Here is a 122592-nt window from a genome sequence, read left to right on the forward strand (position 1 = left end):
GCAGCAGGAAAGTGCCTTGTCTGCACATGTACCAGTTTTAGGCTGAGAGCAAGATAATGCTTCGACCTCTCACACTGGCCAGCCTCAGGCTCCAGGGTGTTGGGGGTGTGAGGGAGTGAGGAGTGTTGCAATTGGCTATACTTGCGGACTTTAGCTGGGGAGCAGGAAAACTCTGTGACCTGCCCTTCTTAGGGAGTAGGGGAGTGCTACAACCACACATGCTCTCTGGCCTCAGCAAGTATTGTGATCCCTTGTCCAGCTCATCCCAACAAAGCAGCAGGAGGATGCTCCATCCAAACTCATCCACCTGTGCTACCAGGCTGTGTGGCAAGTACAGCAGTGGCATCCATCAGAGTTTCTGCTTCTAGGGAGTTTCTCAACTGATTGAACTCTTTCAGCTGATGCCTCCAGATCAGCAAATGAATCTTTCTCATATTGTCTAGGTGCTTTCAAACTGCCATTTTTTCACCAGGTCTCAAGGTGAGCAAGACTGAATGTGAGCCATCCAAGAGGAGGAATTCAGTTTCCTATAGCACTTTGGGACTTCCAGATATCAGTCCTGTTGATTTTCTAAGCCAAATATTCTGGGAGCTGTCTCTCTGGTGCAGATCTCAGGGGTAAGGGTCTCTAATCCTTGCTCATCTGAGAGAAAGGCCTCTAATAAGATCCCTTCTTATTGTGTGTCTCTGTACCAGGTGTAGGTTTTTTTTTGTGGACAGTGTGTTTGTCTTTCCTACCCGTCTCATTGTCCTTTTGTTCTTTATTATGTAGAGCAGTTGATCTAGTTTTCAGATATTTTTCAGAGGGAACTGATCTATTTATAGCTATAGATCTGGTGTGTCTGTGGGAGGAGGTGAGTTCAGGATCTTTTATATTGCCATCTTGGAACCCCTCCTCTAAATCCTTTTTAAAAGTGTTTTTAGAAATATTTTCAATACATGTTTTTTGTTGTTTTCAGATTCTCTGGTGAAGAGAAAGGAAGTTGTAAATTAGATCCAAAATCATTCTTGAGAAGAGTCTGACACTGTTTTGCTATTTGAAAGGAAAGAAAATGGCACTTATTTAATCTGTTTCAAATTATAATGTAACTTGTAGAATAAGAATAGACATTTAGTTAGAATTAGGGTAGACATACGTAGCACTAGCCATTCATCCCCTTTTCCTAGGAAGAGGTAGGACCCAGAATATAGCCCTCCATGTTGTCAGCACCAGTCTATGATGAAGTCTCTTCTCTCTGGCATGAGCAAGTCATCAGACTTCTTGTCTCCCAGATGTAGGAATACATTTCAAAGCTTACAGTGGGTCCCTGGAAACCCCACTGGCTGGTAGTTAGGAGGAATATCTTTCACCCTATCTCTGGAGAGAGATGAAATAGACTCACAGCAAGGATCTTTCAAAAAAATTTTAAACAATCTTTTTTTTTCTCTACCCCCTCTACCCTCTTTTTATTTCCTCTGCTCCAGAGATCCATAGTCCCAGAACCAGTTCTCAGTACCATTTTTTATTCTTTGGGTCTGTCTGTTACATACACATATGTATATTTCTTTCCCTTCTGCTACTGGTTGGCAATATAAGGGTTATTTTCCCTTTTCCAGCCCACACAAAAACAAGTACTACCAAAACAAGTGCAAAATTTAGTGGACTAAAGACAAATGTGGTTAGTTGTCTGTAGATCTACTTTTCTTTCTTTCTCTCTCTCTTTTCAAGACAAGATAAAAATGGATCCGGGCCAAGGAAAAAAGGGGTGAATTAGACCTGAGAGAAGAAAAATAAAAGTGATTACTAAAAATAAGAGGGACCATAATGATTTTTTACTCCACTGACCAGGGAGCAGAATGGAAAGGATACTCTGCCCAGTTGTCCTTGATGTTGCTTTCCCCCTTGTGTTCCCTAAAGACAACAAATAGACCAGGACACTCATGTCACTAAGGGAAGAGGAAGGAGAGAAGTTGTATACTTTGGTGGGGATGAGAGTATGAAGAGAAGATTTAGTTCTCTGACCAAGATGGAATTCCATAGGCCATATTAGAATTTCCCTGTTAATTAAGATAGTGGTTGAGATCCTTTGATGTTTCATGCATGCACACAGATATAAAGGCATATAGCTTTTGGAATGAACAGAGAGGGTTTCAGTGATAGAAAAATGATAACTGGCTATAGATAATAAAAATATTTAATGTAGTCCTCTACATACACTGGAGATGTTAGGCTTGCTATAAAAAGTAATTGAAGTCAACCTTATTTTTTTTTAAATAACAAGCCAGACATTCATTTTATTACTTTGATTTTAACTATAAAAAATGACAAGCAAATTTTGAGCAGTCTTTTCTCAGGGACATGTCTCAGGGGCACAGAGAAATCAGAACATCATTGACTCAGTCAGCACTTATTTACCGAGTACCTGTACTAAGTATTAAGTATCAAGTACTGAACAGTAAGCATAACCCATAGCTTATGGTCTGTTGATTCTAGTTTTCACTGTTTATGGAGATGGTTCTCAAACTTTGGTATGCATAAGAGTTACTTAAGAAAGTGTATTAAACACAGATCAGTGGGCCCCATTCCGAGAGTTTCTGATTCAGAAGACTTGGGGTAGAAACCAAAAATCTGCATTTCTCGTAAGTTTTCCTGTGACATTGATGCTACAGATCTGGGGACTGCCTCTTGAAAACCATGGACTTACAGCTTATAATTTAATAGTGGAAAATGTAAAATAAGTTGTTGTTAATGTCAAATTAAGGTTTTCTTAAGTGGATGATTATCTCTCATGACTTTAATGATGGTTAGAATGTATTCTGTAGTCATAACAATGGAAAAACAGCACAGAGCATGATAGCACGCAGTGAAGAAAGTGTTTTTCTCTTACCACTATAGTCTGAAGGTTTTGTTTTGTTTTGTTTTCAAACTTAAAGCAATTCACTGGAAGAAGTCTAAACAGTACCAGGCCCTAAGTGCTAAATAATGCAGCAGTCCGAATAAGAGCTAAAGGATTGCCAAGTCAAATACCAACATAATCATTTATCTTTCTTGGGTAGCCTACGATTGCTTCTAATTATGATCAAATTATCCATATATAAATAACTGCTTAAAAGGGATACTGCCTATCTTGCAGTTAGGCTTCTTTTGATAATTTTGAAAGCATGATCGTTGACATGGTTTAAAAATTCACAGCTTTAGTTTTGTCAGGCCAAATATTTTGATGAAGTTAGAATTTAGTTTAAAAGTCACAGATTGGCAAGAATGATGTGGTTAGTTAGACCAGATTGGAACTTTTGTTCTATTTGGATAGAAGTCTATAGTGACTTTCAGAGTTGGCATTGGAATTCTCTTCCACTAACTTCTTTCCTTATCACCTATTATCTAGCCAGTACCCAAATTTTCTCAAATCTTCCTTGCAGTAGTAGCTCATATTCACTCCCTTTGTACTTTGGTCTAGATCTTTACTTTTTCATAAAAATTCTTCAAGCTCATTTCATTGACTCCTTTTTGTCACAATTTGAAATGCTTTCTTATGGTACCTTAGACCAGTCCAAACCTCCCCAACATAAACATTTCTCTCTACATTGGCTCCTTCTTCTTTGCCATTATAAATATGCAAATCCTTCCCATTTTAAAACAACTTACTTACCCAGTCTCCTCTCATTGAATACCGAAGTATAACCAAAATTTTATGTTTGGTATCATATCTTGCTCATTCTTTACTCAGTAAATATAAGAGATAGTGGCACACTCATGGATGGGATAATATATACCTATTAAAGATTGTTTAAACCTTGACATGGAAAAACTTTGAAGTTCTTTTGAATAAAAAATATTTTTATACTAGATTATTCATAGCATATTTCTATCTTAGATACAAACATGTATATAGCTCTAGAAAATAATGGCTATGGTCAATGCTTGGTGGTCAGACTGGAAGAGTATTTATTTGAATTGTACAGCATAAGTATTTTTGGATGTTTTATAATAAATATGCATTATTTGCACAATAAAAATGGGAAAGTACATAGAAAAATAAAATGAAAACATACCTAGATGTGAAAGTGATTGATATTAGAAAGTTGGATTTTGAATTTTTTTCTGCTTTTGTATACTTCCAATTTTTTTACATTAGTACTAAATAGTATTTGAATTGGGTATAAAAAGTATCTTATAGCATTAAATACTTAGTAATATTTATTTATTTATTTATTTATTTAAATTTTATTTATTTATTTGACAGAGAGAGAGAGAGATCACAAGTAGGCAGAGAGGCAGGCAAGGGTTGGGGGAGCAGGCTCCCTGCTGAGAGAGGACCCAATGCAGGGCTCGATCCCAGGACCCTGAGATCATGACCTGAGCTGAAGGCAGAGGTTTAACCCACTGAGCCACCCAGGTGCCCCAATACTTACTAATATTTAAAAAGAAATTTTCAATTCAGTAAAGTTGACACATGTTATATTAGTTTCAGGTGTACAACATAGTGATTCAACCTTAATAGTATTAAAAAGTATTGACAGCATTAGAGGGTATGAAATTAATGTTTAATTAAGAAATTATATTTGGTTTTTGTGAGTATATGTAATTACATATAATTCCATATAATACGGATAACTACATATAATTCCAATAATATCATTTTTCTATGTAGAAACTTTAGGGCTTGCTTTTTCCTAGTAGCCAAAATTCAAACTTCTAACCCTGGAAGTCAAATTCATAACTTAGGACCTGTAGGTTATTGCCTTTCATTATCCAGTGCTGTACCTTAACAAGATTTCGATGTTCTTACATGGAATTCTCACTTTTGTCTGCTTTACCATTCCCCTAACTCTCCCTGACATCACATTTCTATATATCTACCCTCACCTTTCCTTCAAAGTCCAAGCCAAACCCTCTTCTCTGTGGACCAACTTTGGTATAACTCCAACATGAATCCATTAGCAATTTTTTTTCATTTTTAAGGTTTATTCACTCTTTCCTCTGTAGTACTTTTGCACATACATTAACTCTCCAAGTTAATTTATTGCACATTTTTGGGGGGTGCATGGGGACATAGTTCAACTAATAAAATTAGTTAAACTAGCAAAATCTATCCTCACAGAACATATAATCAGTCATTTATGGAGACAAAAACAGATCTGGGCATGAATTCTGCCTTGGCAACTTGCTGGCTGTGTGTATTTATACAAGGTCCTTAACACCTCCTTGCCTCAATTTCTTATTTGAAAAATCAAGGGAAATGCTAGTTAGAATTGCTGAAGATTCAGTGAGACAATTATATAAAGAACACTGTTAGTTAGAGTGTATATAACATCAACTGCTATAACATCAAATGCAGTCGTTTAGCTAAAAGAATTATTTCCCTACCAGGTATCAATCTTGAGGTAAGCAGCTGGTGGCTGAAGGGGAAGCTCTGACAATTTCAGCATAGGGCTTCCTTGGCCAAGATATTTGCTCCAATTGTTCCAGTTGACAAAGAGAGAGAAAGGGGAAGTGAGATCCAGGTTGCATATACTCCCTTCTCTCCCATTTCACCAGCAAAATTTAGTCCTCTGATTGTTTGGCTGCAAAAGAGTTTGGGTAGTTAAGTCTTAGCTATGTGCTCTACTGAAACTTGGATCCTGTTATTGAAGGTGGAAGGGAAGAATGGGGCCAAACAGCACTCATAACAGAATCATGATTCTGAGCCTCAAAGACTGTAGTCTGAACCCATCTGGGGTGAATTCTCAAAAATAAAGTCCTTGTGAGACTTTCTGATAGATTCCATCTGATCTTCCCAGTGCAACTGTTCTAGATGTGCTACACATACCTTTTCCTTCAAACTACTGAAATTCCTTAATGACAGGCAATCTGTCCACATGTCTTATTTGACTTTTAACTTGTCCCCTCATCTGCTTTACTCTTGCCCTTCAGTTAAACAGAGGAAAATCACAACATAAGGGTATTCTATAAATTTCAGTTGTTAAAATATGGCTCTCAAGAATGGGCAATTGAAGTTCATGAACATCTTACATTTGTATCAAGGTGATGGTAGAAGTTTCTGGCTGGTAAAAAAAAAAGCCTGACTTACCTTTTAGCTAATTTTTTAGTTCTCTGTAATTTGGATGTTCTTTCTGCTTTCACTTTTGGGTAGCTATCAAAAGGGAAGAGAGAAATTTGGATGGCCCCACATCTTTATCATTGGCTCTGTAACTTTCTAGAAGTAGCTTTTTGGAATTATATAATTTACCAGTGACAATGTACAGATGATATTAAATTTCTTTGTATGAAAATATGATATTTTCTGGCAGCTCTGAGGGTCATGTAACACACAATGGTAAACAAAGAAGTATTCTGTGCATTCTTAGATCTTTACATATTTATTTTAAAACATAAAATTTCATATTGATTAATACCTACTTTTAAACAGAATGATGCATTAATTAAATGCCTTGTCATAACTATTATAAGCTCTGTTAGAAAAATAAACATCTCACAACAAACTACAGTGTCAGCTCTTTAATAAATACATAAAACAGAAATTAGTAGTCAATCAGAATTGCATGAACAGATTCATAGTATATTTTCTGAAATTATCTTATTCCCCAATTTTCTGCATCATTTAAGGCGATTTAACTACTTATAATTCAAAGCCAGAAATAGTAAGAAACTTTTTTAATGAGAATTTGTTTCTTTCATAAGAGCTATTTTAAATTCAAATATTTTAATTTAAAAATACTCTATATTAATTTTTTTACAAAGACAGGACTTGTTAAATGAAACAAATAAGGTTATGTTACTGATAACTTAAAAACATTACTAAATTATTTTTGAAGATGTTTAAAAAACTTTAATGAAGTAACTGGTAAATGTAAAATTGTTTTAAAGTTATGTTAAATATACACAAAATTATTTTCTATATTATGTGCAAATTTATATTTTCTTATAATTTAGAATTAAAATATTTCATGTTCAACATTCTTAAAGTTTCTGTACCATAAATTTTGTCATTGTGGGGAATTCTTATCAAAATCACATTTATCTGTGATACAGTGTAAAGTTAGTAAGTGTTCTTTACACAAATCACACAATTTATATCCTTGATAACTGCATTTGGTTTTTTTTGTTTGTTTGTTTTGTTTTTTAATATTGTTGGATTAAATAATTTTTACTGAAATAGGTCACAGAGGTTGGAAATCTGATTAATAGACTTAGCTTACAAAGATAGATTTTATGCAGGAAAGTATGCCAGGTAGATAAAAGAGTAGTGTTATTACTCTCAGATATTTCATTAACAGCTGCCCAGATAGCTGAACAATTGTTTCATATAATTCAAATAACTTAAGTATGCAGTTTTATGACAGTCATTATATAGGCTTGAAAGTAAATTTATCAAAGCCAAAGAAAAAAGTCAAACAAAAAGGCAGAAATGAGAAAGAAGTATAAAAAAATGAGAGGACTTGAAGGGAAAGTTTTTTTCCTACAGTACTGATTGGTTGTATCATATTTTTCTTCTGTCATTGACATAAGATATACAAGATGCTACATAATCTAATTATGATAGTTTCTTATATTTTTCCAGTTAATTTTGTTTAAAGTGAGATGATAATATGAAAATATTCTTTAGAAAAGAATAGAAAGATTAAAAATTTGTTAGCAAAGCTGGGAGAAACCTACCCATTCTTATCAATTAGTTTTGCTGAAATCAAAGCCACTAGCATAAAGTAGACATAGGAAGATGAAAGAGCTTTTATAACCTAAAGATCTACAGGGTCTGAGCTCGTAATCAGACAGGCTTCATGATGAGTTGTATGTGATTCAGTTGCACTGAAAATTGGCCTCACATATTATCATAAATGGGTTCTCAAATATATTTATAAGAAAAAGGAGTGTCCTTATCCCCGTGAACATTTAAAGGTGAATTAGTTAATACTTATTCAAGTACAACTTCAAACACTGCATCTAAGATGCCAATTGCAAGATGTATCACAATTTTACATTTAGAAATGTGGAATTGAAAACTAGATATCTTAGAATCAATGAAATATGAATACGTATAATCAGTTACCCATAATAAATTAGCCATACAGTAATTATAAAAGAAAAATGAAATGATCTGAAAAAATACTAGTTTTATACTTCTCTGAAAATATATCTGTTTGCACTGAATGAAATGGAGTTCTTAAGGTCAATATAAATAAGGAGAGTTGTGAATTAAATATTAAGTATATAAAACAGAATACAAAATACACATGATTGAACTCCCAAATAGCTATATTTCACTCAATACTTTTATTAAAGATACAGATTGCAAACCCTTTAGACCTGAAAGAAGTTCAAATGGTTGTGAAAATTTTAAATTCTTAGTTTTTAATGTGTATGTCTTGTTCAGTTACATGATGAATGCTGAAATCATTGAGAGATTTTTGGAAATGAAGAACTCCCTTAAACCATTACATTGAGTCATTTTTTATAATAAGCCTTATTGAGCTTAGAGTTTTAGGGCAATCTCAAGAATAGTGAGTAGGAAAACCAGAAGCAAGGAAAGGAAGGAAAAGTCATTGAGTCTAATTTACTATACCTTGTAACCAGAAGGAATATAATTCTATGGAGAAAAATTTTTGTACTTCATCATACTTTTATTTCAGTGTCTCATGGATACTTGTTGTCATACATAAGAATATTTTTAATGGGATTAAGTAATGTTTCTTAAAAATTTGGAATTTATCCTTTTGTGAAGTGTTGTATTTGATGCATCTACCAATTTTAAGTTTTGGAAAAATTTGCCTCCAAATAAATCTACTCTGTTAACCTTAGATTTTTTTATCCTTATAACCACAGCTACACTGAACATTCAGTACATAATCAGATTTTTAAGTGAATTTTTGAGTCTTGCAGAGCATGTCTATGACTTCATACATATTAATAAGTGTCTAAAAAAGATATCAAATGTTTATAAATCCATGTACACTATGGTGTAAAGATCTCCCCAGAGAAATAAAATGCATACAGTTATATTGTAGTGTATATATATCACATTTCTAAATCATTGTGTACTTTAGAGCACAAAAATGCTATCGTACCAAAAGTGTTGTTCAAGTTCTTTGTTAACTATTTAAAATTTCATTATATGTTTAATATCACAAATCTCAAAAGGCTCGTATGGTCATATTAGTTGAAAATAGGCTCTATTTACATAAATTATTTAATCTAAGAATAAGAATACCCTGTTTTCCCTTACCTATTAATTATTCTAACTAGTCAAATATTAATTCTCTTCTCATAAGCCATTTTACAGGAAAATATCCATTATTCAAGTAAAATATAAGTTCTAAAATCTTTAAGAATTAGGTCTTTAAGTAAAAAAAGAAAGCACAAGACATAACAAGCATAACTACAATCATCATCAAGCATAGAACTGCCTATCTGGAAGTTTGTCTTTTCCTATGATAACAGCCTTGGTCCATTATATTAGTGCAAACTAGTGAGAGTATAAAAATATAAACCCTTGATTTTTAAGAGTTTCATTTTATTATGCTCCTTTGGATAATTCATTCCACATGGAGATTAGTTTATGAACATTATAATGTTCATTTTTTTAAACTGTCAGCATTTTAATGAATAGATGTTTTCCACTTTTTCCTTTTGGAGAGCTATCAGGTATCCAATTTTTCTTTAAAAATGGATACTGTGTGTGATAAGCAGCCTGCAGAATATGATCTTTACGTTATCCTTGGTGATCAAAGGTATCTTACACAAGTGAGTCACAGTACTGAATTATGTCATTGTCCCCAGTCTCATTGGGGAAGGAAATACAGTTCAATTTAGCATCATAATGGCTTGGCTGTAGGGAACAGTTAATGGAGCTGCTGTGCTTGTTTGCTCCAGAACAACTTATTATATGTTTTAAAATCCTCTTTGGGGTAAAATATGGGGTGGGAATTAGTCTTCATTAAAATGCAAATATCTGGCCTTTCTTCAAGTGCTGGAAGACAAATTTGGGAAGTTAATCATAAGAAAACATTTGAAACAAATTCCTTTGTTTTCATAAGCAAAGCTCTGTACTACACACAGGACTATTGGACTTATAGCCAATAAAATCAGACTCAGTGAGTCCGTAGGGATATGGTAATTGTGAAGAAGTTTCCATGGGGGAAGGTAAAAGCTCATGGCCTCTGTGTCAGGCTCTCTGGCTGAGCTCTGCACAACTCACAAGCTGTGGTGTGAATGGATATCCCTGTAGTTAGGCCATGCAGCATTCTCTTAGAAGCTGATTAGCAGGAAAGACTGGAAGCCAATCATGGAATTCAGTTTGAGTTACGCTTTTCTGCTTTGCTTTGGAATTTTCTCTTGTCCATTTACTGAAGACTTCAGTTAATCCCACTGAAAAATACTTCCAATGAAATATTTTAAAGATTCAAGAGGTAGCATGATACTGTGAATGAACACAAGCCTGGCAATAAGAAGATAAAAGTTCTCTTCAAAAGCTACCACTTAATCACTTGGGTGTTTTTTGAGATATCATTTAAACTTTCTGAGCTTCAGTTCCCTAAGTAAAAGGATGAATTAGCTTATTTCTAAGATACTGTCTATCCTCCTCCAATTGTATACTTTTAAAATTCTTGTGAGTATGGTTTAGGTGGTTCAGGAAAAGAACTCCTTAGGCTGCTGCACGGAAGGGTGAAAATAATATAGCTTAATATAGCTTTTAATTAGAAAAATGCTAATGTCTACTTGAAGTAAACATCTGAGAGAACTCACTAAAGAATATGGCACTTTGCTTGAGGCAGAGTTTCTAAACGCCTTGTGATCTTCAACCTGATGATTAGACAAATGAAATGGTGAAACATCCAGTTTATCAGGTAAGAAGGTATATAAGACTCCACGTCTACACACAATGAAGCTGTCTGATTTTGATGTTACTTTACAGTGTCCCTTATTAAACATTCAAATTTAAAAATCAGTATTCTAATAAAGTGACATTGTATTATTAGGTTTTTATGGCAGTAGTAACTTAGCACTTATATAATCCAGTCATCTGTGACATATATAAACTTATCCTGTAAGAAAGAAAAAATATAAAGGCAAAGAGAGAATGTTGAAATTAGTATCTTGTAAGAAGCAGAAAACATAAACACATGCATAACACTACTCAGTTTCAAAAGCAATATCCCTCAAAATTAAGGTTTTATCTAGTAGCCTCTTGAATAAGTGAGACGCTAATCATTTATTCATCTAGATGTTCTTGTCTCTTCACTGCCAAGTGTTGAAGTGTGTGGCAACAGTAGTATAACTGCCTTTTGTTTTTTCATCCGCATGTTTGGTGCAGGGATTACTGTACCCTTGAAGTGACATAGCATTGTCTCTCTCTGGGAAGCATAGGAATGGCAGGTACCTGTAAAGTGTAATCAGTGCTCTTCAGATGATCTACATTCTATGCTGATCTAAATAAGTTATATTTTACAGTAAAGTGCTACAATGACACTAGTCTCAAACAGTAGTAAGACACATTTTTCTCTGAAAAATTCAGCAGCGATGTGAGTCACATGATGATGAGGATGCTTGTCAGTCTTCATTCAAGTGGACAACCAGCAACCAGCATGATCTAGAACAGTTTGTCTCCTCCTGTGACTTCTAAGATTATATGTTTTTAGGAGCAATTATTAAAAATCCAGTTCCCCATAAAGGACTTTTTATCTTTTTAGAAGTTGCACCTGAAAGTTTCATGAGCATTTAATTTGCTGATATCCATTTTTATTTCTTCAGGTTTCTCACGTCGGTAGGTTACTGCTCTTGTGCAAACACTTTGCAGAATCAACTTGTCCTTGGTGGAGAAAAAAAATTATTAATTAACCATCTAAATATTGGAAGTAGACAATGACATACAGATAATAGTTGTTTTTTAGAATTCACTGACCTTTTTTGAGGCCGACACCCTGTAATCTGCCGAAGACTTAATTTTATTACTATTCCATTGTAGTATCACCTGTCTAATGATAAGGACTTTAAGCAACCCAATCAGGAATGTAACTATGAAGATGATGAAAAATATTCTTAAATAGCTTGGGCTAGAAAAACATTCTGTAATAAAGCAAACAAATAAGTGGATTAAAAACTGGAATGAGTAAATCAAAGGATTCTAACAAGCAAACAGTGTTCTCCATCTCAATTCAGAGGACCAGAGATATTTGCAAATCTACATTTTCGAAACAGAAGAATGTCATTACTATTGATTTAAAAAGTAGACTATAATTTTTATTGCACATTTATTATTAAAATGTTTCCAAGAGAAAACCTTGTTTTGGAGAATAGCCACAATTAAAGTTTTCAAAAACATTATTTCTTTGCAGCTTGATTCTTTAATTGAATTAACTGGAATACGCCCAAATTCCTTAACCAAATACAATTTTATCGATGTCAGAGAGGGGCAGTTTTTGCGGTGTGCATTGTTGATCATTAAGTGGAAAACAGGATTTGAAAATTATTTAATGGCTCTGTGTATCAGCATATGTTTCTCTTGTTATCCTTGCTTTTCATTCATTGCACATCAGTAATGGAAAATAAAGTAAACAACTGCAGAAGCTAAAATCAGTACTATTCTAATAGATGAATAAGTATTTCCTTTGAAAGTGTGGTATAAATCTCTGTTAATATAACATGTAGCCTCTAGGGAATAGGAGTGTCCAGCTCAGGACAATATGCAAATCTCTTTCCTCAGTTTTTAATAATTTAGTTTTTACTTGTCAACGAAATCTGTCACATTTTGCTTCTAAAAATTCCACTGTGTATTTTTTTTTTCAAGAACAAATAATTACTAGCTGTGAAAGGAAAATGCTGCATTAAGAGGAGGAGCATACTAAGTCTCTGTTTTAGCACCAGACCTTTGGCAAACCTTAGTTGGAAAGTCTGCAGGCTCTGTGGATGCCAGAAGCATTACCCTAATCTAAGAGGAACATTGCACAATATGCCAGTATTCCACAGAATTCACTAGCTGCCCCAGATACACAAAATTTCCTCCTGACTTAAAGAGGCATGTGTTTTCTTCCTACTCTCCAGACTTTGGGGACTTCACCTAAATGCCTGAAGTTCTCTCTGAGAGGGCCTTTTGGGAGGGGACCTGCCAAGATTGAGAAAAGCGGTCACCCATACATGGGTAATTTGTGTCTGAATTCGCAGGGATGACCAAGCATGCTTTTGAATAAGCCAAGAACTCAGAAATGAGGCAAGAACTCCTTCCAAGTGGGAACATTTAGAGCTCAGTTTTCTTTGGTCAGTGATAAGCTTCCTTGAAAGAAAGGCTAAAGGGAGTCCAGAGGACTACTGATTGGAATAGAAGTACCAAAAGCAAGCACATATTTCCTGTTGTTACTGGTCTCTCACACAGGGAGACTCCAACATGCTTTATTCAAAGGTGGTGTCCTTCGAGTCTAACACAGTGACCTTCAGGTTTATGACAAGCATGCCTTTCATCCTGACAGACTGTCATTTCCCTTGGCTGATTTAGAACTAGTCAATCAGCTAAAGCAGATCCTTAAAGGGGACACGTGTCTTGATCCCACTTATTGGCTTCTTGCCCAGGAGGAGCTTAGCCAGTAGACTGGAACAACACCCTTTAAATGTGATTGAGTGGATAGATAATAGAGGTGGCTAACAAGTCTTCTTTCCCTCTCCATCCACCATAGTTGTGAAGGGGAGGGGAGCCCCCTAGCTACCAATAAATTTTACAAATATTTCTAATGGGTTAGGATAGAGGACATTTTCTGGCTCAAATCTGTATGCATTTTAGAATGTCATTTGGATAGACAAACATTTAGCCTTGGCCATGCCTCTCATTTAGTTTAGGTCAAGCAAGGGCTTTTCCTAAGGAGCTTTAAGGGAATATTTTTGTAACCACACTTAGGTCAGAGTAGGTTTGTTTACTTAACATAATAAATGACATGTTGACAGTAAGGGCTCTATTTATTAGAAAAGGCACTTGGCTTTCTGTAGTGATTGCTGCAGCCCCAGCTGGCAGCACATGGGCTCCTTTCAAAGCCAAATTCATTATGGGCTAAGATCACTGTGCATACAAGGGAAGAAGGAAACAAAACTGGAGAAAGTTCATTCTTCTGTGCAGTCTAAGAGCTGGAATTGTCTTTATAGGTTGGAGAAGAGACTAAAAATAATAGTAGCAGTAGAAATGTCTTAAAGAAGACATAATTTCAAGCTTAATTTCTAATTCATGTGTACTTTAACACCTTATACCTGAGCCAAGTAGAGTACTGGCTTTTGGCTTCTAATGAATTTTTATCTGAAAGTTGTCTTTGAACACAGCTTTCACATGTTTCTCCCATTTGCATGTCATCTTTTAATTCACACATTTCTTTCATATTCACTGGCTCATTTAATCTCCTACAATTCCTTGAGTTTGGTATTATTATCTTTATTACATATGAGGAAACTGAGGCTCAGAGAAATTTTGTAAGAGGGCTGGTATTTCTTGTCTATTAGTGTAAAGGGACATGTGTTAAACCAAATTCTTCAGACTAAAAGTTTCATGCCTTTTCCATTATGCTGCATTTATAATCATTCACCCCTAAATTATATTTACATCAGAATGGAAAATACCAGAAAGGAATGGCCCTTCTTAAGTTATATATTTTGCAAAAGCAGATCATTGCTACTTAGGATTTTTGGCTCCACCTGAAACATAAAAGTGAATTTTGGTTTTACATGAGGAACATTGTAACTGGAAGCAAGTTTGGGTTACGAAAGATGAGTAAGGCTCCACAGTTTATCTGTAAGGACTCTACACAGGAAATTTCCACTCTTGGCTCACTGAGGCCTTGTAGTAAATCTGTTTGGTGTGCTTCCACAGAAGGGGAACAGCATGAGAATTTAGCTGGATAATTGGATGGGAGATGTAACAATTCAGCCAATCCATGGCAAATATACTCAGCTGCTTTTTATAGAGTACCATTTCTGGATGACTGAAAACACTGAAGCAGTTAGTCCTTTCTTTAGGATGATTAATTATGGGCCCTTTTGGGGAATGTGATTCTCTGCAGATATTCTTCAGTGCTTTTTAAGCTTTGGTTTACCTGATGTTTGATCCATATAATGCTGTTCCATGAGAGCACATGAGGTTTTACAACGATCAAGTACAGCTTGAGATAGGTTGTAAGGGTGAAGGCATTGCACACAATTCCTGTAAGGATGAAAAGAAATGAAACATTTAATCTTTGAAAAGGTTGTAGCTCACGGTATTTTCTGCAAGAAATAAGATATCAAAATAGAATAGTGCTGCTTTAGACAGCAGCCATGTAAAACTGGGAAAGAAAGCCATGACATTTATTTGTAATACTGGCTGAATTTAATACTATGGCAAAATTATATTCTAGCCACTAGAAATATTTTAATAATGTATAAAATCAACATAATGAATTTTCTGTATTGAGAAGAAAGTAGGAAATGCATAAGATGCTTTCATCACAAATAAAACCCACAAAAATATTTTAGAGGATATATATTATTCTATTAGAAAAGTTTAGCAATGAATACACAGTTCAAGTTTCAGTTGGGTTCATTAGAAATAACTTCAACATTATGTTTAAGTACTGCATCCCCAAGAGAGTTACATAAATTGCTATGTATAATTTTAAAAATTTAGTTGAGCTACCAATCTGAGAAAGTAAATGTCTTAAAATTTTTGAATATAACAAATTGGAAGGCACAGTAATGTTTAGAGTAGTGATCTTTGAGCAGGCTCAAACTGTTTCTGGGAAATTAGTTACTGACACAAAACAATGTCACCTTCATTAACATATCACCTTTTACTCATCCATCACTTATTTCCAGAGGTGCTTCATAGCCACTATCATTCTTTTTTTTTTTTTAAAGATTTTATTTATTTATTTGACAGAGATCATAAGTAGGCAGAGAGGTAGGCAGAGAGAGAGAGAGAGAGGAGGAAGCAGGCTCCCCGCTGAGCAGAGAGCCCCATGTGGGGCTCTATCCCAGAATCCTGAGATCATGACCTGAGCCGAAGGCAGCGGCTTTAACCCACTGAGCCACCCAGGCGCCCCAGCCACTATCATTCTTTATGTTTAAAATAATTTTTTAAAAAACAATAAAAAATAAAAGAAAACCAGTAATAATAGCTAACATTTATTCTAGGATTATCACGCACCAAGTACAAAAGTTGGGTTATTTTTGTTTTATGTCAATCATCTAACTTAATTCTGTCATGGAACTGTATCAGGTCTTATTATAATCCTCATTATTATTTTAGTCATCATGTTGCACACCTTAATTTTTAAGCCTTGTGTAAACAAGGTTATATGTCAGTTATATCTCAATAAAGTTGGGGAAAAAACAATGGACACTGAATGTTATTCTTTAAAACAACAAACCTATTTCAAAAAAGGTAAGGAAGTGAATGCCTAGATCAATTCTGATACTTTCACAACTATCTATCTAGTGGCCAAAAATTCGAATTCAAGTTTTCTAATTCCTAAATTCCCCATTCAGTTCTTTTTTAGCATGATGATAACAACTTACCTAGTAGAGAAGATCCAGCAACTTCTAAGGTTAAGGAAGGCAAAATAAAAAAAGGACGAACACATCTATAATGAAGGACTGCTTTATGTATGTTTCTGTATGTTTGGAGTCAGAGAACACATACCAGTTTTCACTGCAGGCTGTGTGACACGTGGGACAGTGTTCACAGAAGCGGCCGATGCTCCTGGGATCCGTGCATTCACATCTGCCACATACACACGTACCTCTTCCACTACACACTTGGCCCTTCGAATTGACACAGTGCTGGGCTGATGCTGATGGGCACTGGCAGCGATCCCCTTCCCAGCCACTGAAGCACTGGCATCTGCCCGCATCACACTCTCCATGCCCTGCAACAGACACTCTGGGACCTAAGTTATTGGGGCCACTGATCTGTGAAGTGTTTCCAAACATGAAATCCTCTCCCGTTTTCCAGGGAAACACTCTGATGATCAAGTGAATGGAAATAGCATCATTTTATTCGCCTGACAAGAACGATGCTAGGGTTTAGGAGTGTCTATTTTCAAAGCTATTCAGTTGTAGAGAATCTCCTGATGCTAAGTGTTGTGCTGACAGTTGTGACATCTCTGCTGCAGTGGTTTCCTGGCCACTTGCAGGTCACTGGTTGTTCAGTTTTAAATTAAAAACACACAAAAATAAAAAAAGCTACAAAGGCTGAAGTAATGTTAATTGTTTTAAAATCCGAAAAATAGGGGTATTTGATTAATAGCTTCCATAATTTATTCCTGTAGTCTTTCATGATTGCTGAAGGCCTGGGATAATTTTGGTTTTTGAGGCAAACCCCTGTAGGGCTTCAGTGCTGCTCGGGTCATTTTAAAGTTCTCTGGGGAAGTTGAACTAATCGTTTCATGTCACCAGGACATTATTTAACAGGTTAGAAGGGCATGTCCTCCAGTAGTCTGTGAGCGGTTATTAGGTCATAAATGAGAGAAGGTAAGGTGGGGTATGTGTGTTAAGTGTGTGTGCGTGTGTGCAAAGGTACACTTGTGTGTTGGGGTTAGGGGCATGCAGACAAATGAGTTGAAGGGAAACACTTGTTATATGTACTTAAATGGATTTTAGACAGCAGAAAGCATCTAAAATTTAGTAAGCTTATATGAATTAGAAATCTTCAAGAGGGAGTATATATTACAAGGTCACATAATGTTTCTCAAGCTTATGTGGCCACAGACGTTTCCTTCCTTCCTTCTCTTGCTTCCTGACCTTCTCCCACTCTTCTTCCCTCCCTCCCTTACTGAGAAGCACCTCATAGGGTAACTGTTCCATAGAATCTACTGTTGGATCAACTCAATTGCTAAATGTAAAACTAATGAGGTCCAGGCCACACGAATGCCTGCCAGACCCTGTTCCCTATATATAGGCTGCACGCCTAATCCTATCCAGCTGACCTGTGAACGTGTGTTTTTATTCTCAAAGGAGACTAGTGAAGAAAATGTTTGTCAGCCTACAGTTTGCACTTATAATTTATACACAAATAATTCAAAGCAGATTTTCAACTGCCTGTGGCCAGTAGTATAGTCATATAGGAGGGCTAGTACATTGGCTTTTGATATTTAACTATAAATAGAGACTGGGATTCTCAATGTATTTCAAGCTTCTTTGGCAGATCAATAGTTGTGGGATGTCAGAATTATTCTTCTTCCCTGTTCCAAATAGGATTAGCTTTGCAAATTAGAAGATAATTGCTAGTTTGTTCTTAAGTCACCTATAATCCATTTTACCAATGATACCAGGTACAGCAGAATAATATTTGGCATATAAAATGTTTCATGTATATAACAGAATAAAAAGGCAATTTTCCATTGCATATTTCTAGTTTATACAAGAATAGAAAATTTGTATGGGTTTGTTACTTTCTGTATGGTTATGACAGTGAAATATTTCAGTTAATCAGTAATTTAATATTTGCTTACCAAATCCAAACATTAAAAAGCTGTTTTAGCAATAAATGGATTCAGCACAATGTCACAGAAAAATTGATTCATTTAAAAACAACATTTTGTATTAAACTTCAAATGTTGCACAGATTTTCTAGAATCTAACCTCTAGGTGGCAGTAAACTGAATTAGCCAAAAAGTACTTTTGATATTTTTGTTTTAAATTATTTCATTTTTAAACTTTGTCTGCGTGTGGCCTCTGGTACTAATCTTCTAGATTACTTATGAAACCAACATTTTCTTGGAGAATGCTGTCCTTTGATAATTTCGTTACTGGTGTTCCAAAAATATACTGGAAAGGTTTAAGTTATTACAAATTTATAATACCATTTGTAATAATGCATTATTTTCCAATGAAAGGAAACTTATATAGCTCACTATTCTCTGAGTGAGTTGGAGGGAATGACCACTTAGGAGAGTGAATCAGGTCTTTCTAGAAGAATACTCTGATTATAGAAAGCCTGCCAGACATCATCAGTAATTTCCTTTTCTGGATATATATTTTTATAAGATCAAGGCATACTTGAGAAGAACATTTAATTTTTGATTTTTATTTTGAAGTATTTCTTGTATAAAATAATTTAAAATATAAATACCAGAATCATGTGCCATAAATAAATCTGTTGCCATGCCCTAATTTCATAGACTTTGAATCTTTGAATATTAAATTCAGATTCAGGATTAGTAATTTTAAAGGTGTAATTTAAAGGTACTTAAACATATATGCTAGTTTAATAGTTACTAGTAAAAACTGCATGTATATATTTATTTATACCTACCAGCACACAGATTTCCATGGTGATATGGACAAGAGAAGTCATCCTTTTCACAGTATTTTCCATATACTTTTCCAAGCTTAATTTTGTGACATAAACATTTCCCACAAACACAAACTCCTCGACCACTGCAAACAGGTTGATCCTTGTGTGACTTGCAACTCTCAGAAGGAAATTGATCTTCATCAAAATGACATTTATTCTCATTACACTGGAAACACTTGGCATCTAGAGAAACTTCATCTACACACTTTTGTTTAGGTCCTCTCCTGTCATCACACTGACAGCTGCAGTTTCTGTGTATATGAATTTTAGTGGTTTCATTGAAACCAATAGGTTTGATTATTGCATAGCTCTTTCCTCCTGTGACATCACACTTTTTCATTGTAACTGTTACATTGAAAAGAACCTAAATGGGGGGGGAAAGGAAAGAAAATATATTTATATGTCCTGATTATTTCTATCATCACTATTATATCTATTAATGATATTCTGAATCATTAATATGCCATCTTATAGAAACTTATAATACTTTATAAATTACACACACTCTTTCAGAGGCAGATGTAACATCCCTTTTTAATTTCATTTATATCTTAATTAATGAACTAGAGAGTTAAAGGAAGCAATGACTGCTACTTGTCTATATTGTGCCATTAAATGAATATGGGTTCAAGTCTATTTGAAATGCCCACTCTTCTTCCAATGATTAACTGATGTCCTCCATTGAGTTTTTAGCAAACTTGAGAGAGAACAGATCATCTCCTGAATTAATTCCTTAAAATGTGGGGTTATTGAATATTTGGCACAAGGGAGAGATCAAATAATCTAAAATAAAGAACTACTGCTCTCCTGCTTTATAACCATGAGATAGGATGTTCGGATGAACAATTTTTATTTTTGTTTCTATTTGCTAGGGGCCCAAGTAAAGTTTCAGGGTTCAATTTTAGTTTATACATCATGTTAATGAAGGAAAACATGAGGCTTTCTCTGATGTTGCTTAAGGGGAAAAGATTTAGGACTTTCTTAGATCTTAAGATCTCAATACTAGGTCATACATTTGTCTCAGGAGATGTGAGCCCACAACTAAAGATCTGAGTTGGCAGGGGTTTTTTCCTCTTGTGAAATGATCCTGCCATGTTTTTCCTTTCTCTCTATTTTTTTTTTTTTTTGCAGGACATGATGGGTGTAATGTGTCTTTTCTATTTGTTAGCCTATCTTATGATCTTCAGGTACTTTGGCAAATAAGATTGTAGGTTTTTTCCATTTTAGACTGAGATCCATTAAAACTTAAAAATAATTTGTGATAGCCTTTTTTGTTGGAGTGGATATATATATGTATCTCTACTCCGACCAAAAAGCCTAGCACAAATACATGTGTGCACATACACATACATGCACAAGATACAAAATATCTAACTTTAGGCTTATATGTTACATATTTGCATCAGAAATTAGAATCAGTTCCATAATATTAAAATTAATGCAGTTGGTATTGTACTTGAGATGTTTTTTGTCTTTAAGAATGTTAAGGATTAACAGATGTGTAAGATAATGTGGTCATTGCCAAAATTAATAGAGCAAAACTTGGGGTTTATATAATTAAGAGGTCACATGACTCTTTCTGAAAGTCAAACTGTTTATACTACTTAGTTGAAAGTGAAGGGGGAAAAGGGATTATAGACAAAGGAAAAGGAAAAAAAAATGTAAGCAGTAAGGAAAAACATTCTGACAAAACTGATTTTGAAAGGAAGAACTACTAAGAGGATAACCCTTTCTCAGAAACTTATCCTAGCACAAAGTTTATCTATATTTAATGGAAATCAAATATGTATATTTTATAAACTGGTACATAATGTCTTGGGAACAAAATCCATGAAGTGATTATGCAAGACCTACAGAAACAGATACTAGCAATGATTGATTTTAATTGGAGCAACTATACTATCCAAAGGTTCTAAATTTTCCAAGGCGGAAACATACAGCCCAGAACTTTAGATATGAAAAGAAGGATTAGAAATCTTTTAGTCTGAACAGATCATTTAAAAATGAAGCAACTGAAAATCACTGCATCTAATAGGAATTCCCTTTAAAAGCTTATTTTTGTGTGTTTGCTCTCTATCATGCCAATACTGGGAGAATCCCTATCTCTCCTGGTCCTATTTCCTAACACTGCAATAATCTGGGCCCTACACCCTCCCCCCATATTTTATCTTTTTTTGGTTAAATAACACTTCTTTTTTTATTGTAAATAAATTCCCCCACCTCTTCCTAGATCATTATGAGTTTATTGGGACAATAACACAGTGAAAGATTTTGGAATTCTTAACCTTTATCAACTGCTCCATCACTCCCATTCTTTTTTGTGGCTTATTACCTTTGATTTCAAATTTATTCTGAGAATTTTCAGATTTGAAACCAGAAAGGTATCATCATCATCATAAGTGTAGACACTGCTTGTTTGAAGAGATGTGCTTTACTGATATACAGTGGCTGTGACTCCTAAGTTTAAAGTTAATATTATTAAATAAGTGTTTAATATGTATTTAACTTGAGAGTTTGAGAGAACAGTCAGTGGAGTTAAAACAAGTCGGAACTTTGGAAAGAGACAATAAAAATTACTTTGAAGCATTTAAATAAGATACTTGGAGTTTGTAGTAAATAAAGTTTTCCAGAATGATTTGATTTTTCTGTGAGAAAACATGCCAGACAACTTAGTTTATTTTAAATGGGAAGAATGTACACCCACATACTTCGTCATTGCTTGTCACATTTCCACATCCGTCTGTGCCTGGTTTTCGGGTCCCATCTGGACAAATGGCAGTAATGTTAAAATAGACGCCTTTTACCTGGTTTTCCACCTGAACTTTGACTTCTGAAATGAGTTTCTGCAGAGACATCATGTTTTGATTGTATATCACAAAAGTTTCAAATGTAAGCAGTTAAGCAGAGGCGAGCTTATTAAATCATTCTAGATTTAATTTTTAATGAAATCAAAGTCTGTCTCCATAAAAGGATAAATAAATGTAGTGTTTCCATGTAATGACCCAATTGTATTTGAGATACATAAGAAATACTGAAGGATTAGACCATTTGCATTTAAATTGTTCTATTTTTTCACATTTTCCATGACTATGCAACTGATGACTTTAAAGATATTGCTCATTCAGCTTGTGTTACAAAATTAGTCATTTTAACTCCAACAATATTTAAATTTTGTGACAAAACTTAAATAAAACACTGAGAACACCTATATTGTCACAAGGGTAAATCTTTAACAGCTTAAAATCTGGAACACATGTCTGACAATCTCAGCTATTAAATAAGCATTTCTGTTTGAAACACTTTAGGCTATCATGAAAACTGAAATACCTTATTAATACAGAATTGAAAGGTAAATTTTGGCGAGGGCGTTTCTGTACTGTAGGCATAAGAATTATCTGCCTGGGACACCTGGGTAGCTCAGTGGGATACAGCCTCTGCCTTCCGATAGGGTCATGATCCCAGGGTCATGGGATTGAGCCCCGCATCCGGCTCTCTGTTCAGCAGGGAGCCTGCTTCCCTTCCTCTCTCTCTGCCTGATTGTAAACTCTGTCTGTCAAATAAATAAAATTAAAAAAAAAATTATCTGCCTGATATAGTCCTGTAAAATTCTCCAAGAATGGCCTATGATTTTTGTCAAATCCCTGGGGCTTGCCTGTGTCACATTTGTTCTAATCCTTAATACTAAAATGGGACCACTTACTAGACAGAAAACCATTCATGCATTTATTCACTTATTTTTATAATTATTAAAAAAATAGCTATATAAAGTTTATCATGTATCAAACACACACAAATTTCTTCCAGCATAATCTCTGGTTCCAAAATTTCTAACTACATTAAATATATACTGAAGATCTGTGTGTATTTTATCTCATAAAACAGTCTACCACATGTAAAAATCCTTACCTTATAAACAAAAAAGATGAAGTATATACCTAAGAAAAGAGTGAGTAGCAGGATATGAAGAAAAGTTTTTTTCTATTGGCTTCTAATATTTTACTTGAGTAAATTTTTATCTTCAACTGTATAATTGATAAAGAGATGTGTGCTTACTGACTGATAATGGACCATGGTGGTAAATCTAGAACAAAATACTTATTCAAATCAGTAAATTTTATTTGGATTCAATAAGACTCTATTAGCCACATTTTTAAATCTCCCAGAGAGCTCATCCATTGTAATCACTTAATTGAACATTCTCAGCAAGTCAACAGAAACTTGTAATGGTATATAAATGGTCTTGATAGGGTGATGGTTTGAAAGATCAGAAGGAAATTTCCAGTACAATGAGTGTTCTCAGTTTGCCTTCTGGAGTTCTTTCTCTTAAGAAGTTAACCTTGTTATACTAATGTTTTTCACTTAAGCAGGTGTAAAGACAAATGTCTAAAAAATTTGCCCAGTTTTGAAATTTAGAAATTAGGCTCAAACACAATATTAAGTTTCCTTTTTAATATCTAACAAGTACAGAGGCAGATTTTTTTATATACAATTCTGTTTATATTCAATATAATTTATTTTTCATTTCTTAATTTCAGCTTAAGTTATTTTAGTCATGATTTTTATTTAATCTTAATTCTAATGGCAGTGCTGATGTAAAAGATAAAAAACAAAATGCAGTCATATTCACCATGCACTAAATTTATGGGTAATTTTATAAAATTCTTAGAAAGGAAATGCAAAAAATTCAAAGTTAGAATGAAATATTTTTATTCTTTTTCTTCAATGAATTATATATTATTTCTGTTGGACTGTGAAGACAAAATAATATTTCAGAAGAATTTCGAAAATATACGCGTATGTTAAGAAAAATAACAGAATCACAACCTAAGGAGATTAATTAGCCAGAGTCAGTCTTATTGGATTTGCTAGTATGTTCCCATTGTTTAAGGTTAATCAGAACTGCAGTTAGCTAAGGCATTGGATATCTATCCTGGGCAAATAAAAAACATAAAACCAAATACTGCTGCTTCCCTTTCCACTGGTACAGTCTGACACACAGACAAGTTTGTCAGTTTATTGTTTGGCATTTCTTGTCTGGAATAATCAGTGGGTTCATACTATTAAAAACTAGGGTGATTTCTAAGACGGCACATTCCTTCCTTACTTTGATTATTCCTGGGAACAAACTGCAAAGGGGAATGAACTGTACACGTTTGATCCTCCTTGATAAGAAGCTCCCCCAGTCCTAATATTCTTTTGTAACAATGAGAAATAAAAATAATTAAAGATAGTCTTCCTTATTTTCTCCAACATAGTTTTCAGACATAGAACAATTCCTTGGCAAAAAACAAAACAAAACAAAAACAAAAAAACCTCACACGGTTTTTCTTTTAAAAGAATAAAGTTTAAACAAGTCCTTCGTTTTCTATTCCGTGTCTACTTCCTGACTTTCCCTTTTGTGCTCAGGAGAAGGCAGAGCTGCACAGAGAAAATGAGAAGAGAAGCCTGAGGTTTCTCATAAGGCTTGGGCTACTATGTACACTGTTCATCTCTACTGTGTGAAAAAGAGAATCAGAGAATTTGGGAAGTGAGACTTTATCAGTGGTCCATACGTTCAAGGTAGAGTAAAGCATATCTTTGTTAAAAAAAAAAAAAACAAAAAAAAAAAAAACAGGTGTTACCACACAGAAGGAAGTACCCGGGGCCTAGAGTTAAGAAAGACCTAGGTTCTCGTGCTGATCTTTTTGTTTCTTTTACCCTTGGTTAGCTTGCTTAGCTTCTTTGAGGTTCTATAAATACAAAATGGGAGTACTAACATCTTCCTTATGGATTGGTTGTGTGGATTAAATGAGGTCACAAATGGAAAGTAATGTTTCTCAGTGGTATTAATGTAATAATCAAGGATGCCTGGGTGGCTTAGTCAGTTGAGCATCTGCCTTCAGCTCAGGTCATGATCCCAGGGTCCTGGGATCCAGTTCCACATCAGGCTCCCTGTTCGTTGGGGAGTCTGCTTCTCCCTCTTCCTGCCCCCACACCTGCTAATGCTGTCTCTCTCTTGCTATCTCTCTCTCTCAAATAAAATCTTAAAAAAATAAAGTAAAAATCACAATTATTACAACATCTTAACAGTGATTATTCTATCCAGGAATGACCTATGCTGAGAGAGCAGATGTTTCTGTAAATCTTTGCATTTGGCACTCACTCTTGATAGACTAGGGACAGCATACAACTGTCAGTTCAATAAAACAGTATACCTCTTAAGGTGATTCTTTTAATCAAACTAATTTGATAATATTGCTAAAATAACTGATTAAACAATCAAGTAATTTATCTAAGAGACTCCAACAGAGTCCTCTCAGTAATCTTGATACATGATTTGGTGACTTATTGAACATTTCATTTAGAAAAAAAATCAGATAGCCTGTAGCCTGACTTGAGTTTATTGTCAATGAGACAGTGAGGTAAAGAAAGCTGAAATGACTTTCCCAAGGATACAAGGCTAGTTAGTGATAGAGCCAGGGCTAAATTCAGGTTTCTAATTTTTAACCTAATTTTCTGTTCATGATTCCTCTCAAGATGATAGGGTACTAATTTGTATCTTGCCATAGAAACTGGGGTTAAAAGTTTATATGAAAAAATTGTGTTTAATATATACATACCTGATAGGCTTCTACTACCAAATTATTGAGGTTTGCAGCCTTTGATTCTATTTCACCAGCAATGGTGCCAGGCAAGAGGGGTAGAAGGTCCTAGAAAACATACCAATAATATTTACTTAATGACAGTAGTATACAGTGGCTCAGTAATTAACAAATATTAAAAATTCTTAGAGTTACAGGTGGAAGGTGAGCCATTACATGAAGGAAAAAATATGAGATACAAGAAAAATATAAGCAAGCAGGTAGGGCACCAGACCACATACACCAGACTACAGAGTCCAGAGTGCTCACCATTATACCACGGAACCACCACCAGACTACAAATGGGAGTGTGTGTGTATTCTATGTGTGTGAGCATGTATATGTCCACAAATTACATGTTGACCTAAAAACCCAATCAAAGTACAGACCAGGATTTCCCAAAGTAATCTCCCATGTTCCACGGAATATAGTTATCAAAAGTGTTGTGAGGGCAAAAATTTTAGAAAGTTCTGCATATGGTTTCTTCCACATAGATACTCAAAATGCACACTTGCAAAGTAAAGGTTCAGAGAAGTCTTGGAAATGATTTAGCAGTATTTGCTGCAGCATTTCCAACATTTTCAAATTATAAAACCCTTTTCTCATGTAGCATATGTAAATATGAAGAACTACTGTTCCATGGAGTGACCTTCAGGACAAGTTGGCCCAGAATGGAGAAAAAAATCATTGTCACTAGTGGAAGCTTCTTGGAGTGGGTATTTTTGGTGGATGTCACTAAACAATTATGGAGAAAACTCTAGGTATTCCTAGTGAGAAAATGAGAATTAGCAAAGGCTTAAAGGTTTACCTGAGTTCCAGATGAAGGAAGAAAAGAGAAGAAACCAATCTGACTGGAGTGAAGGCTGAATTTTTTTTTTTTAAAGATTTTATTTATTGGGGCACCTGGGTGGCTCAGTGGGTTAAAGCCTCTGCCTTCAGCTCAGGTCGTGATCCCAGGCTCCTGGGATTGAGCCCCACATCGGCCTCTCTGCTCGGCGGGGAGCCTGCTTCCCTTCCTCTCTCTCTGCCTGCCTCTCTGCCTACCTGTGATCTCTGTCTGTCAAATAAATAAATAAAATCCTTTAAAAAAAGATTTTATTTATTTGACAGAAAGAGAGAAACACAGTGAGAGAGGAAACACAAGCAGGAGAAATGGGAGAGGGAGAAGCAGTCTCCCCACCAAGCAGGGAGCCTGATATCGGACTGGATCCCAGGACCCTGGGATCCTGACCTGAAGGCTGAATATTTTTAAGGAATCAGATTATGGAAAGTCTTAAAATCCATTTGTACACTCATCTTACCATACACAAGTATCATTAAGCTCCTGCTGTATGCCAGCCACTACTTGGACATTAACAATTTGGTATCTTAGGTAACAGGTAAAATGTAGCACTCACAGATTTTTAAAAGGCATTTATCTAACCTTTATTGAATACCTATTATGTACCACTTTGGAGTTCCCATCCTTAAGGACCTCACAAGTATATCAATTTCAAAAAACAATATACACATGAAGTAGCAGAGAAAATGCAGACCATGATGAGAGGGATCCCCAGCAAGCATTTGAGGGCTGGGGAAGTCTGTCAGGATTGTTTCCTGGAGGAGATGACTCATGAGCTCTATCTTAAAGGATGACTAAGAGTGAGCCAAGTAATAAGGGAAAGAGACTTCCAGGCAAGAGGAAGAAGTAGCAAGAACAAAGGCACAAAGAAAGAGGGAGCCTGGTAAGTGTGTGTGCACGGGAGACTTAAAAGCAAGCTAGAGGGAGAAGTGTAAGGCAGAGAATAAGGTGGGGTATGAGAGGCAAGTAGGGACCAGATGGTCTCATATGTCACCGTAAAGACTTGATCCTTTAAATCAGAGAGAATCACTGGGATAGTTTGCTCTAGGGAGAACTTTGGTCACAAATTGTGATTTAATAGATCATTCTGCATCCAGGTAGAGGATGAATTTAGGAGACAGGTTAGGAGGCTGTAACAACCCAGATGAAGGTGGTTGATAAAAATATCTCTGGGCAGCCAAAGTTGGTGACTGTAAAGACATACATAGGACTTTTGGCAGAACTTGTCAGGGCTTCTGAGCCTGTTGATTTAGTTTTACATAATTCAATTAATAATAAACCTGGCTTATGATTTTATCTATCAATGAAAATCTTTTTAAAGGACTAGGGAGAAACTGCTAAGCCAATAACAACAACAACAACAAGAAATAATACATAGCAGAGAAGGATGAGGCTAAAGTAGTAAAAAGCCACACAATAATATGAAATTCAACTATTGTTTTCTTTCTATGCTAAAGTTGTTTTTTTTTTTTTTTTAAGTTACAGTCCCATTTTTTTTTTTCTTTTCAAATTTTTATTTAAATTCCAGTTAACTATCATACAGTGCAATATAGAATTCAGGAGCAAAATTCAGTGATTCATCACTTCCGTACAACACCACTGCTCATCATATCCAGTGCCCTTCCGATACTCATAACCCTCCTCCCTCCATCAACCCTCTCTTTGTTCATCTTTAAAAGTCTCTTATGGTTTGTTTCCCTCTCTCTTTTTCTTTCCCCCCCTCCCATATGTTTATCATCATCAGTTTTTTATTTCTTAAATTCCATATATGAATGAAATCATCTAGGTATTTGTCTTTCTCTGACTGACTTATCTCACTTAGCATTATACATTCTAGCTTCCCCGGGGCATTACAAATGTCAAAACTTCGTTCTTTTTGATGTCTGAGTAATATTCCATCATATATATTTACCACATCTTCTTTATCCATTTATCAGTCAATGGACATTTGGGCTCTTTCCATAGCTTGGCTATTGTTGATAATGCTGCTACAAGCATGGAGGTGCCCCTTCGAATCTGTATTTTTGTACCCTTTGGGTAAATACCCAGTGCAATTGTTGGATCCCAGAGTAGTTCTATTTTTAACTTTTGAGGAACTGCCACACTGTTTTCCAGAGTGGCTGCACCAGTTTGCATTCCTGAAATTCAACCATTAAGCTGAGAGGCAATGAGCATGGGACTTAAGCTGTTAGGAAAGTATGGTCAAGTACATAACCTCTCTGAATGTGTTTCCTTATCTTTAAAATGGGCTTTAAATTGGTAATACTTCCCTCATTGTTATGAGTATTACATGAGTTAATGTTAGTAAACTCAGTGCCTGACAATAGTTAGTATTCAATAAATGGAATCTGTTACTTTGTTCGCAAAGTAGTTTGGGCATTTAATTTGGGCTAGAGCCCTACTTCTGTGAATATTAATGGTTATTACATTAAAAAGGGGTTCCATGGTATACCAATCTGGGAATTGATTAAAGTTTCACTGAAGATTTCTAAGGGAAGAAGTGGAATGATTAAATAGTGCTTTCAGATGAGCTAGACATTGGTCAGGTATTAGGGAAATTGGTGGAGGGAACAACAGCTTTGTAGCTAATGGAGATAGATTCAAGCATTTGCTGAAGATGAAAGAAAATGTAGTTTCTCTGAAGTATTAAAAGAAATAAATAAAGGACAGTGGGAGTGGAAAGAAGAAGCAGAGACAACAAAGGAGATGGAGATCCTGTGAACAGACATGTGCAATAAAAGGGTATCACAACATCATGAAAATTAAAAAAAAAAAAAAAAGGGAGAGAGAGAGAGTTTCCTGGAAAAAAGGGACCTAGAAGACTGTGAAAAGAACCTGACAGCATGGACCCAGAAGCAGTTTTTTGTTGGAGGTGGGTTCTACAGTGCTGCCACAGTGACATGACTGCCGAACATCTGTTCTGTTTGTGGATCTCATCTGGCCTGAAGGATTGTCGACAAAACCAGTATTATTCTTGCATAGGAAAGCTCTGACAGGGTCAGCCACTTCACTGGCTCCTCTTGTTCCTTTATTGGATGACCTAGACCAAATCTAGGTATGTTGTTACTATTGAAACTAAGCTGATGTTCCCCAACACAATCTATTATAAGAATATGGGCATGGACCAGAACAGAATCAGGAATCCAGACATGAAAAGTGTAGTTGGAATGTGAACTATTTTTTTACCTGATAAAAACCTTCTCCATTATTGTCATAGTCAGTACCACACTATCAGTCCCCACACTTGGTTCTAGGTGTTAACATAGATAGAATGTATATGTAAATGCTAATTTAAGACACTGTGTGGTATATATTAGTTAATACATTATTAAAATCAGATTGTACAAAGTACAGTAACTCTAGAATCCTCACCTGGGGTCTAAGAAGCATTCTAATTTCAACCATCGATGCAAACACTTTAATTTTTATTTTTTGGGAATTAACGTACCTTATACCAATGAAACTGTTTTCCTTGAACTGCAAAGATGACATTAATGTTGTTGTCTATTAACTTTTCAGAAAGTTGGCCTAGTGAGGGATGTTCCTGCAAAGGATAATGAGAAAAAAAAGAAGGGAGTGAAATATTGTAGCTCAATCCCACGCATACCCAAATATCATTATGAGGAAAACCATATGACTGACATAAAAATGTATTATGTTTGGAAGGATTATGGTTTTATTGGAGTCATTTAAATTAAAAAAAATAAGATCAACATCAATATATTAAGGATATTTTCTAGACAAAATCCCATAAAATCCTATAACTCAGAAAACTGAAGAGGGCTGACTCAGTGTTGTGCGAAGTACCTCTTTAGATTAAATTTGGCCTCACAGTGGTAAGAGTGAAAGATAATGTACTATTCAGAAATAAAGACACATTAGTGACAGTCATATTCTGAAATTTAGTAACAAGTGCTGAAATGCAAATATATGCATGTATAAACATAAATACATAGATATTCAGTATATAACATGATACAGTATGAACTTTGTTTAAAAGCAGAAAACCCTGTATTCAAATCCGAGATTGTCACTTTATGATAAAAATTCTATCTCAGGTCCATCCTCTGTAACATCTCAGGGGTTTTTGCCTTCCATGATTGCAAGCAAGATTAAAAAGAGACTGACTGTAAGTCATGTATTTAGTGCAGCTTCTTACATATGGTAGGTGCCCAAAACTAATAGCAATTACCATGATTTTTATTTCCAACAGCTTATACAAGGTGTATACAGTATCTCTCAACTTATCAACATACTTAACCTTTTGGTCATATGATATATTATAAATCTGTTTTACTTTGATAAATAAAATTTACACACAGCCAACTGTGACATTCTTTGTGTTAGTGAGAAAGCTGGGGAAGAGTAGGAGAAAGGGTATATAATTTAGTAAATATGAGAAATCTGCCAACTATGGAATGGTATCTAAATTTAAATAGTTAGACATGGTACGTGATATTTTTTCTTTCTAAAAATGCTCTTCCAGAAATTAAAGTGATGATATCAAATAACAACTTCATAATTAGACACTTCTCTGAGGGATGATGTCAAACTTCACCTTCGGTGGTCCTCACCTGTTCACTGGTGCTTAGTTACATTAGCTAAGTTGCAAATAAGGATCATGTGACTGAGCCTAATTAGTATCATGTGACTCAAGCTCAAGTAACTGTAGTTTTTATTTCTCCTTTCACCTGTCAATGTTAATTGTGTTTTCTTTAAGGGGAAATTTTGCTAAACCATCTTGGTTAACATTTCTGTATTTGGGCAAACTATGTGAACTTAGTAAAAGAGCTAATTTAACTAGAGTTTCTCTTATAGCCCAAGCTCTGAGACCCAAATATTAAACTTACATACATAGATATAAGATATAGCCTTGTGTTTAAAAATACTATCACTAACATGAGTAACTGCTGGGATCTGATTATCTATCTGTGCCCTCCTTTCCAAATTCACAAGTTGAATTCCTAAACTCCAAGGTGATGGTGTTAGGAAGTGGTCCTTGGGGGATGATTAGATCATGAAGATGGAGTCCTCATGAATGGGATTAGTGCCCTTATAAAAGAGGGCCAATGGAGAAAGCCACCTTGCCCCTTCTACTGTGTGAGGTGGTGGAAATATTACAGCTTGAAGGTATCATGTATGAACTAGAAAGGAGGCTCTCACCATATCCCGAATCTGCCAGTGCCTCCATCTTAGACTTCACAACCTCTAGAACTGTGAGGAATAAATTTTTATTGTTTATAAGTCACACAGTTTATGGACTTTTTGTTTCAGCAGCCTGAATGGACTAAGATAATAACCATAACAATACATTTTATTTCTTTATTTATTGTTCTGGTAGAAACAAATCAAATTTTCATGAACTTAATTTAAATGTGATATGAAACTAATTTACAAAGAGGTTAAAGAACTATTACCACATGGATTTGCATAAGAAAAATTCTGCCCAAAGCAATTCTTCAAGAATATAATTTTAAAGTAATAGAAAATCAGTTCCCAAAATATAAATAAATTCTGCCAGATGAATTCTTGTGCCTTGCTCCTAATACTATGTATACTCTTAAAATAGATTTATGACAGTTTCCATAATGCTAGTAAATTAAAGAGAACAAGTCAAGGAAGGGTAAATCTAGCTGTATTGGGAATATTTTTTTTAATGGCAACAACTACTTTTGAAATATTTTGTTTTGACCAAAATAAATAAATAAATAAATAAGTTTGCCAAGCAATCCCCCTTAATTTTAAAAACCATTTGTATTTTAAGGAAAATTTAATCCATATATTTTTTAACTAGTTTATACTTAACTCACATAAAATCAATATTTAAAGAACAGTCCAAAACGTAAGCAGCTTTTGGAACCTTCTTAATCTCTTTCCCCTTTTCAAAAACAGGAAGTCACATTGACGAAAAGTACACAAAATTTAAATCTAAAAAGTTCTAGTTTGGTCAGAAGCTCATTAAGAAGGTCAATTGGATTTTTAAATTTAAAAGAATACACTTTTTTTAAACCCTAGGAAGAAATCTGTTTTAAGAGAAAATTCCAGCTACTTCGAGGCAGATTTGTTAAAATTACAAATGTTTAACAGATGTTTTAATAAACCACTGTTGACAGGAGAGCTGTAGATTAATGGCCATTTTTGAAGCCCCTTCCCCTTTCCTCCATGAAGCATGTTATCTTTTAAATACTTTATCTTTTATGTCTTGTATTTCACTAGCAGAACACTCCCTCTCAGCCAGCTGTCCTTGTCTAGTGACGTCACTGCTTCTCATTTCTAACTCCCCCTCTGTCTAACCTATTACATATTGTTTCTCTAAACTCTGAAAATAATTAACAGAGATAACAAGCATTTCAGGGGCAAGAAGGGAGAAGGGAAAGCAATGTGCCAAGACAGCTGCTAAGTATTTAAGGGCAAAAGGGTTCCTCTTACATTTTTCTTCTTCACCAACACCTTCGCGGTGACTTGTGGGAAATAACTTCTAAATGTCAGAAGGGAAGAGGAGGTAAGAAAGATTCACTGGGAGCAATTCCAGTTAAAGAGATAATCGTGTAAAGGTGTATGGGAGAATTTTAATAAGGCGCAGAAATAGTGACCAAAACAAGAAGTGTTGAAGATTCTCTTCATAAAGCTGAACCTCATAGTAAAAATTTTTATAATCTAGTAAGAGACTTTGTAGTATTAAATATCATAGTAAGATGAAAAAAACCAATGTCTTGTTAAATAAAGTACTCAATTATCTGGATAATTTTTTTATAGTTCACTTTTTAGAAGAAAGATAACATGAAAGCAGTCTGCTAGCAGAGATTTATTTAAAGAGAAGACTTTAAATTCTGTGTTGTCAGCCCATATCTTATTGCAATAGTGTATTTTCTATTTGCATAGTTGCACAATAGTACTCACATAGACAAGGGTTTCTCATCAGTGGCACCCGTGACATCCTGGGCCGAGTGTTCTGTATTGTGGGCGCGCTGTTCTTGTCTGATGCACTGTAAGGTATTTAGCAACATCCCTGGCCTCTACCTGCAGATGTCAGTATCTCCTGCCTTCCACACTTGTTGTAACAACTGAAATGTCTCTGGAGATTAACATGTCCTCTGGGGGGCAAAATCATTCCAATTGAGAACCATACCAAGAGCAGGGGCTCTGTGACCGCCTGGGCTTTCATGCCCGGTTCTGCAATCACCAGCTATGGAACACTGGATAATTGTTGTGACCTCCCTGTGATCCAGTATCTGTAAAACAGGTATAAATACTAGTACCTACCTTTCATAGTTATGGTGGGGATTAAATGAGTTAATATATAAAAAGGCTTTTACTTATCATTCTGTAGTTATTGGATCCCGAGTAACGGTGAGTGGGGGCTCATTCCTGATGTCACACTGCTTGGCATTTCCCATAAGCACCACTATGTAGGGCCCTGTGACTAAAGACTAATTCCTGATCCCTTTAGCACCCCCATTTTCTCATTCATAAAATGGAGATAGTAGCACTTATCTATACCTCACTGTGATGTTGGGTGATGTTATATAGTGTAATGGGCAAATACTGCAGGACTTCACAAAATGCAGTTTTCAAGGAAATACTGCTTAGTGAAAGACATTTGGAGGCCATTACTAAGGGCTAGGTATTGAGCTCTGCTTGGATATGCTTTGTTTGACTTGCTTCATTTGTTATGCCTTTGTATGTGGCCCCTCAAGTGCCTGAATCTGTAGCTCCTGCCAAATGCAGTATCATTGTGATCATGATATCCCAGTTGCTGAAGGGTGGGGATTGACGAATAATTTTTGTAAATTTTTCAATGAAAGTGATTATAAAAAGTTTTCTGCTTAAATAGGATTGAACTGAAACATGTCATTTAATGGGAACATTCTATATAAGTATTTTCATCATGTTTGGTTTTTATTGTGTCACTTTTGCAAACCATTATTTTTTTCAGAGTTCATTTCCAGAGCAGTATAAAAGCAGTGCCAGGCTACTCTAAGCCTAGCCCCGGTGTTTCTGAAACCTTTGCTTTCAACTTAAAACAAAAAATAAATTAAATATTGTTTGCAGAGATCATTCCCTGGCTATTTTTCTTTGAGCATGAGAAACCTTTGAATTTGGTCTATTCTGAAGTTATTATTGAAGTCATTACTGTTTTTATGGCATTTACAATTTAAAACAGTTGAGAGAGCAATAAGCTGAAATCAGGCATTTTGTTAGTTTTTAAAGTTGTAACAATATTTTTAACAACTCAACTGCATCTGGACTTAAAACATGATTTAAAACTTTCTAGGTGCATTCTGCCTAGGTGACATTTCCTTTACTTTCCTGATTGTACATGTTAATAAAACTCAAAAGTGCTTAGTGAAAGACTTTTCTCTAAACTGGTCTTATCTCTTTAATTAATTTTAGAAGTTATGGTTTTATGTAGTGTTAAGTGGAGAAAAAAGTAAGAAATAAGGTGAAAAGTATTATTACATGCTTTAGGTGAGCCATATTAGAATTACTGTTATTATTATTCTCATAACTACAAATCAGTGATTTCCATGAAACTAAATAAATACTAATTCCCTTAAAAGGATGGTTTTGATTTAAGTGGTCTCTCCATTTGACTTTCAATAGCTATTGTGCTGTTAAACCTCAGTCTGTGACAAAAGGTAATAGACTTGGGGGGTTATTCTAGATTGGTTTTTCATTAGATATGGGATTCAGTGTCATACAAAATTAGGACTACTGTGTAAACTTGGATTTAAGAAGTACATATTTAAGTGTTCAAAACATTTAGAATAATAATTATTTGGGGAGGACTTCAGAGTTGAATAAACTTAAAACTACTTTTTTTAAGTGACTCTCAACTTAGCTTTCTTTCAGTGTCCATCACTCGCATTCACTGGTTTTCTGAAAAGCAGCCAGTACTCAGTCAGTATGAAAACTGTGGTGTAGTGGGCAAGCTGGAGCTCTGAGAGTCAACTATCCTGGAAAGATGTTTACCCTCCCTCTCCACTTCAGCCATCCTGGATGGGTGTGATGATGCCGACTCTATCAAGCTGATAGGGAGACATAATGAGCTAAGGTGTGTGGAGGGTCCAGCAGACCATTTAGTTCAGGGTCAGTAGTAATAAACGGAAGCAGCCAGCACAGCATCAGGTGAAAGTCCAGCAGTGGATTCTTGTATTAGACAGCTTAGGTGTGGCTTGACTGATATTTGTAGTATCTCAGTGACCTTGTGTAAATGAATCTGAGGTCTCTAAGTTTCAGCTTCCTTATTTATAACATGGGTTGTGGTGAAGACTAAATGAGCTAAAATAAACAATATACTCACACTGTGCTAGCGCAAAGTAAGTGCTCCATGAATTAACATTTTTATTAATATGTGTCTAACAGAAAGAAGGTGAGGAGCAAAAAAGAGAGACATTTAACGTTTCCTGAAGTTATTTCTAAGTTATTTCTTAGTTATAGAGCAGCAAAAATGATTAACAGGTCTTTTTACCAAAGACTCCTTATGTGGAATGTAATAGTCTCCTTACATGGAATGCTGTCTGATAGCAGCATTAATTATAAATGAGTCTCCCAAACATTTGAAAATATCAGAAATAACCCTTAAAAGGAACACAAATAAATATAATAACTTTAACTTCTGTTAACTCAACAGTGTTATGGATTAAATTAGCTAAGTATCTTTTGGGGCTCCCTTTTTTCATCAGCAGTTCTGGAAAAACTGAATACAATTCCAAGTATTGAGATACATGGTAAAAAAGAAGGCTTCTTAAGGGAGCCTGCATGGCTCAGTCAGTTGAATGTTCGACTCTTGATTTCGGCTCAGGTCATAATCTCCGGGTTGTGAGATCAAGCTCTGCCTTCAGGTTGGCCCTGAGCATGGAGTCTGCTTAAAATTCTCTCTCTCCCTCTTTCTATGCCCCTCCCACTGCTCACATGGCCTGCTGTGCTCACTGGCTTGTACTCTCTCTCAAAAACAAAACAAAACGAATAACTTAAAAAAAAAAAAAAAAGTCTTCCTGAATGGCTTACTCTAAGTGAATAACATGTTAAACATAGTTATATCAGAAATCACAAGCAGAATATTGACTGTTTTTACCCATTAGGAAGCAAAACTCTTTAGTAATGCCTAATACACCTTCTGCAATTCAGCTTCCATCCTCTAAGGTAGTGACCAATTCGGCAGCTAGTATATCCAAATGAGGCTCAGGGGAGGGAGTGAACTATGAGGCCCTCAGTAGGGGAATTCTGAGAAGCTATATGATAGAAGGGGTGAAGAATCCCTGGCCATAATATGATGAGGCACACAAAAAAAGGCTGAGTCCAAAAAGAAACACCAAAACTAAGCTACTAAATATGTTTCGGAGTATGGTAGGATTTTGCCTATTTGCACGTCTCTATCCAGAACAGAGAGTCACAGCAACTTTTGAAAATACATTAGTAAGTGTTCATTACGTGACCAGTGTGCTTCTTCCAAATATTTGCTCCTTGGCTCCCTTTCGCTGTTTCTAGAGACCTTTGTATTATTCTTGGCCTCCGCCAGGGATGGGGTGAATGTTGTAAGGAAGGCTCTGAGTGAGGTTGAGAATCACCCTGGAGGAGCTGGGTGGGGAGACAAGTTGAAATTCCAGACCCTCAGTATTAATAGCCTTCTTTTACACTATTAATAATTTTTTATACAAATATCTACTGTTTTAGAAAGAATGCCATATTTTAAACTGCCATTATTCCTGGATAAATTATAAAGCCATATTACTATTCAAATTTTTATTCTGGAACTTGGAGAAAAAGTAGCAGAAAATTAATTTAATCAGTAGTATAACCATATACTAATATATAATACCATATGCTAATATATAATAATTACCATATACTAATATATAATAATGTGTAAATAGAAACTATTTTAAATTATATCTCATTTATTCATGTGAACCAAATTATGTGCTTTATGTTTTCTATAAGTAAGACTGCAGCCAGGAAATTAGAGCAGAACTTATGCCAAGGACTTCAGCACTCTGTATTTTATATTTTTCCCTTGAGACATTGTGGCAAAGATTTTAATGTAAGATTTGAACCAGCTCTGCTACTTATTAACTTTTTAACTCTCTGGCCTTAGTAAACTTAATTAACTGCATCTATGCTCAGTTTTTCTGTTGTTGTTGTTTTTTTAAAGGATAATTATGATGACCCTACAGAGTTGCTATGAAGATAAATTTGATCATGTATGCAGTATTTGCTATAGTGGTCTCAGTTAATAAATACCCAAAATGTGGTAGTTGTTATTATTCTGGAGTTCACATTGACCCTCATGAAATAACTATGTTTACAAAGAGTAGAACTCTGGCCCATGTAATTTATTCATATAAAAGGTCTTTTATCAGTTATTTCCTTTTATAAATAAAACCACCAGTATCTTAGACCAAAAAGCTCAGTCAGATACCATTCAACATCACTGGTATTGGCTGCTGGAAATGAAGCCAGGAAGCGAAGTGTTTGATTGCTTGTCTAACTTATACCTTCTTAAATTCCTCTATAATGGCCAAATAGGAGAGAAGGGAGACATTTTAAAATAAGCAGGTAAATGTGCTTAGAGTCAGGTTCAGGGTAGCTTTGGATATAGGAAGTTTCAGAGCAGTAGCACATCTTGCAGATATAAATGCATAGTCAAAGGATCTATCAAAATACTTCAGCTTCTTTTGTTTTAGGACAGTGTCCCTGGAAATGAAGGGAATGAGAATTCTTAGGAAGAGGATCCCTTAAAACAAAGTCCTGGGATAAAATGAGATAAAAATATTCTTCTAAGATGTAAACAAACACACTGCTCCTTGGTTTACTCAGTAAACATCAGTGACATTCTTTCAAATGGGTGGAACAATGTTCAAGAAGGCAAATGAATTTCATGAAAGATTGTCCAAATTCCTGATGTCATAAGAGCCCAAACACTGTGTAAAATTCTACCAGAATTATAATTTATTTCCATAAGGTTATATGGCATGGCATATGTCTAAAATTATGAGAGCATTTCTTTGCCTTAAGGAAATCTTTCCTAGATGTACAACAGTACCTTCTAAAACACAGTTATAAAGACATGACTTCAGTGACTTGGCAAAAAATTCAAAAGGATAGTGCACTGCAATTTGAGAAAATGTGATTATTATTTTTTCTTTAAAAAAAGAAAAAGCTTCTCCTGGTCTCACAATAGAGTTGTTCCTCTTCCCTCCCCCTCCATTCCCTGGTAAATAATTAGAACTCTACCTCAGATTTAAAAAGGTTAAATAAAAGGAAGGAAAGATAAGAAATGACTAAATGAAAGTGGGTGGGTCTACCAAATGTGGCTGAGTAGAATAGAATTAGCAAAGAGAAAGACTGTTGGAATAATTCCAAATCCCAAAATTTAAAATTCAATCTCTAGTTACCTTTTAAAGTCCTTAAATTTTGAGGCTGTTACCAAGGGTTGAATTTGTTCAATGCAGTAATATGCTTGCTCCTGTAGATTTGCAGTAAGTCTGGTAAGATGTCCCAGATTAGGTAAATTTAAACTATTTAAACTTGACTCATGGGAACCACACAAATTTCAGCATAATTTATATGCTTCTAATATTGCAATTTCCAAACTGTGCATGAGGTGGCTTGGAGTACTACAGTATACCCACCAGAGTGCCCTGAAGTATCATTAATTTTTAAAGTGATAGTTCAGCATCTGACAGGTAGCCATGAACTACTAGCTGGAGGTAGTTTGCAGTTTTAAGATTACATTTGTCTCTGTTCCTGTAAATGACATCATATCTTTGCAAAACTAGGCAACATGAAAATCAATGTGGAACAGGAAATGAACAGGAAATGAAAATCAATGTGGAATAGGAAATGATGTCCAGTCTGATTCTAAGGCTTGGGAAGTTCCTTCTAGTAAGTTCATTACTAAGAATGATACACACACACACACACACACACACACACACACACACGTATTTTTTGATGAATCATGTATATTACTTTTTGATGATTCATGTATATATATATTTTAATATATTTTTAATGGTTAAGTTATTTGGACCTACCTAATAACAGAACTGTCAGATTTTTTTTTTTTTTTTTTTTTTGCCTATGAAAACCAGGGGAAAAAATTATTTAGACACTAAGGTACCAAGATCAGAGAAAGTTTAAAGCTTTTGTTTTAACAGAAGAAAATTACCAAGATACTAGGGTACCAAAATCTGAGAAAGTTTGGAAGATTTTGTCCTACCATTCAGTATGAATAGTTTCCATCAGAAATAAATCATGCATCATACAGTTGACTTTCCACATGTAGAACAATAACTAATGCTGGGAAAGATGTGGTTCCAGGTGATTGTATTAAGTATATGATTCAGAGCTGAAGCTAACCCTCAGGAATCAATCCAGATATCCACTAATTTTTAAAAAAGAGAACCTAAATATAGATAAGCTTCAGAGGGAAGTAATGAGGTCCAGAATATTGGAAGTTGGCCTTGTTTTTACTTTTTTTTTTTTCTCCTTAGTCTCTATTTAGTTCTACCTATTATATTGTGAGGATTTTTCAGGCCAAATATCCTTTTCTTACCAATCCTTAATATGTTTTTACATACCTACACTGCAGAACAAGTGTGTATGTGTGTGTGTATGCTTGTGTGTGTTTCCTTTTAAAGTTCTTCACTTGCATAAAAAGTAAGCTCTTTTATCACTTTTATTTTCACATATTATACAGTGCGTTTAGCATATCAGAGAATTAGCTACTAGATGTTGTTAGAGTGTTTTAGCCTTATATTCTATCAATCAGCATTTACAGATGGCATTATTCCATAACTTCTCTCTCATGGTTTATCCTGACTCTGTATCATGCTTGTTTAGGTAATTCTTTGTACAAAAACAGCTGAATTGCCAATTTAAACTTATACTTGAGCCAGAAGAGTCATAACTACTAAGAAGCTTTCGCTACATTACCATGCTTGTTGATCTGACGTAGATGTTGTTTTTCAGATGGCAGTTTCCGTCATTTGGCACCACTATGCCTGCCAATTTGCTATCAAGAGCAAGATGAGATGTCTGATCTGTCATCACCAGCAGCAATCTTTTAGCTTCTTTTCGCCATCCAATATGACTCTTAAAATAAACATGTAATTAGATCTTGCACAATCACATAGATCTCTATTGTGGTCTTTATCTCAAGAAACACTAAGTTCGAGTTTAACAAACATTAAGTCAGGTTGGAATGAAGTGCATAAATACAATGCTGTTTCCTAATAAGCACTGACTTTATTTGTATATTCTCTATTTTACCACAGCCATTTGACTGCACCAACTCCCAGCTGGAGATTTCTGGGCTTCCCTCAGAGGAAGAACAAGCCAGGTTTATGAACTGCAGAGCACCCAACACAATGTGAGTAGGAAAACGGCTATTTTCAGGCTCTTCCTTGGAAAGTGGTGAGTGAAAAGAATAGTTCTTTTGGAAAGGATTTTCCGAGCACATAAGTTATTCTTTCCCTTCTATATTTTTCTATTTATAACCCTCTTTCATTTCAGCCCCTCTGTCCTGAGCACATACCCAAATGAATAACATTGGTGAGGAATAAGCATTAGAAGACTGTATTCTTCTGTATTATGTTTTCACTCTATAGGTCAAAGAGAAAATAAAATCTTAAATTCTGGGGAATTTTGCATCTGAGCAAAAACTCGGTAATGTGAAGCTTTTTACCTCACAGACAGCTGCCTGAAGCATGGCATCAAAACCTCCTTCGGGTGTATCTATATTTCCAGAGATCTTTTGTCTGTGAACCGCTTTTTCAAACTCAGTAATGTTCTCCGTCAAAGATAGGACATGGATGTATCCATGAGGAGGCATACAGTCTAAATTGTAGTCACTATGTGGGAAAAGAAGAAAGGCAAATTCTATTTTGCTATGCTTCATTCAAAGATTCAAAATACTGTTCACAGTAAAATTATGTGGTTTGCTGTAAGAAAGGAATATATATATATATATATATATATAGAGAGAGAGAGAGAGAGAGAGAGAAACATATAAGCATATAAAATATAAATATATAAAATATAAAGATATATTTATATATTTTATAAATAGTATATATATTATTTATGCGTATATAAATATAAATATATATATTTTTTTGCCAAGGTAATTTTATTAGAGAAAACCTGTACTTAATAAAATCAAGAAAAAGTTCAATATTGGATATTTCTTTGCAAGTAGGAAATAGGAATATAATGGTTTGGTGTCCAAAAACTAAAGAAGATTAAGCACGTTTAATATAGGACACCTGAAGAGCTTTTATTATGCTAATATACATGGTTAATTTTTAAGAATTTGCAGTCATTTCCTATCATATTTGACCATGGTGCAGCAGAAAAACATTTCTGGGGAACTGTTTTTAGGAATTTAGTGAAAATATTATACTATTGTTTGATATTTTAAAATATTATGCTAATTTTTAAAACATTGTGTGGTGTGAAATTATTGATGAACAGTTTACTAAAATTGTTTTGAGAATCCCATGATGTCCCAAGAGCTGAGAATCATTCCTCAGGCACATGCACATTTAGGGAGAAGGAACATGAAACTCCATGAGGAGACGCATTCATTCCAACAGTTAGCAGAGTTATTCTGGTATATGAGTGTGTGTACTCTAAAGTGACCTGGGGAATTTGTGAAAGTAGGAAAGAAGATGTTAAAATGATATGTTATATTAAGGAAGAACTGAACACATTTCTCTCTGAGAATTCAACAGGCTAAATAAGATACTGTCTGACAAACTTGTATTTTTAAAGTCCGTCCTTGTTTCATAGTGCAGCATGTGCTCTTTAGAATGAGACTTTCAAAATGCTAAGAAAAAGGGCTCTTTCCAGAAAACAGACAAATTCCCCTCTTTCCAACTACCCTCCATGTCCTAGCTGAACTTTCTTTGAAGTTACCTCTCAGGCAACATAATTACAAACATAGTCACGATACAATAATGGAAAGGTAGTTGCATTACTGGCAAGGTAAGTACTTTATATTTGACAAAACTTAATTTAACAAATTTGGAACTATCAAAAAGGACACATACAGAATTCTCAAACAGGTATTTATATGCATGGTGGCTTGGATATTGGGAGTTTATCCAAAATCACTAATATTACTTGTGGGGTTTTTGTGATGAAACTGAGTGATATTTGAAAAAACAAAATAAAAAGTCCAAGCTACACATGATGTTGTAAGTTTTCAGGTAGGAACATACCTCCTCTACAAATATTTTAATTTCCCACTTAATAAAACAAAAATATAAAATTTAGTGAGTCCTTTCTATAAAAACAAAGAGAGATTTTATAAGAAAAAATTAATTTGATATTACGAAGTCCACATCAAACCCTAGATACCTGCATTGATTATGAATCCTTTCTGGGTGGATGCTAATGTATGGTGAAACTGTTTTATCAACATAGGAGCCAAATCCAAGGCGGAAGTCACGGGAAAAGTATGCCATTTTTCTAGATAAGTCATTTCCAACGGAATTTAATTTTTCAATATTATTATGCATTGATGCCGAGACATCAACCAGATAATAAAGGTCCACAGGGTATTTCTTCAGAGGATGAATTTTCAGCATAAAATTAGCTTCAGCTTCTGGTTCAAAGAAAGACAGACATTATGTAGTATTCATTTTAAACATCTCAGGATAAGCTCTCAATAAATCAGTCACATTTTATATACAGAACAACTAGCACTGATTTGTGCATACTGAATGAAGTTAGGAATATCCTGGAATAATTTTAAGGCAATTTGAAAACCATATTAACCATATCAATTTATTAGTTTCCAACTTCTACAATGTATTTCTCACAAATCTGTGGTGCAGATAGTGGTAGTAACAAATGGACCAACTCATTGTAAATGTAATAGATAGAGAATGTATTTATCACCATATGAACCCATACTTCCCTTAGTATCTAGGAAAGCACAGCACAATACAGTAAGCAGTGTTCTATCTCAAGTGTAGGTGGCTGTTTTGGTTTGAAGAAAAGTAGAAAGGCATCTTAAGAAAAGTTACCACTTATTGGATAAAGGTGCAAATTCATCCTTTTGGGTTAAGGCATATTTACATATGTGATGTGAAAACTCTGGTACTAAGTATGAGGTTAACCTATCTAAAATAAGTAGTACCTCATTATGAATTATATGATGAGATCCTTCCCAACAGCTAGTCCTGAGAAGGAATGAGAGACAGTGGTCTAAAGAATTGTACCCAGCACTGCCATGCTGGGGACCTGGGCAATGTAGGGAACAGTAACTGTCGAACACATAGTGGGTGCTTGATAAACGGATGTTGAAGAGGGATCACGGAAGCAAAGGAACTAGACAAGAAGAGAGGGTCATCATGAGGAGAAATGTGAGAGCTTCCCAACAAGTGTGAACCATACCATTTTATTTATTTCCCTGTCCATTATCATTTGATACAGGGACCGGTATCACTGTATAAAGGCCCTCCGTGGAGTTGGTAATTCTGTATGTAATTTTTTAAAATTTCTTCTAATTTGTTGATTGATTTTATTTTAGTATAACTGACACACAATGTTATATTAGTTTCAGGTGTAAAACTTAGTGGTTTGTCAAGTTTATACGTTATGCTGTGTATAACAGATGGTATAACTACCATCTGTCCTATTACATAGCTATTACAGTGACTACATTCCTTATGCTATGCCTTTTATTCCCATGACTTATTAATTCCATAATTAGAAGCCTGTAAGTACATGGTAAAAAATTCATCTCTTTAAATATGAGCAGTTTGTGAATTTTCCTTTTTTAAACAATAAAGTATATGCTTTTTAAGTCATTATTTGTCAGTAGAGAGTAATTTGAGTAGAACAATTTTTTTAATGAACACCAATTTGTATATACAATTGATAGTCTGATTTACTTATCAGAAGAATCCCCTAATTTATCAAATCCTATTTTTAGTCTTAATATGCTAAAAAGTAGCAATATTTCCTTTTAAATTGTTTTACAAATCAAATGTTTTTAAACCAGTTACAGAATGTATTCAAAATAAGTTTTTTTCTGGCATGTAATAATAATTATGGGGAAAATTACTCATTCCTAATTTGCCTGTATGTGCTGAAAACCCCTTTACTGCAACACTCTTAGTTTTTGGCCCAAGAGTTTGGGAGGAGAAACTGGGAGATGTGAAAGCCACCCAGCCCACTCTCTCACTCCTTCCCTTTATGAGATGGGCTGCCTCCAAAGAGCATATATTCATCTCTGCTTTTCCAGTGTCTGGTAAAAAGGCCTATCCCTTTGGAAGTGTCTTGAGTTTGGGTGGAAAAGTTCAATCCGGGAGACTGTCAGTATCTAGAAAGGGCCAGATTGATGAGAAATAGAAATGGAGCATAATTGGGGAATGTGGTTCATGTGGTTTAATGTGTGGATCAGCTGCTTCTTCTCCTTCTCCTCCTCCTCCTCCCCCACCTCCTTCCCCCCTCCTTCTCCTCCTTCTTCTTCTACAAACTGTGTAGTTGTTTTTTAACTGGTGACTTGGGGGTATAAGGCTGAAGACCTAAGGCACTGGCCAGATGGTGTTTTCATCTTGGTGATCATTACAGTTTATGGTGGCTCTGTCTCAGGAAGAATGGCTGTGTGTGTTCATGGAGTTACTGAAAAATACACTAGATAGTGTATTGTCCAGGTTGTTATAAAGTTGGTGGTTATCTTAGCCAACAGAAACTGCAAAGGAACAGTACTTAGAGGACTAAAATACTCAGAGAGATCTAACCAAATGGTAGCCCTACAAGGACCCCCAGCACATACCAGTCGCTCTTAGCCTTGCAAGAAAATCCTAGTCTCACTGGCCTCAGCAAAGAAGATGGCTGTAAGGAAGCCTCCCAAATGATCAGGGTTGGAGGATTTAGGCTGCTGTAGCTTGATTTTAAATCATATAAATGCTGGTCTCAGATATGTACCTGGGCTACTTGAAGACTTCAGCATGGGCTGAGGCCTCAGTAGGACAAAATTTTAATAAAGGGGGAAAGAGACTCTTTGTATACATAGGCCCTTTAATCATTTCCGGAGAAAATGATAATTACCACTTCTAAACTGCAAGGCATTTGAAGCGCCTAGGTGGTGAAGTCAGTTGAGCAACCAACTCTTGATTTCGGCTCAGATAGTGACTTGAGGGTCCTGAGATCGAACCCTGAGTCCAGCTCCACACTCAGTGGGAGTCTGCTTGAGATTCTCTCCCTTCTCCCATGGTCTCTCCCTCCGTCTAAAATGAATAAATCTTTTAAAAAATAATAAATCGCATGGCACTTGAGGTTCCCATAAAGTTCTAACTTTAAGCCATCAGCTCAATGGCTTAAAGTTATTTAGGCAGCCCTAGATAAGCTGACCCCAAACCCCATGTTTTGCCTATGAGCTTGAGATATTCCCCATATGCTTTCAAGCTGGCTCTTGATGGTTTCATTTTATACAACCTTCTTGGAGGCAGTAGAAATACCTTTTTATGGGAACATGAATACTGTGTCCTCAGATAAAATCTCCATTCAGTTCATTCTGGGGTGTCACCAACACAGGGCTCAAAATGTGGATGACATTAAGAGATTTTGAATATTTTAGATGAGAAAGAAACACATGTAAAAATAAGACTTAATATCAGTGAGATTATCAATGTAGACAGCAGTGTCATAAATACTATTCTGAGAGCAGATTCTTTTAGCGTCTATTTAAAATACTTACTTCAGTATTTAGTACACAGTAAATATATATGTGTTAGTAATTATCACTATTAGCCTCATTAGCATAGAAACTTCATTCATCTCCGAAGTTTCTGGGTTTAGTTCAGGCCCAACCACTCATAAATGTGTTTAATTCAACTACATTTGAAGCATATTTTGATACATCATTTCAAAAGGTCCTCATATTTTAACCTTAGTGAGAAGCTCATTATCTATTACTTCTTTCCTTCAGAGTAGGAAAAAAACTTAAATAGTTTCTCTGAGAGGAAAGAATATCATCTGGCCCCCAAATGTTTATGCCACTACTTATATTATCTCCAAGAAAGCTTCATTCTTATACCTTTTGAGATTTTTAAAGCCTTAGATCCTTGTTTCTATCGATCAACTTCAAAGGCAAAAAGTGGGTCTGTGACATAGAATAAGAAAGAGGGCTTGGAGGAAAGCAGAGACCTACTTAGAGCTTTTGCCAGTATTGGTTTGAATAGCCCAAAGAATTGAAAGTAGTTAGAATGAGCTTAAAATCACACAAATAATGGTGTGAACATCGCTGAAGACTTGGCTACAACCATGACTGGACATTAAGAAAAGATAACTAAAAATGTTCTGCATAAGATGAAACTGAAAAACCGAAAGAAAGTGTGGAAAACTATCAGGAAGAAAGAACAACCAAATTCTGTTCATTATACTTGGGCCAGGGAAGGAGAAGTCCCCAGAATGAGATGGGTTTGAAACATCACGGCACAGACTCCAGCACATTTCTGAATTTCTGGGATAAAATGAGGATAAAATGATTGATAAGTACCAGGGCTGGAGGGGAAACAATGTGTGATTTCTGTATTTTTCTGGTTTTTAAAAAAATTTGAATTTAGGAAGAATACCTGAAAAATTTTACATTTTAAGTTAAGCTACACTAAATTAAAGGGCATTCTTTTGTTACAGTATTAAAATGAATTGAGTTTGAAATATTTTCTTAAATTGGTGAAGTATAAATTACACTAATACTTATCATTTACATTGTATTACTTCTGAGGCAGAATTGGAGAATTCCTTTTTCTCTCCTATATTCCTAAAGATTTCATTTCAGTGTTCTTATGGAATATCAAGTAGGATCAATACCTTCTTTCCGTTATTTTTCCATAAGATTGATAGGTAAAAATAAGAAAAAAATATATAGTTTAAGAAGTAAAAAGTGAAAGAAAATATCACTTTTAAATTTCATTTTAAATATATAAAATAGGGGCGCCTGGGTGTCTCAGTGGCTTAAAGACTCTGCCTTCGGCTCAGGTCATGATCCCAGGGTCCTGGGATCGAGCCCCGCATGGGGCTCTCTGTTCGGCAGGGAGCCTGCCTCCCCCTCTCTCTGTGCCTGCCTCTCTGCCTACTTGTGATTTCTGTCTGTCAAATAAATAAATAAATAAATAAAATCTTTTAATAAATAAATAAATATATATATAAATATATAAAATATATAATAAGGTCCTACTAACATTCTTTAAAAAATTTAATCAGTATCCATGAAAAAATTTTTAAATTCTTAATAGATGCTACCTTAAAAGTAATGAATTTTTATAAGAATAAATAATTATAAATAAATCAAGTCTAAATCAATATTGGAGAATAAATGCATTTTCTTTAAAGATTTTATTTATTTATTTGACAGAGATCAAAGGTAGGCAGAGAAGCAGGCAGAGAGAGAGAGAGAGGAGGAAGTTGGCTCCCCGTGGAGCAGAAAGCTCGATGTGGGGCTCGATCCCAGGACCCTGGGATCATGACCTGAGCCGAAGGCAGAGGGTTTAACCCACTGAGCCACCCAGGCGCCCAATAAATGCATTTTATACTTAGGTATGCATTGTATGTGTTGTGATAGAAAGGACTTTTATATTATAAGGAGCAATGGTTCTGTATATCTGGAATTGGTAAAATGTAGCTTTATATATTATGCCTCAAAGCTGGCACATCTTTGATGCCACATGTGGTTTTTAGATGAGCTTATTAAATATAATTTAACAAGCATTTATTATAGATGCATATTGTAAAATATAGTTCTGTCATGGCTACATTGGAGAGATGACTTAAACACATTATATAATTCACTGATTTGCATACAGAAATTTAAATAATAGTGGGAAAATGAAAAAAATCAAACCCCATAATGACTGATACAGATATTAAGCATTTCTCTTTACACTTTCCCATTCCCCATACTGCCTTCACTTAACATCATTTACTACCTTATGTTGAAGTCTCCCACATCTTTTATTTTTAAGATTTTATTTATTTATTTGACAGACAGAGATCACAACTAGGCAGAGAGGCAGGCAGAGAGAGAGGGGGAAGCAGGCTCCCCGCTGAGCAGAGAGCCCAATGAGGGGCTCAATCCCAGGACACTGAGATCATGACCTGAGCCGAAGGCAGAGACTTTAACCCACTGAGCCACCCAGGTGCCCCGAGGTCTCCCACATCTTTATCCAACCTGTATCTCCTGCTGAACTGCAGCCTCATATATAGTAAATAAGTCACCACCTCAATTTAAAATGTCTCAGTTTGAACTCAGTACCATGCCTTCCACAGATGGCAGCCAGCCCTCTTCCTTTGTTGCCTGAGCCACAGCCCAAGTGTCCCTGTGCTCATCAATCACCAACCCCTGGAGATGCTACCTCCCATTATCCCTCATGTCTGTCCACTTTTCTCCTGCCTCATTACCATGACTGTCATTGCTTATCTATAGCACTGAAACAGTTACTCAACTTTTGAACTGTTAATTTTTAGTCTCAGAAAGGTTCAACCACCATTATATATACAAAAATGAACAAACTAAATTCATTTAAGTGTATAAATTTAAATGTAACACCCCCCCCCAAAAATGCACCCTTGTTTCAAATCCTAAGTGTTTAAAAAAGAGCAAGACAAAACAACAACAACAAAAAACAAAGAAAAAGAGCAAGACATTTTGAAAGGATATAGTTACATTTATTAGAAACATAATATACCATAAGCCTCATGTATAAGCTACTGAAAAGTAATGTTTAGAGGCACCCGGTGGCTCATTTGGTTAAGGAGCTGCTTTCAGCCAAGGTCATGATACCAGGGTCCTGAGATTGAGCTGGGTGGGGCTGTCTGCTGACTCTTTAGAAAGCCTGCTTCTCCCTCTCCCTCTGCCTGCTAATCCCCCTGCTTGTGCTGTGTCTCTCTCTGTCAAATAAATAAATAAAATCTTTTTTAAAAAAGTAATGTTTAGTTAGAAAAATAGGAAGATTTGTATGGAGAGGCATATCACCCCAAAAAAAGAGAACTAAGATGGTTAATAAGCTTAGGAATCTTCGTAGTACTAGGAAAAGGGGCAAAAGAAACAAGTAACAGAGCAGTTACACTTAAAAAACTAAAGGATTGAAAAGAATGAGAAGACAAGGGTGAGTCATGAAAGCCTTAACTGGACATCCATTTTTCTTGTGAATAACCTGATAATAACATTAAAAATCTAAATAAATTTGTATATATGTATTTTTATTTTTAATATTTATATATTTATTATGTAAATATAAAAATATATATTATATTTATTTGTATTATACAAAGATACATGCAAAACAAATATCATTGAAGATTTTAAAAAACTTCATTCAGATTGGATTGGGGTTGACTTATATTTACTTATTCACTTGGATTCTGTTACAATTATAGAGTTCATTTATAGAAAACTGTCACTGTTATAATATTGCCTTCCTAATCAGGAACGTCAAATTTTTCTGCACTTTTACATATCTTCTTTGAGGTTACACAATGGATCTTATGAATTTTTTTAAAAACTTTGTCCCTGGATAGTTTATATTTTAGGTTGCTGCTGTGAATTGATCCCCTTTTTCATTATATTTAATATCACATAGGAAATTCACTGATTTGAATACTTCATAAAAAACAACCTGCCTTGTTTATTTATTTTTAAAAACATGTATTCCTTGTTTATATAATGATGGCTGAGGAATTTTTTTTTTTTAAAGTAAGCTCTAAGCCCATTGTGGGGCTCAAATTCGTGACCCTGAGATCAAGAGTCCCTTGTTTTTTATTTTAAATTTTAAAAGTTAATTTTAGTTGATTTGCTTGAATTTACCAGAGACATATAATGATAATTTTGCTTTATCTTTTCAAAATGTTTATAACTTGTATTTGTTTTTTAAATCTAATTGCTTTTATATAAAACTTCCAGAATAATTTTAATACATATTAAAGAACTGTTCTTCAATTTTGGTTTTGGCAGAATGGACACTAAATTTTACTGTATGATTTTTTCAGCATCTGTTGAAATAACAATATATATTTTTTCCTTTTGGCATTATTTTTCTTATCACATAGGATTTAAGGTGGTTTCCTGAAATGTTAAGGATTTGATACTCGGGTTATGCAAACTTTGTACAGATTGGGTAGCTTCTAGGCCTTCTCTAAAAATAATGGAAGAGTTTATGTAGCCTAGGGATAATGCATTCTTAATGTTTGGGTGAACATGAAATCATTTCTTCCTAAGAAAACATTAAGTACACAAGGTGGGTTTTTCTTTTATAATGCTCTTAATATCTTTTATTTTTATTAGGTTTCTTAGATATCCCCCACTTCCTGAGCAATATTAGTCATATATATTTTCCTTAAAATTATGTATATTATCAACATTTATGCATTTTACCATAGATTTTTATACCTAATACTTTCATAGTCTTTTTTTCTTTAATATTTGTTTCTTTTGTTATAATCTATATAACTGGGTTATTTACTTTTTCGCTCTTTTCTTAATTAGCTTTGACAACAATTTATCTGTTTTTATTTGACTTTGCAAAGAACTAACTCTTGGAATTATACATTAATTTTACCTTTTAATTTCTATTTTGCATTTCATTAATTTTTTTTCATAACTTATGAATTCCTTTCTCTTGTTTTTCTTATGGCTATTCTGGTTTTGTTGCTCCTATATCTTAATTTGGATGCTTAGTTAATTTTTTTCATTCTTCTTTAATAATAAAAAGCATTTAAAGCTTTTAGTTTTCCTGGGAGAAAACTTAATCACATATATACACAAAATATATGTATTTTGATGTGTGTTGTTGTTATTGTTATTATTAAATAGTCTATGACTATAGTTTTGTTTTACTCTTGGAGACAATTTAGGAAAAGCTTTACTTAGTTCATTATTTAATATTTATTTATCCTCTTATATTGATTTCAAAAGTTATTGCATAGTGTACAGTGATGTTGATCTATAAAAAGTTTCACTTTTCGGGATTAAGTTTTCTTGTTTAAAATATGATTAATATCTAAAAATATTCCATGGCTTTTGAAAATATTATTTTATATATCAAGTGCTGTGGACTAAATTGTGTTCCCTCCAAATTTGTGTGTTGAAGCCCTAACCCATAATGTGAAGGTGTTCGAAGATGGGGCCAATGGGGAATAATTAGGTTTAGATGAGGTCAGGAGGGTGGGGCCCTCATGATGAGATTAGTGCCCTTTTGGGAAGAGATACCACAGAGCTCATTCTCTGTCTGCCTCTCTTGTGTGTATCTCTCTCTCCCTCTCTAGGCACCAGATCAGCCAGGATCTTGATCTTAAACTTTCTAGCTGTGAGAAAATAAATTTCTGTTGTTTAAGCCATCTATTGTACAGTATATTGTTATGGTAGCAATAGAAGGTAGTGAATGGCATAATCTTACCAATCTAATTTCTTTCATTTTTGTATATCCCTTTCCAACAGTTGCTTATATGTGTCCACACCAGGCTGCTTTATATGGTGAAGAACATAGTTTTAATTGGAAGCTGGGAATATGTCTAGAGCCAAGAAAGAAATAGAATTTGTTTTTCTGGTAATCTAAGAATCTGTAAGAAATAGCTCAGTTTTGGAATAGGGAGGTCACGTGTCAATAATGGTTATTTAAAAATTTAATGACAGGACAAGACCACCCAGAATGAAATAATGGCAGACTTGAAGGCAATTGCATATGGCTTAAAACTAAGTGCATCTAATTGACTGATGCATACCTGTGTACCTGAAATTATCTTGCCATGTGTAGTTTGTACACTGAGATTCTCTAGCACCAGAGGAAAATGAATAATTTCCAGTGGCCTACTACTTGTGTCAAACTGTGGAATACAATGTGATAAAATGGCAATTACAAGAGAAGTATAGGAGGAGAAAGATGTGTTAATCTCAGGGGCCATCACAAAGCAGCTCAAGTAAATTATGATAATTATGAATTGTAGTTTTCTGTTTAAAAGTTTATCACACAGACTCTAAGGGCTTAGCTTAATTTACATCTCTTACTAATTAATTAATCAACTAATCAAGTCAACAAATACTATGGAGTGCTTACTACAAGCCAGCACTCTGTGAGGCTTTGGAAAAACAGTGGAATAAAACATGTTCTCTTTCTTTCAGAGCTGGCAATGGAATAGGAACACAATTACATTACAATTTGATCAAGTCTGGAAACATGTAATTATAATATAATGTGGTCAGGTTTGCAGAGAGTGTCCGAGGCCACACAGATAGCTAGCAATAGGCACAAAAAAGAGCAAAATTCTGATTTCTTTATTCGGAGCCCACTGTTATTTCTATTACAATAATACTGCCTTCCACAAAATATTAAATGTGAGCAAATAAAGGTAAATGTAATTTCAAGTCAGAACCATCATAGATTTATTTGAAAATCACCAAACCTGGCCGCAGCTGGATCAACACTTCTCCTGGTGTCACCTGGGTATTAATTTCATTTTCATTTGGTATTACATGCACAGATGGGTATTCTATTGAATCAATTGAGCAGCCTTTGCTTATTAAATTGGAAATAATATCACAACGCTCACTCCTTGATCCACCAGAAATGAAATCCTGTTTAAAAAAAGGAAAATCACTGACGTTTTTAGTGCATACCATCTCGGGTTACAATCAAAGAAAACCACACAGCAAATATTGAAAAGAAGCCATCTTCTAATACTGCATAGATTATGCAACTATTCAAAATAGCTGCATGTTTCCAATAAGAAAACTAGTAAATTTCTCTTAAATAAAGCTTTAATTCCTAAACTTTATTTAAAAAGAAGAAAATGAATATTAAAGAGGAGATTTAAGCCAAGGACTTTAAATATTGTTAACTGATCACTGTAAAATTACACCAACTTAATTCTTTCTAAATATTTTATGTGGGAAAGACTGCTTCAAAAAATTTTATTCAAAATAGGCCATTCAGTCATTCCACATATAAATTTCAGTTCTCAAAGAACCTAGCTGATATGTTTATTAAATACTATTATATTTGGAATATAGAGCAAGCCCTCAGGGGTCACATTCCTAATAAGATACTAAAATTTTAAAAAATGAATTGGAAATCTATATTCCTTAGACCATAAAATCCCCCAACTTCTTAGACACATAATAGCCTGGAAATAATTTAATAAACCAAGGAAGATGTTTATAATGAGGCTGAGAGATACAAGGTTGCAGCTAAAATTCTCCTGATTTTGTAACTGAATCTAGAACTTTTATTACCATTCAGGATTGGTTGGTTGTCATTCAATAGCCGTATAATAAACTTGGAATTAGTGGAGCAAGCTTAAAATTCAATTTATCGTGACTGAGAAAAATTTGACATTTTTATTTTTCACGTAACCATTCAGGTTTTCCCCTAAGGACAGGAAATGTATCAAAAAGTATAAAAATATGTTTTTTTTATATAGAATGTTGGCCTGAATTATTTGAAATATTTGTTTACACATTAGCTGGATATTTGCTTAGTGATCTTCCTGGCAGTGGTTATTCTGATCTGGTATTCAGTCTTTCCTCCTTTAGTTCAGCTGATTCAGGGAATTGGGTTTCCAACTAATCATTCAGTCAAAGAATACAGATTGAATACTTACTGTAGTTTGTTAGGTGCTGAGGATACAGAATGGAATAAGATAGACTCTCTCCCTGTCATCAAAGAGTTAACAGACCCTTGGTGAATTCAGCCACTAAGCAAGTAAATGTGATTTTTATGGGAGTTAAACTTAGGGGAAGCACAGAATTTCATAAGGTTATGGAAGAAGGAGATTATATCAAGTTCAATATTAGTTGAATATTATATCACTAATTATGAATAGCAGCATCCGTTGCAATGGTGAGTATTAGATGGGATGGTGGTAGGCAATATAAAAACACTCATACAAGGATTTTAATTTAATTCCTCTCTTAATTTAGAGCAGGTTTGGAAAACTAGGGACTATGGGACAAATACAACAATCCGTGGCCTGTTTTATATCGATTGAGTGCCAGAAAATGCTTTCTACATTTAAAAAATGCTATAAAGCAATAAAAAAGAAGAACATGCAAGAGAGACAGTATGTGGCCCACAAAACAAAATTTTTTACTGTGTGGCCCCTTATAGTACTGATTCTGAATTAGAGTGTGAAACACACTTTAAAATATAAAAATAATTGAAAGATAAAAGAGGATATATCCATTTCAATTAAGATGTCCAGCTGTCATTTGGTAAACCACTTCATGGGAATAGAAAAATTCAATTTGCTATGCTATTGACACCTAGATTTTTAGCCTGAAGTTTAAAAAGTCCAAACCTTAATTTATTGTATCCAAATTTATTCATCTATTGATAAAACTCAGAAGTACTCAGTATACGATTTAGTTTATAAAAAGTTTGGAATTCCTCAAAGAAAGGTAGCATGGACTGCTATCAATGGTATCACTTTCCTTTAGAAAGCTCCAGGCTAGATGGGGGGATCCCTCCTTTCTTGGAGCTTGAGGAATCTTGAGGGTGCATGAGGCTTAGAACCTCAGTGCTCGCTCTTGCCTCAAATGACGGACCACAGACAAGGGGCCACACACGTTTTACAGATGTAAAAAACCCCAAGACTTCAAATCAAGAAGGAAATAAAGTACAAATAATTCCGATTTTCCTTTTCAGCTAGGGATTTTGTTATTTGTGTATACAGAAATGGAAAAGAAGGGAATATGGTTAATTCAGCTCTAACTATACATCACACTATGCCGTTTGACCTAAATGTCAAATCATTTTGCTGAAATAGGCAAAATAGTCTCAATTATTTTGCAGTGTCTGAATCAGCAATAGCTGTTTTTACTCCACTATAAAAACTGAGTTAGAAAAACACTGCCAATTTGACAATTAGGTTTGAGAAGGGAAGAAAAGACCGTGACATCAAAATAAAGAATGGAATGCTGCCCCTACCCACTGTGGCCTACTTTCTACTTTGTATAAAAGAAAAGAATTTGAAACCACACCCTTTTAATTTGTGGTGTTTTGTGTCATTTTAATTTCTTCTAATTCTTATGTTTTATTTTTTCTGCAAGAAATACACAAGCAAAAATCATACTCCAACTATCTGCATCTCAAGCCTATTTGTACATGAAAAGCCCAGATCGAAGTTACCCCAGATGGCTTTTCATCAGTTGTTACTTTCATCCATTCAAGATAATGATCTGGGGAAAAGTAAGAAAAAAGGTTTTTTCTTCTCATTTCTGAGTCTTTATGATTTCCAAACATGGTAATCTGCACAGAAATGAAGAACTCTATCATCTTCCTTTTGACAGTGAATGCCCTTTGTGTTGTCTTTCAGTATAATTATGTTCGAAGGCTGCCTTCTAAACTTCTGGCTATGTAATCAAAATCTATGTCTGGCATAGCAGGCAAGAGAGAAAGAGAGTTCTTCAAAACTCATCAAGATTTTGTTTTTGTTAAAAGGGAGGTTGAGGCATTAAACTAGGTAATAATGGTAAGGTCCTTTCTATCCTAATTATTGTCTAATTATTTTTATGTAGCATGGAGAGAAAGAGAAACCCAAAAGTACAGAATAGCAGATTAACATGCTATAAAAAAGAATGTAGGCATATTGGATATACCCTGTCTAAATTTTCTAGTGATGTTTTACTTCTTACCAGTTTTGAAAGTTGTACAAACCAGGCTTAATTTGTTACTGTTTATTTATTCTAATCATGAACAGAGAAAAAATGCCTATTCTTTCCCGGTCCCTCCACTATCATCGGTTAAGAAATAAAAGGCATCAGTTGCATATGTGCCTAATGGTGGGTAAGCTTTCAAAATTAACCATTCTACTCTTCCTCTCAATGATGTCAGGTCAGCCTGCAGGGAGTGGACAGCTCCTTCTGTTAATGAAGTGGCTAGTGGCTGAGTCCTAACACTGGTTGCTCACCCTTAGGTGGTGTTCTTAACACAGTCCTCTTGGTTTCCTAAACCTGAATGAGTTGCTCTGGAGTCTTAAGTTCTTAAAGTAACAACTCCCATTTCTTAAGCAATGCCTGGGTCAAATGCTTCTCACAACACTGTTTCATTTAATCCTCACTACAATGTGTCAGAGGTACAATTATTATTTCCGAGGGAAAACTGAGGTTCAGAGTTGTTAGAGTAATATGTCCAAATTTATACAGTTAGAAACGGATGGCCTTGGGATTTGAATCCAAGGTGATCTCATTTCAGAGCCTGCTTTTTAAATACATGAATTAGATGCTTTTTTTCCCCTGCCATCTGTGTTCTATCCCATGATGGTGTTTCTTGTGTTTGTTTTCTGGTTGATTATAAATTTTTACTGCACACGCTCCCTTCGTCCAGGTTTTTTCTGGGGACCCAGGAGCACAGAGACCTTGGAAAGAGGGTGGGTGTCCCGCGATCAGGTAGTCCTCCGGCTGCTGCACTATGGACTGGCGGGCCCTGGGACTGCGCCGAGGGTCCTGCTGAGCTTGGGGGAAACCGGCACTACCTAGAAGACTATTTTGCAACATGAACAGCCAACAGATTTCCAAATGTTTCCTGAGATCCTCTTCTGAAGCATTTGACCAAAGCAGACACAGGTTTGCCTCTTCTGCTTCGGCAGCCACCCAACATTTCCCCTTGGATTACCTCCTTCCATTTGGCCACCAGTTTCTCTGAATACTCAAAATCCTTCCCCTTGTGGCAGGACTGACATTTGCTATGTCTATGACTGTGCCTCTCCAGATTTTCTGTGCCAGCAGCAGTTATCAGATAAAGGAGTCCCTCTGGAACTTGGCATTATGTATGCCTGGGATGTTAACATTTGGCTGACAACTGGCTGCTTTAACCACCTAAGTCCCTCTCAACTATACTGACCAAAATTCTCAGCAGCACACCAAGTTGATGTAAACTTCATGGCTCTAAGGATCTTCCTTAGTAAAAATCTAAAATGGAGTATTGGCCTAGGGTCGGGAAATATCAAGCCATGGAACATTCTTGACAAGAAGACCTAGAAGTAAACGCCAAACTCAGGGTTAGAGAGATGAGGAAAGGAGGCTCAGAGAATAGAGTGAATTCTATCTGGTCATTTGTCTCATCAGAGGTGATGGGATAGAAACTAGAAACTCTGGAATTGTCCACTCTCTGACATTGCTTGATTCTGTGGGGTCTGGTGAAGCACTGCATAGTTTTGAGTGACATCTCAAATTTTCTCACTGGTAAAGCCTAGAGTATATTCAAGAAGGCTTTGGTTTGTCAGTAGGAGGGACACTTACTTTCAGATATGGCCACTATTTTCTGAACTCCTCCCCTGCCTCTTTCCTGACTTGCTTTAGAAGAAAGTAATGTCCATCATCCTTTGCTACTTTTCAGCTTTCTTTTTCCTCTTGGGAGATCATAAAGCAAGCAGTAACAGGAGAGGTTGGAAAGATGATGGTAGGTGCAGTTTTTGAGCACAATCACAGGAAGCAAAAGCTAGAGATTTCTTTTCATGTCAAGCAAAATTCCATTAAAGATCTATTTGTTCCAATTCACAAGAGCTATGTCAACAAATATAAAATTACCTATATAATTTCACAAAAGAACTCCCAGATTAGTAGATGGCTTCTTCATTACAACTTATTATATAAGATAGTCCTGACCAAAGGTCATCAACAAAAAAGAAAATTCACAAAACAACTTCACAGCCAAGAAAGAAAGAATGCATTGTAATTTTTTTACTAAGAAGTTTGTTATTGGGGTATGTTTCTCTTATTAGAATATAAAAACACTAATTTTGAACAATAAACAACTTCTGAATTATTCTTCATTCCACAGAATTTAAATGTACACAGTATTGCATGAATAGGGTCACATGTCGAAGGAAAAACATCCCATTTTTCATAAGTAACTGGCAAATTGATGGACATTGTTATGAAATGGAGTAAATAACTTATCTCTAAGTATTTCAAGTAAAAACAAATGAAAGAGACCAATAAACTAACTTGCTTTTCTTTAATAAGCATGTACAAGACTATGATCCAACTTGGATATATAACCTACTGCCCCAAGCTGCAGCAAGAATTTCACACAAAGCCTACTGACCTATCAAAAGTCACTTTCTGTGTTTGCCAATTCTCTCTATAGAACAGATGGAAAACATAAAATGGTTTGCACTTCATTTCAAAATTACTATAATTTTCCTAATGAAAAGGTTATACTTTATATTAAGCCAGATATTTCCAAGCATAAAACCAAATAAAATTTTCCTGATGCTCAGCAGTATCTTTCTTTTTCCTGATTCACCTTCAAGGCATAAAATACTAGGGCAATGAAATCATGCCTAGAGAGAAGGTCAACTATGAGGAACAGAGAAAATAGCAAAAAAGAGAAAAGGCAAGAAAAGAGAAGGGAAGGGAGACAAGGAAAGAAGGAAGGAAAGAGGAAGGAAGGGAGGGAGGAAGGAAGGAAGGAAAGAAGGAAAAGAAAGAGGAAAATAAGAAAGAAAGAAAATGGCGCACCTCTTGAGCACACCATCCACATTCCGGACCCAGCGCGAGGCACTTGGTGCAGGACACTGCATTCGAAGATGCACATCTATTGTCTTCTGTAATGGAGGACAAAATGAGGTGTTACTCTCATATTGGGAAGTATATACAATTCTAGACCAAAATGCATTTTGAAAGCTGAAGCAAGTTGACCAATAGTTTTAAGTACACTACATTAAAAAATATATAATTTCTGGGGCGCCTGCGTGGCTCAGTGGGTTAAAGCCTCCGCCTTCGGCTCAGGTCATGATCTCAGGGTCCTGGGATCGAGCCCCGCATCTGACTCTCTGCTTGGCGGGGAGTCTGTTTCCTCCTCTCTTTCTGGCTGCCTCTCTGCCTATTTGTGATCTCTATCTGTCAAATAAATAAATAAAATCTTAATATATATATATATATATATATATATATATATACACATATATATATAATTTCTTTGGGAAGAGGTAAGGTTAACTGCATTGCAATTAACAGATATAATATTTCCTGAGTAGTTATTATTTGGTTTTATAAGGCTGGGGAAAAGGAAGGTGATGAAAATGTGATATTAGTTAGGTTTGGGGTTTGGCTTGAATTCTACTACAAGAGTAAAAGACACTCCACATTTTTTAGTGTGCTAAAGTTCATTGTATTTCATATTATCTGAACTAATATGGCATTTTTGGATCTAGAATTTTTCCTATAAAAATAGTCATATACAGTCCTCAATCTGAACATTTCAATCCATGTTGGGTCACAGTGAATGAACTTTCTGAAAAATGATCTTGATATCTTGAGAAATGATGACATATAGAGTAATCTAGTAATCTACTAGTCTAGTAATCAACTCAGGAATTCTGATTGTCTTACTATTGATTATTTTTACTTCATGGGTACCAGAACCAAATATAATAACGTGTTCAACATTTTAGACATAAAGTAGTTAAAATGGATAAATTGTTTTAGTTTACCCAATTGAAGATCGCTTTAAGATCATGACCAGTTCACTTTCCCATACATTCCCACACTTAGCTGGACATTTTAGTAATATAGCTGTGCCTGGAAACTACTTACCTTTATCTCTAGTCACTAACTACTTATATCATTATGAAGAGACTCATCATTATGAACTTAAACACATAAAATGCAGTAAGAATGAGTCATAAATTATTTTATCATGAGTTTTTAATAGAATAATCACATACTTCTACAGTCCATCCTTTACTATGAAATATCACAAGGACACTGGAAATGAAGCATTCTATTCATCTCACTCACAGGCATACAGTGAATAACAAGCATTCTAGCTGTAAGTAGGTCACAGTCCAGGTGAGGAGATAACTATATAAGCAAACAACAAAATACAGTAAGATAAGCACAAGAGAGATATCACCAAGGCACTATGGGAACACAGTCAGGGGCTTCACTGCTTTAGAAGGAAGGGCAGAATTCTGGTTTCTCTTCAGATCGCATAAATCTTTCCCTTGTACTAGAAGGAAGGGCAGGAGTGTGGGAAGAGGGTATGTTTTAAGGATGATCCCTAGAGGCCATGAGATCTAGTATATCTCTTTGCCATTCCATTTGGTTTCTTCTAATCTGTATTTATCTTTTAAAAAATGTAATGAAAGACGCATGAAAGGACTGTGTGTGTGTGTGTGTGTGTGTGTGTGTGTGTGTGTGTTTGTGTTTACAATCACATAGAGACATGGTAGTTTGAAAGGGGATCAAGGCCACAAAATCTCTTGCTGTCCCCATCCAATCAGTTTTTCTTTTTTTTTCTCTTTCAACTTACTCTAACGATCTAGAATACACAGTTAAAACAGCTGTGACCTAAAGACAGCATGGGGTGGGCTTTGACAGTGGGAAGAGAGAAAGAGGAGCTGCAGGAGAGTAAGTACAGCAGAAAGGTACTACTTGGGGTAGTAGTGAGCACCCTTCTCTGTATATCCTCAGACAACCAACAAGTTAAGCCCAAACCATCCCTCCTTAACTCTTCTCTTTTTAAAAAAAATTTTTTTAATTTTATTTTTTCAGTGTTCCAAGATTCATTGTTTATGCACCACACCCACTGCTCCATGCACTATGTGCCCACCTTAATACCCACCACCAGGGTCACCCATCCCTCCACCTCCCCCAAAACCCTCAGTTTGTTTCTCAGAGTCCACAGTCTCTCATGCTTCGTCTCCCCCTCCAATTTACCCCAATTCTCCTTAACTCTTAATGGCTGTTCTATTATCTCTCTCTGTGTCCCCTTGCAGCCTTTGTCCTTGGCTTTATACCAACTTTAATAAACATGATCTACACTTCTTTACTGATTTGTCCAGACCTGGTCTAGACTTCCAAGGACAAAAAATAACTACTGTTTTGGGCAGCTTTTACTACTAGTATGGCCACCTGTCTATGAAGACTTCATAAGTTAAAATCCTTCTATCTGGCTTAGCCTGCCAAACTATAAAAGGTGCTTATTTCTAAAATATTTAGAAGAGAGAATGACCTTTTTAGGTTTGTTCTCAGAAAGAAATCAAGCACATTTGCAGACCTAACTTGGCCTTTACCAACTCTTAAACTTGACCTGACTGGAACGTGGAAGTAAGTCTGTTTCAGTTCAGACTTGACTCACTCTTTAACTCCGTAGGTAGGACACTGGCACTGGCAGTTAAGATTGCACTGTCTTGGAAGGGAAGCTGCTGCTTCTATGACTGTGGTCTTTGTTTCTCATAGTTGTCTGACTGTGTCCTAAGCTAACCCAGATTCAAGGTCAGGTCAGTCTCCTACTTCCAAGACATGAGTGGTAAATAATGAGTTTACAAGCAAAAATCTTTCTTTATAGTCTGCTTTCTGACCATTTCTTTTAAAAAGTTCTACTGCCAACTTCTGTTCTCAAACTTCAGACACCTAAGAATGATGACCAAGAGGGATAGAAATTTTGGTTGTGTCAATATGTCCCAGGTTCCAGGGTTGATATTTCTCAGTCTACATAATTATAGGAAAAATGATCCCATAAATGGATATGGAGGAGGCAGACCTTATGATTCTGCAGAACTGGAGGAAGGCCATAAATTGAACTCCATGGGAATAGTGTCAAATGTTACTGCTGGAGAGTGTCATGGTTGGACTTTACAGAAGACAAACCAGATACACTTTGGTAAGCAGAATCGTAAAGGTTTTTCTTTTTAATTTTAAATACACATTAAGTAAATACCTAAAGTGCACATATCACACCAATAAGAACAGTTCTCTACACTGAATGGTTATGCTACTATGGAGGCTATTAGTTAATATGTGCTAAAGGGATATGTGTGTGTGTGTGTGTGTGTGTGTGTGTGTGTATCTGTCCCTCTGTCAGATCATCCTGTGTAAATAGAAATCTTTATATTGAACACACATTAATTAGTGCATGAATGTGGTTTACAGACCAGACATGGGCAGTTTGTCATCAGCCTCTAGGTTGACTCTGTTCATTGGCTGCCCCATCCCTGATGCAGCATCATAGGAGGCTGCTTTCCAGTGGTGCTTTCCTAGCAGCCCTCAGCACTGACACCCCATTAGAAGGGGTGCCCAAGTGCTTCTTTGTGCCACTCTGTGAGAGTGGTAGCTACTTGTCCAGCTGTTTAGTAGTATGGCATAGCACTATATTCTTTATGTTCTAGCATTGTGTTTTTATCAAGGATACTTTTTTGTGGATCTTAATGGAAATTAGTAAAGACAATGGAAGCAGAATCATATTTTAAACTGTATATCTTCAGAAATCTCTTTTGTTCTCATTTGCTTTAGTCCTAACTGCCTCACAAATCCCATGTCATTAAAAAAATGTGCTACCAAGACAAATTAGTAAAGGATTAAATGTTATCTAAGTGTGTGCATTCTGAAAAATTCTATTCCTTGATCTATGAGCATGGGCTGAGATTCTTACTTTTACTCCTGTTACAACTGCAGGTAACAGAAATGATGAGGTAGCATTGCTAAATAGTTACTGGAAATAAAGTTCCAAATTTCCACAGCACTGTTACTTAATAGCAATGTGTTCTTAGGTTGAGGTTCCATTTCTTCCAAGGTAACATAGGGCTAACTATACCTATATCAAAATATTGATATGAGCTGAAATGAGAGCAAGCATAAGCATGCCAAGCATAGTAGTTAGGATAAGGTAGACACTTAGCAAAGGGACTATTATAACTTATTTATAAATAATATTATAGTAATTTATATGTGTATATGTACACACATATATATACACACGTCATATATATAGATCTAGCTCCAAAAAAAGGGAGAGGTGTTATGTGTCTTTAAATTTGTTGTAAATAGGATTAGTTGTATTTAAAATGAAAGTCCCTTGGATCATAAACACAAAGTTTTAAAAATATAGCTAATATATAAAAATAACTATTAAATAAAAAGCTACTACTTTTATTTTGGTTATTTAAAAATGACTCTTAAAAGCCAATTTATTCAAATATACACACATCAGTTCAATCTGTGACAAATACAATTCTGGCATGACTATAATTGATTACCGAAAATCTTACAACACCTTCATTTTGTTTCCATTTTTCAAAGTGTACCTTGACTTAATCTGAATATTTTTCTGATTATTTCCCAGAATTAAATGTTTCTGACGCATGTAAAATGACCTTTATAACAGTCTGTCATAAAGTATAATAAATATCTATCATCAACAGGATAAAGTAACACAAAAATCAGGAAACTACATATTTGTGACTGTCACTTAGATATTCTTTGTTTTAGATGATCACTTATTCATATATTTTGAGAATGTTTAATCTATAGAAGTAAGAAGTGAAAGAAAATGGGCCAAAAAACCCCCAAAAAACAAAAAAACAAAAAAACTAAAAAAGGCTCGTAATAGCCCGTAAGATTCAACATTTAGATTGGGATCTTTCCACAAGTCAAGTGATCAGAGAAAGTGAAATTTTTGGAAACATTCCTAATGTTTTTCTGCTCTGAAGTCTACACCACAACATTTCAAATTTAAAGGATGCCCAAAGTTATCTGGAAGAAGGAGCAATTAAAACTGATAACGATTGTGGTCCTTGATATTCAGAATCAATCATTCTGGATTCTGTTAGGACTAGACACAATGATTTGTGAAGAATGGAGAAATGCATTTTTTTTCAGAGTATCATTTCCTTAATTGCATTTACTATACATATTAAATTAAACGTGGATAATTATGTAAAGCCATTTTCTTAACAAAAAGATAAAAGTGAACACTGTTACAATGAATACATACTCACTTTGATAGCAGTCAAAACCAGACAAATTGAGCACAGACAGAATAACTTTTAGAGTATAACTGGATATTCCTTATTCTATGTGTATGTTGTGGCCATCTAATTGTTACAGATATCTTCAAAATACATTACCTGATTACTGAAAGCTCTTTTTTGCACAGAAATTTAGCATGCTATCATTTGATGTAACAATAAAAATGAAGCAATAGATTAGTGTTCTAATCACTTGCTGTTACCTAGTTATTCCAAGTTTTGATTGAGGGCTATTCTCTAAAGGCTCCTATAAATATATAGAGAGGGAAGAAAATGAGGCACAGGAAACAAAAGTGAAGTCAGTTAAATTTTAAGATAGATTATGTAAAGGGGCATGGGAGAAAAGGTAGAAGCATGGGAAGCTCTTTGGAAAAGGTAGATCAGAGTAGGGAAGCTCTGAAGAGCTAGAGATGTATTATGAGAAAGCTAGTGACTGAGGGCATATTTCAAAAACAAAGGGAGCAAGGAAATAATAATACAACTATTTGTATTTTCCTTTTTCTTCTGGTTCCCCCCCCTTGGACTTCATAGAAACATAATAAACATAAAAAACCACATTTTTAATTAACATTTTGCATTTGTTGTTTTACTTAGCGTTTAGGTTTTGAAACATAATGTTACTGTTGAAATGGACAAAAAAGCAGATATTATTAAAAGAATTAAAATAGCTAAATAATTTTTATGCAACAAGGGCATATTTCAACTGTGTTTATATACAATGAGTTGAAAAATTCACCTCAATATTTGTGGTTTGCTACTAAATTATACATACAGAAAATACTACTCTCTAGCAGCAACACCCAACCTAGAGTATTTTTCTTTCCTTTGTCTTTCCCTTTATATTATTTATTTCAAACTTGTAACAAATAAACATTCAGGCCATGGAAATGAAAATGAGTATCTCTATGGGAAAAAAAAAAATTTTTGTCTAAATAGTTTTGCCACTACTTGCACTTGAAAAAGTATACACCCATATTTATGTTTGGCCAAAAACTGCTTGGAGTCCTTCCTTTTTTATCTTTTCTGTTAGCTGTTCTGGTGATTAGTCTTGATAGTCTTAAAGTATATTTGGAGGAAAAGGCAGTGGTACAATAATGTTCAATATTTATGTAGAGACTCAGAAGAAAGGGTGAGGAAATGAAGACATTATAAGTAAAAAAAAAAAAAAAAAAAGTCTTTGCTCCCCAAAAGAAGAGCCTGAGATAGAGATTCTTGGCAACAAATCTATTGAGAAGAGAAGTAAGGTAAGATCAGGAAAGAAAAGGCACAAAGATACTGTTGCAGTCAAGCTCTGGACTTAACCTGCCTAATTATCTACCCAGAACTTGGAGCACAAATGATACCACAAAATTGTCTCACTCTGGGGCAAAGTGGAAGTCTGGCTTTTATACTCTCCCATCAGTCAGTTATTGACTGAGGGCAGCACAGAGAGGGCTGGGTGTTGGGGTGGCTTAAACTCTACACATTGCTCAGCAATGTGGCTCCCTTTGTTGGAGGCCATTTTTCTGAGAATGTAGCAGCTGTGAGCCATTAACGGCTAGAACTCAGAGCAACTGGGGATGGCACACCAGCCCTATAAATGGATATCTAATTTAGTAGCAGCCATCTTGAGCACTGAATGGAAGGGCTAAGCATGGAAGCCAATGCTAAGATTGGCAAAGGTAAAGAGGTCCTGGCCCCTCACAGCACCATGGAGTTGCTGCCTCCATTCTGGGTTGTCTTTCAGAACTGTATGCTTTTTTCTTTTTCTTCTTTAAAAAAGTAATCTCCAAAGCCAGTATGGGGCTCAAACTCACAACCCCAAGTTCAAGAGTCCTGTGCTTTACTAACAGATCCAGCCAGGTGCCCCACTCAGAACTGTTTCTGATGTCAGAGGAAAATTCACCTGAGTTTTGAAAGATAATGAAAGAAAGACTTGAGCAGTATTAATGTAAATGATTTTTTAGAAATGTTAAGCCTAACATTACTTTACATGACATAGACCAGCCACTCTGAAGAGATACCCATTTTGTTTTTCCTTGGAAAAATAAGACTATAAGACTGTCAGTTCCTGGAGGACAGGTGCTTATATTTTCTTTCTATCCCTAGTATCCAAGTCTAGCATCTGGTATATACTCAGTAAATGTGTGATGAATACATGATATTCTAAGCTGAAGTTGACCTTTTTTATAGCTCTTGATAATCTACATTAAAAACAAAATCTTCATTTCCAAAGCCAATTTACTGTAAAAGACAATAAATATAATTATGCTTACTGGATGAACTCATATCTGGTTGAGTTCATATCTAGATGAATTCATCTTGATGTTTTCAAATGTGAAAAAAAAAACCCAACATATAATGATGATTTTCTTTACATTTGGTCTTCTGATGGTGTACAGTTCTGCTGATTTATTTTATAGCAAGGGTAATTTCTTTCTAAAGAACGCTGAATATGTGACGGGAATGATACTGAATTGCAACAGCACTTCCTAATGCTACCATTATCAGATGCAAAACCACCAAATTCACTTGCTGTTTTTTTATTGCCAAGATCTAAATCAAATTTCAATTCAGCAAATATTCTTTGCCCCTATAAGGTTGAGTAGTTTTTACTGAGCACAACTTCCTTATAATGCCAGGGTTATGAAATAGCACTAATCTCTTCTTGTTACATAGATAAGATTCATGTGAGTTCAATAGGGTTTTATAAAGATTTTTGGAGAACAAAAGCAGGGGGAAAGTCACTTTCAATGAAGGGCAGGTTAAGAAATGTTAAGGCAATGCTACACATTCCATCTGTCTGCCCTGCCCTGTTTGGGGCAATCCCAACATGAGTCAGAATTTAAAGTGGGCTGGGATGGCATAAAGCAAAACTCTAGTTCATGATGGAATTTACAAGAAGAACCATTGTGAAGCCACTGATGACACTCATTTGTGTTGAAATGGGCCATCACAAGAAGGCTGGTCTGGTGAGGTCATCCCAGCCTTTCATTGTGATTCATTTACACACGCTTCAGTTAATTTAGCTTCGAAAAAAATCTGATATCAGTATACAGTGGATGATTGTATAAATTATGCTCTACATCAGAACACTTTTTAATTTGAAAGAGGGCATTATTAAGTACATGGTATAGCAGTATAAATTCAAACTTCCCAGGCAAGCTGAGTTCTAAGGTTACCCTAAATGCACATTAGTTTGGTGGTGTAGAACAAGAAATGAAAAAAATAAACAAGGCAGTCCATGCTAAGGTGATAGATAGGAAGTCAGGAGAAAGGGAATGACCTGAGTTAGTGATGAAGGAATCTATTCACGTGAAGTTGGGCCTGACAAGTTTTGAAGGACAGGTACACTGCAGAAATCTGGTTGAAATTTGTGACTGTTTTTAGATTTAATATATGAACATATTTATGTTTATGATATGTTATATGTTATATATTTTGACATTTATTCTTACATGTGGGAAGGAGATGAAAGAGTACATAGAATACTTGTTTGCTTTCAAAAATGACTTTGCAGTTGATATGATTTTCTACACAGTGAAATTTCTCTTGGTGGCCCAAGCTTGTTTTCAATTATGTATAGCAAGACTTATTCCTGAAGATGATAAAATTCAGTTTTGCAGTTGCTCCCTTACCTGAGCACATCAGTTTGTCTTCTGACACTTACTCATCTGGGGGAAATTTGTGAGGAAGTGAGAGAAACTCGGGAAGAAAGATGGAGTCAGAGCACAGCATCTCCCAGTATAGCCTTCCTTCTTCAGAATTAGAACTTCAACAAGGATCAAAATCTCAAGATTCAGGGAGGGCTCCAGAGGCCCCTCTGAGGCAAATTCTGGTTAAAGCTGCATTTGTCTAACTTGGAAAAGCAATATTAGTCATGTGCTTTGTGTCTTGTTTTAACTGGAACTTTTCCATACATTCCAACTGTCCTGTTTATGAGGCACACTCCCTTTTTATAAAAGCCAAAATATTCACCGGTTTCCCACTCTGTTTCTCTAAATAATGTTTTTAATCTAACATACTAGAGTTCCAGGGGCTCTTCCTATTTTCCTCTCCAATTCTTGGCAGGTATGAATTTCCTTTCTCCCATTAAAAAAAAAAAGAAATTACATGGCTATTCACATCAAAACCTCAAATGCCATAGTCAAGGATGTAAAAGAAATGCCCCAGGATAGTAGCAATGCATTTTCTACATTACATTTTTTAAACCTGAAGTCACATTGCAGGTGTGTACTTGATTGGAAAAACAAAGAAACCACTTGATATTATAAAGAATTTTGTTTGTTTGTAAAAAAAATTAATTAGGAACCCAAGTGAATTTTAGTTCATTTTGCATTTAGCTTTCCTGCAATTAGATTTCAAAGACCAGAAAGGTATTTATATTTTCCTCTGCCACTTCAAAAAGCAAACCTATATATACAATCGGATAAATTAGGGAAAATAAGAAATAAATATTAAGTGATTACTCAGTTTTGGGTCCTCTACTGAGCACTTTATATGTATTATTTCATTGAAAGTTTAGAAAAATCCTATTTTCGAAGAAAGCATGCCCATCTGTAAAGATGGGGTAACTATAGCTAGTAATCACAGAGAACAAATTGGATCCCAGTTCTGATTATAGAGACTTTTCTCTTGAATAATGTCCTATATGGAATAGAGAATAACATAAAGACAATTTTGCCAAAGTATAATTTAAAACTCTTGCCAATTAAACTATTATTAGTCCTTAAGTAATGACTCAATAATAATTCCCATATACCTCAAGATAATTCTTTCATACAGTAGTATGTCATTACTTTTCCTATTATCAGTCCTACTCTTGAGATGAGGATGTTAGATTGCCTCAATAGGATTTTTTTCTATCCTTAGTGCCAAAGATCTCCCTAAATACTACAGTGCCCTTTTCAAAATTAATTTTAATTCCATGTACAAGGAAACTTTGAGTTTTAACACCGAAGCTCCAGCCTGAACATCTCATTGAGTGCTGAGTGCCTAAATTAGATTGGTTGGCACTTTTTCAGCACAAGAGAGAACTTACCCTTTTACAACTGTGTTTCCCCAGCCTCTTGCCAGGGGACAGCTCTGGGCTACATGCTAATTAGGCAGAAGCACTTGAAATGGTGTTTGCAATTGCTATTTCCATTTGTGAATTTCCAGTTCTGTCCAGGAAGCCAAATCTGGAACAGGGAAGCAGGCAACTTTTTCTTGTCCATAACTGCCTATTCTCTGACCTTGGCTTGATAATCTAACTTTTCTGGGGTTTTGCTTCCTGGCTGATGTGCTCTCAAAACACTTTAAAATACAGAGTCTGAGTTAAAAGAGCATGATTGGTGGAGAATATTTGCTTTATAGCATTGCATAGTTCTGTTAGTTTATGGAAATATCTTAAGATACAACTTATAATATGGAAGATTTATTTTAAAAGTCTCTCCTACCCCCAAACCTGTATATTAGGTACATCCAGTTGCCCACTGGTTGCCTGGTAATGCAGAATCATTCACTGTTTTGTTTTAACACTGTCAGCTTAGAGGCACAGCAAGTTTTTGAAGGGTAGAGATGTTCTTTATGCTGGTTGTAGCAGTAGTTCCACAGGCCTATACATCTGTCAAAACCCACTGATTGGAAATTTAGAGAGATGCAGTTTGTCATTGTAAATTATATCAATACAGTTTATTTAAAATTTGCTTTGTAAATTAACTTAGATGGAGTATTTTTTATTCAAAGGATAATGAGTACACAGTGAGGAAATTTATTTCTTTCCTGATAGTATATACAAAAATATTAAATTACTTTATGTGGTTTTTAAAAGGTAAACCAATGACACATCACATAAATCCTTTGACTTATACTTACAGATTAGTTGGTGGGTAAGTAACTAAAGTCATTTATCCCTATACTCTACTTATCTGATTTATATGACTTCCATTCAGATCAAGAGATAAGTTATTTTAAATCTCCTTAAAAGAGATTTAGCTCAGTTGTTGGATTATAAAATTATTTTTCAAATTAAAAAATTATTTTTTATATTCTACCAGGAACTTCTTAAAAGCCTTTAGCCATATGAAAAATTGAGAGAAGTGTGTAGTAATACCAAATGAAAGATTAAATATCTTAGTAATTAATACTATTATTGCTGATAATACTAATACAAGTTAAAGTACACATTAATAATATATTTTATATTCTTTCTCTACAGTAAAGTTTCTTTTATCTTCAGTGCCAAAGAAGATCCAAATACTTAAGTGTTTTTTATGAAATTCATTTTACTTTTGGGTTCAGACAAAGAAAATTCTGAATTATATTGAAAAGATTTTCCCCTGTCTTATAGGATATAAATTTAACCTTCTATAATACTTTAATTATCTTGAACTATTTCAAATAATAATTGTCTAGTTTAATTCTGTTGGGTAGAATTTGACTAGGTACTCCTTCATACATACGTATCAGTTGACAATATTTTACCTCATTGCCTTTAGTGTGTACTTCCTAACAAGGATATTCTCTTATAAAACCACCAAAGAATTGGAGAATTCAGGACATTTAATAGTGATACTATATAATGAACTAAACTATAGTCTGTATTGTTCTATGAAGCTCTTGTTCCATATTCTTTATATGTTCCCCAAATGGTCCAGCTACTACTCCTCCTTCATCAAAACTTAGCTTTACCACAGTTCATCTTTCTTTGAGCAAATCTTCAACCAATCCTTTAGTCTTGTCTTCATTTTCATTGACTCTCTACCTCCCTGTCTTTCAAAAGTATCAATTTCTAGTCTTTCAAAGTCCTAAGCTCTTATTTAATTTGACCCTCCCCATCTTTGTTATTACTAGACACTTTCCTAAATTTTACGATGTATTCATGCCCTTGCTTATGGTTTTTGGGTTCATCTGATCCCATGTAATCATCCAAATCAGCCACACATCTCACTGCCTCCACCTGAGGCAGAGCCATTAGCCATCCCTGGGGCCAAGGACTGTGGGTTTTTTGTGGAAATTCTTATGCGGTATATTCTCATGAGGGGCCACTGGATCATGAAATCATGAAAATGATATCTGACCTTTTTTTTAAGATTTTATTTATTTATTTATTTGAGATAGAGAGCATGAACGAGGTGGGGGAAATACAGAAGGAGAGGGAGAAGCAGGCTATCCACTGAGCAGGAGTTTGATGTGGGGCTCTGTTTCAGGATCCTGGGATCATGACCTGAGCCAAAGGCAGACACTTAACTGACTGAGTCACCCAGGTACCCCTGACGTCTGACTTTTCATAATGCCTATAAGTCCATCTCTCCCCCATCAAGTCATCAGATAATCTAATCTATGACTGTTCTCAGAGAGAGAACAGAGAGTTCTCTAGTCTAGTCTCTAGTCTCTCTAATCTAGTTCTCTAGATTAAAAAGTCTCTAGTCTCTAATCTGTTCTCTCTTTGAGAACAGAACTAGATTATCATCAGATAATCTAGTCTATGACTGTTCTCAGAGAGCATTGACCGCTGGCATCGATGCTAGGCTGACCTCCAAGTAGCCAAGGGTCAGTCCTGGTATATCAATACCATGTGCACCCTTACAGGGAGCCCTGGACTCATTCTCCAGCCTTGCTGTGCTGCCTTCAGGAGGACGCAGGACATGCTCAGGAACCCACACCCCTCCCCTGCCCCATCATCATCCCATGAAATGTAACCAAACATTTTGTGGCTTTGAATTCTTCAAGAGGCATCAAGCATGCTACATCTCTGAATTGGAGACTGGTACTAATAACATTTAGTCCTTGTGTTTCCGTTACCTACTTCAGAGGTCAGGCACTATGATTATATTACGTTGGCCCTCACCTTAAAGCTCTGGGTCTAGATGGTTATGGTTGACACGCTCATCAAAAGGGACGTTTTTAACCAAATTCAGAATGCCTGAAACTTACTCTCTTCTTGAGGGTTTTGTTTTTTTTTTTTTCCAGTGTTACTATCTTCCAAATGAATTCCCTTGGAACTTAAGCCTCATCTATCATTTCTAGAGGGTTTTCTTTTGCAAATTATATTCTGCTTGTCTTCAAGTCAATAAATTCAGTGGAAGTTCAGACCAATTGTACACAAAGACAATAGAGCAACACCTTGGGAAGTAGGCTTTATACTATAAAAGAGACCAGCTAGGTCATTTTTTTCCGCCAGCAATACCGTTCTGCTACAGTGAGTTTTTTGTTTCCAACTAGAACAGCCAGTTCTACAGCAATTCCTACACACCCCAAAACTTTCTCACATTCTTTGCCCCACTGCTATCAATGAGTACCTTCCACACCAGGCATAACCAGTCCAGCCTCCTAGCAAGCTGGCAATAAGGAAAGACATTTCTTAGCTTGTCATTCCTTAATGTACCTATTGTCAGCCTAATCTTGAATTTTTCTTTTAATTATTTTCTTTGTACAACATCATAATATTCTAAATCTACTCTGGAGCATAGTGGTAATCCTTCATTCCATAAGGAAGAAGATTTCCACCCAGCTCCTTTCTCTACCCAGTATCTGTCATAGTTACTAGGGAATTACACTAACTATATGCTCTCCACTGAAATCGGGAAAAAATGCTTGTATCTGGGAAAACATTTGTAGTTCAATTCAGAGGATAGGACCCTGATACCATATGTATATGTGTAACAAACAGTATCTGAACTGTGGCTGCACTTTACTGTTGGCATATCTTGAAATATCAACTATCATAAAAGGAAGTTGGGTCCCAAACCATGCAAAACATCAAACATCCCTGGCCAAACGACTTGGCCCACTTCACATACCTAGTAAGACATATTTGGTACATTTATTTCTTTAGAGCTGACATTTCTTCTCTTTTATTTTCCTGCCTTCATTACCAGACTTTCCCTATACTTCTCAACTTGGTCTTTCCCATGTACTTTGGCTTGAATTAGCCTTTGGCAGGTACTTTTCCTTTCTCCATACAACCCAGGGACTATGATTTTGAGAGGCAGTTTTCAAAAATCAAACTGCACCAGTGCTGACCTAGAATAGCAACAGACTGTCTTTGACAACAGTATTTGTTGATTAAAACAAAACAAAGTAAAACAAAATAATAAAAACACCTGGGAAAGAGAGATAACACATCTCTAAAACCACTATAGTAATGATGGTTGACTGATTGATAAGGTTATCACGGAAGGCCACTTTTTAAAATCTTTTTTTTTTTTTCAAAAAAATTTTTTTTTTTAATTTGACAGACAGAGATCACAAGTAGGCAGAGAGGCAGACAGAGAGAGAGAGGGAAGCAGACTCCCTGCCAAGCAGAGAGCCCAGTGCAGGACTAGATCCCAGGACCCTGAGATCATGACCTGAGCCGAAGGCAGCAGCTTAACCCACTGAGCCACCCAGGCACCCCCACTTTTAACAATCTTATATGTTGTTCTAAAATATGAATATTTATGAACTTTGAATAACAACCACTCAAAAGCACTTTTAGAAGTCGTCTTGAGTACATATACAATAAGACCACTATAATTTAACATGGCAATTCTAATTTAATTATCTTATCCTTATTTCCTAAACTAATTTTAGTTGGGAACTTTTAAAAAATGACTTGGGGAAGTTAATTTTATTTACTTATTTATTTTTAAAGATTTTATTTATTTATTTGTCAGAGAGAGAGCACAAGCAGGGGGAGCGGCAGGCAGAGGGAGAAGCAGAAGCAGCTTCCTGTTGAGCAAGAAGCCTGATGTGGGACTTGTGGGACTTGTGGGGCTCTATCCCAGGACCCTGGGATCATGACCTGAGCCAAAGGCAGATGCTTAACCAACTTAACAACCCAGGCATCCTGGGAAGGTAATTTTAATAAGTCTGTTTAATGTTAGTAGTTTTCTCAAATGATTGATCCCAGCCAGTACTTTTGTTGAAAGATAGGAATGTTTTAATTAACTTATAAAATCCCAATGGAAACCATTTTGACTTCCATTATTTTTCTTTGATACAGAAACTACACTAATTTACTTACTCTGAAAACAGAAAGAAGGCCACATTAAGATTGATTTTTAAGGAGAAAAATAGGACTTTAATCCATGAAAGCAGTATGGAAATGTTTATTTTACCTATTCATTCACTTATAGATATTAAATATATGCCAGCTGAATAATTCAGCCAAATTTGGCTAATTCATGTAAGTAAAATTTTCCTTTCTGTGACATATTTTAAATTAATAAGGGGAAATAAAAAAGAAAAACTAAATTAAAAATATGCATACACTAGACCCTTACTGTAACTCTCTTGGCAAGAAAATAGGATTCAGTGTAATCTGTTCACATCTTAGAGTTTACCAAAAGACATTTAGTTACTGACAAATAAAAGCACCTTGACATAAGATGGTTTTTCTTGTGCAATAAGCACTGGTGTTTTCATTGTTTGTCACTCTCCCTAGAGTAATATATAAATTACTATACAAGTCTGTCCTTAACTTTTTAGGGCCCAAAGCAAGAGTAAAAATGGTGATGGGACTAACAGGACTAAATATTTAACAGTTAAAACCCAGGCTAAGAAATCGTTAAATATGGGGCACCTGGATGGCTCAGTCGGTTAAGCGTCTGCCTTCGGCTGGGGTCATGATGCCAGGGTCCTGGGATAGAACCCTGCATCGGGATCCCTGCTTGGCAGGAAGCCAGCTTCTCCCTCTCCCACTCCCCGTGCTTGTGTTCCCTCTCTCACTGTGTCTCTCTCTGTCAAATAAATAAATAAAATCTTTGGGGGAAAAAAAAAACATTAAAATAAGTTATATTTTCTTATCTTGATAAATATATACTGATAATGTGCTAGAAAGCCAGGTTGAATTTAGAATTTCAGACTCTTTAGATTTCTGTTTGGCAACTTGGCAGTATGTAAAACCCCTCTAGCCCCTGAACTGCTCCTCTTCTCTCTTACTTCTAGTTTTATTCTGCATTGCAAGTAGCCTATCACTGGCCAGCATGGACACTCCAGTGTGCATTTCTAAGCTCTGTTTACTTTCCCTCTCTTGGAGTTTGGCATGCAGGTGGCACAGTCTACCCACAGGGTGGCCCTGAAAGTAATTCGGGGCTGTTTGGGCAGAGAATCCTGGAGATGATCTAGTAGGGTACTGAAGCTGGAAGAGTCATATAGCATGGATAACATAACTGTGGGGAGTGCTAGAGGAGGGACTCTTCTCACCCCTGGTAGATAGTCTGTAATGATTGAGGGTGTGGAGTCACATTACTTACTAGCTAGGAGATCTTGAAGAAGTTACTCAATATTTCTTTAATTAGTCTGCTTGACTATAAAATGGGAATCATCAAAGCCCACGTCTCAGAGGGTTGTGGGCATTCAAGGATATATTTTTACCCTATATGTACAGAAGGGTACCCGGCATACAGAAAATACTTCACAACTGCTCACTATTGTTATTCTTTTACCTCCAGAACCCAGAACTGTGCTTGACACAAAGCTATAGATGTTTTAAGAAAATCTGAATGAATGATTAAATGGATTAGAACAGTCTGTCTTCAATACCATTTTTAGTGTTTGGTAAATGACTATAAAGTCCAGTTTGTATGATCTAAATAGAATTAATTTTAAAATACAGATTGAGAGTAAAGGATCAGGATTAATTTTTATACTTAACTGTCAACAATGAAAGTAATTATCACAGAAATTCAGAAGGAAAACAATTTTATAAAATTATGACATCTCTATATTGATCTCTGCTAAAGATTTTCCTATAAAGCCAAGAAACTGCTTTCTGGGTGGACTGAGTAAGCAGAAACAAATGTCTTTCATGGCATCAAAAGTTTCATAGTAAAAGTCACTTTTTTAAAAAATTATTTTATAAAATTTTTTTTAAGGATTTTTTATTTATTTGACAGAGAGAGAGATCACAAGTAGGCAGAGAGGCAGGCAGAGAGAGAGGCGGAAGCAGGCTCCCTACCAAGCAGAGAGCCTGATGCAGGGCTCGATCCCAGGACCCTGAGATCATGACCTGAGCCACAGGCAGAGGCTTAACCCACTGAGCCACCCAGGCGCCCCTAGAACTTACTTTTAAAATAAAATTGTATTTCTTAAAGTTCAAATTCTAATGAGGATTAGAGTTAAAGAAGCTTATTTGCTTAGATACCCAATTTTAAGCTAATCATTATTATCCTCACCTCACTCATTGAGTCATTTGTATCAAATAGTTTATTAGGACCCTAGTGTGTGCCAGGCATTGAGACACAGAACAGTGAGTTTTCTCTCTCTCTCTTTTTTAATATTTATTCATTTAAGAGAGAGAGAGAGAGAGGAAGGGGGTAGGGAAAGAAGGAGAGAGAGTCTTAAGCAGACTCCATGCTGAGCATGAAGCCCAATGCAGGGCTGGATCTCAGGGCCCTGAGATCATGACAGGAGCCAAAACCAAGAGTCGGTTGCTCAACCCACTGCACCACTCTGGTGCCCTGCAGTTTCTCTCTTAAGAAGGTCACAGGTGGGTGTGGAAATGGGATGTGAACAAGGATTCAAAGGGTTAGGCATGAGATGCTCCGGAAGGAATTTGTCTGCCACGTGGAACAGCCTGAAGACACTGGGACCCACAGGAAGGAAAAATGTGGACAAAGATTTGAAATGTTGCAGATCGGTTAGGAAGCCCATAGAATGAAGGATATGTCGGTCTTTCTCCACTCTAGTGGCGTTGTATTAAAAAGAGGAGATAAATTTGAGAAACCGTTATGGATGAAGAGCTGATGTGTTAAAAAAAAAAAACCAAAAAACAAAACTCCATTTTCCTTAAAACATTTTACCTGGTCTCACCCATTTATTTATCATCTTGTCACCCCTTCACTACTTTACATCTTTTCTCTTCCTAGCCATAAGTAAGAATTTGATCAAGTTTAATAACAAAGGAGAAGAAAATTCCTATTATTGTTATCAACTTGGAAATCCTAACATACCTTTCCCTACTTTTTAGAGGAGCGGAACCATAGGAAAGATTGTGAGATGCCTGAAGTGGACCTAGAGAGAAACAATTTAAGAAGTTTAATGTCATCTTTCTAAAATAGCCTGCTCTGGCTTTCATATATAATAGCAGCATATCTCATTCTCTCTCTCAGGGCAATTTCTCATTCTGCTCTATTTTTTCTTCTTTTTACCGTGTGTGTGTGTGTGTGTGTGTGTGTGTGTGTGTATGACATATACATATCATATGTGACAAAATATATGTTACATTTTTATGTATAAAATACATATTTTATCATATAATTGTTTATATATACATATAAGCACATGCATAATACAATTATTGTCCTCTTCAATCAGAATGTAAGCAACATGACAGCAAGAATTTTGTTTTGCACTTTACTGTATTCCTAGTGCTTAGGTAGAGCCTTTGATGTCTCAGCATCAAACTTCTGCCTGAAGGAACATAATCCCTTGTGTTCCTTGGATGGCTCCCTCGAAGAAGAAGGACAAGGATAAGAAGGGCTGTTCTGCCCTTAACGAGATGGTGATCAGGAAATACAGTAAGGGCATTCACAAGTGCATCCATGGAGTGGACTTTAAGAACCATGCCCCTCAGGCACTCAAAGAGTACCTGGAAATTTTCCATGAAGGAAAAGGGAACTCCAGATGTGTGCATTGACACCAGGCTCAAGAGAGCTCTCTGGATCAAAGGAATAAGATATGTCCTACACTGAACGTGTATTTGGCTGTCCAGAACACTAAGGATAAAGATTCACTAATTAAGCTCTATATTGCTGGTTACCCATATACCTGTCACAGCCTTCAAAAATCCATATAGTCAATATGGATGAAGACTAACTGCTGACTGTCAAATAAAAATATAAAATTGCAAAAAAGAATCAACAAAAAACACTTATGCCTGAAGAAAACATAGCAGTATATTCCTTTAGCCTAGTACATACTAGAAATGCACTAAACAACCAATACTGCTGATCATGGCTAATCACAGCAAATATTTAACAGCCAAAGAATTACCCACTTCAGTTAAAAACTCATGGAGATGAAATAATGTGAATATATTAAACAATATAGAATATTAAGCTATAATAGAGTACCTCCAAGCAGGTAGAAATGTCACAAGTCCTATGATGATCAGCAGTCTGACTCATATACTGTGATTTTGTCCCTTTGAACACTTTTGACTGAACAGGCTACCAAATACTTAGTAGGTCAGTCCCCTTTTCTTTCTCTCATAACCACAAGTCATACACATCTGTAATGCATTGGAAATCCTGTGTGAGGCATAGTTACATTCCAGGTTACTCCCATAAAGCCACATGTCTTTTCTCCATTTTCACTATGATAGGAAACTAACCATAGTGAGGCGTATTTAAGATGAGTTGAGAGCACTTGGGAGCTTCCACCAGAAGTATGCTTTGATTATGCCCCCAATTCACAAATCAGTATATTCCCATCTCTAGTTACTCTGTGCCAGTAACATTGTTACAGTGCTGGACCCAGGAATCCCCACAGTTGTGTGAAGGTCCTCCTTCATCTGATAGCCACAGTGAATGTATAACTTAGAGTAACATCCGGAAATTTTTTAAGAAGGTAGGAGGCAACATGACAGTTCACATCTTATCTCTTCGACTTAATAACTAGATGACTTTGAGCAAATTATCTCCTCTGTGCTTCGGTTTTTATCATCTCCAAAACAGAGATGATAATTCTACCTCTCTTAAAATATTAGTATGAAAAGTCAATTAATATGGTGAATCAGCTAGATCAGTGAGTGGTATAGAGTGATAGCTATCCAAGTGTTTCATTTTTTTTTTTTTAAGATTTTATTTATTTATTTGACAGAGAGAGACGGTGAAAGAGGGAACACAAGCAGGGGCAGTGGGAGAGGGAGAGGCAGACTTCCCGCTGAGCAGGGAGCCTGACTCGGGGCTCAATCCCAAGACCCTGGGATCATGACCCGAGCCAAAGGCAGACGCTTAACAACTGAGCCACCCGGGTGCCCCTACCCAAGTATTTCTTACATGACATGAACATTATACTTTCTTTCCACTACATATAGAAGTCACACATGACTTCTTTAGAATATAATTGGAAAAATGACATTTTTAGAGAGTAACAAATAAGTCACCTACTTAAACTCAGTAATTTAATTGTTTAATTTAATAAAATGCAATGTGAATCATCATAAAATATTAATTTTGTCTGCTTTTATTTTATAATCAATATACAGCTTACAGAATGCATTTCATATATAATTAGAGAAGATACACAGGGCTCAGCGTTGTCATGTTGGCAAAAGTCTAAATGTATAGATTTGGGCTGCAACAGGGACTAGTTCTGAGGACCAAGAAGGACTTAGACATATACAGTACAGGACCGGTTATGAATGTTGTTAGGTTATTTGATGAACATATAAAAAGACTATTTCCTTAGGTCAGTTTGATAAGGTAAGATTCAATAATATCACAAGTCACTCACCATTTTTATACGAGTTACTCAAAGAGACTCCCCAAACCAGCAAAACACACCATTTAAATGACAGAATGTTATACAACAGGCATTTTCAAGGGGGATGCTTTGAGCATCTTAGCTTATTAAGTACAAACAAGAGAAAGACTACATAACAAATGGTTTTTTACTTTTCAAGAAAACTGATGGGCCCTGCAGAGGATTGGCTCCTGTTTCTTAGCGTCTAAAGAAACTTAGATCAAAACAATACCTTCTGACACCCAACTAGTGAACACTAAAATGACTGTGTGGGTGGTGGTGCTGGTGAACAAAGTGAGGAATTTAACACCCAATTATTTATACCTGGACAGGTCAAATTTAACAGGGGTGGCAGAAAAGTCTCTAAACTGTTGAGCAACAAAGACGAAGTTATCTCAAATACTTTGTTTTGAGAAAGTTTCATTCAAAATGGGGAATAAGAAAATTGAAAATGCAATCTCGTGTTGCTATGTCATATTTCTCATGCCTCATAAAAAAATTGGAATGAGAACTAATTATTGTATTTATCTTTTATTGCCTATATGAAAACCTATTCAAAGATGACCTTTATTCTCTTAAATAATACCTCCCAATTCCCCTTTGTTCATTAAAATTATTAACTAATTTTGTTTTTGCTCTAATTAAGGCTTAATTAGCTTACCAGGTATATATGTTCATGAATGAATAATTTATCTTTAAAACGTAAACATACATTGGAAAAATTTAATCAGCTAGTGATTCTCAGATAACTCTTACACCTGGTCAGTCTTATTTTTAAAAAATATTTATTTGTTTATTTGAAAGAGAGAGCAAGTAGAGAGGAGGGACAGAGGGAGAGGGAGAGGTTCCTAAGGCAGACTCCCTGCTGAGCACAGAGCCCGATAGGGGGCTTGATTTCAGGACCTTGAGATTATGACCTCAGCTGAAACCAAGACCTGGATGCTCAACTGACCGAGCCATCCAGATGCCCCTGGTCAGTCCTATGTTTTAGAGTCCTGTATTTATGGTTCTACCACTTGAAGATATGGTATACTATAAAAAAAAAAAAGGAATAAGTTATAAGATTAATTCAACTTTTATCAAATATGAATGGACAAAAAAAATCACAGCAAAATTAGCTTATTAGGCAAATGTTTCATGTTTATGCTAAACATAGAAATACCTTTATTTTTCTTCTGGGAGAAGATTCTGTTATTATCTAATAAATATAGTGAGGCTTGATTCTTCAGTTCATTTGTTTGTTACAAAGATTAGAGAGGTTGATAGAAAATAAATGAAGTCTCATCTTGGAATGAACAGAGAATGTGATGACAAAACTGAGAAGAAATTTACTTATTCATTCTTTCACTCAACAAATATGTATTGAGCATCTTTTATATAACTGGTATTTCCATAACTAAAATGAGAGCAAAGTACCTTCTCTTATAAGCTATAATGTAGTTGCTGAGTTGGGAGCAAGAGAGAAAGATAGTAAACAAATACATAATATATCAGGGATGCTATAATATGTAAAAGAAAAAAAGATCCAGGGTGAGGCACTAGATAGTGTTGATAAGGAGAACAGAGAGGGCCTCTTTGATAAGATATTTGAATAAACTTCTGGAAGAACTAAGGGAGAGGGAATTAGAAATATATCTCATGGAAACACATTCCAGGGAGAAAAGGAACAGTGAGTTCATGATTGGAGGTAAGATCATGCATGGTACATCCAAAGTATAGCAAGATCAGTTGTTAAAACAGATTGAGAGAGGAAAAGTGAGTAAGAAGGTGAGGTCAGAAAGTCATCAGGATCTTGGAAACCATGTAGAGTTGGCCTTCAATTTGAGATAGATGAGAAACCGTGTAGAGTTCTGAGGGGAGGAGTGAGAGAACCTGAGGCACAGTTTAAAAAAGGTAAGTCTCACTGTACTGTGATGCAGAGAAGACAGTTTAATAGGCATTCAAGAGTTCAAGCAAAAAATGGCATGGGCCATAGTGGTGGCAGTGGAGGTGGTAAAGTGACTGTAGAATGTGAGGGAAACAGAAATCAAGGATGTCACCAAAGTGTTACCCTGCACTACTGGAAGTGTGGCTGATCACTTAGTGAGATGAGGAAGAGTATGAAAGAAGCAAGCTTGGGGGAAAAAAATTGGATGTTTGGTTTTCAATACACTATGGTTGATTTTGCCTTTAGATGCACGGTGGAGATGCCCAATAGGTAGTTTGCTATCCCCTCTGGAGATCAGAAAAGAGGTCAGGACTGGAGTTGTTAGCATACAAGTGGTATTTAAGACCCAATACTGCATTAGTCCATCTGAAGACTCAGTATATATCTAGAAAAGAAAGTTTGAGGACTGAGTCCTCAGCCACTTTGACATTTAGAGTTGGGACAGGAAGAAGAACCAACATAAGAGAGAGAAGGATCTTGCTTAACCAAGAGAATGTGAGTTCAGGAAGTCAAGGAAAGAAGTGTTTTGAAGGAGGGAGTGGTCAACAGTGTCAACTTGCTGACAGATGATAGGCCAGTGGGGTGAAAACCATAAACTGGCTATCAGCTGTGGCAATAGGGAGGGCACTGTGATATTAACAGGATGGTATCACTGCAGAGGTAATTAACACAAGCCTGACTGGAATGGATTCAAAGAGAAGGTGAGGAGAATTGGAGACAGCAAGAATGGACAACTCTTTTAAGGATTTTTTACTAAAAAGGAGAGTGAGAAATAGAAGATGAGAGATATTACAACATGTATGGATATGCATATGCTATAAATGGCCCAGTAGAGAGGAGAAAAACTGAAGAATCCAGAGACACAGGGAACAGTCCTTAAAACTGAAACCTAAAACAAGTTATACCTGTGATTCCACTGGGATAAAATAATTGATGTTTGTCTGGGGAAGATTTATTCATGCTATTTTTTTTCTTTTTCATATACATGCATACCAAAAAAGCTGTTACATATGCATAGTTTTAAGAGAAGTATTTTTAATGCAGCCATAACAGAATCATTGAAAAGTAAATGGTTGAAACTGTCATTATCTTTGCTTCCTTTGTCACTTCTGCATTTCTTCCTTTAAACATAGTAAACATTCCTGAAGCCCTATATTTCAGTTCACAAATTCATGCTGTGAGACAAATGATAATGTGTTTCTCCTCCATTAGAACTTTGATTTACTGAAATATTTTAGGATAAAATGATATGAAATTTGCTTCAAAATAATCTTATTGGGGGAATGAGATGAAATGAGTAGGGGAAGAGATGAAAAAAGTTGGCCCTGAGTTGATACTTGATGAAGCCTAGTGATGGGGGTATGGTGATTCCTTATACCATTTTCTCTGCTTCTGTATGTGTTTGAAAATTTCCAAATACAAAGTTAAAAATTAAAAGCAACCTAATGTCAAAACCGTACTTAATCCAAAGAAATCCATTACGTGGTGAAATTTCTGATAATTGTGTTAACAGGTGAAGGAGCCACTTGGGGGCACAGAATTTCTCCAAATCATAATCGGTTCTTTTGCTTTCATGTATATATATGAAATACATATATTTCATACACAGCACTAACTTTTTTTTTTTATCAGAAAGTGTCTCAGTTGCTTTAAGATAGAATTAATTTGGATGTTTATTGTACAAATATTTTGGAAGACTGGACTTCTAAAAATGAAGCCTTGATTCTCTTAAATATCCTCTTACTTTAGGTAAGCATAAAGAAATCTCAGAACACTTGTGATATGAAATATGTTCTGAGGTAAAATAATGTTATAGTTACAAAACAATGCTAATCTAGCTGATTATTATTTCAAAGTTTAAATAAATATTTGATTATGGACAGAAGGTAAAATTACATGGCAATAATAGTTAACACTTTTTAAAAAGTAAATGGTAATTTCTGAAATTTGTCACTCTTATATTGCTATATAAAACTTTAGGTAAAAAAAGATTTTTAACCTTTCAAAGTGAGCAAATGCAGAAACAATAGTGTTGCTACATTAACTCTTCAAATATTAACCACTAAGTATTCTTTAGTGTTTTCCAGTTACTCATTAACCATTTTATACTGTTATTGTTTCTCTAGTTGTTGGTGATTTCCACCAGGGAAAGTTGAAAAACATTTTTCTAAATCAGAAAAATGGTCAGATTTATTAACAACATCCCCCTTGCTCACCATTTATTCATTGTTAAAAGTCCACTATGTATTTGGGACCTATAAATCCTACTTCAAAAATTAAACCCAGGGGCGCCTGGGTGGCTCAGTGGGTTGAGCCTCTGCCTTCGGCTCAGGTCATGATCTCAGGGTCCTGGGATCGAGCCCTCCATCGGGCTCTCTGCTCAGCAGGGAGCCTGCTTCCCCCCTCTCTCTCTGCCTGCCTTTCTGCCTACTTGTGATCTCTCTCTCTCTCTCTCTCTGTGTAAAATAAATAAATAAAATATTAAAAAAAAATTAAACCCAAAGTTATGCTGTTGTGCAGTTTATGGTTCCTTGTGTATGACTTTATTGCCCTCAACATTTCCCTGGTGTAAACTACTGAGCAAAGGAACAAGATTTCTTTTGTAACTGATACCTAGATTTCTATTCTGCTTTAAGCGTCTAATTTGCACTGCGAAGACATATAATTTGAGACATGTAGCTATATCATGAAAGTCTCTAATTTTCTTAGTTGTACTGGCTATAATTTAAATTTTTTGCATGATTTTAACTGCAATGCAAACCAGTATACATCAGAAACCTTTGTATATTGACAGCGACTGGGAAAAGGATGCCTTGTTCCGATTTCAGATAAGCATTCCCTTTTTACAACTGCAGGTGCAAGGGAGCCCATTCATAGTATTTACTTCAAACCAATTACAGTTACTGAATGGAAATACAATGCTATTACATGAGAACTTGACTGATCTTTACAAGCACAATGAATATTTTAAATATACTATTAGTAGTAAATTCTAGAGGCAAGTAGCATGTTTTGTCTAGGTACTGGGGACAAAATATACTCTGTTGACACAGCCTTGATCATTTTGCTTTTGTGTGTATATGTGTGTGTATTTACTAAATCTAGAAAAATACTTCATCACATATTAACACAAGGTGGAATTATACTCAGTGGAAAATCTGCTGCAATCAATGCATAGTTCCACTGAAGAGATAATTGATAATGAACGTTACTATTTCCTCTGCCTTCAAATTCATTTATTTTGAAATAAACATATAAGCCAAAAAATAACCACAAGATAAAAATTTACTCTAATTGCTCTCATTTCACATAACTGGGTAAATCTTTTGGAACAAATATTAGACAACTATATATGCAACAAATGAGTGAAGCTAACTGGATATTTACAGTTAAGCTCTTATTTGTAAGATTATGACTTGATTGTTTTTATTAGCTTCAGGCAGAAACATGGCACATCAATTCGAAGCATAAGAGAAAATTTTGGTCTACAAAACAATTACAACTCTACTTCAACAGGCAAGTTCAGAGAAACGTGCTAACAGAATTTAAGGGTTTGATGACTAAAGGCAGATAAAGCAAATAAAAAAAATTGGCAATAATCATTGCATTGGCAAAAATAAATGTTTGGCCTATATTTAAAACTAAGAAGAGTTCACCCCAGATTGATGAGTACTACTATTACTTACTGTATGTTTTACTGTTTACTAACAATCCAGTACAGCCATCTTAAATTTTCATGTAATTCAAAATGCCTACATACCTTTTCATACACTATTTGACCTGAGCTTTTGTGATTTAGCATGGGAGGTACTGTCCTAATTTGTAAAATAAGGACAATATACATTATAAAAAAGTATCCTTTCCAAATCAAGGCAATTCTGATAGAAGTGGCTTGCCTGGATTGAAAGCTGTCAATCCTGGTCTAGGTTTCTGTCTCAGGGTTTCAGTCTCAGGGGCTGATCCGATTGAGAGATTAATTAGCTAGGCTTTTTTTTTTTTTTTTTTTTTTTCCCAGCTGAAAAAATGGTGACTTAAAGATGGTGACTTAAAGAGTATTTTGCGAGTGTGTTTAATTCATTCAGGCTAAGCATAATGATAGAGGAAACTTGTATGCAGCCATCCTCTTCTTTCATGGACTCAAACCCAGAAAACTCACTCCCATTGTAGCAGTGTACCCTTAGCCTTGAATCAAATGCTAGTGATAGGTGGATCTACATGCAGAAAGATGGGGGTACCCACAAAGATGCCTTTAAGGAGGATGCCTTCAAGGATGGAGCAGAGCCCCTAAACTCGCTTAGGTAAATATGACCTTTCACTTTTCCAAACTTCCATTCTATTACTGCTTCCCCCAAATCCGGGAGCAACACACAGAGTCTCCTCATACAATGTTATTGCTGTCACTCCGGGGCGCGGAAGTACTTGACACCTGGCCTCCCTCGGGCCGCCTGAATGGAGGACTCTGCCACACACCCGCCCTTCAGAAGTTCTCAGGGCGGATGGAGGCTGACATTGGGCCACTTACCTGGCCAGGATGTTCTTCGTCACAGCCCCAGACCTTTGGGGAAGAGAAGAAAACAAAAGAAAACAGAACAACTTACCACTCTGGCCCAGTCCAAGAACAACTAAAAACACCCAGGCCGCCCGAAGGAATGAGGCAGGACCTGGCCGGCAGTTTTGCAGGCAGACAAATGCGGCAGTAAAAAAAGTCAGGGCGGAGTGGCACATAATGCAAAGCAGCCCGCACCGCGCCCGCCGCCTGGCTGCTCTCCGGCTGCGCGCTGGCGACTCCTGGGCGCACCTCGGGGCCCGCGGGCCAAGTATCGCTAGGACGTTTCCCGCAGGCCCAGCAGGCGGACCCTGCGGCTCGGAGCAAGCGGTGCAGGTACGCTGGCCCGGGCACTGCTTGGCATCTCAGGGCCCCAGAGGCCCTGCCAGCTCCGCTCTGCGGGTCCCGCGATCTCCGCGAGAAGCACCTCCTCTGACGGTCAATGGCCCGGGGCGGCGACGCGAGCGAAGGCTCCGCAGCCCGCTCTGGGACAAAGAAAAGAGCTTTTGTTTCTCTCCGGCCGATGGGGCTTCTGCTGCATAAATCAGCTTAGTGAACAGCCAAACAGAATCAAACCCAAACAAAGCCCGAAGCCTGGGGGAAAAACCAGGCTAAAGTACTATCACTGGGTGATGCTGCATCTGTGGGAGGGGACGCCGGCGAGGCCGAAGGGGAAAAAAGTCGATGGCGCATCAATCAACGCGAGCTTCTTCCACAGGTGGGCAGGGAGGCCAATTCCACTTAGTTACAGCTTTGCCGCCTCATCAGCTGAGCCGCGGGCAAAGTCAAAACGGCAATGTCCTGGCTGGTGAGGGAGGAAGCGCCGGGTGCCAAGAGCTGGGGGAAACGACTCCAGCAGCACCCTAGAAGCCCCCAGCGGCGCCCGCGGACCCAGAGCGAGGCATAGCAGCTCCCCGCTGGGCCGGGAGTGGAGCGCACGGCCGCTAGCACAGGAGGGGAGGTTCCGCGAGGGTGCAGTAGCCCGGCCTTGCGGGGCGGGAGCTTCGTGCCCTCGTCCTTCTGGCCCCAGCTTGCGGCTCAGGCGTCCCGCCGTCCAGAGCCCCGGCCGCTGGCGCACTCTGGGGTGCACCCAGCGAGAAGGAGAGGGAAGCGAGGCTGGCGAGGGGCGGGGGAGCAGTGGTCCTGCTCCGGCCCCCGGGTGGGGGGGCTCCCCAAGTGCTGATAGCTGGGCGCGCTCGGGGCCGCGAGTTGCTAGGAAACCGCCCCACGCTACCCAGCGCCTCGCCCCGGCCGCCTGCAGGCGTAGCGGCGGCTCCGGCAGCGGCAGCAGCAGCAGCAACAGCTCGGAGCAGCGTGGGCGGGACATTGGTGAGGCATGAAGTCACCGCGGCCCACACTCGCTCTTTGTTTTGCTCACTCCAGCTCTTTTTCTCCCCCTTGGCGCTGATAGTTGTCATGCCCACCGTTCACAAGAGCTCCTGATGCGTAGCTGCTCAACAAGAATCTCTCCCCCTGTTCCCTTCCCCCCTCCTCGCCGAATCCTAGCACCCCAACGCTCCCCTAGCCGGTATGGAGACTCGCTCAGTACTAATGGCAGCTGCGCACAAACCCCAGCCTCTCACCCGGGCACTCTCCGCTCCTTTGTTCCGAGATACTCACTGCCCGGCAGCTGCAGCGTACAAAGTAGAGCATGTGGGGGTGGGGGTGGGGGCTCTCCCCGCCCCCAACACCCTCTGTTCCGAGGGTGCGCACTGCCAACGTTGCTTGTAGAATTAGGAGCTCACACTTTACCCCACCCCAAGACCGTCCGGCATCTCCCCAACACTTGGAGAATTGGTCCAGTCCGCAGAGGCCGTACCCGGAGCTGCTCGCTGAAATTTCTCGCGCCTCCTTCTCTCCGAGTCTCAGCCCTGGGCTGGACAGCCTTGTTCTTCCCAGGATCTGGTGGTGGCTCTGGGTTTTGCTAGTGACAGTGAGTCCTTTGACCTTAAGCGTCACCTTTCTAATAAACGGAACAAAGAAGTTACATAGTGCGGGGAAGCAGAAGAGAGAAATTAAGGAGAGGACCAGAGAGGGCGTTTCTGCCTGCTTGCAGCTCAGAAATTTAGGTGCAAAAAGGGAGCGGTATTAAGCTGGGCAACTGTCAGAGAAGCCGCGTGCCTTCTGGAATCCTGTCACTACCACTCTAGGCCGAGGGAGGGAACCCAGTCCCCCGGATTGAAAACAGGGCACTATTTCCAATCCGAGACACGGTGATGGTTTTCTTTTTCCTCTAGGGGCAGGAGTGGTTCCCCGTGGTGAAGTCTGATATTTCATTTTTCCACCAGCAGTTTGCCTGAGGTCTTTCGTAGGGCACCGCCTCTTACAGGCATCAGACCAGTCCAGCCAGGTCAAGGTGAAATATGCGGGGAGTTTCCCCTCCTTCTTATTTGTTTAATAGTTTCCATCTCCATATTTGGAGTAAAAAAACAAGTAGGAGGCTTTCTCCGTCTTTCTCTCTCTCTTCTTTTCTGTTTTCTAATAGTTAACTGAGTTAGTGGAAAGTACCTGGTTAATAAGCCACAACATTGAAAACTCCCCCTTTTCAGGTGTGGACTGCACATTGGGACCCACAGAATTATCTAAGCAAACCAAGAACCCAGCTGGAAAATTACAAGTGCCCTACATCTACAAAGCAGGTCCTTTTGAGAGACCAAATGAATGTTCCAAACCTGACAAACTGATACCTTTAAACACAATTCACTATGGGCAATGTACTCTAAATAGGTAATTAAATCTAGCTCAGCTTCTTAACTTCTTAACTTATTTTCTTTTCTGGTTCCAAGTTTGAACAGCTCTAGTTTTGTTTTAGGTGGTCTTAAAGGAGTGTCCTGGAAAGTAGCTGGGATGGGGGTGAAGACTTTAAATTTGAACACAAAAGGAGCATTTTTAAGACCTTATTGGTCACTCTTCAATGGGGGAGCATGTGTATTTTCCAGAGATTATTTCACAGACACTGTAGTGCTACAATGAAGAAAATAAGTCAATTCATAATCCCTATAAAGAACGTGTGTCTAAGTGCACTCTACACTGTAAAGTTGTACATCAGAGTTTCATCACAGTTTTAAAAATCTGTCTTTTGATGTTGGAAATGTAAATGGCAATTATAGTAATAAATAAAATGTAAATTTATGTAATTAACAATTGGTGTAGTTTTGTGACACTGAATAGGTATGCACTAATTTTTAACTATACAAATCTTCTTTGACTTATAAATCCATCATAAGTTGAACATACTGTAAGTTGGAAATGCATTTAATACACCTAACCTACTGAACATCATAGCTTGGCCTAGCCTACCTTAAACATGCTCAGAACACTTACATTAGCCTACAGTTGGGCAGTATCATATAACACAAAGTCTGTTTTATAATGAAGTATTGAATATCTCATGAAATCTATTGAATACTGTGTCAAAAGTGAAAAACAGAATGTTTGTATGTGTACAGAATGGTTGTAGGTACATTGGCTGTGTACCATGTGAAAGTATGGCTGAATGGAAACAGTGGCTAGCTCATGCTGCCCAGCAAGAGTGGTGGGTATCCCACCACACATCACTAGCCTGGGGAAAGATCAAAATTTGAATATAGTTTCTACTGAACTCATATCACTTTTGCACCATTGTAAAGTCAGAAAATTGTAAGCCAAACTGTCATTAAGTCAGGGATTGCTTGTATTGTTAGATGTGTGTATAGTCTACATATTCTACATACTAGGCCCTAAAAACTGTGTAGCAAGAGGAATGAAACAGTTTGTAAATCTGCTGCAGGAAATTTTGGAGCCTTTTAAAAAGAAAGACTTCCATATTTTGTTGTATGAAACCCATGCGAATATGTATCAGGATGCCAGTTTTGTTTTATGTTGTTGTTGAAGAATAATTACAGCACCATTCATCACCACTTCCCAGTTGTAAAGAGGTTTTAATTCCGGTTATCGAGATAAACTAAGACTGTATCCCTGCTGAGACTGTGATCCTGGCAAGTTATTTACAAACAAGCTATCTGTACATTTTGGGCTATAAAGATAAAAGTGAATTCTCCTGACCCTTACAAATCATCTGTAGGGTTTTCTTTCACTAAATAAAATTAGGGTCTGGGAACAGAATTTGCTTTTTTCCAATGAGTGTCATTGGTCACCACAACTCATCCTTCTTTCTATAAGAAAATATGTAAGATGCTCTGAAGAAATATGGTATTGTTATCTTTGTCATATTACCTGAAGAATTCTAACAGAGAAAAAATATTCCAAAAGATAGCTAGTGGATTAATTCCTGTTTCTATGATGTTCTGCTGTCTTACTTTGAAATTTCTGGCAGCTAATTTTTCATCATTTGTAGTAATGAGAGCAAATGAATTTCACAGATAGTCTAAAAATAACATTTTAGCTATTCATTCCAGTCTTCCTATCATCAGATTCTTTTAATTGCTAATAAGTCATAAAATTAGATGAATTAAGTTTCTTCCCTACTCCTTTGATTTCTCCTTAATCTTGATTTCTTGCTAACTCAGTTTATGGTGAGAAATGAATAGGCTATAAATAGATAGTAGCAGTGAGAGAGACATATGAAAGAATGCTCCTTTTAGTGTGTATTCAGCCTTTATCTAGATTTTGTCCACATTATTGACCTCATGCATAGAGTTAAAACTATATGTACACTTTAATATTATATCTTTCTGAAGTTAGGATCAGATATTCAGTAGGTTATAAGGAAATGTTCACAAGATGTCTGTAATCTTGCTTCATCTACTGCTCTAGGGATATGATGAATGATCCAGTAAGTGGGATGTATTATTGTGAACATGACTTCTAGCTTCTTCCAGTGATAAAGACCATAAGCCACTGGAAGGTAGTTTTCACTGAAATATAACATAAGGTAGTGTTCCTCGTACAGTGGACTGAAGACTGCCTACAATCTAATCATCTGTTGAGTGATTTCTTGGCTCTATTCCAGGAGATTCTGAAATCATAGATCTTGTGTGGTATCCAGCAGTATTTATTATTATAATATCTTCAAATGGCTCCTTAAGTACTGAGGTTCAAGAACCCCTACCATAATAGATTAATACAGAAACTCCTCAAAGACCTCTTGTGTGTTTATTGATAAACTCCAGTGTCAGATGCAAAGTCAAAGAAACATGAATTGCTAGAGCCAAAGTCTCTTCCCAAAGTATTCTATGAATGATTGACTCTGTGAGATGTTTTTGGAAACAGACTTGCATGACTAAGCTTGGGAAATGCTACATTAAAGTTAAGTGAAATCCTTTACTGGAAGATTTTACAGAAACTTATACAGGATACATGCAGCTGGATTCTCCAAAAGAAGAACCCGTTTTCAAAGAACATTTCAAAGACCAGTTTCCATAAAGCACACTGCCAAATGAATCCTATTTTACAAAAAATGGAAACTAAGAACCAGATTGGAGAGGAGACAGACCTTACGTCCTGAAGAAAATTACTGAGCAGACAAATCAGCGCTCTGAGTCTTGTCCACTATCTCATATCAGTGACGACTTTTGGTTTCAAGTAACAGAGTCAGACTGTGACAGTCATAAGTGAAAAGGGAAATTATTGGAAGGAAATTGGGAGCTCACAGAATGAATAGGAGACTGAGAGACCAGGATTGAAAAAGGTCAAAAACCAATGAAGGCATAAGCCAGGGCAGTAAGCATCCTGCAAACAAGAACACTTTTCTAATCATCGCTTCTTCTTTGTACCATTTGCTCAAGATGCAGAATCCTGGCTGGGAATGTTGAATTTTCAGAACTTTAGTCACAGGACAGTCCCCTGGCCTTTTGGGGGTAGAAGGGTAGGAGGAGAAGCTCTTGCCTTTGGCTTCCTCAGTGGAAAATATAATACTCTTTCCCAATAAGATGACACAAAATCACATAGGTTGAGGAAGGGAGCCCTGTAAAGTGACAAATGCTCATCACTCAGATATCCTGACTTCCACTAACTACTGGTTTGCATTACAGTTGGATTTTGGGTCACAATGCAGCTTTAATTTAACTACCCTGCCTACTAACTGATACTTTGGTTAGTGGTATTAGTTATCTTCATGGGTACTTTTGAATGAAACATTTTCTATGTGCAGTCTAATCCTAGCTTTCTGTTACTTTTCTGTAAGCTGCAGTTGCCCACAGTGATAACTTTATTCAGACATACTTTTCACTGGCCGCCTTTTCCTCCCTCATTTCCCTACTGTTCCCTAGCATTTCCTTATCTCAGGGTCCTCTTCTGGAGGAATCTAACCTAAGACAAATAGCGAATGAGCCTGGAAACCACTCTCTGGAGTCCTCCATGTGTGAATTTGAATTTTATTCTTGTCTATATTAGGCAACCCACAGAATAAAAAGTACAGGAGATTTAGAGCCTGAAAAAAACTGAATCTTACTTAGCAGCTGTAGAACCACAGGCAAATTACTTATTTTCTCTAAGCCTCAGTTTATTCACTTATGTCCAACAAAATGAAAATAACTACCAAAATTGCAAATTAAAACAAAGAGATACCAGTGTACTTCTATTGGAATGACCAAAGTCCAGACACTGACAACTGGTGAGGATATGGGACAGTAGGAATCCTCATTCATTGTTGGCATGGAATGCAAGAGGTACAACTCCTTTGGGGGAGTTTCATGGATTCTTTACAGAACTAAACACACCCTTAACGTATAATCCAGCAATTGCACTCCTTAATATTTACCCAAAGAAGCTGAAAATTTATGTCCACACAAAAAAACCTGCACACAGATGTATATAGCAGTTTTATTCATAATTGCCAATATTTGCAAGCAGTCAAAATGTACTTTCATAGGCGAAGGGATAAATAAACTGTGGTATATCCAGAAAATGGAATATTGTTCAGTGCTAAAAAGAAATGCGCTATCAAGCCATGAAAAGATATGAAGAAAACTTAAATGGATATTGTTAAATAAAATAATCCAGTGTGAAAAGTCTACGTAATGTATGATTCCAACTATATGACATTCTGGAAAGGCAGAAGTGTGGAAATAGTAAAAAGATGGTTGCGAGGGTAAGGCGGAGGGAACAATAAATCAATGGAGTGCAGGGGAGTTTTAGGGCAGTTAACTAACTCCACATCATTGTATGTTTGTCAAAACCCGGAGAATGTATGACATCAAGAGTGAACTTTAATGTAAACTATGGACTTCGGGTGATAATGATGTGTTGGTATAGGTTTAGTCATTGTTTCAAGTGTACCACTGTAATATGGGATGTTGAAAGTGGGAAGGCTATGTGTACCAGGGTGCTAAGAGGCGTATGGGAACCCTTTGTAGTTTTCATTCAATTTTGCTGTGAACCTAAAACTACTCTACAAAGTAAAGTTTAGGGACACCTCGATGGCCCAGTTGGTAAGGCACCCTACTCTTTATTTTGGCTCAGGTCATGATCACAGTGTCATGGAACCGAGCCCCCTTTTGGGCTCTGCACTCTGCAGGGAGTCTGTTTTTCCCTCTCCCTCTGCCTGTCCCCCCATTCTTTCTTCCTCTCTCTCTCAAATAAATAAATCTTTAAAAAAATAAAAATTAAAGTTTATATAACACACACACAAAGGACTACCTAATAAGATTATTGTGAGAATCAAAGGAGAGATCATCTATGAAACATGTTCGAATTCACCATAAATTCTCCAAACAGTTTTTGCAAAGGTAATTTAGATTATTTAAATTTCACAATATAAACAACATTGAAAATACATAAATACTTTTTTCCAGACTTGCATATTGTCATAAAAGTAACCATTAAATTATCTTTGGTTTTGATGAATACATAACTTTCCTTTTCTAGTAACAATGCAATTCTTTATCCACATTAGTCGATATAATGAGCATGACTTAATATAAATTCTGCCTGTAATCCTAGCATTATTTATGATGGTCAAGTTTTATATCTCCCTAACCAAACAAAATTGTTCTGCAATCTCTTCAGCCCAAAGTCATCCTTATACAGTTTGACATAAAACTATATGAAAGTCTCAATGATTTGTACATGACAGGGACAAGTCTTAACTGCCTTTTATTTAAAATCCAACATGTTTAAACTTATATGTAGTCAGGATGGTAATATGAATATGTAGTATATTTTAAATGTTGTTGCTTTACTGCTCAGTGCTCTAAATGGATGGCAATGTTAAGGGTCCACAGCTGGTTTTCCCAAATAAAGGTACCAGCAGATATTAAAAAGACAACATTTCACCATTGACATAGTTCATCTGTTGAGCCGGGATGGTATGTGGATAGATTTGCACATCATTACACAGCTAAAGGCCTTTCTGAACTTTAATAACTCAGAGTAAATCCACTACTAAAATTTTCCTTCTCAGCATTTTCTCATGATCACATAGCCTCTGGAGAATGAAGTCACTACAAAATGTAAATTATTCTAATCAGATTCACATGGCATTTTTATACTTGGAATGCTTCCATTCTCAGCCCCCTTCTCCAATTTCAAAATTACTTCATGTTTCACCTTGAAGAATGTGACCTTTTAACATAGTGAGGAAATTCTTTGTAAATTAGGCACAGGATATTCAATTTTGACATTCATTTAACAAATATGTAAATATTTATTGAACATTTGCTATGTGTAAAGTCATAGATCTATGGAAAATATAAGCATCAGTAAAATCCAGTCCTTTTTTCAAAGATATTTAATCTGATTTGGAAATGATATGTAATAATCAAAAAAAGATGACTGAGTTGGTAAATAGAATGGATCAGAAATAGACTCTAACATCAGTAATAATTTAATATAACACAAAATATGTTTTGAAAGTTGATGGAGAGGGAATAAATAATTTAACAAATGGTATTGGGATAATTATTAACTATTTGGGAAAAAACTATTGATTTAGAAACTTACTGTATACCCAAATACATTCATGATGGATTAAAGGACTTAAGCATAAAACTACAAGACTACATATTTCTTTTTTTTTCTGATATTGGCATAAAATTCCCTTCTAAAATGTAAAAATTATTTATCGAATTTCAAGAGAACGAATCAACAAATCTGATGATAATTTCTTTAAAACTTGGGTGTTTATACGTATTTTTGAAAAGGATATAAATAATACTGTAGAATGTGTTCACACAATCAATAAAGAAACATTTATTCTATAATAAATTAATGTGCAGCATAATTTTATGTCTGGGAAGTTAGTCCTCTAATGATTCAGAAATACAAGAAAATTATTTATAGAGTTGCACATTTCAGTATGATATAGAGTAACAACCAGAAAGGCAATGGTAACTTTTGATCATTTGAAACCTTTTCAAGCTAAAGTAACAGAGAAGATTATCAAGGTGGTTTTTTTTTTTTTAATATTTTATTTGAGAGAGAGAAAGAGCAAAATAGAATGAGGAGCAGAGGGAGAGGGAAAAGCAGACACCATGCAGAACAGGGAGCCCAATTCAGGACTTGATCCCAAGACCTTAGAATCATGACCTGAGCTGAAGGCAGACACTTAACTGACAGAGCCACCTGGCACCCAGGAGCTTTCCTTCTGAAATAAAAATATAATATTGTTATTCTTTTCTTAAACCTTTCTATGATTCATCTTGTGCTATTCTCCAGCTTTCTCTAAGCTATGAAAAAGAACTTTACTTATCATCAACTATGAAGCCTAGAATATTTCATATATTTCAAATCATAATTCCCAGTACCACTTTGTATGACATCTCCCTTGACTACCCCATGCTCTAGGGTAGAGCAGAAGAGAAATTCTGATTTTCTATAAGCACTTTCACTTGCCTTTTCATAGGCTTTAACATCAGCTGGACATGTTTTCCCCACCCCTTTTTCCTTTCCATTTGTCCCACTTGATTGTTAAGAATAATTTCTCATGCCATTTCTACCAAGTCTATCAGGATTTCTCTTGGCATAATCTACAATATCTTTCACTTTTAAATAATCTTTGGAGAAAAAAATTTTCATTAAAAAAGTAATATCTTGTATATTGCATTTTCATGGCTAATTTTATTTGTTTTATTTTTGTGTAGTTTTGTTCATACTGGATCTACCATTTTTGTTTTTAATATGCATTCTTCATGAACATCTTTCTATGTTATATATTATTCCCTGGTGAGTTTGTTATTCAGTTTACTTAAAGCTCCTTGATTCCACCAGATTCTTGGCAGTGAAATAGCTACTCAAACTGGGTAATTTGAGGAGAATTAGTTAATGAAGAAGCTATTTGTAAACATGGGGGTAGAGTGTCAGTGATAATGCTGTGTTCTTGAGTTATAAACCAAGGGGAGATGCATCACTATTCTCAGGCTTCAGACAGTAAAAGAAGGGTGCATTACTAAACCCCAGAGGTATTGAGTATGTGGATATCACCTGGCAAGTTCTGTCACCTTTGTTTAAGAGTCCTTGACAGCGTGAGGTCATCTGTACAGAAGGGACAGGAAGCATAACCGGCCCTACTTCATTCTATTCTCCTTCCCTGGTGTCCTGTTAAGACATACCATAGGCAAAGCCCATCCCTAAGCAAGAGGGTAGTGCAACTGTAGCCAGGGTCCAGGTAGCCTGGCCCATCAAGGCAGAAAGCGTAGTGGAGTGAAAAGCTGGTGGAGCAAACGAGATACCTGGCATCCCTTAGGATGTGATGTGGATCATTTATGGGTTTTGACCATTTTAATAACACATAAATTTGCATAAGTCTTTTTTTAAGTTCTTAAATGTTTAAGACTTTTTCCTTAGGAAAAATTTTCAAGGTGAAGTTATTGGGCCAAAGATTAGATACATTCTGAGGGCTCTTGATACTTCCTGCCAAATAGCTCTGCTTTTCCAAAGGACCCAGAAGAGTAGGAATAAAATGACTTGATGAGAAGTTTTGCCCAGTGAAGAGCCCAGCCCTGGGAAATCATCGTATCTTTGGAAATGGTGTCTTAAGGCAGGTTCCCAGCAGGAAATGGAAAGCAGAGTTGAGCTGGATAATTGAAGCCTGAAGCATAGGTCTTATGGAAGGGAACAAGTGATAGTGTAGTCTTCTGTGGCTTATAGTAGTAAGAAACTTTTAGCACCCTAGGCTTAGAAGGTCAAGAAGAGGCAATATTTCAAGGAACACACACACAGAAGGTATAGAGGAGCTGTATAAAGAGAGTCTCCAGACAGGAAGAAAGGAACCCATTGGTGAACCAGCAGGGGGAAAGCCGGACAAATAAAGATCTTGATATCAATTCTTCCTACCCTCCAAACTCCTGCCAGTGTCTCAGATGGGTCAAACCCAATGAAAGCCAAATATAAAGTAACCATTCAATGCAACCTAGACTGGCTAGTTTCCTGGGACACAAAGGGGGTAGGGAATGGAACTGAATGGGTAAATGGAAAATACCCAACCTGCTTAACTTCAAAGGAGGGAAAAGAGATTTCCTTTATTAAGATATCCATAATATACCTTGGCAATATTAGCAAAAGAAATATGAAAAATTCCCCTTACTCTAAATTTTACATCTTTGCCTAATAAGTGTTTTTTATTGCTGTGAGCAAATGTCATTTTCCTCTCAAATATACCCGTTTGTCTGAATTTCCTGGATCTTCTTGATTGACTGTGAAACACACATTTCAGAATCTAATATAAACACATGTTTTGTTTAGTGCTCATACTCTCTGCCTATAGAGTGGTTTAACTTTTTTTAAAATTTAATTTAATTTTATTTTTTCAATGTTCCAAGATTCATTGTTTATGCACACCCAGTGCTGCATGCAAGGAGGGCATGTATTGCATGGTTTAACTTTAAATTTTTTTTTTTTTTTTTTTTGCCAAATGCTTTAAAATCAGAAGATAACATGAAATCCTACTTTTAGCTTCTTTTGAATAGTCAGACTACTGGACACACCTGGGCCTTCATTTCTGCAAGGCATTGAGCTAGAGCTGTGTATCTGCTGCTACCTAAGAAGGAGCCCAGGCTCTTCAGTTTGCCATAGTCCTCACCATTCCCTGTTGTGTTTTGATTGTCAGTTACTGGTTTACAATGTGATCATGCTACTGCTTTTCATATACCTAGGCTGGGTTTGCTCATATATGTTACATGTCAAAATCTTATAGACATTTAAATTTGTGGTCCCTGCTTGAGTTGCTCATAGGCAAAGGAGGCCTCTGATTCTTTATTTTCTCAGGATCAACTGAACATTGAATGTCAATGTGGCAGGAACTACATTCTGAACAATGGAAGGTGGTATAGTAAAACTACTGTCAGCCTTGTCACAATTCCTTTTACTAAATAGTGATTGCTTGTTACCTGTCCTATGTCTTAGCCTTCAACACTTTCCATTATACCTCCTCCCTCTGATTTGATTTGACCTGCAGGAAGTGGCTTGGAATTAAAACAGCTTTAACCTATTAAAACAGATTTCTTTTTATGAAACTAGTACTTCCCAGATGGTTTAAGTCCTGAAACTAAATAATAATATGGCTTTCTCTTATGGACATTGAAGGTATCCTCAAGCAAAGATATATGTACAATTGGGCAACATCAGGTTTTGCTACTTGCCTGAAGTGTTTGGTAAGACATTGGGCCTAGCATCTTTAAGAAACTATTTCTCAACACTACTTGGAATATTAGAAAGGCTAAAAGACAACAAGAGCTTAAAGAACTTGAATGTTCATTCTAAATATTTCACCCAGATAGCAAACAGTATGTCTCTAGAGAAAGGAAAAAAATAACAACTGGAGGCATAATTGCCATACAACCTTACTTCAGAAGAAAGCAGAGCTTGAAACATCAGTCCAAAAACCTTACTCTGTCTTTGTTTTCTCCTACCTGTTTTAGACTCTAGGACAGAAGAGTCAAGGATGTATTAGAATACATATACATTTATGTTCTGAGGAAGGTGAAAAATAACTTCTGCTGACAGGAAAGACTAAGCAGGATTCAAAGAGATAAAGTTCTTGGTAGGACATCCTAGATTAGGTAGTGATTGAAGTCCTTTAAGCATAACTTAAGACGTTCTCTCAAGGTTCAGTCATCCTGAGATCTAAAAGAACCTAGATTAGATGTGGTACTGGGTGCAGGTGAGGTGGAGAAAAGAACAAAATCCAGTTGTGAACGAAAAGTTTAAGGACTGAAATGAAAAGTGAGAATTTTAGTAAGATGAATAAGGTCTGAGAATCTAATGTGAAACAAGGTAACTATAGTTGATAGCACTGTATTGTATAGTTGAACATTGCTATGCGGGAAAAAAATGTTCTCATAAAAAAAGATAAGTATGTGAGATGATTGACAAATTAGTTATCTGGATGTGGGGGGGGGTTCTTTCACAGCGTATACCTATATCAAATCACCATGATGTCCACTTTAAATATGTTATCATTTTATATGCCAATTATACCTCAGAGGAGCTAAAAATTTTTTCAAGGTAAGATTTTTTTTTAAAGATTTTATTTATTTATTTGAGAGAGAGGCAGTGAGAGAGAGCATGAGCGTGGAGAAGGTCAGAGGGAGAAGCAGACTCCCCATGGAGTTGGGAGCCCGATGCGGGACTCAATCCCAGGACTCCGGGATCATGACCTGAGCCGAAGGCAGTCATCCAACCAACTGAGCCACCCAGGCGTCCCTCAAGGTAAGATTTTTAACTGAATACAACATTTATCTTGGGTTTTTATCCTTATACATTTTATGCAGAGTAAATCGTTATTGAACCAATTTATATCTTTATTCTATTACTAATTCAAGAAACATATACAGAGCTATGGTGTATCCCTATCTTTTTCTTAAGTGCTAGAATACAATAATTAATAAGACTTAGTTTCTCTGTCCTAGGACTTTATGGTACCCTGAGGAAGATAGTCATTTAAAGGAAATAACTACAATATAACCGTATATTGATTAAATGAGCAATAATAACAATATGTTTGGAACATGTGAGGTGGTATAGGGAAGTGAAAAATTTAATCCATCTTGGCATCAGGAAAGGCTTTACGTGAGAAAAGCTTGTGTGGGATTTTGAAGAATGAGGAATGGATACTGGGGTAATGACGTGAATGAGTTTTGTAGTGGGTTCCAGTTTATGGAAGGAAGTAGCCAGTAATGAGGATAGAGAGGTGTGTAGCAATAGACCATGGAAGACCCTGTTGGCCGTAGAGCTTAGACTTTCTCCTGCATATGATGGGGAGTCATTGTGAAGTTCTAAACAGGCAGATGATTTGGTTATCTTGGCATTTTGGATATATCACTCTGGCATTAAGTATGGAGAGTGAATGTGATAGGATGAGACTGGAGCAGGATTAGGTGAGATGTGCAAAAGGACCTGGGACAGGAAAGTGATATTTGGTGATGGAGAGGAGGTAATAGATTTGAGAGATATTTTATTTAGGATATTAAAAAAAGATATTTAGGGTATATTTAGTGATTAGTCAAGGAATATAAGAGGAAAACTAAGATATACTGGGGAAGATAATTTAGAAGTGGCCTGAAGGAATTTCAGATGGAGATACCCAGAAGACAGTTGGGAATATAGTTCTGAAGCTTAAAAGAGAAGTACATACCATTATTATAGATTTGAGAGTAAAAGTATGCTAGGTGGTGTATAAAGTCATGGGTATTCTTTGGGGGAATATATGGAAGGATTATAGATTATGACCAAGAGGGGGAATCTGCAAAATAACAATTGAAGGCTGAGACAGGATGGTCAATAGAGGCAAGAGAAAAAGGGTAGTGGAGACTCATTGATAGAAATCAAGAAAAGTGAAACATACCTAAAAAGAAAGAGTGATCAGAAGGTCAAATGCTACAGAAAAGTCAATTCTTGTAAGGATCTCAAATTAGATTTGAATCCAATCCTATTAGATTGGAACCCAGAAGATCACTGTTGTTGTTAGGGGAAGCAGCCTCTGTGAAGGGTGCATTAGAAGCCAGACTGTACTATGTGAATGAGTTGGAGACATCATTTGAGATGCTGACATGAGGGGGAATGAAAGAGGTCAGAATAGCCAGAGAGAAACTTCTACATTTCTCAATGAATCTTTATATATGCTGCCATATTAATTTTTTTTTAAATAAAATCAGTATGGAAGCATTTGCTCGGTATCACAATGTAAGCAATGCCTATAGGACAACTTTTCTGTTGTCAGCTTTACTTTTCAGATTTCAGTCTAAGAGGAAATAAGTAATATGTATACCACTTGACAGGGAAATTCACATACTCTATGTTTCAGTGCATACTTAACTTGGTATCAGAAGAAATGAAAGCTATGGAAACTGACGTTTCAGTACAATCGTTAAAATAATAGACTAAAACATATGCTATATTTGTGTAAATTGGACACTCTGATACAAGAAAATAGGTGAAAATCTGCTTCAAAGGCCAGATTTTTAGAAATAAAAAGCTAGAAGGAACCTGGCACAATGGATAATTATTTAGTTGAATTTTAGGAATTAAGCCTTTTGTAATACAAATGAAAAATGAGATAGTCAAAGGGTTAAGTGATTTCATCAGAGTTGCTCAATGTAGTGATAGAAACCAGCATTAATTATATTTGATAGTTAAATTTGAATCTCATGCATTAAGTACATCTTATATGCCAGGGACTGTGCTAAGCACATTCTATTCATTTTATCTTTTAATCTTCAAAGATAATTATGACTTCAGTACTATTATTATTACTTTTTGCAGAAGAGGAAATGGAGTCACAAGAAATAAAATAACATGCCCAAGACCACTTTGTAAATGGTGGATTTAGCATTTAAACCTAGGCAGTCTGACTCAAGAGTTAAATGCTCTTATTCATGATCACCTTCTACCAGATTTAGGCACATACACTGTATAATTATTACTTGAAACTGTTAGAGACATTCAGCATTCTCTTTCATAGGTAGGGATCATATGTACAAAATTAAAGATTCTTTTTGGTTTGGGACTTTAATGGGAAAGAGTTTAAAAAAAAGTTACAAAGCGATAATTAAGAAATTTAATTTATTAAATTGGTGTTATCCTTCAACAATAAATTTTGAAAAGAAAAACATAGTTTTGATTTTTTCTTTTTACCACAAATGTAATGTAATAATAACATGTTCTGAAAAGCTTATTGTCATGATGAAATAACACATTTTTGCCGAGGTAATTATTATAATAATAGGCTATTTCACATTTTTTTCTTCTCCACTCGTCATTTTTTTTTTTTTTTTAATAAGCAGACTTTCATCTGCTTAGCATCTGAGGCAGATGGCAATGTATTTGCCTAACTGGTTGTTTTATTGGGGGTGTGGCAAGTCAAGTTCACATCCCATCAACAACTTTAGGCAATGTATTTGCCTAACTGGTTATTTTATTGGGAGTGTAGCAAAGCAAGTTCACATCCTATCAACATCCTATCAACAACTTGAACTATGTAAATCATATAAATTATTTGAGTTAGCTTAACACTCCAGTGGTAAAATTCTAAGAATATTGACTGATGTTTTTATATTCATCTTAGGCAATTAATGGGAAATCCAGGAGAGCTGACTTTATTGGTGGAGATGTACATAGCACACTGAGGCCATTATACCTGAATTGGCTGTTCAGCATTTACTAAGTAGTGCTACTTACTGATTTAACAAGAAGTAACTAAGCCTTAGGATTTGCTTCCATCCCAGATAAGAGCAGAAGAATGAAATGACAGTCTGGCATAGGTCTTTTTTCTTGCCAGAACCTGGCAGGCTAAGTACAGGCAAGCATGTAGGCCAAAGGTTTTCAGTGGAAGAAGGGGCAGAAGGTTGCCAACAGAATTACCTACTGGAATTTTCCAGTTTTACTCTTTAGACTGTATCAACATTACTCCCCAAGTTAGGAGTCCTAGTCTCCAGGTAAAAAGGCCAGTGTCTCTGGTTTTCATGCTTAGCTGCACATTAGAATCACCTAAAGGTGCTTTTAAAAACTACTGGCATCCAGTATTTTTTGAACCAGAATCTCTAGAATTGAAGATTATGCTGGAATTTAAAAAGAGGTAGTATTTCTAAACAAAACAAAAAAAAATGTTTTTTGACAAATTATTCGTTTGTTGCCAGGGGTGAACATTATAGGCTTAGCAGTATGGCTTGAAAATCTTCACAAATAATCCTAATATTCTAAATCACTCTAAAGCCCTCCCTCCCACGCCCCCACCCCCAACACACACCATTTTCTCAACTCCTGGTTGAAACTCTAGAGCTATATAATGGTGAAGAGAACCACGGGTAAGAATGGAGTACCCCACTACTAGACCAGATCATGTCTGAGTTTCTCTGTATCTGCACTATTTAAGATTGATAATTCTCTGTCGTTGGGAGATGGGACTGTGCTGTACATTGTAGACTGTTGACCATCATCTCTAGCTTCTACTTACTAGATGCCAATTGCATTTCCTCCTCAGTTGTGGCAACCATCAAATGTCTCCAGACATTGCCAATGTCCCCTAGGGGGCAAAATCACTTCTCTTTGAGAAGCACAGATCTAGACAATACACTAAAGCAGGACCTAGCAAGTGAGTTTGGAGTGGATCTGGCTGGATAGAATCAGAAATCCTTAAATGCAAACTGGAATGCATGAAGGTTTATCTGGGGCTTTACATTTCATCCAAAGAAGCCACAGAACTATTTGGAATTTGTTCTGGTTATCTACTGCTGCATAAAAAACTGCTATAAAATTTAGTGACTTAGAACAGTGACAACATTAATTTTATTCACAAATCTGCAATATTCACCATTAGCAAAATGGCTAAGTGAGAGAGGTAGTTATTGCTCTCCTGGGGTGGCCTGAAAGCTGGGGGCTAGAATCATCTGAAAGCTCACTCACGTGTCTGGTGGTTAATGGCTGGCTGTCGACAGGGGCTTCAGCAGGAGCTATGGCTGAAAGGCCTACACGTGGCCTTTTCATGTGGATTTCTCACAGCATGATGGCTGGATTCCAAGGACAAGTGTCTCAAGAGAACAGGAAGAAGCTGTTTTACATTTTATGAATTGTTCTTGGAAGTCACATAACATCACTTCCACTGTGGTCAAAAGTCTGCCTGGATTCAGGAAAAGGGAACATAAGCTCCATTTTTTTGGTGAAGAGATGTCAACGTCACTTTATAGGAAGAGCACATAAGATGGTATGCATTGCTCCAGTCATCTTTGGAAAATACAAGCTGCCACAAAATTGAAATGGCAGATCATTTAGGACTGGTTATCTAGAGTCTATGACAGTGTTATCTAAGGATTTTTCTAAGGAGCACATATATTAATAAGCTGGGGAATATTTGTTTCAAATATTTGGACCTCTCTCTCAAGGATTCTCATTTGGCAGATCAGCTTTAGGCATCTGGTGTCTGGTTTTTCAAGAAGTCCTCAAAATTTTTCTTATGTGTGTTAAGAATGTTCTTTGTTTACACAGATGCTTTAATCATTTACACATTTTGATTACACATTTACACATTTTCTTCCATGAAACAAGGTGGTGATATAGGCAGAGCTTTGAGGAATGTAGGTTTCTGGAAGAACCACTTCAAACATGCCTTCGGGTTTGTAATATGCATATGTTACTTGTCAAAAGACCCTTTCAAAGTAGTGTTGCTGATTGGGGCTTTGTGGACTTTAATTTATTTTAGTTTCCATGAATCTCAAAATTAGAAAAAGGAAAGAGATTACATTTTAGTCACAGTCAAGAAATTAGGGATTTTTTTTAGTCCAGTTTTATGGTCAAATTTTATGATTTTATGTTACATTTGAAAACTATAGGCATAAAATGAAAAAGCAATATTTATAATGATGCAGTTGAAGTTGTGTCATAAGGAAGGATTCTTTATAGAAACTTAACATGATAATGTATATGGTAATAGGAATTTCATTTGCAAGGAACCTCATGAAAGATGTAAATTAAAATGCCACTACAGGGACATTTCCCTGACTTGAACTTTGCTGATCAAGCAACTTCAATGACCTAAAATATACTTGAGAAAACACATGTAAAAAAAGCCTCTGTGCAATCAAAATAGAATGCAAAAGTTCATACTTTACTTGGAGTCTACACACTATTAATGTGCATGAAAGTCTGATAGGGTTCCCACCTTACATCAAAGGAAAAACATCATGTTACAATGTGTTAGAAGAGAATGACTTCAGTCTGGCACAATGAGAACTAGGAACAACCGAGGTAACAACAAAATTTAATTATTTCAAAGCATGCTATTTTTCTGAGTATAGGAAACATACTCATATCTTACTATTTTTAGGGGTACCGCTATAGTACAGAGGTATAGCAACTGTTTTTCATTATAGTGAGCCCGAGTTTTTGAAAAGCTTAACTAATGTTAAATATATTCTCTTTAATAGTTCAGGAAAATATTTAACAATTTTAGAAAAAAATTCTTCAATGTGCAATGTGGGGGGCCTGAGGGGTTGGAAAAGAAAAAATGAAAGAAGATGGGATTGGGAGGGAGACAAACCATAAAAGACTCAATCTCAAAAAACAGACTGAGGGTTGCTGGGGGGAGGGGGGACGGGAGAGGGTGGTGGGGATATGGACATTGGGGAGGGTATGTGCTATGGTGAGTGCTGTGAAATGTGTAAACCTGGCGATTCACAGACCTGTACCCCTGGGGATAAAAATACGTTATATGTTTATTAAAAAAAATAAATTAAAAAAAAAGGAGAACACCAAATTAATTTTTTAAAGAGAAACTATGAAATGACAGATCAATGAAAATGCTATTCCTAGTTACAAATTTTACCATGTGCCAAAATGTTGGGTCGCCCCTCAAGATGAAATAAAAATTAAAAAAGTAAAAAAAAAAAAATCCTCAAAATGGTTAACATTAAATAAGCTTTGGTGCTTTTAGTAGACAAACTTCCATTATGTATAAAATTATTTTTTTAGATTGTCTCATTTGCAGAAGATGCTAGATAATATTTCCTTATTGACATGTAAATAAGTCATCTTATTAAGATATTTCTTAATTTTTTTACTAAATTAAAAGTCTAAGTGTGACTTAAAATCTAATATAACAATCTAAATCTAATATAGAAAACCATATCAGCATTTCAGATAAGCAATTCATGTCAGCATTCATATCCACAAATGCTAATAAGATGGGAAGGAATTGTAGAAACAAGGGGTGTCATCTAACCTATTACTGAGTCCTAGCGAATCTGGCTCTTAAATTCCCCTCAGATCCCCTCTACTGCCACCAGCCTCGTCCATGTCACCATCATCTCTCCCATCTGTATTTCTTCACTAGACTTCTGTCTCCCACCTCTCTTACCTGCCTGCTCCCTTTTCCAAGGAGTCATCAGATCAAGTTACTTCCTTCTCTAATCTGTTACTATGACTTTCCATTCTATTTCATTTAAAACCCAAAGTCCTCATCCTCTTCTTCAAGACCCTGAATAATTGAGTTTCTTTTTTTTCTCTCATGAATCGCCCCTTTGCTCACTCTGCTCTAGATCCTTTAGCCCTCACTAAGTGTTTTGGCCTTTGTAGAGATAATTCCCACTGCCTCATCCCTATTTTCTTGGCAGCAATGGCTCCCTGTTCTTTGGGTATCAGTTTGAATATTGTCTCCTGGAAGAGATCTTTCTTCCTAATGTAGGTCTGTCTCTCCTCAACATAATTCTCCATTACAGTGCAGTATGTTAGTTTTTTTGGTAATTTGTATCAGATGTGTTTTGTTTATTTGTTTATTTATTTAGTTTCCCTCACAAGCCCCATGAAGGCAAAGACCAATCTCTTTTCTTAAACACTGACAATGGTGAGTGCCTGGCACATAGTAGGTTTCTAATAAATATTTTTTGAATTAATAAATAAATGAATAGTGTTCTATAAGTAAATCAAAAGCTAAATACACAGAATCTATAATGGTAAGTGTGCATGCTAATAAAACTTTTCTACAGATTTAAGAAAAACTGGGGTGCTTCATAGATGCTATATCAGTATGGATTATGAAATAAGAAGAGTGAACTTCTTTATATCTTTATACTAGAGTATAAACTCTACAGAGTTTATAACTAACTTTTCAGTTCAGTATATTAATTGAGTCCATTCTCCAAAGATGACTTTGTCAGAATCCAAGTAGGGTACTGGAGATAATTTGGCCTGATTCAAGCAAGTGTTTCTTCAGGGGAGAATAAAAGGAGTGAGACTATGGCTATGGAGATAGGCAGCAGAGAATTATTAATTCTGATATCCCATTTACTCTCAAGCACAATCAAGAGAGTATACCTGTTGTTAATGTTCTCTACAGAGGTTGAAGAGTTTAGCCTATACTTTACATTCAGTAATGATTCAATAAACATGAGTTTAATTGAATATACCTAGGCAAGTTGGAAATGAGAAACATTTCTCTTTGTTCAAGCTTCTAGATTTACTCCTTGGCATCCAATTAATGATAATTTTAATACAGATTATGTTAAAAAGCCAGCTTTTTACATTGGTAACTCGTGCATGCTTCTTGAAACCAGAAACCGTGGCTTAAGTATTTTTCTATTTCTGAGGAGCTTAGGAATGGGGAAGGTATATTATAAAAACAGAAATAAAAAATATATTTTGAAGGAATGGAAAATTTTCAGACCACTCAGTGGACCTAGTTTTACTTTTGGGTACCAAATAGATTGAGAAGTGGATATAATTATATAGGCTGCTAATGCAAATACACAAAAATGAAAAAAAAATACTGAAATAAGTCTCGTAACCTTATACTTATGTGGAAACATGTGGTGATACAGGCAACAATTTTATTATAAAAGGCATGCACAGTAGATCTTATGTAAAATAAAACAAGAAAGAAACCTTTAGGTGGCGGCCAAGAGCTATGATTATGAATTCCTTAGTCTGCTTTTATGAGAATTTATGATCTTGTTTGAAAGTGGTTGTGTTAAACAGGCTATTTAAACCACAGTAATTCAGTGCAAAGCAAATACAAGAAACAAAATTAGGCCTGTGAAGAAACGGATTTGAATGTTAAGATCATTAATCAAGTCTTAATTTTGATTAAACAATGGGTATTCTGATTATGAATATTAGTAGGCAAACCAGATCTGAGAAGATAATTTTATTGGCATTCAGTTATGGGATTACTCTTGGCAGTTAAATCATTGTTTCAATTTTGAAAGATATCATCTTTAAAACAAAATGGTAGCATTTTAAGAACTCAGAGAGTGTAATAAAGATGTCAAAACTGTCCAGATGCTCATTGTGCAATTGGAAACTCCACTCAAAATTGACTTAATGCCCCAGAAAAAAGGTCAATGATGTAACTCATTCTTGCAACATTGCCAGAAGCTGGGTCTTCTTGAAGTACTGTGTTCTTTTTCTCTTGCATTACTCTCTCAAATGAAAGTTTATGATCAAATCTGTCATATATCTCTTTCAATTCTAGGGAAAAAAAGGAGAAAAATAAAAAATATTTTTAAAAGCATTACGATTTTATGATAGTTTGCACTAGTTTTTCCTCCCTGCTTGTTCTTTTCATCAATATACCTTAATCTACCAGAGGAAACAATTTTAAGCATCACTAGGAGAAAATGCTTTGTAGTAACTTTCATTTAAGAGTTATCATTAATGATTAATTCTGTTAGCATTTAGATTCATGATGTACATTTCTGACAACTTTTTGGCAATATAAACTAACTTTGGATGTTTGCTTCCAATTAATCAAGATTTCTTGTCCACTGAAAGCACACATTAAGCATTATCTATACGTATACTCAAGATCATGGAGGAAGGAAAACAAGTAAAAGACAAACTTAGTACATATGGAGTTGACAGACTTTTAAGATGCAATAAGAGAACAGAAACAAATTACAATAGCAAAAACCACACATTATTTTTGAGTAATAAAAAATAAGAGAAGGAAAAGTATAGATTGACATTAATAAAGAAAAGCTCTATAGAGAAGATAAGTAAACTGGTAGTTGCCCAGTGCATTTTTGGGAAAGTATACATTTTTAATTCCTAAGAAACTTTATTTCAAATGCTTAATATCAATATTCCAAAATTGTAATGTGGTAATATAGATGTAACAGTAGCACTGACTAGTTCTTTTTCCAAATATTTTCCACTATGTTAGTCAATGGTGATGTCGTAGCCCTCTCTCAAAAAAACATTTAGTATGTTGTCAGATTATATAGCCAGCTGCATAAAGAGAATTACCTAGAAATTATTTCACTCCTTACTTTATAATGTAAAATTTTCTAGGAGTAAAGTTAGGCTAAAAGCCTAGAAAGTTCTACCTATGGGATTTATGTGATAGAAATATAATACTTTCCTTGTCATACAAATATATTCAAAATGATATTCCTGAGGATAGGAATTAGGAGAACTGGCTCTAACCTGACTCTGTTGATATATATGGTGATAAAATTATAGTCAGGATACATCTCTTCTCTGAAGGCAACTTCCTTCTCTGTAACATGAAAGAGAAGTGGATGGTCTGTACATTTACATTTCAGGAATTTTAGAGAGTAAAACCCAACATAATCCAACATGATCAACAGAAAATTTCACTCATCTGACAGATAAAAGCATGGTGTAGTTTCAGCGAGAACTGCTGTATATAGGGTCCTACACATAGGTCAAGAATGGTCCCCTAGCATTGTTCAGTGCTCAGCATGCATGACTATTTTTGGTGCTATAATTATATCCATAGTAAAGAAAAGAAGGTATAGAAAATTCCTCTGTACTAAAAATTTTCTATAACAGTGATTTAGTTTCTAAGTCATGGTCTTTTTTTCGGAACCTTTAAGCAAGATAAAAAAAACTGTTAAATGCAAAAATAGTAAAAACAAAGGAAAACAGAAAAGGCGGGTATCTTAACTATGATGAGTAAAAATAAACCTCCAAAACTTTGGGGGCTATGCAACCAGTAGGTATTATAGAGAATCAGCATTTTCTTATGGATTTAAAAGACTGAAAATTTATCAGTGGATGAATGTGGCTTTTAGGTATTTAGTAAATGCAATGTACATTAAATTTTAATTACAAATATGTGAAATTATAAAGAATCTATGCTAGTGGATTTAATTATATAAGTATATCTCATGTAATTTATATAACTGTATGGTCATAAGTAATTCAAATATTAAAATATATATCTCCTTAGTTCAAAGCAATGCATTTAAACCTGAATGGACCATTTCTCCTTACATGCAATCCACTATTGCATATTTTTGGAAGTTAAGTGAGAGCCTATGAAAGAAAGATAAACATCCAATTCCCAAAACAAACAAAAAAAGCAACTCAAAGTGTATGCGCATTTGATGATAGAGGAGCAAAAGAAAGGTCTGTATTCAAGAAATTTTTATTATTCTATCTGCCATATGGTATAAACAATATAAAATGATGGAAATGCCCAAATTCTTTTACCCCCAGCACCATACAAAAATAAGTAGCAGAAAAACCTTTGTGTCTTGTTTCTTCTAACCATTGCTTCAAAACCTCCAATTAATCCTCAGCCACATCTTTATTCTTCTTGTCAGTTGGCCACATAATGTATAAAAGTTATTTTATCTTGAGCAGCAACAACTCAGCATGAGAGACTTGTTGATTTCAGAGTCCTGCTTCTCACTACGTGATTAGAGTGAATAATGCCAGATCTAGACAAACATAGCAGATGACAAATCTCATTGATTCTATTCACTGTGAACTTAAGGAGGGGCAAAGAGGAAAAAAAGCAGTCTACTATTTAAGATACTATTTTCTAGGGCTAATTTTTCTTCTCACTTTTATTATATTAAAGAAATACATTAAATTGCTTCAATTCTAATGTTTTGCATAAAGTCAGTAGGGACTGGGATTCAAACAATCAGGAAAAAATAATACTTGGAAGGAGAGAGAAAATAATTCATCAAAGAACAATACATAATAACTTAAAAAGAGCAAAATACACAAAATTCTGGAAGAGGGAGTACAAAGAGAATAAGAAAAGGTGGCAAGAATGAAAAATAAACTAAAGTCAGGGAAGAAGACTAAAAATATGCATACTGCCAAAAAAAGCTAAAGATTGAAGAGAGAGAGAGAGAGAGGAGGCTAAGAAACAAGAGTGAAGCCAGAAAAAAAAGTAATAACACTGTAGAGTAAAAATAACAGAATAGGATGGGAAAAAGGAGGTCAAGGCTTAAAGATTTAAAAAAGAAAAAAAAAAGCACAAAAAGGGCTGGAGAACAGCAGACAAAGAAGTAAGATACAAATGGAAAAGAAGCAGTGTCTAGATTATAAAGGCTGGGGGTGGAGGGGTGGGGGGGTGAGGGGTAAGTGGGCAGGAGGGAGGGAAGTTGCAGAGCAAACAGCCACTGGAGCCAAGTGATTTTTCTTTGTCTTTTACAAGTAGAGTTTATGCCACTTGAACGGAGCTTGCAAATGGGTGTGAATTATTTTACTGGTATCATTCAGAGTCCTGTTGTAATGGTGTTAGGAATTTGGCATAGTGGTAGGAGCCTAACTAAGGCTACCAACTTCCCTTTGTATTCAACCAAAGCAGCCAAATTTCCATCCATCTGCAGTTTGCAGGCTCTAGTCAAAGGACGCATACTGAACTATAGGTAGGCTAGGAAAATTTTGGACATTAAAAAGAAAAAAAGAGTTTGTTTTTATTAAAAAAAAAAAAACCTTATGCTCACTTGCTTACATTCTCGTTGCTTTAATATATAGTGTTTTGGTTTTTTCTTAGGTTGGCCAAATTTAGGCCGTTTCATGAAAATTCAAATATTCTTGAAATATGCAAATGCTAATTCCAACTATGAGGACCAAATTGCTAAAATAAAACAACCCATCAAATCACCATTTAAAAGGCTCTTTGTCTAAGTAGAGAGTTTTAAAACTTGCCTTTGGGGAAAAACAGTCAGTTTAAAGTTGCTATTAAGAACACACCAAGAATGATTTGTTACTTGGCAGGTCAAAAGAAATCAGAAGTAGTTTCTTAGTTTTGAGCTGGAATTTGAAACCTACATGTATTTTCTGCTTTTCTGTCTTTTTGTTTTTATTCCTGAATAGCCTCTGTGCAAACTATCCATTGAGTGAGGTTTTATATCTTCAAGTTCAACTCTGTTAAGGTGTTCACTTTTGTTTCTCCATGGGAACAAACATGTTGCTATAGAAACTGGGTAGTACAAAATATAGATAGTACAGAAAGCTTTATAGAAAGAATCAAGCTCGTAATACAAAGTTAACTACTTCATTCAAGTATTATCTGGGCTCTCTAACACCTTCCATATTATGGTTTTCAAAAAGAATGACTTGATCATGTGGTTTACCAGATGTTGGAATAATAAAATATAAAGAGACTGTACTGTTTTCTTATTAGGAAAAATATAAAGGTTTACATTTCATTAAAAAATAGAAGCTACCGAAAAGAATGATTCTGGTGGTTATTTGCTTTGACTAAAAATGATGCTTTAAGCTATCCTTTCTATGATGAGTGCTGTTTACACACTGACATGGTCTTATCCCGTATACCTCACCTACTGTGAGGTGTGCTGGGTCTCAGTCAAGGCAAGAGAAGCAAGCAAGAAAAAGGGAGCTGAGATCAAGCTCTAAAGTGAGTGAGTGACTAGCATTTCCAGTTATAGCATCTGAGAGTAAGGGGTGTGGGCTTTTAAGCCAGGAATGATTTACAAGGGGTTGGAATGGGATTAGGGGACAGTATGGCAATAGGAATTCCTGGCAGGGCTACAGTTTTTGCTCCAGGTAAGAGAAGGAAAGAGCTCATTCAGTTGGAAGCAGAGCTCCAGCCTGTTATAGGAATAGGGTGTGAGGGGCCTGCTCCTATTTTAGTTAGGGGGCAGGGCCCCTGTTAAACCAGTGGTTGTTTAGGTTAGGACACGGTTTACAACCCCAGGAGTGGAGGATGTCTTTAAGGACAGGCATCCAGCAATGAAGATTGGGCAACAGAATTACTGGGTGGAAGAGTGGCTGCAGTTTGCTAGCTGCAAAGCGCAGTTTGCAGTTTTCTGCTATAAAGGAGTGCCTAGGACACTCCATTCTGGATTCTGGGCCCAGGAATGCATGGTTAATTTTAGGCTCCAGTTAATGATTGTGGATAGAACTCTTAATATATTGCTTGGCTGCATTAAAATGGACTCCAAGCCTGGGTGGAGCATTGACTGAATGGTGTTAGGCAACTGGATGATGCTGATAAAGGTAGCAACTGAAAACAAAAAAGGGACTTGATATGCCAAAAATCAACGACAGCAGGAATTCTATACTTATTGTTTAATGTTCGTACGACTGTATGAAGGAAGAAGCATCTGTAATTCATTGGCAAAAGGAGGATGCTCACATACGCCCCTGCATTTAGTTTTATGTTTTCAGTACTAGGTTATCTCAGCCATGACTGCATGTTACCTTTAAGCAAGAAAAATTTCTGATGTGACCCCAACCCCTTTAATAAAGTAATGAAATGAACTTCAGTAAAAGAGTTAATAACAGTATTTTTAAAAGTGCCTGGATGCCATCTCCTTACCTTGTGGTTTTCGGAGTTCTGCAGTGGCTGTTTGGCAAAAGTTCAAAGCTGCTGCAGGGACACAATTTGAGCTGCACTGTGGTTCATGAAGTCTGAGATCAATGGACTGGCAACCTGTCAGCCTCTGAAATAATGTGGTCATGCGGTGTGTGTCTCGTTGCACTTTGGGGTTATGGTTCATTTAATTTTATGGAATTAAATAGGCTTCCATGGAAAGTTGCATTTTCACCTATACGTTAGAAGAAGATAAAACTAATTTTGAAGTAAAAACCCAGTGTCTCTTACAGCTTACATGTAAATTCCCCATGCTATAGTTATAAAAGTGCTATTACTACTATAAGACAAAAGATATGAGAAGTAATAGGCAATTATTATTTTAAAAGGAAGTAGACATCCAAAAGAGGAAGATAGGAGGTTAAAGAAAACAGTGGAATCAAAAATGATACTGACAAAGCTAAGAAAGAAGGAAAATAAGCTGATAAAGATTTTAAAATTATTTTTAAACTATAAAATGTGCAGGGTTGATGTCCCTCTTATGGTTTATAAGTTGAGACAAAAACTAAAGCATTGTGTTTGATTTTCTCCACGTGGCCCTGTTCACACTAGTCAGACAACTTGGTTCCCTTTTTTTGTGTACACAGTTTTTTAAGCTTAAAGATTGCTCTCACGAAAATACCACCGCAGTGGTGGTTGGGTACCTATGTGATATGATACTGTTTAGTTATTTCATACGTAATACACATACAGTGCAACAATCTGACAAAACATTGTTTAATCATTTTACTTTATTAACTTTGTGTAAAAAAAGTTTGCCATGTTGAATACAAAAGACACTCTACAGTACTGGGCACTTGGAGTACAAAACCGAGCACAGCATGACAAATAAGGAGGCTGGTTCTGTACTTAGAATGTAGAGAATTAGAAGCAGATATGGAGTGCTATCAAAGATAAACAAAGGCAGACACTGGTTAAAGGGTGAAGACAGATTTTAATCGGTAGTAACTCTTGCAGTAGGGAAAAGAGTCCAGCATGAGTTGAACTCAACTTCGATTTCTACATGGGTGATGAGGTGTTTTATTTTTATTTATTTATTTATTTATTTATTTATTTATTTATTTTGTTAACAAATAATGTATTATTTGCCCCGGGGTACAGGTCTGTGAATTGTCAGGCTTACACATTTCACCGCACTCACCATAGCACATACCCTCATCAATGTCCATAACGGTGATGGGTTGTTTTAAAGGGAGAATGAGGCTGTAGGGAAGGGAGCCAGCAAGGGTTCACTGGAATTTTTCAGGGAAGTGAAAAGGAAATCACAAAGAGTGGGGAGAAAGGATTTGCTCCATGCGATATCAATCTGAGTTTACTAACTGGCACTTATCAAAGTTAAGCTCCTAATCTCCCAAAGACACCGGGAGACAGGAGCCCTATCTTTTTCATGTGTCGGCTGGAACAAACAGTGAATTCTTTTGGCTGTCATGAGTTTTCTTAGACAGGTACTTCAAGGAGGCTAGGGTCATCCTAGGGATGCAGCTTTGAGCTGTTAGAGACTATATTAGTGCTTATTTAAGTCTTTATGGTTGAAGCATTGTTAGGTAGAGGACTCAGAGGAACCTGAGTAGAGTATGGTCAAGGAAGAATCCTTGTTAGTGCTAAAGAGAAATGTGCCTGGGAGGTCTCTCAAGACTTGACATCTGAAACTCTTGAAGGAGGAATAAGAGTAGTCCCAGAAGACACAATGGGGAAATTAATGGAGCCAAATATAGTGAGGGTATGCGGCATGTGTGGTGGCAGGAAATGAGGTTGAAAGGTATTCAGGAGTGACGTACCAGGCTATTGAGTTTGGATTTTATTCCATAGTCTGGTGCTTCCCAAAGTGTGGGATGATCATTTCTTGGTACAAGGATGCAGCACTAAATTATAATTAAGTCACTGCACAATAAAAAAAAAATTTCTTTTCAATTACCTTTTAATCCCTCTAATTAAAATTTTAGGGTGATACCAATCTGTGTGTTAAATGGTATTTGCTAATCAGTCCTTATAACAAAGAAGAAGTAGATTTCTGCCAAAATTCAATGACATTTTAAAATTTTCATTCAATTTTCAAAAATACATTTCTTTTTTAGTATCTGGTGGTTTTAGTAACTTTTAGTAACTAGTAGCTTTTGATGGAAAATGTGATTTCCTTTTAAATACATTTAAGTTGAAAGAATACTGGCTATTTATTTATTTTAAAGATTTAATTAATTTATCTGAGAGAGCATTAGCACAGAGAGGGGCAGAAGGATAGGGAGAGGGTGAGAGAGAATTTTAAGCAGACTCTGTGCTGAGCATGGAGCCTTCCAAAGGGCTGGATGAGCCGAAACCAAGAGTCAGATTCTTAATCAGTTGAGCCACCCTAGTGCTCCAAGAATGCTAAGTCTATTTAAAGACAGATATTAAACAGCACCAGTAGGAAGAATCAAGATGGCTCCCTTGCTTTTGGGTTACTCAAAGAGGAGAGTGGTGGTGGTATTAATAGAAATAGGAGTTGCAGGAAAATAGCCAGAGCAGAGCAAAGAAAAATCAAAACTGAGAATAAGTGCCTTGTCTATTATTACTGAATGTCCAACAAAGTTTATTTAGACCTCTTGTCTTCCAATATCCCATTACTTTAAGGTCATAGCCAATACATCTTCACATTGTCTACTACACAGCCAATAAAAGCAAGCCATAAAAACAGCCATATTTGTAAAAGCCTGCCTTCTCACTGTTTTGCTTCACCTACAATATGCTCAGATTACTTTTTCTTCTGACAGGCATTAACTCTAGGTTATATCTTTGGTTCCTGCTGTACTTTGGTCTTGGCCTTAACATCAAGATTTTCCTTGGTCTTTATTTTACCGCTTTTATCTCTGAGCACCTCTGTAATACTACGTCTAGCCAAGCTCTGGACCCTTGTGTCTTAAGTGTTGGCATCAACACACCTCCAGGAAAAGGTTGTCTTATATATGTACCATCTCCCTCACAGGATTATCCCTTCCTCTTGCATGGGGGCTTACAATTGGGACTTTGTGATATATGTGTATTATGCATTAAGGTATCCAAGTCTAGAATGTCAAAGTTTTCTTCATTTTTGGATATCTGGCAGCCATTTTCCTTTTTTGGATATTTTAGGGCAAAATCTGTCTTTTGGAGCAAGACCTCAAACTTTTTGTTTCTTCCTTTAGAAATGGATTTCTTTTCCTTTTGAATTTCTCTTTGAGGCATGCCTCTGAAGCTATTCTCTTTATCTTCTGAGATGTTGTGTTTTATCCTATCAAAAATATATAGTATGTACTGGGTACATAGCACACATTCATGATGGCTTGTCCTTGCTGAATGCCCGTGGTGAGGGCAATCTGCCTTTTAATCAATAGACCCTTTCAAATTGAGTCTTAGGGTAGAGTTAAGTCTTTAAATGAGAAATTAGCACCATCATATTTTTACTTCATCAGATATTACTTGTAATCAAATAAAGTACTTCATGGTTTCTCATGACATTTCAACATTTTGAGAAATTTTATTACATTTGAAGGTATAGTAATACATGAACATTTTTAAATAAGTACAGTCTTAAAATTTCCTTTGAAACTTACGGGTGTAATTAAACCCAATAGTAGGTACTCCTTTCTCCTGATAATCTATTTTTCAATTGTGGACTTCCTTTTATTGATTTTTACATAGGTACCCAAGAATTAAAGGTCTGCAAATGGATTAAACTTATAAAAACATAAATACATGCTTCCTATAACATATATTTAAAAACTTTGTCTTGGAATATTTTATGTTAACTTTAACACTTCCAGTTTTCAAAACAGATGAGTCATTTCCTCTGTCTGGGGCATGACTGTGAGTGGTAAAAATCTGGGTAAATATGTTAAGGTCTCAGACATTTGTTAGAATACAGGATCCAAGTTTAGTTTCAAATCTTTAAAAAATATATATTTTATTTATTTATTTGCCGGAGAGAGAAAGTGAGAACAAAGCAGGGGGAGCAGGAAGCAGAGGGAGAAGCAAGCTCCCCGCTGAGCAGGGAGCCCTTTGCAGGACTCGATCCCAGGACCCCAGGATCATGACCTGAGCCAAAGGCAGATACTTAACTGACTAAGCCACCCAAACATCTCTATTTTTTAAAAAATATATTTTAGTTTTGTATTTCATCTTGATTTTGGAATCAGGTGACAGTGTTATTCAGATAAAGCAATGAAGGAATGACTGATTTAGTAGGTAAAAATCTAATTCTTTCTCATGTAATATCTCTAGTAGAAACAGGTGATATCCCAAGCCTTGTGTTTCTGAAATTCTTTTCCATAGTGTTGTAAGGAGACTGAATTCTTACTAAGGCATATCCTCTTTGCTTAATCTTTGGTCAGTTTTGGACCATAGGATAAGAATTTAGGTCAAAGAGTGATGTCATGGCTGTAATGAGTAGGATGTTAAAGAAAACGTATATGTTTATTCTAATCTTTAATACAACATTCTAGCAGAATAAATGTGGACTTCAATTATCTTACTTAATAGCTATCAAGACCTTGAGAAAGTTATTCAGTCTCTTTCAGTCTCAGGATTCTCATCTGAAAAAAGAGGAATTATAATACCTTCTTTACTTATTTATCATGAAGATTCAATTTAAAAGTTTATTGAATGTGGTAATATTTGTAAAATGCCTCAGATGTCACCCAGCATATAGTTAGGCTTTTTTTTTCACCCCAAGTTCCATATTTCACCCCCCTTTCCTTCCTTGGAAGAGAGAGGAAATGTTTTTCTTCTTAATGTCATCCATTTCTTTATGGATGATGTTAATGTGTTAAAATCTAAGCTGAGTGATAGGTAGTAATAGAAAATGATGGATAATGGCAAATACTAAACAGATTATGATCTGGGTAAAATATCAGACCCCATTAGGTAAGATTGTCTTCTGCATTCACATGTATTACATACATGATAAGACAGAATACTTTTTAACTGCTTCAACTGCTTTGGAAACTCAATAAGTTCTTAGATGAGGTTAATTTTTGCAGGTATGGTATTGGCCTTACTAAGTGTTCATGACACATATGTGATGTAAAGATAAGATTCTATACAATGGAGCAGAGGACAGAATTAAGAGATAGGAGAGATGAGAATAGGAACAAAGTAGAGGCCACAGGAGATGGAATAAAGCTATCTTATGAGTAACATTACTTTCCTCATGAACTACTGAAGTTACTATACTCACAGAATGCTTGTTGTGAGTAAGTTTTTATAGATACCAGAAAAGAAAAAAGTTGACCCTAGTAAGATAATAATAACTGTTACAGGGAGAATTTGGAGCATCGAATTCAAACTAATGGTTTGGATGAGCGTCATTTGGGTCTCTGTGTGAGAATCTCTGGTGACATTTGCTTTATACATGATCACATGACATTTTAGTAATCAATACATGAGGTATTGTGGTTTATGTTATTGTATGTAGACACTCTATGATGTAATATCCTCACTCAAGTTATTTGGAAATAGAAATATGAAGTTCTTAATTTTTTTTAGAAAATACATTTTCCATATATAAAGCAAAATTCTCTAATAGAGTTCTAACTCCAAGTTACACTATCAGTGAAATTATATTCTACCTGACAACAAGCAGAGCTAGTAATGGACTTCCCACCCTTGTTTCTAGACACTAACATTTTAATAATATTTATTATTTGCTGTACTCATGAAAAGTCTTTTATACACCGATAAAAGATTTTTTAAGACTTACATAAATACCTGTAAAGACAGAGATACTCACATGACCAACAAGGCTATAAAATGGAAAGAAAAAAATACTAGAATGAGAAAAAGCTATTGCAAAGGGTGACTTTTGGAAGAAAGAAAGGAACAATTGACTTTCAGTGCCATAGCTGACTATAATTTATTTGTTTAGGTATAGGTCATTAAAGATATTTAATTTACATATTAAACCTTTAAGGGGTTTAAGAAAAGGCTGAGAATGGTGGTTGGGAGACAAGTTTTTGAGTAGAACACACTAAGGAACCTGCACATTTGGAAAGAAATGAATTACTCTTAAAAGTGAAATAACCCTTGGTAGCATTGGGAATAATTCTATGAGAAATACAAGTAATAAATGCTCACAGGATATCAAGAAATGTATTTTTTCTCTTTAAGCCTTGAGAGGAATTCATTGAAGGGGATATTAGATGATGACAGCATATTGGTTGGGGTTGTGACTGGAAACCAAATTCAGCTCAAATGATTCAGATAAAGAGAAATTGATGCAATAGTTCTTAACTGTGGCTATACATTGGAAACACTTGGGGAGCTCTAAAAAATACTGATGCCTGTATCCTGCCCTTAGAGGTTCTGTTTTAGTTGGTCTGGTTTGTGGCCTGGCCATTGGGATTTTTCAGAGCTTCCCAAAGCTGATTTTAAACTGCAGCCTGAGTTGATAGACAACTGCATTAATGAAAGGACTGCTTTCGGAAGTGTGGGTAGTGTAAGAAATAGAGGATGATAAGATATGGATACTAGAAACAGGGGAAATATTACACTTATGACCGAGGAAAAAGGGCACAATAGTGAGACACAGTGAGAACTGGACAAGTGAAAAAGGCATCATTTTACCAGGGCTGCAGCTACTTTCAGGCACAGTGCTAGAGCAGGATGTATATATACACAGATATATTTCTTTTTCTTGCTGTATGTAAGCCTATACAGAAAGAGATTTATTTAAGAGATCAGCTTATAGGAGTATGGAGGCCAGTAGGTCCGAATTCTGCAGGATGGGTCTGCAGGTTGGAGACCCAGAAAAAGCCTCTGTTGCATTTTAAGTTTGAAGGCTGTCCACTGGCAGAACTACATTTTATTTGGGGGACAATATTTTGTTATATTCAGGCCTTCATTGATTGACATGGAGAACAATCTGTTTTACTTAATGTCCACCAATTTAAATGTTAATCTCACCTAAAAATCATCTGGGGTGCTGGGTGGCTCTGTTGGTTAAGCATCTGCCTTTGACTCACGTCCTAATCTCAGGGTCCTGGGATTAAGGCCTGCACATCAGGCTCCCTGTTCAGTGGAGAGTCTGCTTCTCCCTCTCCCTTTGCCCCTCTTCCCTCCTCTCATGTGCATGCTCTCTCTCTTTCAACTAAATAAAAGATATCTTTTAAAAAAATTAAAAATCATCTCACATAAATATCCAGATTAATGTTTAATCACATATCTGGGCACTGTGGCCCAGCCAAGTTGACAAAATTAACCATCACATAAGGAGGGATTGGAGAAGTAGTTCAACTTCTTTCCTCTCTTCTTCCTTTTGGCCAAAGAGACTCAAAGAGAGAAGAATGGATAATGAATGTGAAGGAGAAAATGGGAAATGTCCTGCATAAACCATCTACTCATTTATCATAGCTTTGAACCTTATTCTGGAAATGCCTTGTTTATTGTTAAAATTCCAGTTTGGTTAGATGGAGCTATATTATGACATATTTGAGTTTAGTTTTTAGAAAGGTATACTAATGTTCTAGTCATTTCTAAAATGATACTCTTATGAAATTTTCTGAAATGGTTTCTTTTTAGGCTAGAATAACATAAGGAGACTCCTGGCACAAGCATAAAGGTGTGTGTGTGTGTGTGTGTGTGTGTAGTGTGTGTGTGTGTGTATGTGTGTTAAATAAAATATGGAATGTTTCACAAATTTGCATGTCATTCTTGCCCAAGGGCCTTACTAATATATCATTCTAATCTTAGTATATGTGGTGCTAAAGCGAGCACATAAATGTGATTTTTATTAACCAATAAGAACAGTACTGAAATTCATTCTCAGTTTAAAAAGAGATGCTGTCTTCTTAGATTTTATATTAGGTGGTATCAGTATTTGTTTTGAGATTTGATTGTTTTTCAGATTTTAAAAAGTTTTATTTTGTATTATGTATTTTGAAAAACCAGAAGGAAAAGAGGTATGGGTATAAAATATAAAGATGTAAAGGGTATTTGCTGTACAATCTAGATGGTGATTATAATAATTCATATAAGAAATGATAAATATCTGAGTAAGCAGCCATAGAAATGGAAAAGATAGCTTTAAGTCCTGGGATGTTTAGTCTCGCAACCTCACCTGTTTCTTGCTTGTGTGAAATAACATACTACATAAATAAATGAAGAAATAGTATGTTGATATTGATGTATCTGGAGCACACTGAAGTAGAGATACCTGTGGGCAAAGGAAACAAATTTTTTGAAACTTGGTTTAGTGCTATGTGGTTGATGTGTATTGGCTGAGCAATCATTGTATATTGGGAGAAATAATGGCAATAGAGAGGCTGTTTTAGAAAAGAAGAGTGTACAAAGGAGAACAAGCATGGCTGGTGCTCTGGGAACCACCAAATTTAAGAGATACGTAAAGAACTAAACAAGGAATACTCAGAGAGGTGAGAGAAAAAACTAGAAGAGAGTCAAGAAACCCAAACAATGAGAGAATCTCAAAGATGATGTAGTATAAAGTGATTAGGAAAACAATGTTAACTTCAGTGAGAATAGTTTCAATAGGTGGGATAGAAGCAGCAGGCTGAAGAAAGAATGTGAAATGAGGGACTGAAGATAGTGAAGGCTGATAATTCTTTTGAGAAACTTGGCTGTAAGAAAAAGGAGAAAGAAATGGAGCAGCAGCTAGAGATGGTGAATGGAATTTTCTTTCTCCTCCCACACCTTCCTTCCTTCTTTCTCTCTCTTTCTTTCTTTCTTTCTTTCTTTCTTTCTTTCTTTCTTTCTTTCTCCCTTTCTTTCTCCCT

General features: G+C 36.0%; 1 protein-coding gene and 1 pseudogene across 3 annotated transcripts; both read right to left on the reverse strand.

Annotated features, from left to right (window-relative positions):
* Nucleotides 1–8227: 8227 nt before the first annotated feature.
* ITGB8 (integrin subunit beta 8) lies at nucleotides 8228–88611 on the reverse strand. 3 transcript variants are annotated; one of them, XM_032873591.1, is made up of 14 exons: nucleotides 87972–88611; nucleotides 59214–59299; nucleotides 53156–53327; nucleotides 43106–43352; nucleotides 41430–41595; nucleotides 40679–40837; nucleotides 30186–30281; nucleotides 25876–25965; nucleotides 21985–22119; nucleotides 19235–19640; nucleotides 16622–16847; nucleotides 15039–15145; nucleotides 11876–12039; nucleotides 8228–11782 (listed from the first exon to the last, which is right to left on the reverse strand). In XM_032873591.1, the coding sequence occupies exons 1-14, from the start codon at nucleotides 88039–88041 to the stop codon at nucleotides 11660–11662; spliced, it is 2247 nt and encodes a 748-aa protein (XP_032729482.1). In that variant the 5' UTR covers nucleotides 88042–88611; the 3' UTR covers nucleotides 8228–11659. The 3 variants fall into 3 exon arrangements, with proteins under 3 accessions (XP_032729482.1, XP_032729475.1, XP_032729483.1); XM_032873584.1 differs by lacking the exon at nucleotides 87972–88611 and adding an exon at nucleotides 86441–86590; XM_032873592.1 differs by lacking the exons at nucleotides 21985–22119; nucleotides 87972–88611 and adding an exon at nucleotides 86441–86590.
* Nucleotides 88612–121476: 32865 nt separating this feature from the next.
* Nucleotides 121477–121576, reverse strand: LOC116878864 (annotated as a pseudogene).
* Nucleotides 121577–122592: the final 1016 nt, after the last annotated feature.

This window comes from Lontra canadensis, unplaced genomic scaffold (genome assembly GCF_010015895.1).
Source record: "Lontra canadensis isolate GAN:19392208 unplaced genomic scaffold, GSC_riverotter_1.0 scaffold2, whole genome shotgun sequence".
NCBI lineage: Eukaryota > Metazoa > Chordata > Mammalia > Carnivora > Mustelidae > Lontra > Lontra canadensis.

Bases quoted from the DNA above. Each gene is read 5' to 3' on its own strand.
- ITGB8 (XM_032873584.1), bottom strand. From the start codon at position 86,567: ATGTGCCACTCCGCCCTGACTTTTTTTACTGCCGCATTTGTCTGCCTG. The intron at 40,838-41,429 runs GTAAAAAGCTTC...GTTTATTTTAAG, and splicing joins TTCAGGCAGCTGTCTGTGAG to AGTCATATTGGATGGCGAAA. The intron at 11,783-11,875 runs GTCAGTGAATTC...TTCTCCACCAAG, and splicing joins GGGTGTCGGCCTCAAAAAAG to GACAAGTTGATTCTGCAAAG.